The following is a 110,162-nucleotide window of genomic DNA, read 5'->3' as shown; positions in this document are numbered from 1 at the left end:
CTATGATTGAGAATTTCAAGAAGCATTTCTCTATGGCTGGCCATGCTTTCCACATGGCTACCCCTACCCCGGTCAACTGCCCGGCACCATCCACAGCAACCCGCCAAAGCCCCCACCATTTCTCCTTCACCCAAATCCAGATAGCCGATGTTCTGAAAGAGCTGCAAAATCTGGACCCCTACAAATCAGCCAGGCTAGACAATCTGGACCCTCTCTTTCTAAAATGATCTGCCGAAATTGTTGCAACCCCTATTACTAGCCTGTTCAACCTCTCTTTCGTATCGTCTGAGATTCCCAAAGATTGGAAAGCTGCCGCGGTCATCCCCCTCTTCAAAGGGGGTGACACTCTAGACCCAAACTGCTACAGACCTATATCCATCCTACCCTGGCTTTCTTAGGTCTTCGAAAGCCAAGTTAACAAACAGATTACTGACCATTTCTAATCGCACCATTCCTTCTCCGCTATGGAATCTGGTTTCAGAGCTGGTCATGTGTGCACCTCAGCCACGCTCAAGGTTCTAAACGACATCATAAACGCAATCGATAAGAGACATTACTGTGCAGCCGTATTCATCGACCTGGCCAAGGCTTTCGACTCTGTCAATCACAACATTCTTGTTGGCAGACTCGACAGCCTTGGTATCTCAAATGATTGCCTCGCCTGATTTACCAACTACTTCTCTGATAGAGTTCAGTGTGTCAAATCGGAGGGCCTGTTGTCTGGACCTCTGACAGTCTCTATGGGTGTGCCATAGGGTTCAATTCTCGGACCGACTCTCTTTTCTGTATACATCAATGATCTTGCTCTTGCTGCTGGTGATTCTCTGATCCACCTCTACGTAGACGACACCATTCTGTATACTTCTGGCCCCTCCTTGGACACTGTGTTAACTAACCTCCAGACGAGCTTCAATGCCATACAACTCTCCTTCCGTGGCCTCCAGCTGCTCTTAAACGCAAGTAAAACTAAATGCATGCTTTTCAATTGATCGCTGCCCGCACCTGCTCGCCCGTCCAGGATTACTACTCTGGACGGCTCCCCTCGCTTCATACTCGTCGCCAAACCCACTGGCTACAGGTTATCTACAAGTCTCTGCTAGATAAAGCCCCGCCTTATCTCAGCTCACTTGTCACCATAGCAGCACCAACTCGTAGCATGCACTCCAGCAGGTATATCTCACTGGTCACCCCCAAAGCCAATTCCTCCTTTGGTCTTCTTTCCTTCCAGTCCTCTGCTGCCCATGACTGGAACGAATTGCAAAAATCTCTGAAGCTGGAGACTCACATCTCCCTCACTAGCTTTAAGCACCAGCTGTCAGAGCAGCTTACAGATCACTGCACCTGTACATAGCCCATCTGTAAACAGCCCATCTATCTACCTACCTCTTCCTCATACTGGTATTTATTTATTTATTTTGCTCCTTTGCACCCCAGTATCTCTACCTGCACATTCATCTTCTGCCGAGCTACCATTCCAGTGTTTAATTGCTATATTGTAATTACTTCGCCACCATGGCCTATTTATTTCCTTAACTTACCTCATTTGCACTCACTGTATATAGACTTTTTGTTTTCTTTTGTTCTTCTGTATTATTGACTGTATGTTTTGTTTATTCCATGTGTAACTGTGTTGTTGTATGTGTCGAATTGCTACGCTTTATCTTGGCCAGGTCGCAGTTGCAAATGAGAACTTGTTCTCAACTAGCCTACCTTGTTAAATAAAGGTGGGAAAAAAAATACATCTCCACTTAGCTGACCCTCAACACTGGACCCTCAAAAGAGTGCGTGCTCAGCCCCCTCCTGTACTCCCTGTTCACCCACAACTGTGTGGCCATGCATGCCTCCAACTCAATCATCAAGTTTGGAGATGACACAACAGTAGTGGGCTTGATTACCAACAACGACGAGACAGCCTACAGGGATGAGGTGAGGGCACTCGGAGTGTGGTGTCAGGAGAACAACCTCTCACTCAACAAAGCAAAGGAGATGATCGTGGACTTCAGGAAACAGCAGAGGGAGCATACCCCTATTCACATTGAAGGGACAGTAGTGGAGAAGGTGGAAGGTTTTAAGTTCCTAGGCGTATACATCACAGACAACCTGAAATGGTCCACCCACACAGACAATGTGGTGCCTATTCAACCTCAGGAGGCTGATCAATTTGGCTTGTCACCTAACACCCAGTCAAACTTTTACAGATGCCAAATTGAGAGCATCCTGTCGAGCTGTATCACCGCCTGGTACTGAAACTACAGCGCCCTCAATCGCAAGGCTCTCCAGAGGATGGTGCGGTCTGCACAACGCATTACCGGGGGCAATCTGCCTGCCCTCCAGGACACCTACAGCACTCGATGTCACAGGAATGCCCAAAAAATTCAAGGACAACAACCACCCGAGCCACTGCCTGTTCACCGCGCTATCATCAAGAAGGCGAGGTCAGTACAGGTGGATCAAAGCTGGGACCAAGAGACTGACAAACAGCTTCTATCTCATGGCCATCAGACTGCTGAACAGCGTTCACTGACTCAGAGAAGCTGCTGCTAACATAGAGACTCAAATCAATGGCCACATGAATAAATGGATCACCAGTCACTTTAAACAATGTCACTTTAATAATGTTTACATATCTTCTATTATCATCTCATTTGTCTATACTGCCTCTGCCGCTCAGCCAACGCTCATCCATATATTTATATGTACATAGTCATATTCCATCCCTTTAGATTTGTGTGTATTAGGTAGTTGTTGGTGATATTGTTAGATTACTTGTTAGATATTACTGCACTGTCGGAACTAGCACAAGCATTTCGCTACACTCGCATTAACATCTGCTAGCCACTTGTATGTGACCAAAAATGTGACCTAAAATGTCATTTGATTTTATTTAAATTACACAATTTCTGATATTTCTCATGCTTATTATTTTCTCGCAGAAATAAAAACAGGTAATGCATCACTCTACTGCCATTCATTCCAAATAGACTGGTTTGGATTTCTTTCTAACGAAAATAGATGCCATTATCACTCCATTCTATAACTTTGAGCGATTATGACATAGCCCCTTTAGTAATTTAATAGGATCTCTATGGAGTCGACCACCAGACGACAGGGGCAGATAAACTGTCTTTCTCTGAGTGTGTGTGTTGTATGTCGTATGGAGAGAGCACCACTTTCCTCTTCACAAAACATTGATAAATTATAGTACCATTGTTGTAGTGTTGCATCTCGTTGTAGGACACCACATTCTTTACATCAGCTCTGCTGTCTGGGTACCTCCATGAGCTCTACCACTGTCCTGTCCAGCACAAATTAAGATTTATACATGGCCATTTGGGGCTTCTTTACGCTCCACCTGCCACACAGTGATGATTTCTCTGTTATCTCATCCAAGCTAAGGTGGCCAATGGAAATTTATTTTTTCTTCCATGCGTTTTTCTGTATCGTTATATAAAGGCAAGACATTGCCTTTTACTTCAGGTCCCACATCCCATGGGATATAAAACACACCATCTCATGGTCTTACTGCTTTAACGCAGCTCGTCAATACTGCTCCTTCACAGGTCATTAACATACGGCTTTTACACAGCCATACACTATGCTGTATAGCACATAACACTGCTAAGCAGGGCATTAACATGGACCACCACAAAGAGAGAGCGTGTATCACCTCTACCAGTAGTGTATCACCTCTACCAGTCCACCTACACCACCATTACTGTGTGACAATAAGGTGTGTGAGTGTGAGAGTGTGCATGTGGTGTGTGTTTGTGCGTGCATACCTGCAAACCTATCGTTAGTGGTCTGAGTGAAATGGATAAACTACTGTGATACATCCAGGTGCCTACAGAGGTGTTAGCCTATCATGTTCTGTGAGCTTTGATCACTAATCGCCTCAGCTGATGACACACAGAGTAATTTTCAGGCTGACATGTAGCACTTAAAAGCTGACACTAACAGGTGCTGAGCCAGGGAGGCTTGTTGTCTCTAATGCTACATGTGGCGGCGATCTGCTTTTAATAGTGCAAACATAGAGGAGGTATGAATAGACGTGTTGTCATGACTCTTGCCCATTGTGCTGCATGTATTCACTGAGTCGACTCTTGGACTACAACAATAATGTATTCTGATTGCCAACAGTAGTAGTCTGTTGAATGTGGCACTTGATAATCAACTGTATAATCATACTCATTGTGGAGTGATTGACCTGTGCTCAGCCACTCTCTCCTTGCAACATGATGCAGGCAAATTATGAGAAAATCAACTGCTGCAATAGGGTGAAGGCAGAGGTTGAATATGAGTACAGGCATAGAGAGAGTTAGAGAGAAGGGAAGAGAGAGACAGACATACAGTTATAGAAACTTAATTTGATCCAGTTTGCAACAGCAGGAAAATCATTCTGCAGTAACAGGAAATGTGAAATATTATGTGGATTATAATTAATGGAGATTATTTTGTAGGCTTTGATACATTGTTTATTTGGGCAAAACTGGAAATGGAAAATGGAAATTACAAACTTACAAAGCCTTTTGTAATACAAGTTTGCATTTCTTGTTCTGCAGTACAAGTCTCAAAAACAAAAGAGTGATCAAATTAATATCCTATATCTGTACAGACAGACAGACATACTGACATACAGGCAGACTAGGTCTATAGAAATAGGCTGTTCCAGTGTTCTGGGTGGATATGTGGATAGGTAACTAACTTCATGATGTCACAATGCCCCTTTACCAGGGATGGAGCTCTCGTTGTTATAAGGGAACATTATGAGGTAACATGTTGCCACGGAAACACACTTATGTCATAATCTCAGACCACATTAAAACTGTCAGACAAGTTCAGGTAGAGCGCATTAGCTACATTCGAACGATCTCCCAACCTATAACTGATTTGATTGATTACAACAGTACACTACCTTGTCGTGACATGGGTCAGAGACTAAGTGACCCTGTCACTAAAGTATCCCATAGGGAGAAACCAAAGGAGACACAGGAACATAAAGATAAACCCAAGGAGAAGAGGATCCCTCAAGCCCTGACCTTTCTTCAGCTGTTTACACTGCTGAGCTGCGTCAAGGTGAAGAAAACACCCTTTGATCCCTCCCAGAGTGGTGATGGGAGAAAGGGAACAATGATAAACGATACAAACAACAATAATGACTCTGAAACTGGTGAGTGTTAGGAGGTGTATATTGATTAGTGTTGCTACATAGTACAATTATCTGGGCTTCACTTGGAAAAAAACAGGTCATGTGTCTTAGAAACGTTTCACTTACAGGCTTGGACTACTCTGCAGGTGACGTGAAAAGGATCAAGGACAAGAGTAAAGGAAAGGTTGGAGGAGAGAAACATAGCATTGAATCTCAGGACCACAAATGCAGAACGACACAGGAAAAAGAAAAAGACATTAAACAAAGACCTAACTCGGTAAGACATCCAAACTTGCTTATTAATGAGGATTAACCAATGCATTTGACAACTGATAATGACCACATTAAGGAAAACACAGCATATTGTGTTGAAACTGATCCTTTGACATGGCTTGACAAATGTGACAATGTCACAATGCCCCTTCGGATGGGGTAGGCCCTAATAGTTATTAGGAAAAGTCTAAACAGAATCCATGGAATGTCCCAACTCTGACCTTGGTTAAGGTAAGGGTTAAGGTTAAGGTAGGGGTTAAGGTTAGGGTTTAGGGTAGGGACGTCCCAAGGATCACGGATAACACTAACCCTAGTTATTATGGGGTAACATTTTGACATGGAAACACACTTAGGAAATAATATTTGTTGCCAATGAAGCTAGAGCTCATTGGCTACCCATATTCAACATTGATATCGTAGTTTGAAATGTCAGTAGATTTCTAACTGATGTACTGATTGCGACACTGAGGTCTTCCCTGAGGAGCAAGCAAAGGAGACCCAGAAGAAAGAGAAGAAGAAGAGCATCCATCCAGCTGTGGCGGCCCTGCAGCTGTTCACTCTCTTCTGCTGTGGTGGGAAAGTCAAGCTGAGGAAGGACCAGGACAACGATAATGCATCTGATACTGGTGAGTGTTATGGGGTGTCTGCTGATTAGATATAGAATGAGATTGGCTTCACTTGGAAGAACGTGTCTTCAAAATCAAAATGTCTAATCTACACAGGTTCAGACTTGTCTGGAGGTGATGTTACAACCAAAAGGGTCAAGGACAAGAGAAATGGAAAGGTGGGCAGGGAGAAAGACCGGATTAAAGTTCAGCTGTTGAAATCATCTCAGGACCACAAGGGAACTAATTCAGGACAAAGACCTAACTCTGTGAAACAACCAAACATGCTGTATCATATTTTATTGTGAGCAAAAGATCTTTCCCATAATGCTGTGTTATCATTGGGTGTTACAATTGTGTTGTGCAGGAAAATCAAAGGACACCCCGGCAAGTGAAGACCCCTGTGGAGGAAATTTACATAAGACCTGACTCTCCGACTCTACCACGTGCCCACGTAAGTTACTGAAACCTAAATTACTATACGGACAGACAGAGATTCAAACATGAGACAATTTCCCCTCTGACCTCAACCTAACCACCCTTTTCCTCTGGGTAGAGCTCCCTCTCTCAGTTTTCCCTGGCTCGGGACTCTGCCCACCTCGTCTATGGCAACTAGGACAGAGACAACGCCATCCTCTACCAACACTTCGACACATGCGCAGATGGAAACACAGACATCAGATATGAACACAGACACACAGACCACTTCTACCTCTCAGAGCCAGATCTCCTTGGTCTCATCGGAGACCATGATAGATCTTCACACGTCAGACTCCATTAACCAGACCTCCACTCTTGACATGGCACTGACCCCTGAGAGCACTAAGGACATGATCACTACTGATGAGGATGTGAAGGATGACTCTGCTAAAGATTTGATCTCCACCCTAACAGACACCTCTATGGAGAAATCCATCAGTGAGACCAGCCTGAAAGACCTCATCGCTGAGTATGAAGATGACAATGAGCTGAAGGATATGGCTGCCTCCGCTACCCCTGCTACTGATAATGCCAATGCGGATGCAATGCTGCTGGAGATTGCAGCACTTTTTGACTGATTACATGTTGACAGTGAAGACCGAGCTGCCTCAGCATCTCTGAAGAGCCAATAGACCTAATGAACATTTCAATGTAGCAAAAGCTATACTTTGATCAATTAATAAAACATTTTTTCTGCAGCAAATTTTCACTACGGTTGATATGTGACGCAGCATGTTTAGATTAGTCCTATTTGTTTGAATTCACCAAAAATAATAAATATTACTGCCAAGGGAACAATCAAACTACTACAGGTAGGGGAGAGTGAATATATCAGCATAGAGTTCATTTGGACAATAATGATCCATAAGCATATTGCATTCTGTAATGTATGAAATAACATTCACCCACAGCGAATACAAATCAGACGTGTTCTATTTTCTCCCTCTGTCCTTCCCTCCCACATCCTGATGAGGTTTAGATCGTCATGTTATCCAGCCCTTAAACTGTTTAGCATTTTAATAACACCTCGCAAACTCAGGGCCTAATTACCTTTGTTACACATGCATCAAATAGAGTCCTCCTGTCACCACATATCTGAGCCACCTGAAGATGCTTTGTTACTGGTGGGTTTCCAACAGATTACAGGGAGATTGGTTAAGTAAGTCAACCTAAATAAGGATGGTGGGAACATCCTGACTATAGACAAATTACTAGAGATATGTGATTTCCTTTACATATCAGGCGAACAGAGAAGAGATGTTCTAAACAAATCCTGCATATCATTAATGACTCACATTATGATGTTCCTTGAAAGAGAGGAAGTTGCAGAGTTAGAAGATGGCGGCATGTCGGAATTGTTGCTACTTAAAGACGAAATGACAGAGATGATTAGTGGCATAGATAACAAAACAGGGCAAATTGACTATGATATTGAACCAGCCGGAACACATCACAGAATAGAGGAACTGAGAACTATAACTCCACAACACAAGCCAGTGATTCTCTGCGTCAGCCCCAACCCCATGCCAATCTTCAGGGGAGCGTGCCGCTCTCACCAAATGCACAGCCCAGCTCATACTTGCGTAAAGAGTTTAAAATTTCTGGTCAGATAGGTGAACCGGGCCAGAAAGAAAAACAGATTTTTTCCAGCCTTGCCCATCAGATCGAAAATGGACTTAACAGAGGCTATCCTGAGGTAGAAATAGTAGACGCAGTAGTCAGGGCTATTTCTCCAGGCTCACAGCTACGCAGCTACTTGGAAGGTAAACCCCAGCTAACTCTTCCCACACTTAGATGTATCCTGCGTTCCCACTTCCAAGAGAAGAGTGCAACAGAGCTTTACAAACAGCTAGCTTCAGAAGCACAGCATAGCAAGGAGACCCCTCAAAGCTTCCTGATGCGCGTTTTAGATTTGAGGCAAAAAGTACTGTTTGCATCCCAGGAGTCAGAATCAGGGCTTAAGTATGACCCTGCTCTAGTCCAGAGCATGTGTTTACACACAGTCCTTACAGGTCTCCAGAGTGACAGTATCAGGATAGACATGCAGCCTCTCCTGCTAGAGAGCGAAACATCAGATGAGGTTTTGTTAGAGAAGCTTAACATTGCTTGTGCTAATGAGATAGAAAGACGAAACAAAAAGCGGTTTAATGCCCCACAGCCTGCTACAACTGTAAGTGTAGTCCAGTTAGAAGATACACCATCTGCAAAGTGTCCTGTGAAGGAAGCCAAAGCTAAGATACCCGCAGAACTGTTAACAGAGTTAGCTGAACTTAAGACAGGTGTAGCTTCTCTACAAGGTCTCAGTGCAGAGATTGCTCACATTAAGGAGACATTACAGCAGCCTATGTTTCAGTCACCGCCTTGTGCCTATGCCCCACCCCCAGTTAGGAGGCCAGATAGGGACCCCCAGGCACCTATTTCCCAGCAGCAGTATTGCAGCAACTACAGTCGGTCTCAAGCACCTGACCCTGCGCAGCATCAATATGCACCTAACCGGTATACCAACCACTCTGCTCAAGCTCCAAGGAGGTGTTTTGTCTGCCAATAGGCCAGAACAGATGCACGCTGCACACACTGCTTCCGATGTGGGAGTGGAGAACATTTTCAAGCTGGATGTAAAATCCGGGGAGCCAGACCATCAAGGGAGGCCCCTTTAAACGGAAATGGGTTACCGCTGAGGGACGAGTGTTAACCGTAGGTACCAAAACGTCCCAGAAATGTGTAAATTGTGCCAGAGAAGAGTCATTTGAGAACCTGAAACGATGTTCATCATGTAAAGAGACACTGTACTGTTCCAAAGTATGTCAAAACCAACATTGGAATAAACATAAGGAAAAATACACTCACCTGAAAATTGACTCTACCAGTGAAAGGTTTTCCTACACAGAGGAAAATGCCCACTCCTTACTATCCCTAGCTCAAGGTTGCCACCCCCAGCGAATCACCTCGCTAGTCGGCAGACAGTGCCTTATTGAGTGTCACCTGAATCGCCACCACCTCCAAGCTCTATGGGACACAGGATCTCGGGTATCGGTCATTGATGAACGATGGAAAGAGGAATCTCTCCCAAACGCAAGGCTGAGAGATGTTTCAGAAATCCTGGACTCACCTGATGATCTAAGGTTGACTGCAGCAAATGGGACTGAAATGCCATACCTGGGATGGATTGAAACAACTTTTCGGCTAGCCTCTAAAACTGACCAAACAAAGGAACTGATCATCCCAGTGCTGGTACTGAAAGGCTGTCACCTATCTCATCCCATCATAGGTTTCAATGTTATCGAGCACATCCTGACAATGACCGAAAAGACTACACGATACAGTACAGTAAAAATAGCTTTCCCAAGCCTCAAAAGAAACAAGGTGAGAGCTTTTATACAGGCTGTTAGCGCAGAACAGACAGATGAATACGCAGTGAAAACCAAGAAAGAGAAGGTTGCTGTACCAAAACACAGTAGCATTCAGATTGAGTGCCGTGTAGCTTCCCAGCCTTTCAAAGATGACATGACAATGCTTTTCCAGCCAGACCTGAACCCGCAGTGGCCAGACGACCTTGAGTTCTTTGACACACTAGTCAGTCAGGAAAGGTGTTTTTCCAGTTATCCTGCTTGATGTCTCTAACCCCACTGACCACGACATTGCCCTGCTAGGACGCACAATAATCGGTACAGTACAAACCATTATGACTGTGTTACCTGCCCAAGTCTTTGAAAAAACTGTCATCCCAGCCACAGTGAATCACACCAGCGTTCGAACCCCATGTACTGCTACTGAACAGTGGGATCCACCAGTAGGTTTAACTCACCTAACCGAAGAGCAGAGAGAGGTTGTTAGGCAAATGCTTAGAGAAGAGTGTCACTCCTTCTCCAGGTCAGACAATGACATTGGCTGCATTGAACGATTGAAAATTACTATTTCTCTAAAGGACTCTGAACCAGTAAAGCGCACATACATGTCAGTGCCCAGGCCACTGTATCAGGAGATGAAGGGTTACCTTTATGACCTCATAGTCCAGGGCTGGGTTAGGAAGTCAAACTCTTCATATTCTTCACCTGTCGTGTGCATTCGTAAGAAGGACGGGACCCTCCGGTTGTGTATAGATTACAGAGACCTGAACAGAAAGACACATCCCAACCGCCAGCCCATCCCTCGGGTCCAAGACATCATGGACAGTTTAGGTGGTAATTCCTGGTTCTCCCTCTTAGATCAGGGAAAAGCGTATCACCAGGGGTTCATCTCTGAAGAAAGCAGACCACTGACAGCATTTGTGACACCGTGGGGACTCTATGAGTGGATACGTATGCCATTCGGCCTCATGAACGCTCCTGCAGCTTTTCAGCGGTGTATGGAGGAGTGTTTGGAAGGGCTCCGGGATAACATCTGCATTCCTTATCTGGACGACACGCTAGTTTTCAGTAAAACATTCGACAGCCATGTGAATGATGTGCGAAAAGTTTTGCAGCGTCTCAGAGAGTATGGCATTAAACTCAAACCAAGTAAGTGTGATCTTTTTAAACCCCAGGTCCGTTATTTGGGCAGAATAGTGTCTGCAGAGGGCAGCCGAGTTGACCCAGACGATTTTGAAGCAGTAAGAGCATTGAAATAAATCAGACCAGAGACTGTAGGCCAGCTCAGAAAAATGCTTGGTTTACTCACTTACTACAGACAGTACATCAAATACTTTTCTAGGAGTGCCAGCTGCCTGTATGACCTCCTGAAAGCAGATTCAGAGAAAATACCTGACCACCCACGGAAAACAAAAACAAAGAAAGTAAGTCATGTGGTGCCCTCAAACAAGCCAATCCTGTGGACTGACCAGCATCAACAGGCACTGGAACAGCTGATTGAGTGTTTGCTTCACCCACCAGTTTTAGGTTTCCCTGATTTCACTCAGCCATTTGTTGTACACACTGATGCGTCACACCAAGGCTTGGGAGCAGTTCTTTATCAAAAGTAAGAGGGGAAGCTTAGGGTCATGTCTTATGGCTCTCGAACCTTAACAGCAGCGGAGAAGAACTATCACTACCACTCGAGCAAGCTAGAATTTCTAGCTCTAAAATGGGCATTCACTGAAGGGTTCCATGATTATTTGTACTATGCTCCGACCTTCACTGTATACAGCGATAACAACCCACTTCCAGGTGGGTTGCAGACTTGGCTGATTTCCACTTTACAATAAAGTACAGGCCAGGCAGAGAGAACGGTGATGCAGATGCTTTGTCAAGGATGCCACTGGATGTAGAGTCACTGATGAGAGAATGTTCTGAGGAGCTTCCACCAGACACCATTGCCGCCGCGATACAAGCAGTTGAGGTACAGAAAGAGGCTGTTGTACCTTGGTCATTTTCAGCTGCATCGATGTCAGTATTAGCTGAAGGTGAGACAACCACTGCAACAACCATCTCGATCCCAAAAGATGGGATAAGAGAAGCACAAGAATCTGATCCGGTCATCCGTCCTGTGCTCAATTTCAAACTGTCTGGTTCCAAACCGCCAGTTAAAGAGCAAAAGAAATTCAGTCCAAAGACAAAATGCCTATTCAGAGAATGGGACAAATTGACAGTAGACAGTGATGGCATTCTGTACAGAATCACTACAGCCCGCAAGCAGTTAGTTCTACCAGAGCAGTACAAAGGTAAAGTGATGGAAGAGTTGAACAATAACATGGGACACCAAGGTACTGACCGCACTGTAATACTAGTACGTGACCGCTTCTTCTGGCCATATATGCAATCTGACATCGAGCACTATGTGACTAAAACTTGTAGCTGTGTCAAGCAGAAAAAGCCAGCCCATGCAACAAGAGCTCCTCTGGCAAACATTGTGACAACACAGCCATTTGAAGTGGTATGTATAGACTTCCTTCATCTCGACAGATGCAAAGGGGGATATGAGTACATCCTCGTGGTTGTTGATCATTTTACACGTTTCACTCAAGCCTACGCCACCACATCAAAGTCAGGTAAAACTGCTGCAAATCTCATCTTCAATGACTTTGCCCTGAAGTTTGGGTTCCCGTCCCGCATCCACCATGACCAAGGGGGAGAATTTGAAAATCAGTTGTTCCATCAGTTAAAGAAACTCAGTGGCATGGCGGGGTCCAGGACAACACCCTATCACCCGATGGGAAACGGTCAAGCGGAACGCATGAACAGAACATTGTTGCAAATGTTAAAGACACTAACTGAGCCACAAAAGTGAAATTGGAAGGAGTCTCTGAACAAACTGGTTTATGCCTATAACTGCACCCGTTGCGAAGTGACTGGCTATTCACCATTTTATCTTCTGTTTGGGAGATCACCCAGGCTTCCAGTTGATATGCTCTTTGGATTGTGCACAGAGGCAGGTTCCAATAACCAGCGAGAATACGTGGAGAACTGGAAACGAGGGATGGAAGAAGCATACGCCATTGCAAATTAAAATGCTCAGAAAGCCGCTGAAAGAAGTAAGAAGTACTATGACACTAAAGTTAGGAGTTCAGTGCTACAGCCTGGCGAGCGAGTTCTGATTAAAAACCTGACACCAAGAGGAGGACCAGGAAAACTTTGTAACTATTGGGAAGATACAATTCACACAGTGGTGAGACAAATGGGTTCAGACCTGCCGATTTATGAATTTAGACCAGAAAAGGGTAGGGGACGCTCCAGGGTCCTGCACAGAAATCTGCTCATGTCCTGTGACCACTTACCTTTTGAGACACAACCAGAAATGACCAAAGTGGACAAAAGTCAGAAAACGAGGAGACACCAGCCTGCATCACAGACTCTAGATTCTGATGAAGACAGTGGGGATGAATATGACCTTCATCATGAGCCGCTACAGGTTCCCACATCTCCTACAGTACCTGAGGAGAGGAATGCTGAACCAGCGAGAGTGGGAACACAGGCCCCCAACAGTGAAACAGACAGTTGCAGTGCCAGTCCCTGATACGCTACCAGCACAGCCTCTTGTTGAAAAGCGGCTGGAGGAGACAACAACAGTTAAAGAAAATTTGCCTGATGATCATCCACCAAGTGCCTTTCCTTCATATACTGATGCTGCTGAACCTGAGGAACCAGCCTACCAGCTGCCACAAAGAGAGAGACACCCTCCAAGACGTATCACCTATGATCAGCTTGGTATCCCTTCCTGCTACAGTATACAGCCACAGCCACAGTTGTTCCCTGTCTACTCTGCACCAGGACTGGTTCCATGGCTGCCATCACTACAGCAATGTTACTTTCAGCCACCTTACATGTATGGGCTTCAGCAAACATGAGGCTACAGAGTTGACATGTTTGACCATGGACTACTGTCTGATTTCACAGACTGTCAAAAGAGACAATTTGCAGACTATGCATATAGATCATTAAAATTGATGGACTGTTGATCAATAGTATGAGAAAAGACTGCTTATGTTATATAGCTGGTCAACAGATATGGACTGTGAATATAACTTGTTAGCTATATTTGAACTGTGACCCTTGACCTCTGCTCAAGTACTACCTTACAGAAGAGGATTTTCTAGGTCCAGTGCATACGGACTGTTGAAGAAGACAATGTTGGTAATGTTGGGACAACATTTATTTTGTCGGCGAGAGTGTGACAGGTTAAAGGAAATATTCATAGCCTGTTATACATTAAAAAGTATTAGTAAGTTCATAGGATGTGGATCTTAAAACATCTAAGGTTAAAAAGATGCATTCAGTATTAGTTGATAGAGATTGATAACATTCATATAATTGTGTTAAAGTTAAAATCTGTCAAAGGGTACGAATTGTGAGTAATGTGTAAACGTTATATTGATTATTTTATTTTGTGGTGCCTAAAAGTGTTAATCTGTGATCTACGAAATGCTCTTAATCTATGAGCCGGAGATCGATTGCTCTGGTCTCCACCCATATTCCTGGGGAAAATCGCAGTCTTTTCTCATTACACTAAACTTTGAATTGAGAATACAACACCGTATCACTCTCGTGATTATTTCTCCCCTGATTTCAGGGGCGTAACATGTGTGTGTGCATGTGGTGTGTGTTTGTGCGTGCATACCTGCAAACCTATCGTTAGTGGTCTGAGTGAAATGGATAAACTACTGTGATACATCCAGGTGCCTCCAGAGGTGTTAGCCTATCATGTTATGTTAGCTTTTATCACTAATCTCCTCTGCTGATGACACACAGAGTAATTATCAGGCTGACATGTAGCACTTAAAAGCTGACACTAACAGGTGCTGAGCCAGGGAGGCTTGCTGTCTCTAATGCTACATGTGGCGGCGATCTGCTTTTAATAGTGCAAACATAGAGGAGGTATGAATAGACGTGTTGCCATGACTCTTGCCCATTGTGCTGCATGTATTCACTGAGTCGACTCTTGGACTACAACAACATTGTATTCTGATTGCCAACAGTAGTAGTCTGTTGAATGTGGCACTTGATAATCAACTGTATAATCATACTCATTGTGGAGTGATTGACCTGTGCTCAGCCACTCTCTCCTTGCAACATGATGCAGGCAAATTATGAGAAAATCAACTGCTGCAATAGGGTGAAGGCAGAGGTTGAATATGAGTACAGGCAGAGAGAGAGAGGTAGAGAGAAGGAAAGAGAGAGACAGACATACAGTGGTAGGATCTTAATTTGATCCAGCAGGAAAATACAGACATACAGGCAGACTAGGTCCATAGAAATAGGCCGTTCCAGTGTTCTGGGTGGATATGTGGCTAGGTAACTAACTTGGTGATGTCACAATGCCCCTTTACCAGGGAAGGAGAACTAGTTGTTATACGGGAACATTATGAGGTAACATGTTGCCACGGAAACACACTTATGTCATAATCTCAGACCACATTAAAACGGTCAGACAAGCTCAGGTAGAGCGCATTAGCTACATTCGAACGATCTCCCAACCTATAACTGATTTGATTGATTACAACAGTACACTACCTTGTCGTGACATGGGTCAGAGACTAAGTGACCCTGTCCCTGAAGTATCCCATAGGGAGAAACCAAAGGAGACACAGGAACATAAAGATAAACCCAAGGAGAAGAGGATCCCTCAAGCCCTGACCTTTCTTCAGCTGTTTACACTGCTGAGCTGCGTCAAGGTGAAGAAAACACCCTTTGATCCCTCCCAGAGTGGTGATGGGAGAAAGGGAACAACGATAAACGATACAAACAACAATAATGACTCTGATACTGGTGAGTGTTAGGAGGTGTATATTGATTAGTGCTGCTACATAGTACAATTATCTAGGCTTCACTTGGAAAAAAACAGGTCATGTGTCTTAGAAACGTTTCACTTACAGGCTTGGACTACTCTGCAGGTGACGTGAAAAGGATCAAGGACAAGAGTAAAGGAAAGGTTGGAGGAGAGAAACATAGCATTGAATCTCAGGACCACAAATGCAGAACGACACAGGAAAAAGAAAAAGACATTAAACAAAGACCTAACTCGGTAAGACATCCAAACTTGCTTATTACTGAGGATTAACCAATGCATTTGACAACTGATAATGACCACAATAAGGAAAACAGAGCATTGACATGGCTTCACAAATGTGATAATGTCACAATGCCCCTTCGGATGGGGTAGGCCCTAATAGTTATTAGGAAAAGTCTAAACAGAATCCATGGAACGTCCCAACTCTGACCTTTGACGTTGAAATTGAAATGGTTAAGGTAAGGGTTAGGGTTAAGGTAGGGGTTAAGGTTAGGGTTTAGGGTAGGGATGTCCCAAGGATCACGGACAGCACTAACCCTAGTTATTATGGGGTAACATTTTGACATGGAAACACACTTAGGAAATAATATTTGTTGCCAATCCAGCTAGAGCTCATTGGCTACGTATATTCAACATTGATATTGTAGTTTGAAATGTCAGTAGATTTCTAACTGATGTACTGATTGCGACACTGAGGTCTCCCCTGAGGAGCAAGCAAAGGAGACCCAGCAGAAAGAGAAGAAGAAGAGCATCCATCCAGCTGTGGCGGCCCTGCAGCTGTTCACTCTCTTCTGCTGTGGTGGGAAAGTCAAGCTGAGGAAGACTCGTCCCTCTCAGAACAGACAGAGTAGAAAGGACCAGGACAAAGATAATGCATCTGATACTGGTGAGTGTTATGGGGTGTCTGCTGATTAGATATAGAATGAGATTGGCTTCACTTGGAAGAACGTGTCTTCAAAATGTCTAATCTACACAGGTTCAGACTTGTCTGGAGGTGATGTTACAACCAAAAGGGTCAAGGACAAGAGAAATGGAAAGGTGGGCAGGGAGAAAGACCGGATTGAAGTTCAGCTGTTGAAATCTTCTCAGGACCACAAGGGAACTAATTCAGGACAAAGACCTAACTCTGTGAAACAACCAAACATGCTGTATCATATTTTATTGTGAGCAAAAGATCTTTCCCATAATGCTGTGTTATCATTGGGTGTTACAATTGTGTTGTGCAGGAAAATCAAAGGACACCCCGGCAAGTGAAGACCCCTGTGGAGGAAATTTACATAAGACCTGACTCTCCGACTCTACCACGTGCCCACGTAAGTTACTGAAACCTAAATTACTATACGGACAGACAGAGATTCAAACATGAGACAATTTCCCCTCTGACCTCAACCTAACCACCCTTTTCCTCCGGGTAGAGCTCCCTCTCTCAATTTTCCCTGGCTCGGAACCTGGCCATCCTCCCGCTGGAGTGGCAGCTACCCGGAGTCCCTCTGCCCACCTCGTCTATGGCAACTAGGACAGAGAGAACGCCATCCTCTACCAACACTTCGACACATGCGCAGATGGAAACACAGACATTAAATATGAACACAGACACACAGACCACTTCTACCTCTCAGAGCCAGATCTCCATGGTCTCATCGGAGACCATGATAGATCTTCACACGTCAGACTCCATTACCCAGACCTCCACTCTTGACATGGCACTGACCCCTGAGAGCACTAAGGACATGATCACTACTGATGAGGATGTGAAGGATGACTCTGCTAAAGATTTGATCTCCACCCTAACAGACACCTCTATGGAGAAATCCATCAGTGAGACCAGCCTGAAAGACCTCATTGCTGAGTATGAAGATGACAATGAGCTGAAGGATATGGCTGCCTCCGCTACCCCTGCTACTGATAATGCCAGTGAGGATGCAATGCTGCTGGAGATTGCAGCACTTTTTGACTGATTACATGTTGACAGTGGAGACCGAGCTGCCTCTGCATCTCTGAAGAGCCAATAGACCTAATGAACATTTCAATGTAGCAAAAGCTATACTTTGATCAATTAATAAAACATTTTTTCTGCAGCAAATTTTCACTACAGTTGATATGTGACGCAGCATGTTTAGATTAGACCTATTTGTTTGAATTCACCAAAAATAATAAATATTACTGCCAAGGGAACAATCAAACTACTACAGGTAGGGGAGAGTGAATATATCAGCATAGAGTTCATTTGGACAATAATGATCCATAAGCATATTGCATTCTGTAATGTATGAAATAACATTCACCCACAGCGAATACAAATCAGACGTGTTCTATTTTCTCCCTCTGTCCTTCCCTCCCACATCCTGATGAGGTTTAGATCGTCATGTTATCCAGCCCTTAAACTGTTTAGCATTTTAATAACACCTCGCAAACTCAGGGCCTAATTACCTTTGTTACACATGCATCAAATAGAGTCCTCCTGTCACCACATATCTGAGCCACCTGAAGATGCTTTGTTACTGGTGGGTTTCCAACAGATTACAGGGAGATTGGTTAAGTAAGTCAACCTAAATAAGGATGGTGGGAACATCCTCATACTACAGCACATCATTCTCTTTGCCTATATTACAGGAGGGGAGGATATATTGGTATCATCAGAGTAATTGATTAGCACACATACTGTATGTGTCGTTTTATCACCTTGAATGGTGAGAGAATAGAGAGCTTTGAAACTATTGAATTAAGTATTAAAATACCAGGTGAAAAATGCTCCGTTAGAAAATCACTGAGAATTTAGGTATTTTATGAATTCTCACATGGAAGATTTGGCTCAAACTGCACTTTTCTGTCTCTGTCATGCCTGTGGTCTGCATGGATAATGAGCTGAGAGAAGCAGTAGTAGCAGCACATCGTTTAGGGCTACAGCCAAGCTGTCCCTCACCTGAGAAACCCCCTAGTTGTACATGAGTGCACTCTCCACAATAAAGATCAGCCTGACATCAACATAGTGTTGACAAAGTAGACATGGAACTAAATCAACATAACATAGATACTGTACATGTATGTAATTAAGCATGACGTTTCTGAGGATTGTTAATCTAGAAAAGATGCAGAACATTAACTCTGAAAGGGGAGGGAGAGAAGAGAGGGGGATGACTGGGTGGATATAGAGGAGAGACAGTAGGAGGGATGGTGAGATGAATCCATCTATGAATTCAAATATTAATCTACCCAATAAGGAGATCAAAGTGTCTCTCACCCAGATGTACACACAGACATGCACGTATACACACCTACACACAAAAACACACACACGCTCACACCCACTCCTCTATCCACATGAAGTGGTCAGGGCATCACAGTGATCTAGTTACAAGGACATTGAGAGAAGCCATTTCTTTCCTCTAGAGACTGTAACATTGATGAGGTCTCCAACAAGAAGTGACCAGTCTATCCTCAGGGGGATACTACTGACAACACATTGAAAATGGGTGTGGTTATATCCTGCCTGTTTGGCCCTGTCCGGGGGTATTGTCGGATGGGGCCACATTGCCTCCCGACCCCTCCTGTCTCAGCCTCCAGTATTTATGCTGCTGTAGAGTATGTGTCGGGGGGCTAGGGTCAGTCTGTTATATCTGGAGTATTTCTCCTGTGTTATCCGGCGTCCTGTGTGAATTTAAGTATGCTCTCTCTAATTATCTTTCTTTCTTTCTTTCTCTTGGAGGACCTGAGCCCTAGGACCATGCCTAGCCTGGCCTGGCCTGATGACTCCTTGCTGTCCCCAGTCCACCTGGCCGTGCTTCTGCTCCAGTTTAAACTTTTAAACTTTTTTTTGGCGATTGACTAGGCAGAGGGGGGGGTCGGATTAACTACACACAGAGCCTGAGTGCGGCTGGGGCAGAATGGATTACCGTGATTAATGGACAGTCCAGCATGCATCAGCTATGTAGACAAGTGATCAGTGTCCAGGGGGCAGCGGTGGATGGGGCAGGGAAGCTGGACTGGCGAGTGTTATCCAGGTTAGAAAACTAACAATGACTAAATAGCTTGTAGCCAGTTAGCTGGTTAGCTTCTGGAGGTTCTTGAGTGTGTTCTAAAAATTAAAAAATAATAGCGGTTCCGTATCACATTGGGTGAGGCAGGTTACTGGAAGGTATAAACAAATAAAAAATCGAAAAGGGATAGAAAGTAAATATGGGTTCAGTGAGTGTTTGGGACGCGGCGATTCAGACGGTTAGCAGGCCTGTGCTAACAAGCTAACAGTTAGTAGGCCGGTGCTAAACACGGTAGCAGTTAGCGGACCGGGCTAAACAAGCTAGCAGTTAGCAGGCCGAATTTGCAAGCAAGGAGATAGCAAGGGCTAGCCTTTGGGGGACGTCGCGATGGGGTGAGTCTGTGTATTCCTCTTCATGCGGTGACATCGATGGACCGGTCGTGGGTCCGGATATTGTAGCCCAGGAGCTCAAAATGTTCCGTTTGCGGTGCGAATCCGGGGATGAAAAATAAAAATAAAAAAAATAGTTCCGTTATGCTCTGGTTAGAGTCGCGTTGTTCGAACTGGCGAGAGCTTTCCGAGCTAAAGGTTAGCTGATGACCGGTTAGCTGAAGACCGCTAGCAATGTTTTGCTGACTGAATAGCTGGTAGTTAGTTGGCTAGCTTCAGTTGAGGGGTACCAGATCCGAAGTAAATATAAATACTTTAGGAAAAATAGCTACGTTGGATGAGGCGGGTTGCAGGAGAGTATTTAGAAGAAGTTGAGGTTCAGCAAAATGTTTTAAAAGATATGCGAAGAAAAAAACGAAAACAAACGATATATACAAGGGACACAACAACACGTCCTACTGCTACGCCATCTTGGGAAGAAAGGATTAAAGTGTGCCTGTTCACTACACTCTGCTCTCCTGCACCTGACTTTGCCTCCCGTACACACCTTTGACAGTCATCTATGAACATTTGAATATCTTGGCTATGTTCTGTTACAATCTCCACCCGGCACAGCCAGAAGAGTACTGGCCTCCCCTCATAGCCTGGTTCATCTCTAGGTTTCTTCCTAGGTTCTGGCCTTTCTAGGGAGTTTTTCCTAGCCATCGTGCTTCTACACCTGCATTGCTTGCTGTTTGGGGGTTTAGGCTGGGTATCGTTACAGCACTTTGAGATATCAGCAGATGTAAGAAGGGCTTCATAAATACATTTGATTTGATTTATAAATACATTTGATTTGACAGACAGGCTCTATTATGGTGGGTCAGCTGCTGTTTTTGCTGGCCCTGTCTTTACCCTGCTCATAGGACATGATGGACAGTGTGTGTGTGTACGTGTCTTCAGTAATGTGTGTGTGCATGCGTTCTTAGAAATGCATGCGTGGTTGCAAACACATAAATGTGTGTGTGTGGTGTGTGATTGTGCGTGCATACCTGCAAACCTATCGTTAGTGGTCTGAGTGAAATGGATAAACTACTGTGATACATCCAGGTGCCTCCAGAGGTGTTCGCCTATCATGTTCTGTGAGCTTTTATCACTATTCACCTCTGCTGATGACACACAGAGTAATTATCAGGCTGACATGTAGCACTTAAAAGCTGACACTAACAGGTGCTGAGCCAGGGAGGCTTGCTGTCTCTAATGCTACATGTGGCGGCGATCTGCTTTTAATAGTGCAAACATAGAGGAGGTATGAATATACATGTTGCCATGACTCTTGCCCATTGTGCTGCATGTATTCACTGAGTCGAGTCTTGGACTACAACAACATTGTATTCTGATTGCCAACAGTAGTAGTCTGTTGAATGTGGCACTTGATAATCAACTGTATAACCATACTCATTGTGGAGTGATTGACCTGTGCTCAGCCACTCTCTCCTTGCAACATGATGCAGGCAAATTATGAGAAAATCAACTGCTGCAATAGGGTGAAGGCAGAGGCTGAATATGAGTACAGGCAGAGAGAGAGAGAGGTAGAGAGAAGGAAAGAGAGAGACAGACATACAGTGGTAGGACCTTAATTTGATCCAGCAGGAAAATACAGACATACAGGCAGACTAGGTCCATAGAAATAGGCCGTTCCAGTGTTCTGGGTGGATATGTAGATAGGTAACTAACTTGATGATGTCACAATGCCCCTTTACCAGGAATGGAGCACTAGTTGTTATAAGGGAACATTATGAGGTAACATGTTGCCACGGAAACACACTTATGTCATAATCTCAGACCACATTAAAACGGTCAGACAAGCTCAGGTAGAGCGCATTAGCTACATTCGAACGATCTCTCAACCTATAACTGATTTGATTGATTACAACAGTACACTACCTTGTCGTGACATGGGTCAGAGACTAAGTGACCCTGTCCCTGAGGTATCCCATAGGGAGAAACCAAAGGAGACACAGGAACATAAAGATAAACCCAAGGAGAAGAGGATCCCTCAAGCCCTGACCTTTCTTCAGCTGTTTACACTGCTGAACTGCGTCAAGGTGAAGAAAACACCCTTTGATCCCTCCCAGAGTGGTGATGGGACAAAGGGAACAACGATAAACGATACAAACAACAATAATGACTCTGAAACTGGTGAGTGTTAGGAGGTGTATATTGATTAGTGCTGCTACATAGTACAGTTATCTAGGCTTCACTTGGAAAAAAACAGGTCATGTGTCTTAGAAATGTTTCACTTACAGGCTTGGACTACTCTGCAGGTGACATGAAAAGGATCAAGGACAAGAGTAAAGGAAAGGTTGGAGGAGAGAAACATAGCATTGAATCTCAGGACCACAAATGCAGAACGACACAGGAAAAAGAAAAAGACATTAAACAAAGACCTAACTTGGTAAGACATCCAAACTTGCTTATTAATGAGGATCAACCAATGCATTTGACAACTGATAATGACCACAATAAGGAAAAGACAACATATTGTGTTGAATCTGATCCTTTGACATGGCTTGACAAATGTGACAATGTCACAATGCCCCTTCGGATGTGGTATGCCCTAATAGTTATTAGGAAAAGTCTAAACAGAATCCATGGAATGTCCCAACTCTGACCGTGGTTAAGGTAAGGGTTAAGTTTAAGGTAGGGGTTAAGGTTAGGGTTTAGGGTAGGGACGTCCCAAGGATCACGGATAGCACTAACCCTAGTTATTATGGGGTAACATTTTGACATGGAAACACACTTAGGAAATAATATTTGTTGCCAATGAAGCTAGAGCTCATTGGCTACCTATATTCAACATTGATATCGTAGTTTGAAATGTCAGTAGATTTCTAACTGATGTACTGATTGAGACACTGAGGTCTTTCCTTAGGAGCAAGCAAAGGAGACCCAGCAGAAAGAGAAGAAGAAGAGCATCCATCCAGCTGTGGCGGCCCTGCAGCTGTTCACTCTCTTCTGCTGTGGTGGGAAAGTCAAGCTGAGGAAGACTCGTCCCTCTCAGAACAGACAGAGTAGAAAGGACCAGGACAAAGATAATGCATCTGATACTGGTGAGTGTTATGGGGTGTCTGCTGATTAGATATAGAATGAGATTGGCTTCACTTGGAAGAATGTGTCTTCAAAATCAAAATGTCTAATCTACACAGGTTCAGACTTGTCTGGAGGTGATGTTACAACCAAAAGGGTCAAGGACAAGAGAAATGGAAAGGTGGGCAGGGAGAAAGACCGGATTGAAGTTCAGCTGTTGAAATCTTCTCAGGACCACAAGGGAACTAATTCAGGACAAAGACCTAACTCTGTGAAACAACCAAACATGCTGTATCATATTTTATTGTGAGCAAAAGATCTTTCCCATAATGCTGTGTTATCATTGGGTGTTACAATTGTGTTGTGCAGGAAAATCAAAGGACACCCCGGCAAGTGAAGACCCCTGTGGAGGAAATTTACATAAGACCTGACTCTCCGACTCTACCACGTGCCCACGTAAGTTACTGAAACCTAAATTACTATACGGACAGACAGAGATTCAAACATGAGACAATTTCCCCTCTGACCTCAACCTAACCACCCTTTTCCTCCGGGTAGAGCTCCCTCTCTCAATTTTCCCTGGCTCGGAACCTGGCCATCCTCCCGCTGGAGTGGCAGCTACCCGGAGTCCCTCTGCCCACCTCGTCTATGGCAACTAGGACAGAGAGAACGCCATCCTCTACCAACACTTCGACACATGCGCAGATGGAAACACAGACATTAAATATGAACACAGACACACAGACCACTTCTACCTCTCAGAGCCAGATCTCCATGGTCTCATCGGAGACCATGATAGATCTTCACACGTCAGACTCCATTACCCAGACCTCCACTCTTGACATGGCACTGACCCCTGAGAGCACTAAGGACATGATCACTACTGATGAGGATGTGAAGGATGACTCTGCTAAAGATTTGATCTCCACCCTAACAGACACCTCTATGGAGAAATCCATCAGTGAGACCAGCCTGAAAGACCTCATTGCTGAGTATGAAGATGACAATGAGCAGAAGGATATGGCTGCCTCCGCTACCCCTGCTACTGATAATGCCAGTGAGGATGCAATGCTGCTGGAGATTGCAGCACTTTTTGACTGATTACATGTTGACAGTGGAGACCGAGCTGCCTCTGCATCTCTGAAGAGCCAATAGACCTAATGAACATTTCAATGTAGCAAAAGCTATACTTTGATCAATTAATAAAACATTTTTTCTGCAGCAAATTTTCACTACAGTTGATATGTGACGCAGCATGTTTAGATTAGACCTATTTGTTTGAATTCACCAAAAATAATAAATATTACTGCCAAGGGAACAATCAAACTACTACAGGTAGGGGAGAGTGAATATATCAGCATAGAGTTCATTTGGACAATAATGATCCATAAGCATATTGCATTCTGTAATGTATGAAATAACATTCACCCACAGCGAATACAAATCAGACGTGTTCTATTTTCTCCCTCTGTCCTTCCCTCCCACATCCTGATGAGGTTTAGATCGTCATGTTATCCAGCCCTTAATTAAACTGTTTAGCATTTTAATAACACCTCGCAAACTCAGGGCCTAATTACCTTTGTTACACATGCATCAAATAGAGTCCTCCTGTCACCACATATCTGAGCCACCTGAAGATGCTTTGTTACTGGTGGGTTTCCAACAGATTACAGGGAGATTGGTTAAGTAATTCAACCTAAATAAGGATGGTGGGAACATCCTCATACTACAGCACATCATTCTCTTTGCCTATATTACAGGAGGGGAGGATATATTGGTGTCATCAGAGTAATTGATTAGCACACATACTGTATGTGTCGTTTTATCACCTTGAATGGTGAGAGAATAGAGAGCTTTGAAACTATTGAATTAAGTATTAAAATACCAGGTGAAAAATGCTCCGTTAGAAAATCACTTTGAGAATTTAGGTATTTTATGAATTCTCACAGGGAAGATTTCGGTCAAACTGCACTTTTCTGTCTCTGTCATGCCTGTGGTCTGCATGGATAATGAGCTGAGAGAAGCAGTAGTAGCAGCACATCGTTTAGGGCTACAGCCAAGCTGTCCCTCACCTGAGAAACCCCCTAGTTGTACATGAGTGCACTCTCCACAATAAAGATCAGCCTGACATCAACATACTGTTGACAAAGTAGACTTGGAACTAAATCAACATAACATGGATACTGTACATGTATGTAATTAAGCATGACATTTTTGAGAATTGTTAATCTAGAAAAGATGCAGAACATATTAACTCTGAAAGGGGAGGGAGAGAAGAGAGGGGGATGACTGGGTGGATATAGAGGAGAGACAGTAGGAGGGATGGTGAGATGAATCCATCTATGAATTCAAATATTAATCTACCCAATAAGGAGATCAAAGTGTCTCTCACCCAGATGTACACACAGACATGCACGTACACACAGACATGCACCTGTGTGCACATGCATCCTGTCTCTAATGCTACATGTGGCGGCGATCTGCTTTTAATAGTGCAAACATAGAGGAGGTATGAATAGACGTGTTGTCATGACTCTTGCCCATTGTGCTGCATGTATTCACTGAGTCGACTCTTGGACTACAACAACATTGTATTCTGATTGCCAACAGTAGTAGTCTGTTGAATGTGGCACTTGATAATCAACTGTATAATCATACTCATTGTGGAGTGATTGACCTGTGCTCAGCCAATCTCTCCTTGCAACATGATGCAGGCAAATGATGAGAAAATCAACTGCTGCAATAGGGTGAAGGCAGAGGCTGAATATGAGTACAGGCAGAGAGAGAGAGAGGTAGAGAGAAGGAAAGAGAGAGACAGACATACAGTGGTAGGATCTTAATTTGATCCAGCAGGAAAATACAGACATACAGGCAGACTAGGTCCATAGAAATAGGCTGTTCCAGTGTTCTGGGTGGATATGTGGATAGGTAACTAACTTGATGATGTCACAATGCCCCTTTACCAGGAATGGAGCACTAGTTGTTATAAGGGAACATTATGAGGTAACATGTTGCCACGGAAACACACTTATGTCATAATATCAGACCACATTAAAACGGTCAGACAAGCTCAGGTAGAGCGCATTAGCTACATTCGAACGATCTCTCAAACTATAACTGATTTGATTGATTACAACGGTACACTACCTTGTCGTGACATGGGTCAGAGACTAAGTGACCCTGTCCCTGAGGTATCCCATAGGGAGAAACCAAAGGAGACACAGGAACATAAAGGTAAACCCAAGGAGAAGAGGATCCCTCAAGCCCTGACCTTTCTTCAGCTGTTTACACTGCTGAGCTGCGTCAATGTGAAGAAAACAACCTTTGATCCCTCCCAGAGTGGTGATGGGAGAAAGGGAACAACGATAAACGATACAAACAACAATAATGACTCTGAAACTGGTGAGTGTTAGGAGGTGTATATTGATTAGTGCTGCTACATAGTACAATTATCTAGGCTTGACTTGGAAAAAAACAGGTCATGTGTCTTAGAAATGTTTCACTTACAGACTTGGACTACTCTGCAGGTGACGTGAAAAGGATCAAGGACAAGAGTAAAGGAAAGGTTGGAGGAGAGAAACATAGCATTGAATCTCAGGACCACAAATGCAGAACGACACAGGAAAAAGAAAAAGACATTAAACAAAGACCTAACTCGGTAAGACATCCAAACTTGCTTATTAATGAGGATTAACAATGCATTTGACAACTGATAATGACCACAATAAGGAACACAGCATATTGTGTTGAATCTGATTCTTTGACATGGCTTGACAAATGTGAAAATGTCACAATGCCCCCTTCGGATGGGGTAGGCCCTAATAGTTATTAGGAAAAGTCTAAACAGAATCCATGGAACGTCCCAACTCTGACCTTTGACGTTGAAATTGAAATGGTTAAGGTAAGGGTTAGGGTTAAGGTAGGGGTTAAGGTTAGGGTTTAGGGTAGGGACGTCTCAAGGATCACGGACAGCACTAACCCTAGTTATTATGGGGTAACATTTTGACATGGAAACACACTTAGGAAATAACATTTGTTGCCAATCAAGCTAGAGCTCATTGGCTACGTATATTCAACATTGATATTGTAGTTTGAAATGTCAGTAGATTTCTAACTGATGTACTGATTGCGACACTGAGGTCTCCCCTGAGGAGCAAGCAAAGGAGACCCAGCAGAAAGAGAAGAAGAAGAGCATCCATCCAGCTGTGGCGGCCCTGCAGCTGTTCACTCTCTTCTGCTGTGGTGGGAAAGTCAAGCTGAGGAAGGACCAGGACAACGATAATGCATCTGATACTGGTGAGTGTTATGGGGTGTCTGCTGATTAGATATAGAATGAGATTGGCTTCACTTGGAAGAATGTGTCTTCAAAATCAAAATGTCTAATCTACACAGGTTCAGACTTGTCTGGAGGTGATGTTACAACCAAAAGGGTCAAGGACAATAGTAATGGAAAGGTGGGCAGGGAGAAAGACCGGACTGAAGTTCAGCTGTTGAAATCATCTCAGGACCACGAACCCGTAAGTACAACACCAGAAACAGACAAGGGAACTAATTCAGAACAAAGACCTAACTCTGTGAGACAACCAAACATGCTGTATCATATTTTATTGTGAGCAAAAGATATTTCCAATAATTCTGTGTTATCATTGGGTGTTACAATTGTGTTGTGCAGGAAAATCGAAGGACACCCCGGCAAGTGAAGACCCCTGTGGAGGAAATGTACATAAGACCTGACTCTCCGACTCTACCACGTGCCCACGTAAGTTACTGAAACCTAAATTACTATACGGACAGACAGAGATTAAAGCATCTAGACAATTTCCCCTCTGACCTCAACCTAACCACCCTTTTCCTCCGGGTAGAGCTCCCTCTCTCAATTTTCCCTGGCTCGGAACCTGGCCATCCTCCCGCTGGAGTGGCAGCTACCCGGAGTCCCTCTGCCCACCTCGTCTATGGCAACTAGGACAGAGAGAACCCCATCCTCTACCAACACTTCGACACATGCGCAGATGGAAACACAGACATCAGATATGAACACAGACACACAGACCACTTCTACCTCTCAGAGCCAGATCTCCATGGTCTCATCGGAGACCATGATAGATCTTCACACGTCAGACTCCATTACCCAGACCTCCACTCTTGACATGGCACTGACCCCTGAGAGCACTAAGGGCATGATCACTACTGATGAGGATGTGAAGGATGACTCTGCTAAAGATTTGATCTCCACCCTAACAGACACCTCTATGGAGAAATCCATCAGTGAGACCAGCCTGAAAGACCTCATCGCTGAGTATGAAGATGACAATGAGCTGAAGGATATGGCTGCCTCCGCTACCCCTGCTACTGATAATGCCAATGAGGATGCAATGCTGCTGGAGATTGCAGCACTTTTTGACTGATTACATGTTGACAGTGAAGACCGAGCTGCCTCAGCATCTCTGAAGAGCCAATAGACCTAATGAACATTTCAATGTAGCAAAAGCTATACTTTGATCAATTAATAAAACATTTTTTCTGCAGCAAATTTTCACTACGGTTGATATGTGACGCAGCATGTTTAGATTAGTCCTATTTGTTTGAATTCACCAAAAATAATAAATATTACTGCCAAGGGAACAATCAAACTACTACAGGTAGGGGAGAGTGAATATATCAGCATAGAGTTCATTTGGACAATAATGATCCATAAGCATATTGCATTCTGTAATGTATGAAATAACATTCACCCACAGCGAATACAAATCAGACGTGTTCTATTTTCTCCCTCTGTCCTTCCCTCCCACATCCTGATGAGGTTTAGATCGTCATGTTATCCAGCCCTTAAACTGTTTAGCATTTTAATAACACCTCGCAAACTCAGGGCCTAATTACCTTTGTTACACATGCATCAAATAGAGTCCTCCTGTCACCACATATCTGAGCCACCTGAAGATGCTTTGTTACTGGTGGGTTTCCAACAGATTACAGGGAGATTGGTTAAGTAAGTCAACCTAAATAAGGATGGTGGGAACATCCTGACTAAAGACAAATTACTAGAGATATGTGATTTCCTTTACATATCAGGCGAACAGAGAAGAGATGTTCTAAACAAATCCTGCATATCATTAATGACTCACATTATGATGTTCCTTGAAAGAGAGGAAGTTGCAGAGTTAGAAGATGGCGGCATGTCGGAATTGTTGCTACTTAAAGACGAAATGACAGAGATGATTAGTGGCATAGATAACAAAACAGGGCAAACTGACTATGATATTGAACCAGCCGGAACACATCACAGAATAGAGGAACTGAGAACTGTAACTCCACAACACAAGCCAGTGATTCTCTGCGTCAGCCCCAACCCCATGCCAATCTTCAGGGGAGCGTGCCGCTCTCACCAAATGCACAGCCCAGCTCATACTTGCGTAAAGAGTTTAAAATTTCTGGTCAGATAGGTGAACCGGGCCAGAAAGAAAAACAGATTTTTTCCAGCCTTGCCCATCAGATCGAAAATTGACTTAACAGAGGCTATCCTGAGGTAGAAATAGTAGACGCAGTAGTCAGGGCTATTTCTCCAGGCTCACAGCTACGCAGCTACTTGGAAGGTAAACCCCAGCTAACTCTTCCCACACTTAGATGTATCCTGCGTTCCCACTTCCAAGAGAAGAGTGCAACAGAGCTTTACAAACAGCTAGCTTCAGAAGCACAGCATAGCAAGGAGACCCCTCAAAGCTTCCTGATGCGCGTTTTAGATTTGAGGCAAAAAGTACTGTTTGCATCCCAGGAGTCAGAATCAGGGCTTAAGTATGACCCTGCTCTAGTCCAGAGCATGTGTTTACACACAGTCCTTACGGGTCTCCAGAGTGACAGTATCAGGATAGACATGCAGCCTCTCCTGCTAGAGAGCGAAACATCAGATGAGGTTTTGTTAGAGAAGCTTAACATTGCTTGTGCTAATGAGATAGAAAGACGAAACAAAAAGCGGTTTAATGCCCCACAGCCTGCTACAACTGTAAGTGTAGTCCAGTTAGAAGATACACCATCTGCAAAGTGTCCTGTGAAGGAAGCCAAAGCTAAGATACCCGCAGAACTGTTAACAGAGTTAGCTGAACTTAAGACAGGTGTAGCTTCTCTACAAGGTCTCAGTGCAGAGATTGCTCACATTAAGGAGACATTACAGCAGCCTATGTTTCAGTCACCGCCTTGTGCCTATGCCCCACCCCCAGTTAGGAGGCCAGATAGGGACCCCCAGGCACCTATTTCCCAGCAGCAGTATTGCAGCAACTACAGTCGGTCTCAAGCACCTGACCCTGCGCAGCATCAATATGCAACTAACCGGTATACCAACCACTCTGCTCAGCTCCAAGGAGGTGTTTTGTCTGCCAGCAGGCCAGAACAGATGCACGCTGCACACACTGCTTCCGATGTGGGAGTGGAGAACATTTTCATGATGGATGTAAATTCCGGGGAGCCAGGCCATCAAGGGAGGCCCCTTTAAACGGAAATGGGTTACCGCTGAGGGACGAGTGTTAACCGTAGGTAGGTACCAAAACGTCCAAAACCTCCTTCTCCAGGTCAGACAATGACATTGGCTGCATTGAACGATTGAAAATGACTATTTCTCTAAAGGACTCTGAACCAGTAAAGCGCACATACATGTCAGTGCCCAGGCCACTGTATCAGGAGATGAAGGGTTACCTTTATGACCTCATAGTCCAGGGCTGGGTTAGGAAGTCAAACTCTTCATATTCTTCACCTGTCGTGTGCATTCGTAAAAAGGACGGGACCCTCCGGTTGTGTATAGATTACAGAGACCTGAACAGAAAGACACATCCCAACCGCCAGCCCATCCCTCGGGTCCAAGACATCATGGACAGTTTAGGTGGTAATTCCTGGTTCTCCCTCTTAGATCAGGGAAAAGCGTATCACCAGGGGTTCATCTCTGAAGAAAGCAGACCACTGACAGCATTTGTGACACCGTGGGGACTCTATGAGTGGATACGTATGCCATTCGGCCTCATGAACGCTCCTGCAGCTTTTCAGCTGTGTATGGAGGAGTGTTTGGAAGGGCTCCGGGATAACATCTGCATTCCTTATCTGGACGACACGCTAGTTTTCAGTAAAACATTCGACAGCCATGTGAATGATGTGCAAAAAGTTTTGCAGCGTCTCAGAGAGTATGGCATTAAACTCAAACCAAGTAAATGTGATCTCTTTAAACCCCAGGTCCGTTATTTGGGCAGAATAGTGTCTGCAGAGGGCAGCCGAGTTGACCCAGCCGATTTTGAAGCAGTAAGAGCATTGAAAGAAATCAGACCAGAGACTGTAGGCCAGCTCAGAAAAATGCTTGGTTTACTCACTTACTACAGACAGTACATCAAATACTTTTCTAGGAGTGCCAGCTGCCTGTATGACCTCCTGAAAGCAGATTCAGAGAAAATACCTGACCACCCACGGAAAACAAAAACAAAGAAAGTAAGTAATGTGGTGCCCTCAAACAAGCCAATCCTGTGGACTGACCAGTATCAACAGGCACTGGAACAGCTGATTGAGTGTTTGCTTCACCCACCAGTTTTAGGTTTCCCTGATTTCACTCAGCCATTTGTTGTACACACTGATGCGTCACACCAAGGCTTGGGAGCAGTTCTTTATCAAAAGTAAGAGGGGAAGCTTAGGGTCATGTCTTATGGCTCTCGAACCTTAACAGCAGCGGAGAAGAACTATCACTACCACTCGAGCAAGCTAGAATTTCTAGCTCTAAAATGGGCAATCACTGAAGGGTTCCATGATTATTTGTACTATGCTCCGACCTTCACTGTATACAGCGATAACAACCCACTTCCAGGTGGGTTGCAGACTTGGCTGATTTCCACTTTACAATAAAGTACAGGCCAGGCAGAGAGAACGGTGATGCAGATGCTTTGTCAAGGATGCCACTGGATGTAGAGTCACTGATGAGAGAATGTTCTGAGGAGCTTCCACCAGACACCATTGCCGCCGCGATACAAGCAGTTGAGGTACAGAAAGAGGCTGTTGTACCTTGGTCATTTTCAGCTGCATCGATGTCAGTATTAGCTGAAGGTGAGACAACCACTGCAACAACCATCACTACAGCCCGCAAGCAGTTAGTTCTACCAGAGCAGTACAAAGGTAAAGTGATGGAAGAGTTGAACAATAACATGGGACACCAAGGTACTGACCGCACTGTATCACTAGTACGTGACCGCTTCTTCTGGCCATATATGCAATCTGACATCGAGCACTATGTGACTAAAACTTGTAGCTGTGTCAAGCAGAAAAAGCCAGCCCATGCAACAAGAGCTCCTCTGGCAAACATTGTGACAACACAGCCATTTGAAGTGGTATGTATAGACTTCCTTCATCTCGACAGATGCAAAGGGGGATATGAGTACATCCTCGTGGTTGTTGATCATTTTACACGTTTCACTCAAGCCTACGCCACCACATCAAAGTCAGGTAAAACTGCTGCAAATCTCATCTTCAATGACTTTGCCCTGAAGTTTGGGTTCCCGTCCCGCATCCACCATGACCAAGGGGGAGAATTTGAAAATCAGTTGTTCCATCAGTTAAAGAAACTCAGTGGCATGGCGGGGTCCAGGACAACACCCTATCACCCGATGGGAAACGGTCAAGCGGAACGCATGAACAGAACATTGTTGCAAATGTTAAAGACACTAACTGAGACACAAAAGTCAAATTGGAAGGAGTCTCTGAACAAACTGGTTTATGCCTATAACTGCACCCGTTGCGAAGTGACTGGCTATTCACCATTTTATCTTCTGTTTGGGAGATCACCCAGGCTTCCAGTTGATATGCTCTTTGGATTGTGCACAGAGGCAGGTTCCAGTAACCAGCGAGAATACGTGGAGAACTGGAAACGAGGGATGGAAGAAGCATACGCCATTGCAAATGAAAATGCTCAGAAAGCCGCTGAAAGAAGTAAGAAGTACTATGACACTAAAGTTAGGAGTTCAGTGCTACAGCCTGGCGAGCGAGTTCTGATTAAAAACCTGACACCAAGAGGAGGACCAGGAAAACTCCGTAACTATTGGGAAGATACAATTCACACAGTGGTGAGACAAATGGGTTCAGACCTGCCGATTTATGAATTTAGACCAGAAAAGGGTAGGGGACGCTCCAGGGTCCTGCACAGAAATCTGCTCATGTCCTGTGACCACTTACCTTTTGAGACACAACCAGAAATGACCAAAGTGGACAAAAGTCAGAAAACGAGGAGACACCAGCCTGCATCACAGACTCTAGATTCTGATGAAGACAGTGGGGATGAATATGACCTTCATCATGAGCCGCTACAGGTTCCCACATCTCCTACAGTACCTGAGGAGAGGAATGCTGAACCAGCGAGAGTGGGAACACAGGCCCCCAACAGTGAGACAGACAGTTGCAGTGCCAGTCCCTGATACGCTACCAGCACAGCCTCTTGTTGAAAAGCGGCTGGAGGAGACAACAACAGTTAAAGAAAATTTGCCTGATGATCATCCACCAAGTGCCTTTCCTTCATATACTGATGCTGCTGAACCTGAGGAACCAGCCTACCAGCTGCCACAAAGAGAGAGACACCCTCCAAGACGTATCACCTATGATCAGCTTGGTATCCCTTCCTGCTACAGTATACAGCCACAGCCACAGTTGTTCCCTGTCTACTCTGCACCAGGACTGGTTCCATGGCTGCCATCACTACAGCAAAGTTACTTTCAGCCACCTTACATGTATGGGCTTCAGCAAACATGAGGCTACAGAGTTGACATGTTTGACCATGGACTACTGTCTGATTTCACAGACTGTCAAAAGAGACAATTTGCAGACTATGCATATAGATCATTAAAATTGATGGACTGTTGATCAATAGTATGAGAAAAGACTGCTTATGTTATATAGCTGGTCAACAGATATGGACTGTGAATATAACTTATTAGCTATATTTGAACTGTGACCCTTGACCTCTGCTCAAGTACTACCTTACAGAAGAGGATTTTCTAGGTCCAGTGCATACGGACTGTTGAAGAAGACAATGTTGGTAATGTTGGGACAACATTTATTTTGTCGGCGAGAGTGTGACAGGTTAAAGGAAATATTCATAGCCTGTTATACATTAAAAAGTATTAGTAAGTTCATAGGATGTGGATCTTAAAACATCTAAGGTTAAAAAGATGCATTCAGTATTAGTTGATAGAGATTGATAACATTCATATAATTGTGTTAAAGTTAAAATCTGTCAAAGGGTACGAATTGTGAGTAATGTGTAAACGTTATATTGATTATTTTATTTTGTGGTGCCTAAAAGTGTTAATCTGTGATCTACGAAATGCTCTTAATCTATGAGCCGGAGATCGATTGCTCTGGTCTCCACCCATATTCCTGGGGAAAATCGCAGTCTTTTCTCATTACACTAAACTTTGAATTGAGAATACAACACCGTATCACTCTCGTGATTATTTCTCCCCTGATTTCAGGGGCGTAACATGTGTGTGTGCATGTGGTGTGTGTTTGTGCGTGCATACCTGCAAACCTATCGTTAGTGGTCTGAGTGAAATGGATAAACTACTGTGATACATCCAGGTGCCTCCAGAGGTGTTAGCCTATCATGTTATGTTAGCTTTTATCACTAATCTCCTCTGCTGATGACACACAGAGTAATTATCAGGCTGACATGTAGCACTTAAAAGCTGACACTAACAGGTGCTGAGCCAGGGAGGCTTGCTGTCTCTAATGCTACATGTGGCGGCGATCTGCTTTTAATAGTGCAAACATAGAGGAGGTATGAATAGACATGTTGCCATGACTCTTGCCCATTGTGCTGCATGTATTCACTGAGTCGACTCTTGGACTACAACAACATTGTATTCTGATTGCCAACAGTAGTAGTCTGTTGAATGTGGCACTTGATAATCAACTGTATAACCATACTCATTGTGGAGTGATTGACCTGTGCTCAGCCACTCTCTCCTTGCAACATGATGCAGGCAAAGTATGAGAAAATCAACTGCTGCAATAGGGTGAAGGCAGAGGTTGAATATGAGTACAGGCAGAGAGAGAGAGGTAGAGAGAAGGAAAGAGAGAGACAGACATACAGTGGTAGGACCTTAATTTGATCCAGCAGGAAAATACAGACATACAGGCAGACTAGGTCCATAGAAATAGGCTGTTCCAGTGTTCTGGGTGGATATGTGGCTAGGTAACTAACTTGGTGATGTCACAATGCCCCTTTACCAGGGAAGGAGAACTAGTTGTTATAAGGGAACATTATGAGGTAACATGTTGCCACGGAAACACACTTATGTCATAATCTCAGACCACATTAAAACGGTCAGACAAGCTCAGGTAGAGCGCATTAGCTACATTCAAACGATCTCCCAACCTATAACTGATTTGATTGATTACAACAGTACACTACCTTGTCGTGACATGGGTCAGAGACTAAGTGACCCTGTCCCTGAAGTATCCCATAGGGAGAAACCAAAGGAGACACAGGAACATAAAGATAAACCCAAGGAGAAGAGGATCCCTCAAGCCCTGACCTTTCTTCAGCTGTTTACACTGCTGAGCTGCGTCAAGGTGAAGAAAACACCCTTTGATCCCTCCCAGAGTGGTGATGGGAGAAAGGGAACAACGATAAACGATACAAACAACAATAATGACTCTGATACTGGTGAGTGTTAGGAGGTGTATTTTGATTAGTGCTGCTACATAGTACAATTATCTAGGCTTGACTTGGAAAAAAACAGGTCATGTGTCTTAGAAACGTTTCACTTACAGGCTTGGACTACTCTGCAGGTGACGTGAAAAGGATCAAGGACAAGAGTAAAGGAAAGGTTGGAGGAGAGAAACATAGCATTGAATCTCAGGACCACAAATGCAGAACGACACAGGAAAAAGAAAAAGACATTAAACAAAGACCTAACTCGGTAAGACATCCAAACTTGCTTATTAATGAGGATTAACCAATGCATTTGACAACTGATAATGACCACAATAAGGAACACAGAGCATTGACATGGCTTGACAAATGTGATAATGTCACAATGCCCCTTCGGATGGGGTAGGCCCTAATAGTTATTAGGAAAAGTCTAAACAGAATCCATGGAACGTCCCAACTCTGACCTTTGACGTTGAAATTGAAATGGTTAAGGTAAGGGTTAGGGTTAAGGTAGGGGTTAAGGTTAGGGTTTAGGGTAGGGATGTCCCAAGGATCACGGACAGCACTAACCCTAGTTATTATGGGGTAACATTTTGACATGGAAACACACTTAGGAAATAATATTTGTTGCCAATCCAGCTAGAGCTCATTGGCTACGTATATTCAACATTGATATTGTAGTTTGAAATGTCAGTAGATTTCTAACTGATGTACTGATTGCGACACTGAGGTCTCCCCTGAGGAGCAAGCAAAGGAGACCCAGCAGAAAGAGAAGAAGAAGAGCATCCATCCAGCTGTGGCGGCCCTGCAGCTGTTCACTCTCTTCTGCTGTGGTGGGAAAGTCAAGCTGAGGAAGACTCGTCCCTCTCAGAACAGACAGAGTAGAAAGGACCAGGACAAAGATAATGCATCTGATACTGGTGAGTGTTATGGGGTGTCTGCTGATTAGATATAGAATGAGATTGGCTTCACTTGGAAGAACGTGTCTTCAAAATGTCTAATCTACACAGGTTCAGACTTGTCTGGAGGTGATGTTACAACCAAAAGGGTCAAGGACAAGAGTAATGGAAAGGTGGGCAGGGAGAAAGACCGGACTGAAGTTCAGCTGTTGAAATCATCTCAGGACCACAAGGGAACTAATTCAGGACAAAGACCTAACTCTGTGAAACAACCAAACATGCTGTATCATATTTTATTGTGAGCAAAAGATCTTTCCCATAATGCTGTGTTATCATTGGGTGTTACAATTGTGTTGTGCAGGAAAATCAAAGGACACCCCGGCAAGTGAAGACCCCTGTGGAGGAAATTTACATAAGACCTGACTCTCCGACTCTACCACGTGCCCACGTAAGTTACTGAAACCTAAATTACTATACGGACAGACAGAGATTCAAACATGAGACAATTTCCCCTCTGACCTCAACCTAACCACCCTTTTCCTCTGGGTAGAGCTCCCTCTCTCAGTTTTCCCTGGCTCGGAACCTGGCCATCCTCCCGCTGGAGTGGCAGCTACCCGGAGTCCCTCTGCCCACCTCGTCTATGGCAACTAGGACAGAGACAACGCCATCCTCTACCAACACTTCGACACATGCGCAGATGGAAACACAGACATCAGATATGAACACAGACACACAGACCACTTCTACCTCTCAGAGCCAGATCTCCTTGGTCTCATCGGAGACCATGATAGATCTTCACACGTCAGACTCCATTAACCAGACCTCCACTCTTGACATGGCACTGACCCCTGAGAGCACTAAGGACATGATCACTACTGATGAGGATGTGAAGGATGACTCTGCTAAAGATTTGATCTCCACCCTAACAGACACCTCTATGGAGAAATCCATCAGTGAGACCAGCCTGAAAGACCTCATCGCTGAGTATGAAGATGACAATGAGCTGAAGGATATGGCTGCCTCCGCTACCCCTGCTACTGATAATGCCAATGAGGATGCAATGCTGCTGGAGATTGCAGCACTTTTTGACTGATTACATGTTGACAGTGAAGACCGAGCTGCCTCAGCATCTCTGAAGAGCCAATAGACCTAATGAACATTTCAATGTAGCAAAAGCTATACTTTGATCAATTAATAAAACATTTTTTCTGCAGCAAATTTTCACTACGGTTGATATGTGACGCAGCATGTTTAGATTAGTCCTATTTGTTTGAATTCACCAAAAATAATAAATATTACTGCCAAGGGAACAATCAAACTACTACAGGTAGGGGAGAGTGAATATATCAGCATAGAGTTCATTTGGACAATAATGATCCATAAGCATATTGCATTCTGTAATGTATGAAATAACATTCACCCACAGCGAATACAAATCAGACGTGTTCTATTTTCTCCCTCTGTCCTTCCCTCCCACATCCTGATGAGGTTTAGATCGTCATGTTATCCAGCCCTTAAACTGTTTAGCATTTTAATAACACCTCGCAAACTCAGGGCCTAATTACCTTTGTTACACATGCATCAAATAGAGTCCTCCTGTCACCACATATCTGAGCCACCTGAAGATGCTTTGTTACTGGTGGGTTTCCAACAGATTACAGGGAGATTGGTTAAGTAATTCAACCTAAATAAGGATGATGGGAACATCCTCATACTACAGCACATCATTCTCTTTGCCTATATTACAGGAGGGGAGGATATGTTGGTATCATCAGAGTAATTGATTAGCACACATACTGTATGTGTCATTTTATCACCTTGAATGGTGACAGAATAGAGAGCTTTGAAACTATTGAATTAAGTATTAAAATACCAGGTGAAAAATGCTCCGTTAGAAAATCACTGAGAATTTAGGTATTTTATGAATTCTCACAGGGAAGATTTCGGTCAAACTGCACTTTTCTGTCTCTGTCATGCCTGTGGTCTGCATGGATAATGAGCTGAGAGAAGCAGTAGTAGCAGCACATCGTTTAGGGCTACAGCCAAGCTGTCCCTCACCTGAGAAACCCCCTAGTTGTACATGAGTGCACTCTCCACAATAAAGATCAGCCTGACATCAACATACTGTTGACAAAGTAGACATGGAACTAAATCAACATAACATAGATACTGTACATGTATGTAATTAAGCATGACGTTTCTGAGGATTGTTAATCTAGAAAAGATGCAGAACATTAACTCTGAAAGGGGAGGGAGAGAAGAGAGGGGGATGACTGGGTGGATATAGAGGAGAGACAGTAGGAGGGATGGTGAGATGAATCCATCTATGAATTCAAATATTAATCTACCCAATAAGGAGATCAAAGTGTCTCTCACCCAGATGTACACACAGACATGCATGTATACACACCTACACACAAAAACACACACACGCTCACACCCACTCCTCTATCCACATGAAGTGCTCAGGGCATCACAGTGATCTAGTTACAAGGACATTGAGAGAAGCCATTTCTTTCCTCTAGAGACTGTAACATTGATGAGGTCTCCAACAAGAAGTGACCAGTCTATCCTCAGGGGGATACAACTGACAACACATTGAAAATGGGTGTGGTTATATCCTGCCTGTTTGGCCCTGTCCGGGGGTATCGTCGGATGGGGCCACATTGTCTCCCGACCCCTCCTGTCTCAGCCTCCAGTATTTATGCTGCAGTAGAGTATGTGTCGGGGGGCTTTGGTCAGTCTCTTATATCTGCATTATTTCTCCTGTCTTAACCGGTGTCCTGTGTGAATTTAATTATGCTCTCTCTAATTCTCTCTCTCTCTTTCTTTCTTTCTCTCTTTCTTTCTTTCATTCTTTTCTCTCTCTCTTTCTTTCTTTCTTTCCCTCTTTCTCTTGGAAGACCTGAGCCCTAGGACCATGCCTCAGAACTACCTGGCCTGATGACTCCTTGCTGTCCCCAGTCCACCTGGCCGTGCTGGTGCTCCAGTTTAAACTTTTCTGCCTGCGGCTATGGAACCCTGACCTGTTCACCATACGTGCTACTTGTCCCAGACCTTCTGTTTTCAACTCTCTAGAGACAGCAGGAGCAGTAGAGATACTCTGAATGATCGGCTATGAAAAATTAACTGACATTTACTCCTGAGGTTCTGACCTGTTGCACCCTCGACAACCACTGTGATTATTATTATTTGACCCTGCTGGTCATTGTCACGACTTCCGCCGAAGTCGGCTCCTCTCCTTGTTCGGCCGGCGTTCAGCGATGGACATCACCGGCTTTCTAGCCATCACCGCTCAGTTTTTCAGATATCCATTTGTTTTGTCTTGTCCCATACACACCTGGTTTTCATTCCCTAATCATTCTATGTATTTAGCCATCTGTTTACTATCATGTCTTTGTGTGTAATTGTTTGTTTGGTATTGTGGATTATTGTCGGGCGCTTTACTTTTGTCATGTTCTGTGTTTTTGTCACGTTATTGTTTTTATGTGCTGTGTATTTTGGAACGGAATTAAAGTGCGCCTGTTCACTACACTCTGCTCTCATGCACCTGACTTTGCCTCCCTTACACACCTTTGACAGAATTACACACCAAACCATGGAGTCAGCAGGAGCAGGTACCCCGGTTAGAGGAGTCGAGGAGCGCGTCCAGGAGAGCGACAAGGAACATTCGGCAATGTTAAGTCAACTTGGTGCCATGATGGATCGCGTTGTTCAAACCATGGACCGTCGGGAGAGACGGAGTCTCTCCAGCGCCTCGACCAGTACAACCGGGATTGCCTCCACCCGTCCCGTCTGGAGAGAATTCCAGTGGGATGCATCTCTCCCTTCCCAGGGAGTATGATGGAATGGCAGCAAAGTGCCAGGGATTCCTGTTTCAACTGGACCTCTATCTGGCCAGCGTGCACCCAGCTCCCTCAGGAAGGGAGAGAGTAGCTGCCCTCATTTCCTGTCTCACAGGAGGAGCGCTGGAGTGGGCAAACGCCGTGTGGAAAGAGGAGGACTACCTGTGGACCAGTACGAGGAGTTCACCCGTCGCTTCCGGGCCGTCTTCGACCATCCACCCGAAGGTAGAGCGGCGGGAGAAAGGGACAAGGAGCGCCCAGGAATTCGCTCTGGAATCAATTCAGGCGCAGCTCAGGAATTTTATCGACAGCGTTATCCAATAGTTTAGGGATCCCCATTTTTCCTGTAGTTAGACCCTTCCCGGTTCACGCTTTGGATTGTCGACCATTATGGTCAAGGATAATCAGGGAGGCCACCATCCCCTTGGCCATGGTTATGCAGGAGGATCACGAGGAAAAAAATCAGCCTCTTCCTCATTGACTCTCCTGTGTTTCCTGTGGTATTAGGCCTTCCCTGGTTGCTCTGCATAACCCCACTATTTCCTGGCAACAGAGGGCTCTCACGGGGTGGTCGCGAGAGTGCTCAGGGAGGTGTGTAGGGGTTGCCGTTGGTGCTACCACGGCAGGGAAAGTCCAGACCAGGTCTCCACCGTGCACCCCCCCCCCCCGAATATGCCGATTTGGCTCTCGCCTTCTGTCAAAGAAAGGCGACTCAATTACCACCTCATCGACGGTGGGATTGTGCGATAAGTCTCCTGGCAGAAGCTGTGCTTCCCAGGAGTCACGTGTATCCCCTGTAGCAAGCGGAGACGGTGGCTATGGATACATATGTCTCTGAATCCCTGCTTCACCCGCCTCCTCAAGTTTATTTTTTGTGAAGAAGATGGATGGAGGTTTACGCCCATGCATTGACTATAGAGGACTCAATCAAATCACGGTGAGATACAGTTTGCCGCTACCTCTTATCGCCACGGCGATTGAGTCAATGCATGGGGCACGCTTCTTCACAAAACTGGATCACGGGAGTACGTATAACCTGGTGCGTATCCGGGAGGGAGACGAGTGGAAGACAGCGTTTAGTACCACCACAGGGCATTATGAGTACCTCGTCATGCCGTATTTGTTGATGAATGCTCCATCAGTTTTCCAATCCTTTGTAGACGAGATGTTCAGGGACCTGCACAGGGTGTAGTCATGTATATCGATGACATTCTGATATACTCTTCTACACGCACCGAGCATGTGTCCTTGGTGCGCAAGGTACTTGGACGACTGTTGGAGCATGACCTGTATGTCAAGGCTGAGAAGTGCCTGTTCTTTCAGCAGGCTGTCTCCTTCCAAGGGTATCGCATTTCCACATCAGGGGTGGAGATGGGGAGTGACCACATTGCAGCCATGCGTAATTGGCCGACTCCCACCACGGTAAAGGAGGGGCAGCGGTTTTTAGGGTTTGCCAATTACTACCGGAATTATCCGGGGTTTTGGCCTGGTTGCTGCTCCCATTACCTCATTGCTGAAGGGGGGTCCTGTATGGTTGCAGTGGTCGGCTGAGGCGGACAGGGCTTTTGGGCAGCTAAGAGCTCTGTTTACTTCGGCACCCGTGCTGGCCCATCCGGATCCCTCTTTGGCATTCATAGTGGAGGTAGACGCGTCCGAGGCTGGGGTAGGAGCCGTGCTCTCACAGCGCACGGGTACGCCACCGAAACTCCGCCCCTGTGCTTTCTTCTCGAAGAAGCTCAGCCCAGCGGAGCTTAACTATGATGTGGGGGACCGCGAGTTGTTGGCTGCGGTTAAAGCGTTGAAGGTGTGGAGACATTGGCTTGAGGGGGCTAAACACCCTTTCCTCATCTGGACTGACCACCGCAACCTGGAGTACATCCAGGCAGCGAGGAGACTGAATCCCCATCAGGTAAGGTGGGTCATGTTCTTTACCCGTTTTGTGTTTACCCTATCCTACAGACCAGGTTCCCAGAATAAGACGGCAGACACACTGTCCGGGGCTGTATGACACAGAGGAGCGGCCCATGGATCAGACTCCCATACCCCCGGCCTCCTTCCTGGTAGCGCTGGTCGTGTGGAAGCTGGATGTGGAAATTGAGCAGGCTTTACCTACATAGCCCGCCCCCCTCCAGTGCCCTGTTGGGCGTATGTACGTTCCGTCAGCTGTCCGTGACCAGTTGATCTATTGGGCCCACACATCTCTGACGGTGCTCTGTCTGACTGGAAAGAACTGGTGGCCCACCTTGGCAAAAGACGTAAGGGCTTATGTTTCCTCCTGCTCGGTGTGTGCCCAGTATAAGGCTCAAAGACACATGCCCAGAGGTAAGTTAATCCCTTACCCGTTCCACAATGACCTTGGTCACATCTGTCAGTGGATATCCTAACAGATCTGTCAGTGGATATCCTAACAGATCATTCTCTTTCACAGGGAAACACTACGATCCTGGTCGTTGTGGATCATTTTCTAAGTCCTGTCATCTCCTCCCTACTCCCTCCCTCTGCCCGGTCATCCTATGGCCCTGCAGACTGAGGAAGCCCTGTTGACTCACATCTTCCGGCACTACGGGGTGCCTGAGGATATAGTGTCGGGTCGGGGTCCCCAGTTCACGTCAAGAGTTTGGAAGGCGTTCATGGAACGTCTGGGGTTCTCGATCAGCATTACCTCAGGTTTTCACCTCGAGAGTAACGGGCAGGTAGAGAGAGTCAACCAGGATGTGGGCAGGTTTCTGCGGTCTTATTGCCAGGAACGGCTGGGTGAGTGGGCTGCGTTCGTGCACTGGGCCGAGATGGCACAGAACTTGCTTCGCCACTCCTCCACTAACCTCTCCCCCTTTCAGTGCGTATTGGGGTACCAGCTGGTTCTGGCGCAATGGCATCAGGGTTAGACCGAAGCTCCTGCGGTGGATGACTGGTTTAGGCGTGCGGAGGAGACATAGGAGGCCACCCGTGTACACCTCCAGCTGCCAAATAACCAGAGCGGACCATCACTGCAGTGAGACCGGGTCTGGCTCTCGACCCGTAACCTGCCCGTCACATTCTGACCTTAGTTATTTTGTTATGTCTTTGTTTTAGTATGGTCAGGGCGTGAATTGGGTGGGTTGTCTATGTTCCTTTTTCTATGATTTGGCATTTCTGTGTTTGTCCCGGTATGGTTCTCAATCAGAGGCAGCTGTCATTCGTTGTCCCTGATTGAGAACCATACTTAGGTAGCCTGGTTTCAGTTTTGAGTGGTGGGTGATTGTTTCATGTGTCTGTGTTTGTACCATATGGGACTGTTTCGATTTTCGTTTGTTCATTCACGTTGTTATTTTGTATTTTTGTAGTGTTCAGTTTTATATATTAAAATGGACACTTACCAAGCTGAACATTGGTCCGACATCTCTTACTCCTCGTCAGAAGAAGAGGAGAGTCGTTACACTGCCCCTCCGACTGCCCTGCCGGAAGCTGGGTCCGCGGTTTGTGGGGCGGTTAAAGTCCTGAGGAGGGTGAATGAGGTATGTAACAAATTACAGCTTGCCTCTGATTATCGTATTAACCCCTCGTTCCATGTGTCTCTCCTCAGGCCGGTGGTGGCTGGTCCGCTCCAGGAATCTGAGGTGTGGAAGGTCCCTCCACCCCCTTTGGACATTGAGGGGGCCCCAGTGTACATCGTTCGTTCCATCCTAGATTCGAGGCGTCGGGCGGGGTGCCTTCAGTACCCCGTGGAATGGGAGGGGTAGAGGTGCTGTGTTCCGGTTGCGGATGTTTTGGATCCTGAACTGCTGCGGGAGTTTCACCATCGCCGTATCGCCCTTCACTTCGCCCTCCGGGTCATCCCCGAAGCTGGTGTCTGCGTGCCACTGGAGCTTCGCGTCAAGGGCGGAGTCACAGGCTTTTTAGACATCAACTCTCTATTTTTCATATATCCATTTGTTTTGTCTTGTCCCATACACACCTGGTTTTCATTCCCTAATCATTATACATGCATTTAGCCCTCTGTTTCCCATCATGTCTTTGTGTGTAATTGTTTGTTTGGTATTGTGGATTATTACTTATGTCATGTTCCGTGTCTTTGGCACGTTATTGTTTTTATGTGCTATGTATTTCGGAAATGAATTAAAGTGTGCCTGTTCACTACACTCTGCTCTCCTGCACCTGACTTTGCCTCCCGTACACACCTTTGACAGTCATCTATGAACATTTGAACATCTTGGCTATGTTCTCTTACAATCTCCACCCGGCACAGCCAGAAGAGTACTGGCCTCCCCTCGTAGCCTGGTTTGTCTCTAGGGTTCTTCCTAGGTTCTGGCCTTTCTAGGGAGTTTTTCCTAGCCATCGTGCTTCTACACCTGCATTGCTTGCTGTTTGGGGGTTTAGGCTGGGTATCTGTACAGCACTTTGAGATATCAGCAGATGTACGAAGGGCTTCATAAATACATTTAATTTGATTTTATTTATAAATACATTTGATTTGACAGACAGGCTCTATTACGGTCTGTCAGCTGCTGTTTTTGCTGGCCCTGCTCATAGGACATGATGGACAGTGTGTGTGTGTCCGTGTCTTCAGTAATGTGTGTGTGCATGCGTTCTTAGAAATGCATGCGTGGTTGCGCGTGTGTGTGTGTGTGTGTGTGTGTGTGTGTGTGTGTGTGTGCATGTGGTGTGTGTTTGTGCGTGCATACCTGCAAACCTATCGTTAGTGGTCTGAGTGAAATGGATAAACTACTGTGATACATCCAGGTGCCTCCAGAGGTGTTAGGCTATCATGTTCTGTGAGCTTTTATCACTAATCACCTCTGCTGATGACACACAGAGTAATTATCAGGCTGACATGTAGCACTTAAAAGCTGACACTAACAGGTGCTGAGCCAGGGAGGCTTGCTGTCTCTAATGCTACATGTGGCGGCGATCTGTTTTTAATAGTGCAAACATAGAGGAGGTATGAATAGACGTGTTGCCATGACTCTTGCCCATTGTGCTGCATGTATTCACTGAGTCGACTCTTGGACTACAACAACATTGTATTCTGATTGCCAACAGTAGTAGTCTGTTGAATGTGGCACTTGATAATCAACTGTATAACCATACTCATTGTGGAGTGATTGACCTGTGCTCAGCCACTCTCTCCTTGCAACATGATGCAGGCAAAGTATGAGAAAATCAACTGCTGCAATAGGGTGAAGGCAGAGGTTGAATATGAGTACAGGCAGAGAGAGAGAGGTAGAGAGAAGGAAAGAGAGAGACAGACATACAGTGGTAGGATCTTAATTTGATCCAGCAGGAAAATACAGACATACAGGCAGACTAGGTCCATAGAAATAGGCTGTTCCAGTGTTCTGGGTGGATATGTGGATAGGTAACTAACTTGGTGATGTCACAATGCCCCTTTACCAGGGAAGGAGAACTAGTTGTTATAAGGGAACATTATGAGGTAACATGTTGCCACGGAAACACACTTATGTCATAATCTCAGACCACATTAAAACGGTCAGACAAGCTCAGGTAGAGCGCATTAGCTACATTCGAACGATCTCTCAACCTATAACTGATTTGATTGATTACAACAGTACACTACCTTGTCGTGACATGGGTCAGAGACTAAGTGACCCTGTCCCTGAGGTATCCCGTAGGGAGAAACCAAAGGAGACACAGGAACATAAAGATAAACCCAAGGAGAAGAGGATCCCTCAAGCCCTGACCTTTCTTCAGCTGTTTACACTGCTGAGCTGCGTCAAGGTGAAGAAAACACCCTTTGATCCCTCCCAGAGTGGTGATGGGAGAAAGGGAACAACGATAAACGATACAAACAACAATAATGACTCTGAAACTGGTGAGTGTTAGGAGGTGTATATTGATTAGTGCTGCTACATAGTACAATTATCTAGGCTTGACTTGGAAAAAAAAACAGGTCATGTGTCTTAGAAATGTTTCACTTACAGGCTTGGACTACTCTGCAGGTGACGTGAAAAGGATCAAGGACAAGAGTAAAGGAAAGGTTGGAGGAGAGAAACATAGCATTGAATCTCAGGACCACAAATGCAGAACGACACAGGAAAAAGAAAAAGACATTAAACAAAGACCTAACTCGGTAAGACATCCAAACTTGCTTATTAATGAGGATTAACCAATGCATTTGACAACTGATAATGACCACAATAAGGAAAACAGAGCATTGACATGGCTTGACAAATGTGATAATGTCACAATGCCCCTTCGGATGGGGTAGGCCCTAATAGTTATTAGGAAAAGTCTAAACAGAATCCATGGAACGTCCCAACTCTGACCTTTGACGTTGAAATTGAAATGGTTAAGGTAAGGGTTAGGGTTAAGGTAGGGGTTAAGGTTAGGGTTTAGGGTAGGGATGTCCCAAGGATCACGGACAGCACTAACCCTAGTTTTTATGGGGTAACATTTTGACATGGAAACACACTTAGGAAATAATATTTGTTGCCAATCAAGCTGGAGCTCATTGGCTACGTATATTCAACATTGATATTGTAGTTTGAAATGTCAGTAGATTTCTAACTGATGTACTGATTGCGACACTGAGGTCTCCCCTGAGGAGCAAGCAAAGGAGACCCAGCAGAAAGAGAAGAAGAAGAGCATCCATCCAGCTGTGGCGGCCCTGCAACTGTTCACTCTCTTCTGCTGTGGTGGGAAAGTCAAGCTGAGGAAGGACCAGGACAACGATAATGCATCTGATACTGGTGAGTGTTATGGGGTGTCTGCTGATTAGATATAGAATGAGATTGGCTTCACTTGGAAGAACATGTCTTCAAAATCAAAATGTCTAATCTACACAGGTTCAGACTTGTCTGGAGGTGATGTTACAACCAAAAGGGTCAAGGACAATAGTAATGGAAAGGTGGGCAGGGAGAAAGATCGGACTGAAGTTCAGCTGTTGAAATCATCTCAGGACCACGAACCCGTAAGTACAACACCAGAAACAGACAAGGGAACTAATTCAGGACAAAGACCTAACTCTGTGAAACAACCAAACATGCTGTATCATATTTTATTGTGAGCAAAAGATCTTTCCCATAATGCGGTGTTATCATTGGGTGTTACAATTGTGTTGTGCAGGAAAATCAAAGGACACCCCGGCAAGTGAAGACCCCTGTGGAGGAAATTTACATAAGACCTGACTCCCCGACTCTACCACGTGCCCACGTAAGTTACTGAAACCTAAATTACTATACGGACAGACAGAGATTCAAACATGAGACAATTTCCCCTCTGACCTCAACCTAACCACCCTTCTCCTCCGGGTAGAGCTCCCTCTCTCAGTTTTCCCTGGCTCGGAACCTGGCCATCCTCCCTCTGGAGTGGCAGCTACCCGGAGTCCCTCTGCCCACCTCGTCTATGGCAACTAGGACAGAGAGAACGCCATCCTCTACCAACACTTCGACACATGCGCAGATGGAAACACAGACATCAGATATGAACACAGACACACAGACCACCACTTCTACCTCTCAGAGCCAGATCTCCATGGTCTCATCGGAGACCATGATAGATCTTCACACGCCAGACTACATTAACCAGACCTCCACTCTTGACATGGCACTGACCCCTGAGAGCACTAAGGACATGATCACTACTGATGAGGATGTGAAGGATGACTCTGCTAAAGATTTGATCTCCACCCTAACAGACACCTCTATGGAGAAATCCATCAGTGAGACCAGCCTGAAAGACCTCATCGCTGAGTATGAAGATGACAATGAGCTGAAGGATATGGCTGCCTCCGCTACCACTGCTACTGATAATGACAATGAGGATGCAATGCTGCTGGAGATTGCAGCACTTTTTGACTGATTACATGTTGACAGTGGAGACCGAGCTGCCTCTGCATCTCTGAAGAGCCAATAGGCCTAATGAACATTTCAATGTAGCAAAAGCTATACTTTGATCAATTAATAAAACATTTTTTCTGCAGCAAATTTTCACTACGGTTGATATGTGACGCAGCATGTTTAGATTAGACCTATTTGTTTGAATTCACCAAAAATAACAAATATTACTGCCAAGGGAACAATCAAACTACTACAGGTAGGGGAGATTGAATATATCAGCATAGAGTTCATTTGGACAATAATGATCCATAAGCATATTGCATTCTGTAATGTATGAAATAACATTCACCCACAGCGAATACAAATCAGACGTGTTCTATTTTCTCCCTCGGTCCTTCCCTCCCACATCCTGAAGAGGTTTAGATCGTCATGTTATCCAGCCCTTAAACTGTTTAGCATTTTAATAACACCTCGCAAACTCAGGGCCTAATTACCTTTGTTACACATGCATCAAATAGAGTCCTCCTGTCACCACATATCTGAGCCACCTGAAGATGCTTTGTTACTGGTGGGTTTCCAACAGATTACAGGGAGATTGGTTAAGTAATTCAACCTAAATAAGGATGGTGGGAACATCCTCATACTACAGCACATCATTCTCTTTGCCTATATTACAGGAGGGGAGGATATATTGGTGTCATCAGAGTAATTGATTAGCACACATACTGTATGTGTCGTTTTATCACCTTGAATGGTGACAGAATAGAGAGCTTTGAAACTATTGAATTAAGTATTAAAATACCAGGTGAAAAATACTCCGTTAGTAAATCACTTTGAGAATTTAGGTATTTTATGAATTCTCACAGGGAAGATTTCGGTCAAACTGCACTTTTCTGTCTCTGTCATGCCTGTGGTCTGCATGGATAATGAGCTGAGAGAAGCAGTAGTAGCAGCACATCGTTTAGGGCTACAGCCAAGCTGTCCCTCACCTGAGAAACCCCCTAGTTGTACACGAGTGCACTATCCACAATAAAGATGAGCCTGACATCAACATACTGTTGACAAAGTAGACTTGGAACTAAATCAACATAACATAGATACTGTACATGTATGTAATTAAGCATGACGTTTCTGAGGATTGTTAATCTAGAAAAGATGCAGAACATATTAACTCTGAAAGGGGAGGGAGAGAAGAGAGGGGGATGACTGGGTGGATATAGAGGAGAGACAGTAGGAGGGATGGTGAGATGTATCCATCTATGAATTCAAATATTAATCTACCCAATAAGGAGATCAAAGTGTCTCTCACCCAAATGTACACACAGACATGCACGTATACACACCTACACACAAAAACACACACACGCTCATCACAGTGATCTAGTTACAATGACATTGAGAGAAGCCATTTCTTTCCTCTAGAGACAGCAACATTGATGAGGTCTCCAACAAGAAGTGACCAGTCTATCCTCAGGGGGATACTACTGACAACACAATGAAAATGGGTGTGGTTATATCCTGCCTGTTTGGCCCTGTCCGGGGGTATCGTCGGATGGGGTCACATTGTCTCCCGACCCCTCCTGTCTCAGCCTCCAGTATTTATGCTGCAGTAGAGTATGTGTCGCGGGGCTAGGGTCAGTCTGTGATATCTGGAGTATTTCTCCTGTCTTATCCGGCGTCCTGTGTGAATTTAAGTATGCTCTCTCTAATTCTCTCTCTCTCTTTCTCTCTTTCTTTCTTTCTTTCTTTCTTTCCTACTTTCTTTCTTTCTTTCTCTTGGAGGACCTGAGCCCTAGGACCATGCCTCAGAACTACCTGGCCTGATGACTCCTTGCTGTCCCCAGTCCATCTGGCCGTGCTGCTGCTCCAGTTTAAACTTTTCTGCCTGCGGCTATGGAACCCTGACCTGTTCACCATACGTGCTACTTGTCCCAGAACTTCTGTTTTCAACTCTCTAGAGACAGCAGGAGCAGTAGAGATACTCTGAATGATCGGCTATGAAAAGCTAACTGACATTTACTCCTGAGGTTCTGACCTGTTGCACCCTCGACAACCACTGTGATTATTATTATTTGACCCTGCTGGTCATTGTCACGACCTCCGCCGAAGTCGGCTCCTCTCCTTGTTCGGGCTGCGTTCAGCGATGGACATCACCGGCTTTCTAGCCATCACCGCTCCATTTTTCAGATATCCATTTGTTTTGTCTTGTCCCATACACACCTGGTTTTCTTTCCCTAATCATTCTACATGTATTTAGCCCTCTGTTTCCCATCATGTCTTTGTGTGTAATTGTTTGTTTGGTATTGTGGATTATTACTTATGTCATGTTCCGTGTCTTTGGCACGTTATTGTTTTTATGTGCTATGTATTTTGGAAAGGAATTAAAGTGTGCCTGTTCACTACACTCTGCTCTCCTGCACCTGACTTTGCCTCCCGTACACACCTTTGACAGTCATCTATGAACATTTGAACATCTTTGCTATGTTCTGTTACAATCTCCACCCGGCACAGCCAGAAGAGTACTGGCCTCCCCTCATAACCTGGTTTATCTCTAGGGTTCTTCCTAGGTTCTGGCCTTTCTAGGGAGTTTTTCCTAGCCATCGATCTTCTACACCTGCATTGCTTGCTGTTTGGGGGTTTAGGCTGGGTATCTGTACAGCACTTTGAGATATCAGCAGATGTAAGAAGGGCTTCATAAATACATTTGATTTGATTTATTATTACATTTGATTTGACAGACAGGCTCTATTACGGTCTGTCAGCTGCTGTTTTTGCTGGCCCTGTCTTTACCCTGCTCATAGGACATGATGGACAGTGTGTGTGTGTCCGTGTCTTCAGTAATGTGTGTGTGCATGCGTTCTTAGAAATGCATGCGTGGTTGCAAACACATAAATGTGTGTGTGTGCATGTGGTGTGTGTGCGCGTGTGCGTGTGCGTGTGTGTGTGCGTGTGTGTGTGTGTGCGTGTGGTGTGTGTTTGTGCGTGCATACCTGAAAACCTATCGTTAGTGGTCTGAGTGAAATGGATAAACTACTGTGATACATCCAGGTGCCTCCAGAGGTGTTAGCCTATCATGTTCTGTGAGCTTTTATCACTAATCACCTCTGCTGATGACACACAGAGTAATTATCAGGCTGACATGTAGCACTTAAAAGCTGACACTAACAGGTGCTGAGCCAGGGAGGCTTGCTGTCTCTAATGCTACATGTGGCGGCGATCTGCTTTTAATAGTGCAAACATAGAGGAGGTATGAATAGACGTGATGTCATGACTCTTGCCCATTGTGCTGCATGTATTCACCGAGTCGACTCTTGGACTACAACAACATTGTATTCTGATTGCCAACAGTAGTAGTCTGTTGAATGTGGCACTTGATAATCAACTGTATAATCATACTCATTGTGGAGTGATTGACCTGTGCTCGGTCACTCTCTCCTTGCAACATGATGCAGGCAAATTATGAGAAAATCAACTGCTGCAATAGGGTGAAGGCAGAGGTTGAATATGAGTACAGGCAGAGAGAGAGAGGTAGAGAGAAGGAAAGAGAGAGACAGACATACAGTGGTAGGATCTTAATTTGATCCAGCAGGAAAATACAGACATACAGGCAGACTAGGTCCATAGAAATAGGCCGTTCCAGTGTTCTGGGTGGATATGTGGATAGGTAACTAACTTGGTGATGTCACAATGCCCCTTTACCAGGGAAGGAGAACTAGTTGTTATAAGGGAACATTATGAGGTAACATGTTGCCACGGAAACACACTTATGTCATAATATCAGACCACATTGAAACGGTCAGACAAGCTCAGGTAGAGCGCATTAGCTACATTCGAACGATTTCTCAACCTATAACTGATTTGATTGATTACAACGGTACACTACCTTGTCGTGACATGGGTCAGAGACTAAGTGACCCTGTCCCTGAGGCATCCCATAGGGAGAAATCAAAGGAGACACAGGAACATAAAGATAAACCCAAGGAGAAGAGGATCCCTCAAGCCCTGACCTTTCTTCAGCTGTTTACACTGCTGAGCTGCGTCAAGGTGAAGAAAACACCCTTTGATCCCTCCCAGAGTGGTGATGGGACAAAGGGAACAACGATAAACGATACAAACAACAATAATGACTCTGAAACTGGTGAGTGTTAGGAGGTGTATATTGATTAGTGTTGCTACATAGTACAATTATCTGGGCTTCACTTGGAAAAAAACAGGTCATGTGTCTTAGAAACGTTTCACTTACAGGCTTGGACTACTCTGCAGGTGACGTGAAAAGGATCAAGGACAAGAGTAAAGGAAAGGTTGGAGGAGAGAAACATAGCATTGAATCTCAGGACCACAAATGCAGAACGACACAGGAAAAAGAAAAAGACATTAAACAAAGACCTAACTCGGTAAGACATCCAAACTTGCTTATTAATGAGGATTAACCAATGCATTTGACAACTGATAATGACCACATTAAGGAAAACACAGCATATTGTGTTGAAACTGATCCTTTGACATGGCTTGACAAATGTGACAATGTCACAATGCCCCTTCGGATGGGGTAGGCCCTAATAATTATTAGGAAAAGTCTAAACAGAATCCATGGAATGTCCCAACTCTGACCTTGGTTAAGGTAAGGGTTAAGATTAAGGTAGGGGTTAAGGTTAGGGTTTAGGGTAGGGACGTCCCAAGGATCACGGATAGCACTAACCCTAGTTATTATGGGGTAACATTTTGACATGGAAACACACTTAGGAAATAATATTTGTTGCCAATGAAGCTAGAGCTCATTGGCTACCCATATTCAACATTGATATCGTAGTTTTAAATGTCAGTAGATTTCTAACTGATGTACTGATTGCGACACTGAGGTCTTCCCTGAGGAGCAAGCAAAGGAGACCCAGAAGAAAGAGAAGAAGAAGAGCATCCATCCAGCTGTGGCGGCCCTGCAGCTGTTCACTCTCTTCTGCTGTGGTGGGAAAGTCAAGCTGAGGAAGACTCGTCCCTCTCAGAACAGACTGAGTAGAAAGGATCAGGACAAAGATAATGCATCTGATACTGGTGAGTGTTATGGGGTGTCTGCTGATTAGATATAGAATGAGATTGGCTTCACTTGGAAGAACGTGTCTTCAAAATCAAAATGTATAATCTACACAGGTTCAGACTTGTCTGGAGGTGATGTTACAACCAAAAGGGTCAAGGACAAGAGAAATGGAAAGGTGGGCAGGGAGAAAGACCGGATTGAAGTTCAGCTGTTGAAATCATCTCAGGACCACAAGGGAACTAATTCAGGACAAAGACCTAACTCTGTGAAACAACCAAACATGCTGTATCATATTTTATTGTGAGCAAAAGATCTTTCCCATAATGTGGTGTTATCATTGGGTGTTACAATTGTGTTGTGCAGGAAAATCAAAGGACACCCCGGCAAGTGAAGACCCCTGTGGAGGAAATGTACATAAGACCTGACTCTCCGACTCTACCACGTGCCCACGTAAGTTACTGAAACCTAAATTACTATACGGACAGACAGAGATTCAAACATGAGACAATTTCCCCTCTGACCTCAACCTAACCACCCTTCTCCTCCGGGTAGAGCTCCCTCTCTCAGTTTTCCCTGGCTCGGAACCTGGCCATCCTCCCTCTGGAGTGGCAGCTACCCGGAGTCCCTCTGCCCACCTCGTCTATGGCAACTAGGACAGAGAGAACGCCATCCTCTACCAACACTTCGACACATGCGCAGATGGAAACACAGACATCAGATATGAACACAGACACACAGACCACCACTTCTACCTCTCAGAGCCAGATCTCCATGGTCTCATCGGAGACCATGATAGATCTTCACACGTCAGACTCCATTACCCAGACCTCCACTCTTGACATGGCACTGACCCCTGAGAGCACTAAGGACATGATCACTACTGATGAGGATGTGAAGGATGACTCTGCTAAAGATTTGATCTCCACCCTAACAGACACCTCTATGGAGAAATCCATCAGTGAGACCAGCCTGAAAGACCTCATTGCTGAGTATGAAGATGACAATGAGCTGAAGGATATGGCTGCCTCCGCTACCCCTGCTACTGATAATGCCAATGAGGATGCAATGCTGCTGGAGATTGCAGCACTTTTTGACTGATTACATGTTGACAGTGGAGACCGAGCTGCCTCTGCATCTCTGAAGAGCCAATAGGCCTAATGAACATTTCAATGTAGCAAAAGCTATACTTTGATCAATTAATAAAACATTTTTTCTGCAGCAAATTTTCACTACGGTTGATATGTGACGCAGCATGTTTAGATTAGACCTATTTGTTTGAATTCACCAAAAGTAATAAATATTACTGCCAAGGGAACAATCAAACTACTACAGGTAGGGGAGAGTGAATATATCAGCATAGAGTTCATTTGGACAATAATGATCCATAAGCATATTGCATTCTGTAATGTATGAAATAACATTCACCCACAGCGAATACAAATCAGACGTGTTCTATTTTCTCCCTCTGTCCTTCCCTCCCACATCCTGATGAGGTTTAGATCGTCATGTTATCCAGCCCTTAAACTGTTTAGCATTTTAATAACACCTCGCAAACTCAGGGCCTAATTACCTTTGTTACACATGCATCAAATAGAGTCCTCCTGTCACCACATATCTGAGCCACCTGAAGATGCTTTGTTACTGGTGGGTTTCCAACAGATTACAGGGAGATTGGTTAAGTAAGTCAACCTAAATAAGGATGGTGGGAACATCCTTTTTTACTAGAGATATGTGATTTCCTTGACATATCAGGCGAACAGAGAAGAGATGTTCAAAACAAATCCCGCATATCATTAATGACTCACATTATGATGTTCCTTGAAAGAGAGGAAGTCGCAGAGTTAGAAAATGGCGGCATGTCGGAATTGTTGCTACTTAAAGACGAAATGACAGAGATGATTAGTGGCATAGATAACAAAACAGGGCAAACTGACTATGATATTGAACCAGCCGGAACACATCACAGAATAGAGGAACTGAGAACTATAACTCCACAACACAAGCCAGTGATTCTCTGCGTCAGCCCCAACCCCATGCCAATCTTCAGGGGAGCGTGCCGCTCTCACCAAATGCACAGCCCAGCTCATACTTGCGTAAAGAGTTTAAAATTTCTGGTCAGATAGGTGAACCGGGCCAGAAAGAAAAACAGATTTTTTCCAGCCTTGCCCATCAGATCGAAAATGGACTTAACAGAGGCTATCCTGAGGTAGAAATAGTAGACGCAGTAGTCAGGGCTATTTCTCCAGGCTCACAGCTACGCAGCTACTTGGAAGGTAAACCCCAGCTAACTCTTCCCACACTTAGATGTATCCTGCGTTCCCACTTCCAAGAGAAGAGTGCAACAGAGCTTTACAAACAGCTAGCTTCAGAAGCACAGCATAGCAAGGAGACCCCTCAAAGCTTCCTGATGCGCGTTTTAGATTTGAGGCAAAAAGTACTGTTTGCATCCCAGGAGTCAGAATCAGGGCTTAAGTATGACCCTGCTCTAGTCCAGAGCATGTGTTTACACACAGTCCTTACGGGTCTCCAGAGTGACAGTATCAGGATAGACATGCAGCCTCTCCTGCTAGAGAGCGAAACATCAGATGAGGTTTTGTTAGAGAAGCTTAACATTGCTTGTGCTAATGAGATAGAAAGACGAAACAAAAAGCGGTTTAATGCCCCACAGCCTGCTACAACTGTAAGTGTAGTCCAGTTAGAAGATACACCATCTGCAAAGTGTCCTGTGAAGGAAGCCAAAGCTAAGATACCCGCAGAACTGTTAACAGAGTTAGCTGAACTTAAGACAGGTGTAGCTTCTCTACAAGGTCTCAGTGCAGAGATTGCTCACATTAAGAAGACATTACAGCAGCCTATGTTTCAGTCACCGCCTTGTGCCTATGCCCCACCCCCAGTTAGGAGGCCAGATAGGGACCCCCAGGCACCTATTTCCCAGCAGCAGTATTGCAGCAACTACAGTCGGTCTCAAGCACCTGACCCTGCGCAGCATCAATATGCACCTAACCGGTATACCAACCACTCTGCTCAAGCTCCAAGGAGGTGTTTTGTCTGCCAGCAGGCCAGAACAGATGCACGATGCACACACTGCTTCCGATGTGGGAGTGGAGAACATTTTCAAGCTGGATGTAAAATCCGGGGAGCCAGACCATCAAGGGAGGCCCCTTTAAACGGAAATGGGTTACCGCTGAGGGACGAGTGTTAACCGTAGGTACCAAAACGTCCCAGAAATGTGTAAATTGTGCCAGAGAAGAGTCATTTGAGAACCTGAAACAATGTTCATCATGTAAAGAGACACTGTACTGTTCCAAAGTATGTCAAAACCAACATTGGAATAAACATAAGGAAAAATACACTCACCTGAAAATTGACTCTACCAGTGAAAGGTTTTCCTACACAGAGGAAAATGCCCACTCCTTACTATCCCTAGCTCAAGGTTGCCACCCCCAGTGAATCACCTCGCTAGTCGGCAGACAGTGCCTTATTGAGTGTCACCTGAATCGCCACCACCTCCAAGCTCTATGGGACACAGGATCTCGGGTATCGGTCATTGATGAACGATGGAAAGAGGAATCTCTCCCAAACGCAAGGCTGAGAGATGTTTCAGAAATCCTGGACTCACCTGATGATCTAAGGTTGACTGCAGCAAATGGGACTGAAATGCCATACCTGGGATGGATTGAAACAACTTTTCGGCTAGCCTCTGAAACTGACCAAACAAAGGAACTGATCATCCCAGTGCTGGTACTGAAAGGCTGTCACCTATCTCATCCCATCATAGGTTTCAATGTTATCGAGCACATCCTGACAATGACCGAAAAGACTACACGATACAGTACAGTAAAAATAGCTTTCCCAAGCCTGAAAAGAAACAAGGTGAGAGCTTTTATACAGGCTGTTAGCGCAGAACAGACAGATGAATACGCAGTGAAAACCAAGAAAGAGAAGGTTGCTGTACCAAAACACAGTAGCATTCAGATTGAGTGCCGTGTAGCTTCCCAGCCTTTCAAAGATGACATGACAATGCTTTTCCAGCCAGACCTGAACCCGCAGTGGCCAGACGACCTTGAGTTCTTTGACACACTAGTCAGTCAGGAAAGGTGTTTTTCCAGTTATCCTGCTTGATGTCTCTAACCCCACTGACCACGACATTGCCCTGCTAGGACGCACAATAATCGGTACAGTACAAACCATTATGACTGTGTTACCTGCCCAAGTCTTTGAAAAAACTGTCATCCCAGCCACAGTGAATCACACCAGCGTTCGAACCCCATGTACTGCTACTGAACAGTGGGATCCACCAGTAGGTTTAACTCACCTAACCGAAGAGCAGAGAGAGGATGTTAGGCAAATGCTTAGAGAAGAGTGTCACTCCTTCTCCAGGTCAGACAATGACATTGGCTGCATTGAACGATTGAAAATGACTATTTCTCTAAAGGACTCTGAACCAGTAAAGCGCACATACATGTCAGTGCCCAGGCCACTGTATCAGGAGATGAAGGGTTACCTTTATGACCTCATAGTCCAGGGCTGGGTTAGGAAGTCAAACTCTTCATATTCTTCACCTGTCGTGTGCATTCGTAAAAAGGACGGGACCCTCCGGTTGTGTATAGATTACAGAGACCTGAACAGAAAGACACATCCCAACCGCCAGCCCATCCCTCGGGTCCAAGACATCATGGACAGTTTAGGTGGTAATTCCTGGTTCTCCCTCTTAGATCAGGGAAAAGCGTATCACCAGGGGTTCATCTCTGAAGAAAGCAGACCACTGACAGCATTTGTGACACCGTGGGGACTCTATGAGTGGATACGTATGCCATTCGGCCTCATGAACGCTCCTGCAGCTTTTCAGCAGTGTATGGAGGAGTGTTTGGAAGGGCTCCGGGATAACATCTGCATTCCTTATCTGGACGACACGCTAGTTTTCAGTAAAACATTCGACAGCCATGTGAATGATGTGCAAAAAGTTTTGCAGCGTCTCAGAGAGTATGGCATTAAACTCAAACCAAGTAAGTGTGATCTCTTTAAACCCCAGGTCCGTTATTTGGGCAGAATAGTGTCTGCAGAGGGCAGCCGAGTTGACCCAGCCGATTTTGAAGCAGTAAGAGCATTGAAAGAAATCAGACCAGAGACTGTAGGCCAGCTCAGAAAAATGCTTGGTTTACTCACTTACTACAGACAGTACATCAAATACTTTTCTAGGAGTGCCAGCTGCCTGTATGACCTCCTGAAAGCAGATTCAGAGAAAATACCTGACCACCCACGGAAAACAAAAACAAAGAAAGTAAGTCATGTGGTGCCCTCAAACAAGCCAATCCTGTGGACTGACCAGCATCAACAGGCACTGGAACAGCTGATTGAGTGTTTGCTTCACCCACCAGTTTTAGGTTTCCCTGATTTCACTCAGCCATTTGTTGTACACACTGATGCGTCACACCAAGGCTTGGGAGCAGTTCTTTATCAAAAGTAAGAGGGGAAGCTTAGGGTCATGTCTTATGGCTCTCGAACCTTAACAGCAGCGGAGAAGAACTATCACTACCACTCGAGCAAGCTAGAATTTCTAGCTCTAAAATGGGCAATCACTGATAAGTTCCATGATTATTTGTACTATGCTCCGACCTTCACTGTATACAGCGATAACAACCCACTTCCAGGTGGGTTGCAGACTTGGCTGATTTCCACTTTACAATAAAGTACAGGCCAGGCAGAGAGAACGGTGATGCAGATGCTTTGTCAAGGATGCCACTGGATGTAGAGTCACTGATGAGAGAATGTTCTGAGGAGCTTCCACCAGACACCATTGCCGCCGCGATACAAGCAGTTGAGGTACAGAAAGAGGCTGTTGTACCTTGGTCATTTTCAGCTGCATCGATGTCAGTATTAGCTGAAGGTGAGACAACCACTGCAACAACCATCTCGATCCCAAAAGATGGGATAAGAGAAGCACAAGAATCTGATCCGGTCATCCGTCCTGTGCTCAATTTCAAACTGTCTGGTTCCAAACCGCCAGTTAAAGAGCAAAAGAAATTCAGTCCAAAGACAAAATGCCTATTCAGGAGAATGGGACAAATTGACAGTAGACAGTGATGGCATTCTGTACAGAATCACTACAGCCCGCAAGCAGTTAGTTCTACCAGAGCAGTACAAAGGTAAAGTGATGGAAGAGTTGAACAATAACATGGGACACCAAGGTACTGACCGCACTGTATCACTAGTACGTGACCGCTTCTTCTGGCCATATATGCAATCTGACATCGAGCACTATGTGACTAAAACTTGTAGCTGTGTCAAGCAGAAAAAGCCAGCCCATGCAACAAGAGCTCCTCTGGCAAACATTGTGACAACACAGCCATTTGAAGTGGTATGTATAGACTTCCTTCATCTCGACAGATGCAAAGGGGGATATGAGTACATCCTCGTGGTTGTTGATCATTTTACACGTTTCACTCAAGCCTACGCCACCACATCAAAGTCAGGTAAAACTGCTGCAAATCTCATCTTCAATGACTTTGCCCTGAAGTTTGGGTTCCCGTCCCGCATCCACCATGACCAAGGGGGAGAATTTGAAAATCAGTTGTTCCATCAGTTAAAGAAACTCAGTGGCATGGCGGGGTCCAGGACAACACCCTATCACCCGATGGGAAACGGTCAAGCGGAACGCATGAACAGAACATTGTTGCAAATGTTAAAGACACTAACTGAGCCACAAAAGTCAAATTGGAAGGAGTCTCTGAACAAACTGGTTTATGCCTATAACTGCACCCGTTGCGAAGTGACTGGCTATTCACCATTTTATCTTCTGTTTGGGAGATCACCCAGGCTTCCAGTTGATATGCTCTTTGGATTGTGCACAGAGGCAGGTTCCAGTAACCAGCGAGAATACGTGGAGAACAGGAAACGAGGGATGGAAGAAGCATACGCCATTGCAAATGAAAATGCTCAGAAAGCCGCTGAAAGAAGTAAGAAGTACTATGACACTAAAGTTAGGAGTTCAGTGCTACAGCCTGGCGAGCGAGTTCTGATTAAAAACCTGACACCAAGAGGAGGACCAGGAAAACTCCGTAACTATTGGGAAGATACAATTCACACAGTGGTGAGACAAATGGGTTCAGACCTGCCGATTTATGAATTTAGACCAGAAAAGGGTAGGGGACGCTCCAGGGTCCTGCACAGAAATCTGCTCATGTCCTGTGACCACTTACCTTTTGAGACACAACCAGAAATGACCAAAGTGGACAAAAGTCAGAAAACGAGGAGAAACCAGCCTGCATCACAGACTCTAGATTCTGATGAAGACAGTGGGGATGAATATGACCTTCATCATGAGCCGCTACAGGTTCCCACATCTCCTACAGTACCTGAGGAGAGGAATGCTGAACCAGCGAGAGTGGGAACACAGGCCCCCAACAGTGAAACAGACAGTTGCAGTGCCAGTCCCTGATACGCTACCAGCACAGCCTCTTGTTGAAAAGCGGCTGGAGGAGACAACAACAGTTAAAGAAAATTTGCCTGATGATCATCCACCAAGTGCCTTTCCTTCATATACTGATGCTGCTGAACCTGAGGAACCAGCCTACCAGCTGCCACAAAGAGAGAGACACCCTCCAAGACGTATCACCTATGATCAGCTTGGTATCCCTTCCTGCTACAGTATACAGCCACAGCCACAGTTGTTCCCTGTCTACTCTGCACCAGGACTGGTTCCATGGCTGCCATCACTACAGCAATGTTACTTTCAGCCACCTTACATGTATGGGCTTCAGCAAACATGAGGCTACAGAGTTGACATGTTTGACCATGGACTACTGTCTGATTTCACAGACTGTCAAAAGAGACAATTTGCAGACTATGCATATAGATCATTAAAATTGATGGACTGTTGATCAATAGTATGAGAAAAGACTGCTTATGTTATATAGCTGGTCAACAGATATGGACTGTGAATATAACTTGTTAGCTATATTTGAACTGTGACCCTTGACCTCTGCTCAAGTACTACCTTACAGAAGAGGATTTTCTAGGTCCAGTGCATACGGACTGTTGAAGAAGACAATGTTGGTAATGTTGGGACAACATTTATTTTGTCGGCGAGAGTGTGACAGGTTAAAGGAAATATTCATAGCCTGTTATACATTAAAAAGTATTAGTAAGTTCATAGGATGTGGATCTTAAAACATCTAAGGTTAAAAAGATGCATTCAGTATTAGTTGATAGAGATTGATAACATTCATATAATTGTGTTAAAGTTAAAATCTGTCAAAGGGTACGAATTGTGAGTAATGTGTAAACGTTATATTGATTATTTTATTTTGTGGTGCCTAAAAGTGTTAATCTGTGATCTACGAAATGCTCTTAATCTATGAGCCGGAGATCGATTGCTCTGGTCTCCACCCATATTCCTGGGGAAAATCGCAGTCTTTTCTCATTACACTAAACTTTGAATTGAGAATACAACACCGTATCACTCTCGTGATTATTTCTCCCCTGATTTCAGGGGCGTAACATGTGTGTGTGCATGTGGTGTGTGTTTGTGCGTGCATACCTGCAAACCTATCGTTAGTGGTCTGAGTGAAATGGATAAACTACTGTGATACATCCAGGTGCCTCCAGAGGTGTTAGCCTATCATGTTATGTTAGCTTTTATCACTAATCTCCTCTGCTGATGACACACAGAGTAATTATCAGGCTGACATGTAGCACTTAAAAGCTGACACTAACAGGTGCTGAGCCAGGGAGGCTTGCTGTCTCTAATGCTACATGTGGCGGCGATCTGCTTTTAATAGTGCAAACATAGAGGAGGTATGAATAGACGTGTTGCCATGACTCTTGCCCATTGTGCTGCATGTATTCACTGAGTCGACTCTTGGACTACAACAACATTGTATTCTGATTGCCAACAGTAGTAGTCTGTTGAATGTGGCACTTGATAATCAACTGTATAATCATACTCATTGTGGAGTGATTGACCTGTGCTCAGCCACTCTCTCCTTGCAACATGATGCAGGCAAATTATGAGAAAATCAACTGCTGCAATAGGGTGAAGGCAGAGGTTGAATATGAGTACAGGCAGAGAGAGAGAGGTAGAGAGAAGGAAAGAGAGAGACAGACATACAGTGGTAGGATCTTAATTTGATCCAGCAGGAAAATACAGACATACAGACTTTCTCCATAGAAATTGGCTGTTCCAGTGTTCTGGGTGGATATGTGGCTAGGTAACTAACTTGGTGATGTCACAATGCCCCTTTACCAGGGAAGGAGAACTAGTTGTTATACGGGAACATTATGAGGTAACATGTTGCCACGGAAACACACTTATGTCATAATCTCAGACCACATTAAAACGGTCAGACAAGCTCAGGTAGAGCGCATTAGCTACATTCAAACGATCTCCCAACCTATAATTGATTTGATTGATTACAACAGTACACTACCTTGTCGTGACATGGGTCAGAGACTAAGTGACCCTGTCCCTGAAGTATCCCATAGGGAGAAACCAAAGGAGACACAGGAACATAAAGATAAACCCAAGGAGAAGAGGATCCCTCAAGCCCTGACCTTTCTTCAGCTGTTTACACTGCTGAGCTGCGTCAAGGTGAAGAAAACACCCTTTGATCCCTCCCAGAGTGGTGATGGGAGAAAGGGAACAACGATAAACGATACAAACAACAATAATGACTCTGATACTGGTGAGTGTTAGGAGGTGTATATTGATTAGTGCTGCTACATAGTACAATTATCTAGGCTTCACTTGGAAAAAAACAGGTCATGTGTCTTAGAAACGTTTCACTTACAGGCTTGGACTACTCTGCAGGTGACGTGAAAAGGATCAAGGACAAGAGTAAAGGAAAGGTTGGAGGAGAGAAACATAGCATTGAATCTCAGGACCACAAATGCAGAACGACACAGGAAAAAGAAAAAGACATTAAACAAAGACCTAACTCGGTAAGACATCCAAACTTGCTTATTAATGAGGATTAACCAATGCATTTGACAACTGATAATGACCACAATAAGGAAAAGACAACATATTGTGTTGAATCTGATCCTTTGACATGGCTTGACAAATGTGACAATGTCACAATGCCCCTTCGGATGTGGTATGCCCTAATAGTTATTAGGAAAAGTCTAAACAGAATCCATGGAATGTCCCAACTCTGACCGTGGTTAAGGTAAGGGTTAAGATTAAGGTAGGGGTTAAGGTTAGGGTTTAGGGTAGGGACGTCCCAAGGATCACGGATAGCACTAACCCTAGTTATTATGGGGTAACATTTTGACATGGAAACACACTTAGGAAATAATATTTGTTGCCAATGAAGCTAGAGCTCATTGGCTACCTATATTCAACATTGATATCGTAGTTTGAAATGTCAGTAGATTTCTAACTGATGTACTGATTGAGACACTGAGGTCTTTCCTTAGGAGCAAGCAAAGGAGACCCAGCAGAAAGAGAAGAAGAAGAGCATCCATCCAGCTGTGGCGGCCCTGCAGCTGTTCACTCTCTTCTGCTGTGGTGGGAAAGTCAAGCTGAGGAAGACTCGTCCCTCTCAGAACAGACAGAGTAGAAAGGACCAGGACAAAGATAATGCATCTGATACTGGTGAGTGTTATGGGGTGTCTGCTGATTAGATATAGAATGAGATTGGCTTCACTTGGAAGAATGTGTCTTCAAAATCAAAATGTCTAATCTACACAGGTTCAGACTTGTCTGGAGGTGATGTTACAACCAAAAGGGTCAAGGACAAGAGTAATGGAAAGGTGGGCAGGGAGAAAGACCGGATTGAAGTTCAGCTGTTGAAATCTTCTCAGGACCACAAGGGAACTAATTCAGGACAAAGACCTAACTCTGTGAAACAACCAAACATGCTGTATCATATTTTATTGTGAGCAAAAGATCTTTCCCATAATGCTGTGTTATCATTGGGTGTTACAATTGTGTTGTGCAGGAAAATCAAAGGACACCCCGGCAAGTGAAGACCCCTGTGGAGGAAATGTACATAAGACCTGACTCTCCGACTCTACCACGTGCCCACGTAAGTTACTGAAACCTAAATTACTATACGGACAGACAGAGATTAAAGCATCTAGACAATTTCCCCTCTGACCTCAACCTAACCACCCTTTTCCTCCGGGTAGAGCTCCCTCTCTCAATTTTCCCTGGCTCGGAACCTGGCCATCCTCCCGCTGGAGTGGCAGCTACCCGGAGTCCCTCTGCCCACCTCGTCTATGGCAACTAGGACAGAGAGAACCCCATCCTCTACCAACACTTCGACACATGCGCAGATGGAAACACAGAGATCAGATATGAACACAAACACAGACCACTTCTACCTCTCAGAGCCAGATCTCCATGGTCTCATCGGAGACCATGATAGATCTTCACACGTCAGACTCCATTACCCAGACCTCCACTCTTGACATGGCACTGACCCCTGAGAGCACTAAGGACATGATCACTACTGATGAGGATGTGAAGGATGACTCTGCTAAAGATTTGATCTCCACCCTAACAGACACCTCTATGGAGAAATCCATCAGTGAGACCAGCCTGAAAGACCTCATTGCTGAGTATGAAGATGACAATGAGCTGAAGGATATGGCTGCCTCCGCTACCCCTGCTACTGATAATGCCAATGAGGATGCAATGCTGCTGGAGATTGCAGCACTTTTTGACTGATTACATGTTGACAGTGGAGACCGAGCTGCCTCTGCATCTCTGAAGAGCCAATAGGCCTAATGAACATTTCAATGTAGCAAAAGCTATACTTTGATCAATTAATAAAACATTTTTTCTGCAGCAAATTTTCACTACGGTTGATATGTGACGCAGCATGTTTAGATTAGACCTATTTGTTTGAATTCACCAAAAGTAATAAATATTACTGCCAAGGGAACAATCAAACTACTACAGGTAGGGGAGAGTGAATATATCAGCATAGAGTTCATTTGGACAATAATGATCCATAAGCATATTGCATTCTGTAATGTATGAAATAACATTCACCCACAGCGAATACAAATCAGACGTGTTCTATTTTCTCCCTCTGTCCTTCCCTCCCACATCCTGATGAGGTTTAGATCGTCATGTTATCCAGCCCTTAAACTGTTTAGCATTTTAATAACACCTCGCAAACTCAGGGCCTAATTACCTTTGTTACACATGCATCAAATAGAGTCCTCCTGTCACCACATATCTGAGCCACCTGAAGATGCTTTGTTACTGGTGGGTTTCCAACAGATTACAGGGAGATTGGTTAAGTAAGTCAACCTAAATAAGGATGGTGGGAACATCCTTTTTTACTAGAGATATGTGATTTCCTTGACATATCAGGCGAACAGAGAAGAGATGTTCAAAACAAATCCCGCATATCATTAATGACTCACATTATGATGTTCCTTGAAAGAGAGGAAGTCGCAGAGTTAGAAGATGGCGGCATGTCGGAATTGTTGCTACTTAAAGACGAAATGACAGAGATGATTAGTGGCATAGATAACAAAACAGGGCAAACTGACTATGATATTGAACCAGCCGGAACACATCACAGAATAGAGGAACTGAGAACTATAACTCCACAACACAAGCCAGTGATTCTCTGCGTCAGCCCCAACCCCATGCCAATCTTCAGGGGAGCGTGCCGCTCTCACCAAATGCACAGCCCAGCTCATACTTGCGTAAAGAGTTTAAAATTTCTGGTCAGATAGGTGAACCGGGCCAGAAAGAAAAACAGATTTTTTCCAGCCTTGCCCATCAGATCGAAAATGGACTTAACAGAGGCTATCCTGAGGTAGAAATAGTAGACGCAGTAGTCAGGGCTATTTCTCCAGGCTCACAGCTACGCAGCTACTTGGAAGGTAAACCCCAGCTAACTCTTCCCACACTTAGATGTATCCTGCGTTCCCACTTCCAAGAGAAGAGTGCAACAGAGCTTTACAAACAGCTAGCTTCAGAAGCACAGCATAGCAAGGAGACCCCTCAAAGCTTCCTGATGCGCGTTTTAGATTTGAGGCAAAAAGTACTGTTTGCATCCCAGGAGTCAGAATCAGGGCTTAAGTATGACCCTGCTCTAGTCCAGAGCATGTGTTTACACACAGTCCTTACGGGTCTCCAGAGTGACAGTATCAGGATAGACATGCAGCCTCTCCTGCTAGAGAGCGAAACATCAGATGAGGTTTTGTTAGAGAAGCTTAACATTGCTTGTGCTAATGAGATAGAAAGACGAAACAAAAAGCGGTTTAATGCCCCACAGCCTGCTACAACTGTAAGTGTAGTCCAGTTAGAAGATACACCATCTGCAAAGTGTCCTGTGAAGGAAGCCAAAGCTAAGATACCCGCAGAACTGTTAACAGAGTTAGCTGAACTTAAGACAGGTGTAGCTTCTCTACAAGGTCTCAGTGCAGAGATTGCTCACATTAAGGAGACATTACAGCAGCCTATGTTTCAGTCACCGCCTTGTGCCTATGCCCCACCCCCAGTTAGGAGGCCAGATAGGGACCCCAGGCACCTATTTCCCAGCAGCAGTATTGCAGCAACTACAGTCGGTCTCAAGCACCTGACCCTGCGCAGCATCAATATGCACCTAACCGGTATACCAACCACTCTGCTCAGCTCCAAGGAGGTGTTTTGTCTGCCAGCAGGCCAGAACAGATGCACGCTGCACACACTGCTTCCGATGTGGGAGTGGAGAACATTTTCAAGATGGATGTAAATTCCGGGGAGCCAGGCCATCAAGGGAGGCCCCTTTAAACGGAAATGGGTTACCGCTGAGGGACGAGTGTTAACCGTAGGTAGGTACCAAAACGTCCAAAACCTCCTTCTCCAGGTCAGACAATGACATTGGCTGCATTGAACGATTGAAAATGACTATTTCTCTAAAGGACTCTGAACCAGTAAAGCGCACATACATGTCAGTGCCCAGGCCACTGTATCAGGAGATGAAGGGTTACCTTTATGACCTCATAGTCCAGGGCTGGGTTAGGAAGTCAAACTCTTCATATTCTTCACCTGTCGTGTGCGTTCGTAAGAAGGACGGGACCCTCCGGTTGTGTATAGATTACAGAGACCTGAACAGAAAGACACATCCCAACCGCCAGCCCATCCCTCGGGTCCAAGACATCATGGACAGTTTAGGTGGTAATTCCTGGTTCTCCCTCTTAGATCAGGGAAAAGCGTATCACCAGGGGTTCATCTCTGAAGAAAGCAGACCACTGACAGCATTTGTGACACCGTGGGGACTCTATGAGTGGATACGTATGCCATTCGGCCTTATGAACGCTCCTGCAGCTTTTCAGCGGTGTATGGAGGAGTGTTTGGAAGGGCTCCGGGATAACATCTGCATTCCTTATCTGGACGACACGCTAGTTTTCAGTAAAACATTCGACAGCCATGTGAATGATGTGCGAAAAGTTTTGCAGCGTCTCAGAGAGTATGGCATTAAACTCAAACCAAGTAAGTGTGATCTCTTTAAACCCCAGGTCCGTTATTTGGGCAGAATAGTGTCTGCAGAGGGCAGCCGAGTTGACCCAGCCGATTTTGAAGCAGTAAGAGCATTGAAAGAAATCAGACCAGAGACTGTAGGCCAGCTCAGAAAAATGCTTGGTTTACTCACTTACTACAGACAGTACATCAAATACTTTTCTAGGAGTGCCAGCTGCCTGTATGACCTCCTGAAAGCAGATTCAGAGAAAATACCTGACCACCCACGGAAAACAAAAACAAAGAAAGTAAGTCATGTGGTGCCCTCAAACAAGCCAATCCTGTGGACTGACCAGCATCAACAGGCACTGGAACAGCTGATTGAGTGTTTGCTTCACCCACCAGTTTTAGGTTTCCCTGATTTCACTCAGCCATTTGTTGTACACACTGATGCGTCACACCAAGGCTTGGGAGCAGTTCTTTATCAAAAGTAAGAGGGGAAGCTTAGGGTCATGTCTTATGGCTCTCGAACCTTAACAGCAGCGGAGAAGAACTATCACTACCACTCGAGCAAGCTAGAATTTCTAGCTCTAAAATGGGCAATCACTGATAAGTTCCATGATTATTTGTACTATGCTCCGACCTTCACTGTATACAGCGATAACAACCCACTTCCAGGTGGGTTGCAGACTTGGCTGATTTCCACTTTACAATAAAGTACAGGCCAGGCAGAGAGAACGGTGATGCAGATGCTTTGTCAAGGATGCCACTGGATGTAGAGTCACTGATGAGAGAATGTTCTGAGGAGCTTCCACCAGACACCATTGCCGCCGCGATACAAGCAGTTGAGGTACAGAAAGAGGCTGTTGTACCTTGGTCATTTTCAGCTGCATCGATGTCAGTATTAGCTGAAGGTGAGACAACCACTGCAACAACCATCTCGATCCCAAAAGATGGGATAAGAGAAGCACAAGAATCTGATCCGGTCATCCGTCCTGTGCTCAATTTCAAACTGTCTGGTTCCAAACCGCCAGTTAAAGAGCAAAAGAAATTCAGTCCAAAGACAACATGCCTATTCAGAGAATGGGACAAATTGACAGTAGACAGTGATGGCATTCTGTACAGAATCACTACAGCCCGCAAGCAGTTAGTTCTACCAGAGCAGTACAAAGGTAAAGTGATGGAAGAGTTGAACAATAACATGGGACACCAAGGTACTGACCGCACTGTATCACTAGTACGTGACCGCTTCTTCTGGCCATATATGCAATCTGACATCGAGCACTATGTGACTAAAACTTGTAGCTGTGTCAAGCAGAAAAAGCCAGCCCATGCAACAAGAGCTCCTCTGACAAACATTGTGACAACACAGCCATTTGAAGTGGTATGTATAGACTTCCTTCATCTCGACAGATGCAAAGGGGGATATGAGTACATCCTCGTGGTTGTTGATCATTTTACACGTTTCACTCAAGCCTACACCACCACATCAAAGTCAGGTAAAACTGCTGCAAATCTCATCTTCAATGACTTTGCCCTGAAGTTTGGGTTCCCGTCCCGCATCCACCATGACCAAGGGGGAGAATTTGAAAATCAGTTGTTCCATCAGTTAAAGAAACTCAGTGGCATGGCGGGGTCCAGGACAACACCCTATCACCCGATGGGAAACGGTCAAGCGGAACGCATGAACAGAACATTGTTGCAAATGTTAAAGACACTAACTGAGCCACAAAAGTCAAATTGGAAGGAGTCTCTGAACAAACTGGTTTATGCCTATAACTGCACCCGTTGCGAAGTGACTGGCTATTCACCATTTTATCTTCTGTTTGGGAGATCACCCAGGCTTCCAGTTGATATGCTCTTTGGATTGTGCACAGAGGCAGGTTCCAGTAACCAGCGAGAATACGTGGAGAACTGGAAACGAGGGATGGAAGAAGCATACGCCATTGCAAATGAAAATGCTCAGAAAGCCGCTGAAAGAAGTAAGAAGTACTATGACACTAAAGTTAGGAGTTCAGTGCTACAGCCTGGCGAGCGAGTTCTGATTAAAAACCTGACACCAAGAGGAGGACCAGGAAAACTCCGTAACTATTGGGAAGATACAATTCACACAGTGGTGAGACAAATGGGTTCAGACCTGCCGATTTATGAATTTAGACCAGAAAAGGGTAGGGGACGCTCCAGGGTCCTGCACAGAAATCTGCTCATGTCCTGTGACCACTTACCTTTTGAGACACAACCAGAAATGACCAAAGTGGACAAAAGTCAGAAAACGAGGAGACACCAGCCTGCATCACAGACTCTAGATTCTGATGAAGACAATGGGGATGAATATGACCTTCATCATGAGCCGCTACAGGTTCCCACATCTCCTACAGTACCTGAGGAGAGGAATGCTGAACCAGCGAGAGTGGGAACACAGGCCCCCAACAGTGAAACAGACAGTTGCAGTGCCAGTCCCTGATACGCTACCAGCACAGCCTCTTGTTGAAAAGCGGCTGGAGGAGACAACAACAGTTAAAGAAAATTTGCCTGATGATCATCCACCAAGTGCCTTTCCTTCATATACTGATACTGCTGAACCTGAGGAACCAGCCTACCAGCTGCCACAAAGAGAGAGACACCCTCCAAGACGTATCACCTATGATCAGCTTGGTATCCCTTCCTGCTACAGTATACAGCCACAGCCACAGTTGTTCCCTGTCTACTCTGCACCAGGACTGGTTCCATGGCTGCCATCACTACAGTAATGTTTCTTTCAGCCACCTTACATGTATGGGCTTCAGCAAACATGAGGCTACAGAGTTGACATGTTTGACCATGGACTACTGTCTGATTTCACAGACTGTCAAAAGAGACAATTTGCAGACTATGCATATAGATCATTAAAATTGATGGACTGTTGATCAATAGTATGAGAAAAGACTGCTTATGTTATATAGCTGGTCAACAGATATGGACTGTGAATATAACTTGTTAGCTATATTTGAACTGTGACCCTTGACCTCTGCTCAAGTACTAATTTACAGAAGAGGATTTTCTAGGTCCAGTGCATACGGACTGTTGAAGAAGACAATGTTGGTAATGTTGGGACAACATTTATTTTGTCGGCGAGAGTGTGACAGGTTAAAGGAAATATTCATAGCCTGTTATACATTAAAAAGTATTAGTAAGTTCATAGGATGTGGATCTTAAAACATCTAAGGTTAAAAAGATGCATTCAGTATTAGTTGATAGAGATTGATAATATTCATATAATTGTGTTAAAGTTAAAATCTGTCAAAGGGTACAAATTGTGAGAGTATTGTGTAAACGTTATATTGATTACTTTATTTTGTGGTGCCTAAAAGTGTTAATCTGTGATCTACGAAATGCTCTTAATCTATGAGCCGGAGATCGATTGCTCTGGTCTCCACCCATATTCCTGGGGAAAATCGCAGTCTTTTCTCATTACACTAAACTTTGAATTGAGAATACAACACCGTATCACTCTCGTGATTATTTCTCCCCTGATTTCAGGGGCGTAACATGTGTGTGTGCATGTGGTGTGTGTTTGTGCGTGCATACCTGCAAACCTATCGTTAGTGGTCTGAGTGAAATGGATAAACTACTGTGATACATCCAGGTGCCTCCAGAGGTGTTAGCCTATCATGTTCTGTTAGCTTTTATCACTAATCTCCTCTGCTGATGACACACAGAGTAATTATCAGGCTGACATGTAGCACTTAAAAGCTGACACTAACAGGTGCTGAGCCAGGGAGGCTTGCTGTCTCTAATGCTACATGTGGCGGCGATCTGCTTTTAATAGTGCAAACATAGAGGAGGTATGAATAGACATGTTGCCATGACTCTTGCCCATTGTGCTGCATGTATTCACTGAGTCGACTCTTGGACTACAACAACATTGTATTCTGATTGCCAACAGTAGTAGTCTGTTGAATGTGGCACTTGATAATCAACTGTTTAACCATACTCATTGTGGAGTGATTGACCTGTGCTCAGTCAATCTCTCCTTGCAACATGATGCAGGCAAATTATGAGAAAATCAACTGCTGCAATAGGGTGAAGGCAGAGGTTGAATATGAGTACAGGCAGAGAGAGAGAGGTAGAGAGAAGGAAAGAGAGAGACAGACATACAGTGGTAGGATCTTAATTTGATCCAGCAGGAAAATACAGACATACAGGCAGACTAGGTCCATAGAAATAGGCTGTTCCAGTGTTCTGGGTGGATATGTGGCTAGGTAACTAACTTGGTGATGTCACAATGCCCCTTTACCAGGGAAGGAGAACTAGTTGTTATAAGGGAACATTATGAGGTAACATGTTGCCACGGAAACACACTTATGTCATAATCTCAGACCACATTAAAACGGTCAGACAAGCTCAGGTAGAGCGCATTAGCTACATTCGAACGATCTCCCAAACTATAACTGATTTGATTGATTACAACGGTACACTACCTTGTCGTGACATGGGTCAGAGACTAAGTGACCCTGTCCCTGAGGTATCCCATCGGGAGAAACCAAAGGAGACACAGAAACATAAAGATAAACCCAAGGTGAAGAGGATCCCTCAAGCCCTGACCTTTCTTCAGCTGTTTACACTGCTGAGCTGCGTCAAGGTGAAGAAAACACCCTTTGATCCCTCCCAGAGTGGTGATGGGAGAAAGGGAACAACGATAAACGATACAAACAACAATAATGACTCTGATACTGGTGAGTGTTAGGAGGTGTATTTTGATTAGTGCTGCTACATAGTACAATTATCTAGGCTTCACTTGGAAAAAAACAGGTCATGTGTCTTAGAAACGTTTCACTTACAGGCTTGGACTACTCTGCAGGTGACGTGAAAAGGATCAAGGACAAGAGTAAAGGAAAGGTTGGAGGAGAGAAACATAGCATTGAATCTCAGGACCACAAATGCAGAACGACACAGGAAAAAGAAAAAGACATTAAACAAAGACCTAACTCGGTAAGACATCCAAACTTGCTTATTAATGAGGATTAACCAATGCATTTGACAACTGATAATGACCACAATAAGGAAAACAGAGCATTGACATGGCTTGACAAATGTGATAATGTCACAATGCCCCTTCGGATGGGGTAGGCCCTAATAGTTATTAGGAAAAGTCTAAACAGAATCCATGGAACGTCCCAACTCTGACCTTTGACGTTGAAATTGAAATGGTTAAGGTAAGGGTTAGGGTTAAGGTAGGGGTTAAGGTTAGGGTTTAGGGTAGGGATGTCCCAAGGATCACGGACAGCACTAACCCTAGTTATTATGGGGTAACATTTTGACATGGAAACACACTTAGGAAATAATATTTGTTGCCAATCCAGCTAGAGCTCATTGGCTACGTATATTCAACATTGATATTGTAGTTTGAAATGTCAGTAGATTTCTAACTGATGTACTGATTGCGACACTGAGGTCTCCCCTGAGGAGCAAGCAAAGGAGACCCAGCAGAAAGAGAAGAAGAAGAGCATCCATCCAGCTGTGGCGGCCCTGCAGCTGTTCACTCTCTTCTGCTGTGGTGGGAAAGTCAAGCAGAGGAAGACTCGTCCCTCTCAGAACAGACAGAGTAGAAAGGACCAGGACAAAGATAATGCATCTGATACTGGTGAGTGTTATGGGGTGTCAGCTGATTAGATATAGAATGAGATTGGCTTCACTTGGAAGAACGTGTCTTCAAAATGTCTAATCTACACAGGTTCAGACTTGTCTGGAGGTGATGTTACAACCAAAAGGGTCAAGGACAAGAGTAATGGAAAGGTGGGCAGGGAGAAAGACCGGACTGAAGTTCAGCTGTTGAAATCATCTCAGGACCACAAGGGAACTAATTCAGGACAAAGACCTAACTCTGTGAAACAACCAAACATGCTGTATCATATTTTATTGTGAGCAAAAGATCTTTCCCATAATGCTGTGTTATCATTGGGTGTTACAATTGTGTTGTGCAGGAAAATCAAAGGACACCCCGGCAAGTGAAGACCCCTGTGGAGGAAATTTACATAAGACCTGACTCTCCGACTCTACCACGTGCCCACGTAAGTTACTGAAACCTAAATTACTATACGGACAGACAGAGATTCAAACATGAGACAATTTCCCCTCTGACCTCAACCTAACCACCCTTTTCCTCTGGGTAGAGCTCCCTCTCTCAGTTTTCCCTGGCTCGGAACCTGGCCATCCTCCCGCTGGAGTGGCAGCTACCCGGAGTCCCTCTGCCCACCTCGTCTATGGCAACTAGGACAGAGAGAACGCCATCCTCTACCAACACTTCGACACATGCGCAGATGGAAACACAGACATCAGATATGAACACAGACACACAGACCACTTCTACCTCTCAGAGCCAGATCTCCTTGGTCTCATCGGAGACCATGATAGATCTTCACACGTCAGACTCCATTAACCAGACCTCCACTCTTGACATGGCACTGACCCCTGAGAGCACTAAGGACATGATCACTACTGATGAGGATGTGAAGGATGACTATGCTAAAGATTTGATCTCCACCCTAACAGACACCTCTATGGAGAAATCCATCAGTGAGACCAGCCTGAAAGACCTCATTGCTGAGTATGAAGATGACAATGAGCTGAAGGATATGGCTGCCTCCGCTACCCCTGCTACTGATAATGGCAATGAGGATGCAATGCTGCTGGAGATTGCAGCACTTTTTGACTGATTACATGTTGACAGTGGAGACCGAGCTGCCTCTGAATCTCTGAAGAGCCAATAGGCCTAATGAACATTTCAATGTAGCAAAAGCTATACTTTGATCAATTAATAAAACATTTTTTCTGCAGCAAATTTTCACTACGGTTGATATGTGACGCAGCATGTTTAGATTAGACCTATTTGTTTGATTTCACCAAAAGTAATAAATATTACTGCCAAGGGAACAATCAAACTACTACAGGTAAGGGAGAGTGAATATATCAGCATAGAGTTCATTTGGACAATAATGATCCATAAGCATATTGCATTCTGTAATGTATGAAATAACATTCACCCACAGCGAATACAAATCAGACGTGTTCTATTTTCTCCCTCTGTCCTTCCCTCCCACATCCTGATGAGGTTTAGATCGTCATGTTATCCAGCCCTTAAACTGTTTAGCATTTTAATAACACCTCGCAAACTCAGGGCCTAATTACCTTTGTTACACATGCATCAAATAGAGTCCTCCTGTCACCACATATCTGAGCCACCTGAAGATGCTTTGTTACTGGTGGGTTTCCAACAGATTACAGGGAGATTGGTTAAGTAATTCAACCTAAATAAGGATGGTGGGAACATCCTCATACTACAGCACATCATTCTCTTTGCCTATATTACAGGAGGGGAGGATATATTGGTATCATCAGAGTAATTGATTAGCACACATACTGTATGTGTCGTTTTATCACCTTGAATGGTGAGAGAATAGAGAGCTTTGAAACTATTGAATTAAGTATTAAAATACCAGGTGAAAAATGCTCCGTTAGAAAATCACTGAGAATTTAGGTATTTTATGAATTCTCACAGGGAAGATTTCGGTCAAACTGCACTTTTCTGCCTATGTCATGCCTGTGGTCTGCGTGGATAATGAGCTGAGAGAAGCAGTAGTAGCAGCACATTGTTTAGGGCTACAGCCAAGCTGTCCCTCACCTGAGAAACCCCCTAGTTGTACATGAGTGCACTCTCCACAATAAAGATCAGCCTGACATCAACATACTGTTGACAAAGTAGACTTGGAACTAAATCAACATAACATAGATACTGTACATGTATGTAATTAAGCATGACGTTTTTGAGGATTGTTAATCTAGAAAAGATGCAGAACATATTAACTCTGAAAGGGGAGGGAGAGAAGAGAGGGGGATGACTGGGTGGATATAGAGGAGAGACAGTAGGAGGGATGGTGAGATGTATCCATCTATGAATTCAAATATTAATCTACCCAATAAGGAGATCAAAGTGTCTCTCACCCAGATGTACACACAGACATGCACGTACACACACCTACACACACAAAAACACACACACGCTCACACCCACTCCTCTATCCACATGAAGTGCTCAGGGCATCACAGTGATCTAGTTACAAGGACATTGAGAGAAGCCATTTCTTTCCTCTAGAGACTGTAACATTGATGAGGTCTCCAACAAGAAGTGACCAGTCTATCCTCTGGGGGATACTACTGACAACACATTGAAAATGGGTGTGGTTATATCCTGCCTGTTTGGCCCTGTCCGGGGGTATCGTCGGATGGGGCCACATTGTCTCCCGACCCCTCCTGTCTCAGCCTCCAGTATTTATGCTGCAGTAGAGTATGTGTCGGGGGGCTTTGGTCAGTCTCTTATATCTGCATTATTTCTCCTGTCTTAACCGGTGTCCTGTGTGAATTTAATTATGCTCTCTCTAATTCTCTCTCTTTCTTTCTTTCTCTCTTTCTTTCTTTCTTTCTTTTCTCTCTCTCTTTCTTTCTTTCTTTCCCTCTTTCTCTTGGAAGACCTGAGCCCTAGGACCATGCCTCAGAACTACCTGGCCTGATGACTCCTTGCTGTCCCCAGTCCACCTGGCCGTGCTGGTGCTCCAGTTTAAACTTTTCTGCCTGCGGCTATGGAACCCTGACCTGTTCACCATATGTGCTACTTGTCCCAGACCTTCTGTTTTCAACTCTCTAGAGACAGCAGGAGCAGTAGAGATACTCTGAATGATCGGCTATGAAAAATTAACTGACATTTACTCCTGAGGTTCTGACCTGTTGCACCCTCGACAACCACTGTGATTATTATTATTTGACCCTGCTGGTCATTGTCACGACTTCCGCCGAAGTCGGCTCCTCTCCTTGTTCGGCCGGCGTTCAGCGATGGACATCACCGGCTTTCTAGCCATCACCGCTCAGTTTTTCAGATATCCATTTGTTTTGTCTTGTCCCATACACACCTGGTTTTCATTCCCTAATCATTCTATGTATTTAGCCATCTGTTTACTATCATGTCTTTGTGTGTAATTGTTTGTTTGGTATTGTGGATTATTGTCGGGCGCTTTACTTTTGTCATGTTCTGTGTTTTTGTCACGTTATTGTTTTTATGTGCTGTGTATTTTGGAACGGAATTAAAGTGCGCCTGTTCACTACACTCTGCTCTCATGCACCTGACTTTGCCTCCCTTACACACCTTTGACAGAATTACACACCAAACCATGGAGTCAGCAGGAGCAGGTACCCCGGTTAGAGGAGTCGAGGAGCGCGTCCAGGAGAGCGACAAGGAACATTCGGCAATGTTAAGTCAACTTGGTGCCATGATGGATCGCGTTGTTCAAACCATGGACCGTCGGGAGAGACAGGGAGTCTCTCCAGCGCCTCGACCAGTACAACCGGGATTGCCTCCACCCGTCCCATCTGGAGAGAATTCCAGTGGGATGCATCTCTCCCTTCCCAGGGAGTATGATGCGATGGCAGCAAAGTGCCAGGGATTCCTGTTTCAACTGGACCTCTATCTGGCCAGCGTGCACCCAGCTCCCTCAGGAAGGGAGAGAGTAGCTTCCCTAATTTCCTGTCTCACAGGAGGAGCGCTGGAGTGGGCAAACGCCGTGTGGAAAGAGGAGGACTACCTGTGGACCAGTACGAGGAGTTCACCCGTCGCTTCCGGGCCGTCTTCGACCATCCACCCGAAGGTAGAGCGGCGGGAGAAAGGGACAAGGAGCGCCCAGGAATTCGCTCTGGAATCAATTCAGGCGCAGCTCAGGAATTTTATCGACAGCGTTATCCAATAGTTTAGGGATCCCCATTTTTCCTGTAGTTAGACCCTTCCCGGTTCACGCTTTGGATTGTCGACCATTATGGTCAAGGATAATCAGGGAGGCCACCATCCCCTTGGCCATGGTTATGCAGGAGGATCACGAGGAAAAAAATCAGCCTCTTCCTCATTGACTCTCCTGTGTTTCCTGTGGTATTAGGCCTTCCCTGGTTGCTCTGCATAACCCCACTATTTCCTGGCAACAGAGGGCTCTCACGGGGTGGTCGCGAGAGTGCTCAGGGAGGTGTGTAGGGGTTGCCGTTGGTGCTACCACGGCAGGGAAAGTCCAGACCAGGTCTCCACCGTGCACCCCCCCCCCCCCCCCCCCCCCGAATATGCCGATTTGGCTCTTCTGTCAAAGGAAGGCGACTCAATTACCACCTCATCGACGGTGGGATTGTGCGATAAGTCTCCTGGCAGAAGCTGCGCTTCCCAGGAGTCACGTGTATCCCCTGTAGCAAGCGGAGACGGTGGCTATGGATACACATGTCTCTGAATCCCTGCTTCACCCGCCTCCTCAAGTTTATTTTTTGTGAAGAAGATGGATGGAGGTTTACGCCCATGCATTGACTATAGAGGACTCAATCAAATCACGGTGAGATACAGTTTGCCGCTACCTCTTATCGCCACGGCGATTGAGTCAATGTGTGGGGCACGCTTCTTCACAAAACTGGATCACGGGAGTACGTATAACCTGGTGCGTATCCGGGAGGGAGACGAGTGGAAGACAGCGTTTAGTACCACCACAGGGCATTATGAGTACCTCGTCATGCCGTATTTGTTGATGAATGCTCCATCAGTTTTCCAATCCTTTGTAGACGAGATGTTCAGGGACCTGCACAGGGTGTAGTGATGTATATCGATGACATTCTGATATACTCTTCTACACGCACCGAGCATGTGTCCTTGGTGCGCAAGGTACTTGGACGACTGTTGGAGCATGACCTGTATGTCAAGGCTGAGAAGTGCCTGTTCTTTCAGCAGGCTGTCTCCTTCCAAGGGTATCGCATTTCCACATCAGGGGTGGAGATGGAGAGTGACCACATTGCAGCCATGCGTAATTGGCCGACTCCCACCACGGTAAAGGAGGGGCAGCGGTTTTTAGGGTTTGCCAATTACTACCGGAATTATCCGGGGTTTTGGCCTGGTTCCTGCTCCCATTACCTCATTGCTGAAGGGGGGTCCTGTATGGTTGCAGTGGTCGGCTGAGGCGGACAGGGCTTTTGGGCAGCTAAGAGCTCTGTTTACTTCGGCACCCGTGCTGGCCCATCCGGATCCCTCTTTGGCATTCATAGTGGAGGTAGACGCGTCCGAGGCTGGGGTAGGAGCCGTGCTCTCACAGCGCTCGGGTACGCCACCGAAACTCCGCCCCTGTGCTTTCTTCTCGAAGAAGCTCAGCCCAGCGGAGCTTAACTATGATGTGGGGGACCGCGAGTTGTTGGCTGCGGTTAAAGCGTTGAAGGTGTGGAGACATTGGCTTGAGGGGGCTAAACACCCTTTCCTCATCTGGACTGACCACCGCAACCTGGAGTACATCCAGGCAGCGAGGAGACTGAATCCCCATCAGGCAAGGTGGGTCATGTTCTTTACCCGTTTTGTGTTTACCCTATCCTACAGACCAGGTTCCCAGAATAAGACGGCAGACACACTGTCCGGGGCTGTATGACACAGAGGAGCGGCCCATGGATCAGACTCCCATACCCCCGGCCTCCTTCCTGGTAGCGCTGGTCGTGTGGAAGCTGGATGTGGAAATTGAGCAGGCTTTACCTACATAGCCCGCCCCCCTCCAGTGCCCCGTTGGGCGTATGTACGTTCCGTCAGCTGTCCGTGACCAGTTGATCTATTGGGCCCACACATCTCTGACGGTGCTCTGTCTGACTGGAAAGAACTGGTGGCCCACCTTGGCAAAAGACGTAAGGGCTTATGTTTCCTCCTGCTCGGTGTGTGCCCAGTATAAGGCTCAAAGACACATGCCCAGAGGTAAGTTAATCCCTTACCCGTTCCACAATGACCTTGGTCACATCTGTCAGTGGATATCCTAACAGATCTTTCTCTTTCACAGGGAAACACTACGATCCTGGTCGTTGTGGATCATTTTCTAAGTCCTGTCATCTCCTCCCTACTCCCTCCCTCTGCCCGGTCATCCTATGGCCCTGCAGACTGAGGAAGCCCTGTTGACTCACATCTTCCGGCACTACGGGGTGCCTGAGGATATAGTGTCGGGTCGGGGTCCCCAGTTCACGTCAAGAGTTTGGAAGGCGTTCATGGAACGTCTGGGGTTCTCGATCAGCATTACCTCAGGTTTTCACCTCGAGAGTAACGGGCAGGTAGAGAGAGTCAACCAGGATGTGGGCAGGTTTCTGCGGTCTTATTGCTAGGACCGGCTGGGTGAGTGGGCTGCGTTCGTGCACTGGGCCGAGATGGCACAGAACTTGCTTCGCCACTCCTCCACTAACCTCTCCCCCTTTCAGTACGTATTGGGGTACCAGCTGGTTCTGGCGCAATGGCATCAGGGTCAGACCGAAGCTCCTGCGGTGGATGACTGGTTTAGGCGTGCGGAGGAGACATGGGAGGCCACCCGTGTATACCTCCAGCGAGCCGCGCGCTGCCAAATAACCAGAGCGGACCATCACTGCAGTGAGACCGGGTCTGGCTCTCGACCCGTAACCTGCCCGTCACATTCTGACCTTAGTTATTTTGTTATGTCTTTGTTTTAGTATGGTCAGGGCGTGAATTGGGTGGGTTGTCTATGTTCCTTTTTCTATGATTTGGCATTTCTGTGTTTGGCCCGGTATGGTTCTCAATCAGAGGCAGCTGTCATTCGTTGTCCCTGATTGAGAACCATACTTAGGTAGCCTGGTTTCACTTTTGAGTGGTGGGTGATTGTTTCATGTGTCTGTGTTTGTACCATATGGGACTGTTTCGATTTTCGTTTGTTCATTCACGTTGTTATTTTGTATTTTTGTAGTGTTCAGTTTTATATATTAAAATGGACACTTACCAAGCTGAACATTGGTCCGACATCTCTTACTCCTCGTCAGAAGAAGAGGAGAGTCGTTACACTGCCCCTCCGACTGCCCTGCCGGAAGCTGGGTCCGCGGTTTGTGGGGCCCTTTAAAGTCCTGAGGAGGGTGAATGAGGTATGTAACAGATTACAGCTTGCCTCTGATTATCGTATTAACCCCTCGTTCCATGTGTCTCTCCTCAGGCCGGTGGTGGCTGGCCCGCTCCAGGAATCTGAGGTGTGGAAGGTCCCTCCACCCCCTTTGGACATCGAGGGGGCCCCAGTGTACATCGTTTGTTCCATCCTAGATGCGAGGCGTCGGGCGGGGTGCCTTCAGTACCCCGTGGAATGGGAGGGGTAGAGGTGCTGTGTTCCGGTTGCGGATGTTTTGGATCCTGAACTGCTGCGGGAGTTTCACCATCGCCGTATCGCCCTTCACTTCGCCCTCCGGGTCATCCCCGAAGCTGGTGTCTGCGTGCCACTGGAGCTTCGCGTCAAGGGCGGAGTCACAGGCTTTTTAGCCATCAACTCTCCATTTTTCATATATCCATTTGTTTTGTCTTGTCCCATACACACCTGGTTTTCATTCCCTAATCATTACATGTTAACATATTATCATACATGTATTTAGCCCTCTGTTTCCCATCATGTCTTTGTGTGTAATTGTTTGTTTGGTATTGTGGATTATTACTTATGTCATGTTCCGTGTCTTTGGCACGTTATTGTTTTTATTGTTTTTATGTGCTATGTATTTTGGAAAGGAATTAAAGTGTGCCTGTTCACTACACTCTGCTCTCCTGCACCTGACATTGCCTCCCGTACACACCTTTGACAGTCATCTATGAACATTTGAACATCTTGGCTATGTTCTGTTACAATCTCCACCCGGCAGTGCCAGAAGAGTACTGGCCTCCCCTCGTAGCCTGGTTTGTCTCCAGGGTTCTTCCTAGGTTCTGGCCTTTCTAGGGAGTTTTTCCTAGCCATCGTGCTTCTACACCTGCATTGCTTGCTGTTTGGGGGTTTAGGCTGGGTATCTGTACAGCACTTTGAGATATCAGCAGATGTACGAAGGGCTTCATAAATACATTTAATTTGATTTTATTTATAAATACATTTGATTTGACAGACAGGCTCTATTACGGTCTGTCAGCTGCTGTTTTTGCTGGCCCTGCTCATAGGACATGATGGACAGTGTGTGTGTGTCCGTGTCTTCAGTAATGTGTGTGTGCATGCGTTCTTAGAAATGCATGCGTGGTTGCGTGTGTGTGTGTGTGTGTGTGTGTGTGTGTGTGTGTGTGTGTGTGTGTGTGTGTGTGTGTGTGTGTGTGTGGATGTGGTGTGTGTTTGTGTGTGCATACCTGCAAACCTATCGTTAGTGGTCTGAGTGAAATGGATAAACTACTGTGATACATCCAGGTGCCTCCAGAGGTGTTAGGCTATCATGTTCTGTGAGCTTTTATCACTAATCACCTCTGCTGATGACACACAGAGTAATTATCAGGCTGACATGTAGCACTTAAAAGCTGACACTAACAGGTGCTGAGCCAGGGAGGCTTGCTGTCTCTAATGCTACATGTGGCGGCGATCTGCTTTTAATAGTGCAAACATAGAGGAGGTATGAATAGACGTGTTGCCATGACTCTTGCCCATTGTGCTGCATGTATTCACTGAGTCGACTCTTGGACTACAACATTGTGTTCTGATTGCCAACAGTAGTAGTCTGTTGAATGTGGCACTTGATAATCAACTGTATAACCATACTCATTGTGGAGTGATTGACCTGTGCTCAGCCACTCTCTCCTTGCAAAATGATGCAGGCAAAGTATGAGAAAATCAACTGCTGCAATAGGGTGAAGGCAGAGGTTGAATATGAGTACAGGCAGAGAGAGAGAGGTAGAGAGAAGGAAAGAGAGAGACAGACATACAGTGGTAGGATCTTAATTTGATCCAGCAGGAAAATACAGACATACAGGCAGACTAGGTCCATAGAAATTGGCTGTTCCAGTGTTCTGGGTGGATATGTGGATAGGTAACTAACTTGGTGATGTCACAATGCCCCTTTACCAGGGAAGGAGAACTAGTTGTTATAAGGGAACATTATGAGGTAACATGTTGCCACGGAAACACACTTATGTCATAATATCAGACCACATTGAAACGGTCAGACAAGCTCAGGTAGAGCGCATTAGCTACATTCGAACGATCTCTCAACCTATAACTGATTTGATTGATTACAACGGTACACTACCTTGTCGTGACATGGGTCAGAGACTAAGTGACCCTGTCCCTGAGGCATCCCATAGGGAGAAACCAAAGGAGACACAGGAACATAAAGATAAGCCCAAGGAGAAGAGGATCCCTCAAGCCCTGACCTTTCTTCAGCTGTTTACACTGCTGAGCTGCGTCAAGGTGAAGAAAACACCCTTTGATCCCTCCCAGAGTGGTGATGGGAGAAAGGGAACAACGATAAACGATACAAACAACAATAATGACTCTGATACTGGTGAGTGTTAGGAGGTGTATTTTGATTAGTGCTGCTACATAGTACAATTATCTAGGCTTGACTTGGAAAAAAACAGGTCATGTGTCTTAGAAACGTTTCACTTACAGGCTTGGACTACTCTGCAGGTGACGTGAAAAGGATCAAGGACAAGAGTAAAGGAAAGGTTGGAGGAGAGAAACATAGCATTGAATCTCAGGACCACAAATGCAGAACGACACAGGAAAAAGAAAAAGACATTAAACAAAGACCTAACTCGGTAAGACATCCAAACTTGCTTATTAAGGAGGATTAACCAATGCATTTGACAACTGATAATGACCACATTAAGGAAAACACAGCATATTGTGTTGAAACTGATCCTTTGACATGGCTTGACAAATGTGACAATGTCACAATGCCCCTTCGGATGGGGTAGGCCCTAATAGTTATTAGGAAAAGTCTAAACAGAATCCATGGAATGTCCCAACTCTGACCTTGGTTAAGGTAAGGGTTAAGGTTAAGGTAGGGGTTAAGGTTAGGGTTTAGGGTAGGGACGTCCCAAGGATCACGGATAGCACTAACCCTAGTTATTATGGGGTAACATTTTGACATGGAAACACACTTAGGAAATAATATTTGTTGCCAATGAAGCTAGAGCTCATTGGCTACCCATATTCAACATTGATATCGTAGTTTGAAATGTCAGTAGATTTCTAACTGATGTACTGATTGCGACACTGAGGTCTTCCCTGAGGAGCAAGCAAAGGAGACCCAGAAGAAAGAGAAGAAGAAGAGCATCCATCCAGCTGTGGCGGCCCTGCAGCTGTTCACTCTCTTCTGCTGTGGTGGGAAAGTCAAGCTGAGGAAGACTCGTCCCTCTCAGAACAGACAGAGTAGAAAGGACCAGGACAAAGATAATGCATCTGATACTGGTGAGTGTTATGGGGTGTCTGCTGATTAGATATAGAATGAGATTGGCTTCACTTGGAAGAACGTGTCTTCAAAATCAAAATGTCTAATCTACACAGGTTCAGACTTGTCTGGAGGTGATGTTACAACCAAAAGGGTCAAGGACAATAGTAATGGAAAGGTGGGCAGGGAGAAAGACCGGATTAAAGTTCAGCTGTTGAAATCATCTCAGGACCACAAGGGAACTAATTCAGGACAAAGACCTAACTCTGTGAAACAACCAAACATGCTGTATCATATTTTATTGTGAGCAAAAGATCTTTCCCATAATGCGGTGTTATCATTGGGTGTTACAATTGTGTTGTGCAGGAAAATCAAAGGACACCCCGGCAAGTGAAGACCCCTGTGGAGGAAATTTACATAAGACCTGACTCTCCGACTCTACCACGTGCCCACGTAAGTTACTGAAACCTAAATTACTATACGGACAGACAGAGATTCAAACATGAGACAATTTCCCCTCTGACCTCAACCTAACCACCCTTCTCCTCCGGGTAGAGCTCCCTCTCTCAGTTTTCCCTGGCTCGGAACCTGGCCATCCTCCCTCTGGAGTGGCAGCTACCCGGAGTCCCTCTGCCCACCTCGTCTATGGCAACTAGGACAGAGAGAACGCCATCCTCTACCAACACTTCGACACATGCGCAGATGGAAACACAGACATCAGATATGAACACAGACACACAGACCACCACTTCTACCTCTCAGAGCCAGATCTCCATGGTCTCATCGGAGACCATGATAGATCTTCACACGCCAGACTACATTAACCAGACCTCCACTCTTGACATGGCACTGACCCCTGAGAGCACTAAGGACATGATCACTACTGATGAGGATGTGAAGGATGACTCTGCTAAAGATTTGATCTCCACCCTAACAGACACCTCTATGGAGAAATCCATCAGTGAGACCAGCCTGAAAGACCTCATCGCTGAGTATGAAGATGACAATGAGCTGAAGGATATGGCTGCCTCCGCTACCCCTGCTACTGATAATGGCAATGAGGATGCAATGCTGCTGGAGATTGCAGCACTTTTTGACTGATTACATGTTGACAGTGGAGACCGAGCTGCCTCTGCATCTCTGAAGAGCCAATAGACCTAATGAACATTTCAATGTAGCAAAAGCTATACTTTGATCAATTAATAAAACATTTTTTCTGCAGCAAATTTTCACTACGGTTGATATGTGACGCAGCATGTTTAGATTAGACCTATTTGTTTGAATTCACCAAAAATAATAAATATTACTGCCAAGGGAACAATCAAACTACTACAGGTAGGGGAGAGTGAATATATCAGCATAGAGTTCATTTGGACAATAATGATCCATAAGCATATTGCATTCTGTAATGTATGAAATAACATTCACCCACAGCGAATACAAATCAGACGTGTTCTATTTTCTCCCTCTGTCCTTCCCTCCCACATCCTGATGAGGTTTAGATCGTCATGTTATCCAGCCCTTAAACTGTTTAGCATTTTAATAACACCTCGCAAACTCAGGGCCTAATTACCTTTGTTACACATGCATCAAATAGAGTCCTCCTGTCACCACATATCTGAGCCACCTGAAGATGCTTTGTTACTGGTGGGTTTCCAACAGATTACAGGGAGATTGGTTAAGTAATTCAACCTAAATAAGGATGGTGGGAACATCCTCATACTACAGCACATCATTCTCTTTGCCTATATTACAGGAGGGGAGGATATATTGGTGTCATCAGAGTAATTGATTAGCACACATACTGTATGTGTCGTTTTATCACCTTGAATGGTGACAGAATAGAGAGCTTTGAAACTATTGAATTAAGTATTAAAATACCAGGTGAAAAATACTCCGTTAGTAAATCACTTTGAGAATTTAGGTATTTTATGAATTCTCACAGGGAAGATTTCGGTCAAACTGCACTTTTCTGTCTCTGTCATGCCTGTGGTCTGCATGGATAATGAGCTGAGAGAAGCAGTAGTAGCAGCACATCGTTTAGGGCTACAGCCAAGCTGTCCCTCACCTGAGAAACCCCCTAGTTGTACACGAGTGCACTATCCACAATAAAGATGAGCCTGACATCAACATACTGTTGACAAAGTAGACTTGGAACTAAATCAACATAACATAGATACTGTACATGTATGTAATTAAGCATGACGTTTTTGAGGATTGTTAATCTAGAAAAGATGCAGAACATATTAACTCTGAAAGGGGAGGGAGAGAAGAGAGGGGGATGACTGGGTGGATATAGAGGAGAGACAGTAGGAGGGATGGTGAGATGTATCCATCTATGAATTCAAATATTAATCTACCCAATAAGGAGATCAAAGTGTCTCTCACCCAAATGTACACACAGACATGCACGTATACACACCTACACACAAAAACACACACACGCTCAAACCCACTCCTCTATCCACATGAAGTGGTCAGGGCATCACAGTGATCTAGTTACAATGACATTGAGAGAAGCCATTTCTTTCCTCTAGAGACAGCAACATTGATGAGGTCTCCAACAAGAAGTGACCAGTCTATCCTCAGGGGGATACTACTGACAACACATTGAAAATGGGTGTGGTTATATCCTGCCTGTTTGGCCCTGTCCGGGGGTATCGTCGGATTGGGTGACATTGTCTCCCGACCCCTCCTGTCTCAGCCTCCAGTATTTATGCTGCAGTAGAGTATGTGTCGCGGGGCTAGGGTCAGTCTGTGATATCTGGAGTATTTCTCCTGTCTTATCCGGCGTCCTGTGTGAATTGAAGTATGCTCTCTCTAATTCTCTCTCTCTCTTTCTCTCTTTCTTTCTTTCTTTCTTTCTTTCTTTCTGTCTTTCTTTCTTTCTTTCTTTCCTACTTTCTTTCTTTCTTTCTCTTGGAGGACCTGAGCCCTAGGACCATGCCTCAGAACTACCTGGCCTGATGACTCCTTGCTGTCCCCGATCCATCTGGCCGTGCTGCTGCTCCAGTTTAAACTTTTCTGCCTGCGGCTATGGAACCCTGACCTGTTCACCATACGTGCTACTTGTCCCAGACCTTCTGTTTTCAACTCTCTAGAGACAGCAGGAGCAGTAGAGATACTCTGAATGATCGGCTATGAAAAGCTAACTGACATTTACTCCTGAGGTTCTGACCTGTTGCACCCTCGACAACCACTGTGATTATTATTATTTGACCCTGCTGGTCATTGTCACGACCTCCGCCGAAGTCGGCTCCTCTCCTTGTTCGGGATGCGTTCAGCGATGGACATCACCGGCTTTCTAGCCATCACCGCTACATTTTTCAGATATCCATTTGTTTTGTCTTGTCCCATACACACCTGGTTTTCATTCCCCAATCATTCTACATGTATTTAGCCCTCTGTTTCCTATCATGTATTTGTGTGTAATTGTTTGTTTGGTATTGTGGATTATTACTTATGTCATGTTCCGTGTCTTTGGCACGTTATTGTTTTTATGTGCTATGTATTTTGGAAAGGAATTAAAGTGTGCCTGTTCACTACACTCTGCTCTCCTGCACCTGACTTTGCCTCCCGTACACACCTTTGACAGTCATCTATGAACATTTGAACATCTTTGCTATGTTCTGTTACAATCTCCACCCGGCACAGCCAGAAGAGTACTGGCCTCCCCTCATAACCTGGTTTATCTCTAGGGTTCTTCCTAGGTTCTGGCCTTTCTAGGGAGTTTTTCCTAGCCATCGATCTTCTACACCTGCATTGCTTGCTGTTTGGGGGTTTAGGCTGGGTATCTGTACAGCACTTTGAGATATCAGCAGATGTAAGAAGGGCTTCATAAATACATTTGATTTGATTTATTATTACATTTGATTTGACAGACAGGCTCTATTACGGTCTGTCAGCTGCTGTTTTTGCTGGCCCTGTCTTTACCCTGCTCATAGGACATGATGGACAGTGTGTGTGTGTCCGTGTCTTCAGTAATGTGTGTGTGCATGCGTTCTTAGAAATGCATGCGTGGTTGCAAACACATAAATGTGTGTGTGTGCATGTGGTGTGTGTGCGCGTGTGCGTGTGCGTGTGTGTGTGCGTGTGTTGTGTGTTTGTGCGTGCATACCTGAAAACGTATCGTTAGTGGTCTGAGTGAAATGGATAAACTACTGTAATACATCCAGGTGACACTAACAGGTGCTGAGCCAGGGAGGCTTGCTGTCTCTAATGCTACATGTGGCGGCGATCTGCTTTTAATAGTGCAAACATAGAGGAGGTATGAATAGACGTGTTGCCATGACTCTTGCCCATTGTGCTGCATGTATTCACCGAGTCGACTCTTGGACTACAACAACATTGTATTCTGATTGCCAACAGTAGTAGTCTGTTGAATGTGGCACTTGATAATCTACTGTATAATCATACTCATTGTGGAGTGATTGACCTGTGCTCAGTCACTCTCTCCTTGCAACATGATGCAGGCAAATTATGAGAAAATCAACTGCTGCAATAGGGTGAAGGCAGAGGTTGAATATGAGTACAGGCAGAGAGAGAGAGGTAGAGAGAAGGAAAGAGAGAGACAGACATACAGTGGTAGGATCTTAATTTGATCCAGCAGGAAAATACAGACATACAGGCAGACTAGGTCCATAGAAATAGGCCGTTCCAGTGTTCTGGGTGGATATGTGGATAGGTAACTAACTTGGTGATGTCACAATGCCCCTTTACCAGGGAAGGAGAACTTGTTGCTATGAGGGAACATTATGAGGTAACATGTTGCCACGGAAACACACTTATGTCATAATATCAGACCACATTGAAACGGTCAGACAAGCTCAGGTAGAGCGCATTAGCTACATTCGAACGATCTCTCAACCTATAACTGATTTGATTGATTACAACGGTACACTACCTTGTCGTGACATGGGTCAGAGACTAAGTGACCCTGTCCCTGAGGCATCCCATAGGGAGAAACCAAAGGAGACACAGGAACATAAAGATAAACCCAAGGAGAAGAGGATCCCTCAAGCCCTGACCTTTCTTCAGCTGTTTACACTGCTGAGCTGCGTCAAGGTGAAGAAAACACCCTTTGATCCCTCCCAGAGTGGTGATGGGAGAAAGGGAACAACGATAAACGATACAAACAACAATAATGACTCTGATACTGGTGAGTGTTAGGAGGTGTATTTTGATTAGTGCTGCTACATAGTACAATTATCTAGGCTTGACTTGGAAAAAAACAGGTCATGTGTCTTAGAAACGTTTCACTTACAGGCTTGGACTACTCTGCAGGTGACGTGAAAAGGATCAAGGACAAGAGTAAAGGAAAGGTTGGAGGAGAGAAACATAGCATTGAATCTCAGGACCACAAATGCAGAACGACACAGGAAAAAGAAAAAGACATTAAACAAAGACCTAACTCGGTAAGACATCCAAACTTGCTTATTAAGGAGGATTAACCAATGCATTTGACAACTGATAATGACCACATTAAGGAAAACACAGCATATTGTGTTGAAACTGATCCTTTGACATGGCTTGACAAATGTGACAATGTCACAATGCCCCTTCGGATGGGGTAGGCCCTAATAGTTATTAGGAAAAGTCTAAACAGAATCCATGGAATGTCCCAACTCTGACCTTGGTTAAGGTAAGGGTTAAGGTTAAGGTAGGGGTTAAGGTTAGGGTTTAGGGTAGGGACGTCCCAAGGATCACGGATAGCACTAACCCTAGTTATTATGGGGTAACATTTTGACATGGAAACACACTTAGGAAATAATATTTGTTGCCAATGAAGCTAGAGCTCATTGGCTACCCATATTCAACATTGATATCGTAGTTTGAAATGTCAGTAGATTTCTAACTGATGTACTGATTGCGACACTGAGGTCTTCCCTGAGGAGCAAGCAAAGGAGACCCAGAAGAAAGAGAAGAAGAAGAGCATCCATCCAGCTGTGGCGGCCCTGCAGCTGTTCACTCTCTTCTGCTGTGGTGGGAAAGTCAAGCTGAGGAAGACTCGTCCCTCTCAGAACAGACAGAGTAGAAAGGACCAGGACAAAGATAATGCATCTGATACTGGTGAGTGTTATGGGGTGTCTGCTGATTAGATATAGAATGAGATTGGCTTCACTTGGAAGAACGTGTCTTCAAAATCAAAATGTCTAATCTACACAGGTTCAGACTTGTCTGGAGGTGATGTTACAACCAAAAGGGTCAAGGACAATAGTAATGGAAAGGTGGGCAGGGAGAAAGACCGGATTAAAGTTCAGCTGTTGAAATCATCTCAGGACCACAAGGGAACTAATTCAGGACAAAGACCTAACTCTGTGAAACAACCAAACATGCTGTATCATATTTTATTGTGAGCAAAAGATCTTTCCCATAATGCGGTGTTATCATTGGGTGTTACAATTGTGTTGTGCAGGAAAATCAAAGGACACCCCGGCAAGTGAAGACCCCTGTGGAGGAAATTTACATAAGACCTGACTCTCCGACTCTACCACGTGCCCACGTAAGTTACTGAAACCTAAATTACTATACGGACAGACAGAGATTCAAACATGAGACAATTTCCCCTCTGACCTCAACCTAACCACCCTTCTCCTCTGGGTAGAGCTCCCTCTCTCAGTTTTCCCTGGCTCGGAACCTGGCCATCCTCCCTCTGGAGTGGCAGCTACCCGGAGTCCCTCTGCCCACCTCGTCTATGGCAACTAGGACAGAGAGAACGCCATCCTCTACCAACACTTCGACACATGCGCAGATGGAAACACAGACATCAGATATGAACACAGACACACAGACCACCACTTCTACCTCTCAGAGCCAGATCTCCATGGTCTCATCGGAGACCATGATAGATCTTCACACGCCAGACTACATTAACCAGACCTCCACTCTTGACATGGCACTGACCCCTGAGAGCACTAAGGACATGATCACTACTGATGAGGATGTGAAGGATGACTCTGCTAAAGATTTGATCTCCACCCTAACAGACACCTCTATGGAGAAATCCATCAGTGAGACCAGCCTGAAAGACCTCATCGCTGAGTATGAAGATGACAATGAGCTGAAGGATATGGCTGCCTCCGCTACCCCTGCTACTGATAATGGCAATGAGGATGCAATGCTGCTGGAGATTGCAGCACTTTTTGACTGATTACATGTTGACAGTGGAGACCGAGCTGCCTCTGCATCTCTGAAGAGCCAATAGACCTAATGAACATTTCAATGTAGCAAAAGCTATACTTTGATCAATTAATAAAACATTTTTTCTGCAGCAAATTTTCACTACGGTTGATATGTGACGCAGCATGTTTAGATTAGACCTATTTGTTTGAATTCACCAAAAATAATAAATATTACTGCCAAGGGAACAATCAAACTACTACAGGTAGGGGAGAGTGAATATATCAGCATAGAGTTCATTTGGACAATAATGATCCATAAGCATATTGCATTCTGTAATGTATGAAATAACATTCACCCACAGCGAATACAAATCAGACGTGTTCTATTTTCTCCCTCTGTCCTTCCCTCCCACATCCTGATGAGGTTTAGATCGTCATGTTATCCAGCCCTTAAACTGTTTAGCATTTTAATAACACCTCACAAACTCAGGGCCTAATTACCTTTGTTACACATGCATCAAATAGAGTCCTCCTGTCACCACATATCTGAGCCACCTGAAGATGCTTTGTTACTGGTGGGTTTCCAACAGATTACAGGGAGATTGGTTAAGTAATTCAACCTAAATAAGGATGGTGGGAACATCCTCATACTACAGCACATCATTCTCTTTGCCTATATTACAGGAGGGGAGGATATATTGGTGTCATCAGTGTAATTGATTAGCACACATACTGTATGTGTCATTTTATCACCTTGAATGGTGACAGAATAGAGAGCTTTGAAACAAGTGTTAAAATACCAGGTTAGGTTGGCAACCCTGCTTGGAAGAGCTATAGTGTTCTTAGAGAAACGGAATTATGCTTGTTTGGAACTGTGCCTATTTCTCTCTTGGTCTTCGGATGGTTGTTGAACGCTAGAATCCAGTCTGTCTTGATCTCTGTCACACTAATGGACTCGAAGGCAGAGCTGCATCCTCGTCTGCGCTCGATGAAGAAGGGTGTGACGGGCTATGTTTTCAACTTGCACAGTGAGAAGTCTAAACCAGGCCAGTACATTAGAGCTGTGGACGAGGAATCTCCTGCTGACAAGGCTGGCCTCAACCCACAGGACAAGATAGTATAGGTTAACAGTATGTCGGTAGTAGGGATGCAGCACAGTGAGGTGGTAGCAGCCATCAAGGCCGGGGGAGATGAGACCAGTTTACTGGTGGTGGATCGTGAAGCAGAAGCCTTCTTCAACAGCTGCAACGTCATTCCTACTGCGGCCCACCTCACAGGACCTCTTCCTGAACAAGTGTCCAATGGAGGAGCAGAAGAAGAGGAGCTGGATGGTAAGGTAGCAGTAAAGCCTGTCAGTGCATCGACATCCAGCACCAGCACCACCTCCACTGCCTCTCTACCAACATCCGCTGCCAGCACCCCTCCACCAGAGGCCAGGGTGCCTCCGGTTAAGGAGCCTAATGCGAGCCTCAGCATGTCTCTATCCCAGGCCAAGGAGAGAGCTCACCAGAAAGGCTCATCCAAGAAGGCCCCTGCCATGGACTGGAGCAAGAGGAACAAACTCTTCAGTAACCTATAAATCACCTTTCCTTCCTCCTTTCTCTCGCCCTTACTCCTTCTTTTGCTCTCTCTCTCAAGCAGACACACAATGTACGACATGAACAGTGTTAATATTTTGTGATTTTCATGTGCTAATTGAGGGGTTTTCCACTTAATTTTTTTCAATAAAAAAATTAGAATTGGAACGCCACAGAAAAAGTGTATAGTTTCCATCTAGTAGGATGATGAAGAAATCAAAGATTATGGAATATATGGAAATAAGAAATGAATGTGTGTGTATCATGAAGGTGTGTTGAATCTTATTGTCAGTCTATCTACAATCTGATTGGTTGCTATACTTCCTTGTAGAATCACGAGCTAGCTAATAGCAAGCTGGGAGTGATTGAGTTTTTCGGGATGAGTTAAGATGAATCAAAACTTCCTTCCAGAGAGGTTCATGTTTAGTAATTCTGCCTGATCGCTGGGTTCAGTCCGTATGGTTGAAGATCCGAATTATTTCTCAATCTAAAGTTGGTGAATTTTCCTGCGTTTGCGGAGACTGCGTTCACAGTAAACGCTGTATACGTCGACGCAATCGGAAATTACCTTTACATTTGAACCTGGATCTTCTGCGATATGGATGAAACCCAGCCCTTAATGAATCACTAACCATCTGAATTCTTTAGCAATACAAGACCATCGTCTGACCATCGCTTAATGAGAGGTCTACGCGTCTGGTTAGCAGATATCACTGAATTTGTTCAGGAAATGTGTCATTCGAATGCTGACCACTGGTGTACTACCCTATCTTTTTGAAGCTGTTGACATGTCAATTCTTAGACTGTAGAACTCATTCAGAATAAATGAGATTGTCTGTTCTATATGTGACAATCATTGTTGGTCACATTTTGGTTAAAGGGACTGAGGTATGTGGTTCAAGATGTTAACCCAAAGTAAGCTGTTGTTTAACTGTAAAGTTAACCTGTCCAAACTGGTGTTCAATCACCACTATTGTAAAATCCTACGGTATTTTTATCGTTGTGATTAAACTTTTTGTCCTGCAAAAAAATAAAAAATACAAATACAAATAAAAAATACTAGGTGAAAAATTCTGTGAATTCTCACAGGGAAGATTTCGGTCAAACTGCACTTTTCTGTCTCTGTCATGCCTGTGGTCACCAGCTGTACAGACACCCCAGAGTTGCATATTCCAGTGGCCTACATGCATGAATAATGAGCTGAGAGAAGCAGCACATCGTTTAGGGCTACAGCCAAGCTGTCCCTCACCTGAGAAACCCCCTAGTTGTACATGAGTGCACTCTCCACAATAAAGATCAGCCTGACATCAACATACTATAAAGTAGACTTGGAACTAAATCAACATAACATAGATACTATACATTTTTGATGATTGTTAATCTAGAAAAGATGCAGAACATAAGTGTCTCTCACCCAGATGTACACACAGACATGCACGTACGTTCTTTCTTTCTTTCTTTCTTTATTTCTTTCTTTCTTTATTTATTTATTTATTTATTTCTTTCTTTCTTTCTTTCTTTCTTTCTTTCTTTCTTTCTTTCTTTCTTCCAGAGAGTTTTCTTTAATGGAAGCTTCTCTAATGTCAAACATGTAAAGTGTGGTGTATCGCAGGGCCCTCTCACCTTTTTCTATTCATACCAATGACTTGCCACTGGCATTAAACAAAGCATGTGTACTGATGTATGCTGATAATTCAATGATATATGCATCAGCAACCACAGCTAATGAAGTCACTAAAACCCTTAGCAAAGAGTTGCAGTCAGTTTTGGAATGGGTGGCCAGTAATAAACTGGTCCTGAACATCACTAAAACTAAGAGCATTGTATTTGGTTCCAGACCTCAGCTGAATCCTGTATTGAATGATGTGGCGAATGAACAAGTTGAGGAGACTAAATTACTTTGTGTTACCTTAGATTGTAAACTATCATGGTCAAAACATATAGATTCAATGGTTGTAAAGATGGGTAGAGGTCTGCTTTTTTGACATCACACTCCACAAAGCAATTCCTGCCGGCTTTAGTTTTATCTTATCTTGATTATTGTCCAGTCGTATGGTCAAGTGCTGCAAAGAAAGGCCTAGTTAAGCTACAGCTGGTCCAGAACAGAGCAGCACATCTAGCTCTTCATTGTAATCAGAGGGATAATATTAATACTATGGATGCCAGTCTCTCTTGGCTGAGGAAATACTGACTGCATCACTTCTTGTTTTTATAAGAAACATTGATGTGTTGGAAATTTCAAATTGTTTGTATAGTCAATTTACACACATCACTAACACACTTACCCTATAGACATGCCACCTGAGTTTTTTTCACTGGGTCCAGAACAAATTCAAGGAAACGTACAGTATTATACAGAGCCATGAGTGTATGGAACTCCATTCCATCTTATATAGCTCAAGTGAAGAGCAAACCTTGTTTCAAAAAACAAATAAAGCAACACCTCACAGCACAACACCTCTCCCCCATGTGACTTACTTGTTGTGTGTTTGTACTGACATGTATGTGTAACTGATATATGCACACACACACTACATGTTCATGTTTCTAAATGTATGTAAATTGTAAAGTATTTTGTCTGTAATATCTTGTTCGTTATATGTCTCCACCCCAGTAAGACTACCTGTCCACCCTTGCTGTTGGCTAATGGGGATCCTAATAAATCAAATCAAATCAAGAGGGGATACGCTGTGCTCAGTGCAGCAGTCAGTAAACTGACCATGGTGAACCAGTCCACCTTCTGTCCTGACTGAGCAATTGATTTCTCCACTCTCTGGGAACTGCATTAGCCAGAACACATTTGTGGAGAGAAGGTCAGTGTCATCATGATGACGGAATGTCAAGTTCACTAAACCCAGCAGTCAATCACACAGGCAGACGCATGCACGTACACACACGCACAAATGCAGGCAGATAAGCAGGAATGACTACACACATACAGATATATATGTGTATTGATTCTGTTATTACAACACTTTGCAACATTCACTGAGATAACACCTCTAGACCAGAGTCCCAAGGTACAGTATCAATCAATCAATCAAATGTATTTATCAAGCCCTTCTTACATCAGCTGATGTCACAAAGTGCTGTACATAAACCCAGCCTAAAACCCCAAACAGCAAGCAATGCAGGTGTAGAAGCACCTGTATATGATTCCTCACCCTACCTAGTTCTGCTTGGTTTCATGTATGAAGTTAAAATGTTGATCCTGTGATCAACGGTGGATCATGCCTGTGACCACAGTGGTGGAGGTCGTAACACAGAGACATGGCCTTTATTTGTTTGGCTAATGGCCATCACTAAAAATAATCCAATAAGCCATCAGGATACACCCTGTGGCCATACAAGTGTCTAGGGGTCTGAAAGGAAGACTGGGTAGAGTGCATGAACACACTGACAGACACACATAGAAGAAAACACACATTGTCCCTCTACAAAACACTTCCTACCAACACACCCACATGTAAACCCATATGAAACACACACACCCTGCATTTATCTGGCTGCTAATGGTCTTGGCTGGAGGATGACGGCATTTATTATGGTCTTCAGGAAAGGCCAGGGTTTGTACATCATCACTACCCAGGAGGCACCAGTCTGATCTCTCCACGCCAATCTTTGTGTGCAACCATTTAAGAGAGCGCGACAGAGAGAGCGAGAGTACAAGAGCGCGAGAGAGAGAGAGAGAGAGAGAGAGAGAATAGGAGAATTCATTGGATAAATGGACTGACATTTTTGAAGCGAATCAATTCAGTTACCCCACTCCATCTTGCAGTTGTGTTCCCTATGTTATGATGTGCAGTCTATGTTATGATGTGTAGCCTATGTTATGATGTCTAGACTATTTTATGATGTGTTTTTTGCTAAACAGTATATTAGACAGAACACCATTCATGATTGCCATACACACAACATTTGGTCATTGACATACTGTATGCAGTGATTTGATGCTCTCTGGTGGCCTTGTAAGGCATAGCAGCACATCACTGCCTCCCCATGCTCTCCTATACAGATAGCAAAGATGGTGGATAATGAAGATGCTACATAAAGGCTGTTTACCATAAAAACAAAAAGGTCAAGGTTCCTGTCTGTGTAAGTGGGCGTTTCCGCCGTGCATTCTCAAAGATGGTCACAAAGGAGAGGGAACGCCCACTTAGACAGGAACCTTCACAATTGTTTTCAACGGGAATCTGCCAGATAACAGCTGGCTCTGGTCTACCTCGTCCCCCTTCACCCCCGCTCACCCCACCCTGCCCAATCAGAAAAGAAAATGCCTGTGAGATGTTTCGCTTTCTCTAGGATCTCTGCTAATGAGACACTGTCAAATGAACACACAGGTGAATGCAAATGGAAGAGAGAAGCAACAGTGGAACATAATTGCTCTATTACAAATGAATCTGCAACACAATACCATTTCAATTGGGTTATGTGAACACATTACACTACAGAAGATAAACAGATCCACATACAGTATGTTGCGATAGTGTGTAATGTACCATTAATTGTAGCAGCCCGCTGGCTAAATGTACATTATAACACTGTTAATGAGCCATCCTGCCCCCAACAGATGCTAACCATGGGGCAATAACACGGCGAGTGAACATTCTCCCGATGGCATATGTCAATGTAGGTCAAATCAAATAGAAATTATGCATTTCAGTCAATTCCCGAAGACAGATTCATGGTTACAGTGTATGGAATGGGATTCAATTTAAAACCTGTACTTACTTGAAAGGAAGGAAAGTAAAGTGCCTTATTATTATTCAACCATGCTGATCATTTATGAACATTTGAACATCTTGGCCATGTTCTGTTATAATCTCCACCCGGCACAGCCAGAAGAGGACTGGCCATCCCACATATGCTCTCTCTAATTCTCTCTTTCTTTCTCTCTCTCGGAGGACCTGAGCCCTAGGACCATGCCCCAGGAATACCTGACATGATGACTCTTTGCTGTCCCCAGTCCACCTGACTGTGCTGCTGCTCCAGTTTCAACTATTCTGCCTTATTATTATTCGACCATGCTGGTCATTTATGAACATTTGAACATCTTGACCATGTTTTGTTATAATCTCCACCCGGCACAGCCAGAAGAGGACTGGCCACCCCACATAGCCTGGTTCCTCTCTAGGTTTCTTCCTAGGTTTTGGCCTTTCTAGGGAGTTTTTCCTAGCCACCGTGCTTCTTCACCTGCATTGCTTGCTGTTTGGGGTTTTAGGCTGGGTTTCTGTACAGCACTTTGAGATATCAGCTGATGTACGAAGGGCTATATAAAATAAATTTGATTGATTGATTGATTGAACTGGAGATGTAACAGTAGAAGGTATGTTTTGTCGAGCCTAGGGTGCCGGAGAGGGGAGAGGACAGGGAAGGGATAGAGCATGTGGTAGGGGAGGGTGTGTAGATAATATCTCAAACTCTCCAACTGTAGAAGAATGTTATGATGCCGTCTTCCCCACTATAACAGCTATCTGAGCAGTGTTTTTCACAGTACATCTAGAAGGTTGTTTCTTTCCTCTTGGATTGTTGCCGTGCAGAGGTTTGTGGGAGAAAACACAGTGCATGTACCATATCATTAACGTGCTTTTGTTATTCCCTGGACAGAAAAAAAAGCCTTCATTTTGCCAACAACTGACTGGTTGTGACTAAAATAGGCCTACAAGTCGAAATGTTCATTATACACTCTTCAGCTGTCCCCATTGGAGAACCCTTTTTTGTTCCAGGCAGAACCATTTTGGGTTGTATGTATAACCTTCTGTGGAAAGGGTTCTAATTGGAAAATAAAGGGGTTCTTCAAAGGGTTCTCCTATGGGGACAGCCAAATAACCCTTTTAGGTTCTAGATAGTACTTTTCATTCTAATAGTGTACCAAAGACCTTGAAATAACGACAAGATAGTGGTGGTAGGATGATGCTGTACTCTGGTTCTGGTCAAGGACTTGATATAATCTGACTAATCTGATACATTTTGTTGTGGTGCAGTTCAGTTGGTAGGTTATCACTCCTCCAGGGATTGCATCTCTGCCACTATGGAGCCAGAGTGCTATGAAATAACAACCTTATCTGCGATTCAGTAAGTAGTCTACGTATCGACCCTTGGGTGTGTGATTACAACACATTGGCAAACATACAGTACCAGTCAAAAATTTGGACACACCTACTAATTCAAGGGTTTTTCTTCATTTGGACTATTTCTACATTGTAGAATAATAGTGAGGACATCAAAACTATGAAATAATACATATGCAATCATGTAGTAACCAAAGAGGTGTTAAACAAATCAAAATATATTTAATATATTAGCCACCCTTTGCTTTGATGACAGCTTTGCACGCTCTTGGCATTTTCTCAACCAGCTTCACCTGGAATGCTTTTCCAACAGTATTGAAGGAGTTCCCACATATGCTAAGCACTTGTTGGCTGCTTTTCCTTCACTCTGCGGTCCAACTCATCCCAAACCATCTCAATTGGGTTGAGGTTGGGTGATTGTGGAGGACAGGTCATCTGATGCAGCACTCCATCACTCTCCTTCAAATAGCCTTTACACACAGTCTGGAGGTGTGTTGGGTCATTGTCCTGTCAATGTCCCACTAAGTGCAAAGCAGATGGGATGACATATCGCTGCAGAATGCTGTGGTAGCCATGCTGATTAAGTGTGCCTTGAATTCTAAATAAATCACAGACAGTGTCACCAGCAAGGTACCCCCACACCATCACACCTCCTCCTCCTCCATAACCACACATGCAAAGATTATTCGTTCACCTACTCACAAAGACACGGCGGTTGGAACCAAAAATCTCAAATTTTCGACTCATCAGACCAAAGGACAGATTTCTACCAGTCTAATGTTCATTTCTCATGTTTCTTCATCTTATTGGTGTCCTTTAGTAGTGGTTTCGTTGCAGAAATTTGACCATGAAGAACTAATTCAGGCAGTCTCCTCTGAACAGTTGATGTTGAGATGTGTCTGTAACTTGAACTCTGTGAAACATTTATTTAGGCTGCAATTTCTGAGGCCGGTAACTCTATTTAACTTATCCTTTGCAGCAGAGGTAAATCTGGATCTTCCTTTCCTGTGGGGTTTCCTCATGAGAACCAGTTTCATCATAGCGCTTGATGGTTTTTGGTACTGCACTTGAATAAACTTTCAAAGTTCTTAAAATGTTCCATGTTGACTGACCTTCATGTCTTCATGTCTGGACTATCATTTATCTTTGCTTATTTGAGCTGTTGCCATAATATGGACTCGGTCTATTACCAAATAGACCAAATATTACCAAATAGGGCTGTCGTCTGTATAGGAAGCGCAATCTACCATGTCACAACACAACTGATTGGGCAGTGGGCAGTGTTCGGAAGTTCGGATGACTGACGTGCCCAAAGTAAACTGCCTGTTACTCAGGCCCAGAAGCTAGGATATGCATACAATTGGTAGCATTGGATTGAAAACACAAAAGTTTCTAAAACTGTTAAAATAATGTCTGTGAGTAAAACAGAACTGTATGGCAGGCGAATACCGGAGGAAAATCCATCCGGAAATTTCAATGCTAGCCTATGGGATATACAAATAAATAGGACCCAGATTGCGGTTCCTATAGCTTCCACTAGATGTCACCAGTCTTTAGACAGGGTTTCAGGCTTGTTTCTTGAAAAATGAACAAGTAGTTGTAGTTTATCCAAGGTGTCCGTCATTAGAAAATAAGTCTTGTTGCGCGTGTGAATGAGGCGCATGCTCTTTGTTATTTATCTTCCCATTTGAACATACTATTCTCTGTCTTAAATATTATTGTTTATTTAGATATTAGAGTACCTGAGGATTAATTAGAAACATCGTTTGACTTGTTTGGACGAACTTTACCGGTATCTTTTGGAATCGTTTGTATGCATGTTGAAAGAGTGGATTACTGAAATCAATGGCGCCAACTAAACTGACATTTTTGGATATAAAGAAGGACTTTATCGAACAAAACAACCATTCATTGTGTAGTTGGGACCCTTGGGATTGCAAACAGAGGAAGATCTTCAAAAGTAAGTGATGTATTTCATCGCTATTTGTGATTCTTTGACGCCTGTGCTGGTTTGAAAAAGTATTTTGATGTTGGGCGCTGTCCTTAGATAATCGCATGGTATGCTTTCGCCATGAAGCCTTTTTGAAATCTGACAACGCGGTTAGATTAACAAGAAGTTAAGCTTTTAAATGATGTAAGACACTTGTATGTTCATGAATGTTTAATATTCCGATTTTATAATTTGAATTTAGCACTCTCTATCCAATTATATGCATATCCTAGCTTCTGGGCCTGAGTAACGGGCAGTTTACTTTGGGCACGTCATTTATCCAAACTTCCGAACATTGCCCCCTAGCCCTAATAGGTTAAAGTAAGGCCCCTGAACTCTCGTGTATTTTCTGCTCTATGCAGTGATATGGGCAGCGACCATGTAACGATTTTACAACATACGTGCTGGTTATCAAGGGGCAAAGTATTGACACTTTTTTTTTATTGAGAGATGAGCTTAAAGTTTTCTTTACTGACCAAAATCTTCACTTGTCTGACCGCTTGCATGATGGCAAGTTTCTCACACGACTGGCCTATCTGGGCGATGTTTTTTCTCGCCTGAATGATCTGAATCTCGGGTTACAGGGACTCACCTCAACTAAACAGAAGTATCCAACTATCTGTCATCCTGTCCTCCTACTGTATGTCCGTCCTGCTGGTCAGTACCATCTTTATACTTATTCAACCTTGTTTCCAGTAAGACAGTATTTTATAACTTCTGTATTCTCAGCCTAAGGGCCAAATAACAGCCATAAGAATCATACCAGACATGAAAAAATTAAGAAACACAAGACAATTAAGAAATTTAGAAATATTAAAATGAGCAATGTCAGTCCGGAATATAAGTCTCTAAGGTGTAGGGTGGAGTACTGGGTGGCAGCCGACTAGTAACAGTGACTAAGGTTTCAACAGTCTGATGGCCTGGAGATAGAATCTGTTTTCCAGTCTGTTGGTTCCAGCTTTGATGTACCTGTCTCCACCTTCTAGATGGTAGCAGAGTGTACAGGCTGTGGCTCGGGTGGCTGAGGTCCTTGATGATCTTCTAGGCCTTCCTGTGACTCTGGGTGCTGTAGTTGTCCTGAAGGGCAGGCATTGTGCCACCAGGAGTTGGGCAGACCGCACCACCCTCTTGAGAGCCCTGCAGTTGCGGACGGTGCAGTTGCTATACCAGGCAGTGATAGGGCAGTGTGCAGTGCGAATGTAATTGCGTCATTCGTGGATCTTTTGGGGCGGTATGCAAATTGTATTGAGTCTAGGGTGTCGGGTAAGGTGAAGGTGATATGGTCCTTGACTAGTCTCTCACAGCATTTCATGATGACAGATGTGAGGGCTACAGGGCGATAGTCATTAAGTTCAGTTACCTTCAGGACATATGAATGAAGTTAACAAGTTATAGAAATAAAGGGAAGACAAATGGAGTACTTGAACAAGAACAATTTTTTAACCACCCCTTTTCCATGGTATCCAATTGGTAGTTACAGTCTTGTCTCATCGCAGCAACTCCAGTACAGACTCAGGAGAGGCAAAGGTCGAGAGCCATGCGTCCTCCGAAACACAACCCAAACTGCTTCTTGACACAATAATGCCCACTTAACCCAGAAGCCAGCCACACTAATGTGTCAGAGGAAACACCATACACCTGGAAACCGTGTCAGCGTGCACTGCACCTGGGCCCACCACAGGAGTCGCTGGTGCCTGCCAAAAGTGGACGACACTGGCCCAATTGGTCGCAGCCGGCTACAACAGAGCCTGGACTCAAACCCAGAATCTCTAGTGGCACAGCTAGCAGTGCGATAGACCACTGCGCCACTCGGGAGGCCCACAAAAACAAAAACAGAAACAATGCCAAGGTTGCGCTCCCATCCCATTTGGATAGGACTGCTGACAATGGCAAGAAAAGTCAAAAGCCACATCCATGGAGGATATTTACATGGGCAAAAAAGCTGTTGTTTTGCTGTAAATGGATCTAAGAGGTAAAGAGTACTCCTTAAAGCTGCAGTCATCTGAGTGCTGATTAGAATCTCTTTGGCTGGTTTTGCATTTTAGTTCATGATTGTAAACTGTCCCATCTCTTACTCCCCATCCCTTCTGCTCCTTCTGCCCCTCTCTGTCTCTCTCAAACCTTCCTCTCTCCAGCTCTACTCTCACTCCCTCCATCCCCCTCTCTCTCTTTCTCTATTTCAATTTCTCCTACCGGTGCATGGTGATCTGGTGAGTAACAGTGTATGAAGTAGCCCGTTGCCATGGCGTCAGATGCCAGCCACATGCTGGAGGCAGCCTTGGAGCAAATGGATGACATTATCGCTGGTAAGTTTCACATTTTATTAAGACCTCCTCAAAGACAATCCGGCTTGCAATTACTGCTCTCTCTAGACTGGTATTTGATAATGTTTTGAAGGTTTAATTGAGATTTAAATAGATTAACTTAGAGTAGGAATGTTACAATGTGTTCAGTTCTTTCTAAGCATAATCTAAAAAAATGTGTACTTTAGATTTTACATGAAATGAGGAAAGGAAAGTTCCTCTTGTGATTTTGAAGTTTGAGATACTGGGATTGAGTTTGTTACAACTAGAGCATATTTACTGGGGGAAACTGCAGGTTTTGAATAGATGGTCCTTTACAGTAGGCTACTGTACATCAACCTTTCTGCTTGTCTTTGAAGCTGCCTCTCTTCTTCCCCCACCTGATCTATTCCATTTATACTCTATCATTTTTATTGCATTTACAACGACGAGACGGCCTACGAGACGGCCTACAGGGAGGAGGTGAGGGCCCTCGGAGTGTGGTGTCAGGAAAATAACCTCACACTCAACGTCAACAAAACTAAGGAGATGATTGTGGACTTCAGGAAACAGCAGAGGGAACACCCCCCTATCCACATCGATGGAACAGTAGTGGAGAGGGTAGTAAGTTTTAAGTTCCTCGGCGTACACATCACAGACAAACGGAATTGGTCCACCCACACAGACAGCATCGTGAAGGGCTGTATCACCGCCTGGTACGGCAACTGCTCCGCCCACAACCGTAAGGCTCTCCAGAGGGTAGTGAGGTCTGCACAACGCATCACCGGGGGCAAACTACCTGCCCTCCAGGACACCTACACCACCCAATGTCACAGGAAGGCCAGTGTAGGCTACACATGTATTTAGCCCTCTGTTTCCTATCATGTCCCACCTCATCGACGGTGGGATTGTGCGATAAGTCTCCTGGCAGATGCTGTGCTTCCCAGGAGTCACGTGTATCCCCTGTAGCAAGCGGAGACGGTGGCTATGGATACATATGTCTCTGAATCCCTGCGTCACCCACCTCCTCAAGTTTATTTTTTGTGAAGAAGATGGATGGAGATTTACGCCCATGCATTGACTATAGAAGACTCAATCAAATCACGGTGAGATACAGTTTGCCACGGCGATTGAGTCAATGCATGGGGTGCGCTTCTTCACAAAACTGGATCACGGGAGTACGTATAACAATATAATAATAATTTTGCACGCCCAATTTTTCAGTTTTTGATTTGTTAAAAAAGTTTGAAATATCCAATAAATGTCGTTCCACTTCATGATTGTGTCCCACTTGTTGTTGATTCTTCACAAAAAAATACAGTTTTACATCTTTATGTTTGAAGCCTGAAATGTGGCAAAAGGTCGCAAAGTTCAAGGGGGCCGAATACTTTCGCAAGGCACTGTATATACTGCACTCAATACCATCTATTGTATCTTGCCTATGCCGCTCTGTACCATCACTCATTCATATATCTTTATGTACATATTCTTTATCCCCTTACACTTGTGTCTATAAGGTAATAGTTTTGGAATTGTTAGCTAGATTATTTGTTGGTTATTACTGCATTGTCGGAACTATAAGCACAAGCATTTCGCTACACTCGCATTAACATCTGCTAACCATGTGTATGTGACAAATAAAATTTGATTTGATTTGATTTACATTTAGGATGACACTGGCCCAATTGGACGACATAAAGATCATAAAGATCATCAAGGACAACAACCACCCGAGCCACTGCCTGTTCACCCCGCTATCATCCAGAAGGCGAGGTCAGTACAGGTGCATCAAAGCTGGGACCGAGAGACTGAAAAACAGCTTCTATCTCAAGGCCATCAGACTGTTAAACAGCCACCACTAACATTGAGTGGCTGCTGCCAACACACTGACTCAACTCCAGCCACTTTAATAATGGGAATTGATGGGAAATGATGTAAAATATATCACTAGCCACTTTAAACAATGCTACCTAATATAATGTTTACATACCCTACATTATTCATCTCATATGTATATGTATATACTGTACTCTATATCATCTACTGCATCTTTATGCAATACATGTATCACTAGCCACTTTAACTATGCCACTTTGTTTACATACTCATCTCATATGTACAGTGCCTTGCGAAAGTATTCAGCCCCCTTGAACTTTGCGACCTTTTGCCACATTTCAGGCTTCAAACATAAAGATGTAAAACTGTATTTTTTTGTGAAGAATCAACAACAAGTGGGACACAATCATGAAGTGGAACGACATTTATTGGATATTTCTAACTTTTTTAACAAATCAAAAACTGAAAAATTGGGCGTGCAAAATTATTCAGCCCCCTTAAGTTAATACTTTGTAGTGCCACCTTTTGCTGCGATTGCAGCTGTAAGTCGCTTGGGGTATGTCTATCAGTTTTGCACATCGAGAGACTGACATTTTTTCCCATTCCTCCTTGCAAAACAGCTCGAGCTCAGTGAGGTTGGATGGAGAGCATTTGTGAACAGCAGTTTTCAGTTCTTTCCACAGATTCTCGATTGGATTCAGGTCTGGACTTTGACTTGGCCATTCTAACACCTGGATATGTTTATTTTTGAACCATTCCATTGTAGATTTTGCTTTATGTTTTGCATCATTGTCTTGTTGGAAGACAAATCTCCGTCCCAGTCTCAGGTCTTTTGCAGACTCCATAAGGTTTTCTTCCAGAATGGTCCTGTATTTGGCTCCATCCATCTTCCCATCAATTTTAACCATCTTCCCTGTCCCTGCTGAAGAAAAGCAGGCCCAAACCATGATGCTGCCACCACCATGTTTGACAGTGGGGATGGTGTGTTCAGCTGTGTTGCTTTTACGCCAAACATAACGTTTTGCATTGTTGCCAAAAAGTTCAATTTTGGTTTCATCTGACCAGAGCACCTTCTTCCACATGTTTGGTGTGTCTCCCAGGTGGCTTGTGGCAAACTTTAAACAACACTTTTTATGGATATCTTTAAGAAATGGCTTTCTTCTTGCCACTCTTCCATAAAGGCCAGATTTGTGCAATATACGACTGATTGTTGTCCTGTGGACAGAGTCTCCCACCTCAGCTGTAGATCTCTGCAGTTCATCCAGAGTGATCATGGGCCTCTTGGCTGCATCTCTGATCAGTCGTCTCCTTGTATGAGCTGAAAGTTTAGAGGGACGGCCAGGTCTTGGTAGATTTGCAGTGGTCTGATACTCCTTCCAATTCAATATTATCGCTTGCACAGTGCTCCTTGGGATGTTTAAAGCTTGGGAAATCTTTTTGTATCCAAATCCGGCTTTAAACTTCTTCACAACAGTATCTCAGACCTGCCTGGTGTGTTCCTTGTTCTTCATGATGCTCTCTGCGCTTTTAACGGACCTCTGAGACTATCACAGTGCAGGTGCATTTATACGGAGACTTGATTACACACAGGTGGATTGTATTTATCATCATTAGTCATTTAGGTCAACATTGGATCATTCAGAGATCCTCACTGAACTTCTGGAGAGTTTGCTGCACTGAAAGTAAAGGGGCTGAATGATTTTGCACGCCCAATTTTTCAGTTTTTGATTTGTTAAAAAAGTTTGAAATGTCCAATAAATGTTGTTCCACTTCTTCATTGTGTCCCACTTGTTGTTGATTCTTCACAAAAAAATACAGTTTTATATCTTTATGTTTGAAGCCTGAAATGTGGCAAAAGGTCGCAAAGTTCAAGGGGGCCGAATACTTTCGCAAGGCACTGTATCTGAGCCACCTGAAGATGCTTTGTTACTGGCGGGTTTCCAACAGATTACAGGGAGATTGGTTAAGTAATTCAACCTAAATAAGGATGGTGGGAACATCCTCATACTACAGCACATCATTCTCTTTGCCTTTATTACAGGAGGGGAGGATATATTGGTATCATCAGAGTAATTGATTAGCACACATACTGTATGTGTCATTTTATCACCTTGAATGGTGACAGAATAGAGAGTTTTGAAACTGTTGAATTAAGTATTACAATACCGGGTGAAAAATGCTCCGTTAGAAAATCACTTTGAGAATTTAGGTATTTTATGAATTCTCACATGGAAGATTTGGCTCAAACTGCACTTTTCTGTCTCTGTCATGCCTGTGGTCTGCATGGATAATGAGCTGAGAGAAGCAGTAGTAGCAGCACATCGTTTAGGGCTACAGCCAAGCTGTCCCTCACCTGAGAAACCCCCTAGTTGTACATGAGTGCACTCTCCACAATAAAAATCAGCCTGACATCAACATACTGTTGACAATGTAGACTTGGAACTAAATCAACATAACATAGATACTGTACATGTATGTAATTAAGCGTTTCTGAGGATTGTTAATCTAGAAAAAATGCAGAACATATTAACTCTGAAAGGGGAGGGAGAGAAGAGAGGGGGATGACTGGGTGGATATAGAGGAGAGACAGTAGGAGGGATGGTGAGATGAATCCATCTATGAATTCAAATATTAATCTACCCAATAAGGAGATCAAAGTGTCTCTCACCCAGATGTACACACAGACATGCACGTACACACAGACATGCACGTATACACACCTACACACACAAAAACACACACACGCTCACACCCACTCCTCTATCCACATGAAGTGGTCAGGGCATCACAGTGATCTAGTTACAAGGACATTGAGAGAAGCCATTTCTTTCCTCTAGAGACTGTAACATTGATGAGGTCTCCAACAAGAAGTGACCAGTCTATCCTCAGGGGGATACTACTGACAACACATTGAAAATGGGTGTGGTTATATCCTGCCTGTTTGGCCCTGTCCGGGGGTATTGTCGGATGGGGCCACATTGCCTCCCGACCCCTACTGTCTCAGCCTCCAGTATTTATGCTGCAGTAGAGTATGTGTCGGGGGGCTAGGGTCAGTCTGTTATATCTGGAGTATTTCTCCTGTGTTACCTGGCGTCTTGTGTGAATTTAAGTATGCTCTCTCTAATTCTCTCTTTCTCTCTTTCTTTCTTTCTTTCTTTCTCTCTCTTTGAGGACCTGAGCACTACGACCATGCCTAGCCTGGCCTGGCCTGATGACTCCTTGCTGTCCCCAGTCCACCTGGCCGTGCTTCTGCTCCAGTTTAAACTTTTCTGCCTGCGGCTATGGAACCCTGACCTGTTCACCATACGTGCTACTTGTCCCAGACCTTCTGTTTTCAACTCTCTAGAGACAGCAGGAGCAGTAGAGATACTTTGAATGATCGGCTATGAAAAGCTAACTGACATTTACTCCTTAGGTTCTGACCTGTTGCACCCTCGACAACCACTGTGAATATTATTATTTGACCCTGCTGGTCATTGTCACGACTTCCGCCGAAGTCGACTCCTCTCCTTGTTCGGGCTGCGTTCAGCGATGGACATCACCGGCTTTCTAGCCATCACCGCTACATTTTTCAGATATACATTTGTTTTGTCTTGTCCCATACACACCTGGTTTTCATTCCCTAATCATTCTACATGTATTTAGCCCTCTGTTTCCTATCATGTCCCACCTCATCGACGGTGGGATTGTGCGATAAGTCTCCTGGCAGATGCTGTGCTTCCCAGGAGTCACGTGTATCCCCTGTAGCAAGCGGAGACGGTGGCTATGGATACATATGTCTCTGAATCCCTGCTTCACCCGCCTCCTCAAGTTTATTTTTTGTGAAGAAGATGGCTGGAGATTTACGCCCATGCATTGACTATAGAAGACTCAATCAAATCACGGTGAGATACAGTTTGCCACGGCGATTGAGTCAATGCATGGGGTGCGCTTCTTCACAAAACTGGATCACGGGAGTACGTATAACAATATAATAATAATTTTGCACGCCCAATTTTTCAGTTTTTGATTTGTTAAAAAAGTTTGAAATATCCAATAAATGTCGTTCCACTTCATGATTGTGTCCCACTTGTTGTTGATTCTTCACAAAAAAATACAGTTTTACATCTTTATGTTTGAAGCCTGAAATGTGGCAAAAGGTCGCAAAGTTCAAGGGGGCCGAATACTTTCGCAAGGCACTGTATATACTGCACTCAATACCATCTATTGTATCTTGCCTATGCCGCTCTGTACCATCACTCATTCATATATCTTTATGTACATATTCTTTATCCCCTTACACTTGTGTCTATAAGGTAATAGTTTTGGAATTGTTAGCTAGATTATTTGTTGGTTATTACTGCATTGTCGGAACTATAAGCACAAGCATTTCGCTACACTCGCATTAACATCTGCTAACCATGTGTATGTGACAAATAAAATTTGATTTGATTTGATTTACATTTAGGATGACACTGGCCCAATTGGACGACACTGTCCCAATTGGTCGCAGACACTCTTATCCAGAGCAACTTACAATTGCTTCAACTAAGGTCCATAACACCACGTCATAGTCATAGAATGTAAAAACGCTCCTCAGTAAAGCAGCTGTCAGCAAAATCAGTGCAAGAAAGACAAATACAACAGTAAGGTTTGATTTATATTTTCTTTACACACACACTCTCGTTCCCGTAAGGGGTTCCGGTAAGGGGCACAAGACACACGGCTCTAATAATGAAGATAGCATAGTGCTAATGACCCCCAGCAGACTGCTCCAAGACTGAGAAAACAGTGACATCACCCATAGAGATGGTAATACAGGCTAGCATAATGCTAATAATGAAGATAGCATAGTGCTAATGACCCCCAGCAGACTGCTCTAAGACTGAGAAAACAGTGACATCACCCATAGAGATGGTAATACAGGCTAGCATAATGCTAATAATGAAAATTCTAGCAATTCCCAGAATAGGGCTACAACTAAGGTGACATGAGATCATGAATATATATCTATTGCAGACTAGTGTAATATTTAAAAGACCATCAGAGCACAGCACTTTGACCCACTGCCTTTACTCATAGAGGCGGACAATACAACATACGATGTCTTTACAATATCCCTATAGAGAACACTTTCAAAGCTGATAGCATTCATGCACTGTAGAAGATAGCGTTGTAATGGGAGTGTGCCCTCTAGTGGTCTGGCTAGGTAGCAGTTGGATGTTTTCAATTATTTCACACAGTATGTTGATGTATTCAGTGACATCAAACCTACATGAGACATCAGCACATAATACTTTCACTCAGCAATCCTGACAGCCTGTTTGTGGAGTGGTCACTTACAATATATTCA

At 44.5% G+C, this 110,162-nt stretch overlaps 9 protein-coding genes and 1 pseudogene across 12 annotated transcripts; all 10 read left to right on the top strand.

Moving 5' to 3' along the window:
• Positions 1 to 4,923: 4,923 nt before the first annotated feature.
• LOC118944420 lies at positions 4,924 to 6,640 on the top strand. The gene is made up of 6 exons (XM_036963616.1): positions 4,924 to 5,167; positions 5,275 to 5,423; positions 5,889 to 6,045; positions 6,142 to 6,203; positions 6,392 to 6,478; positions 6,581 to 6,640. Exons 1-6 carry the CDS (start codon positions 4,924 to 4,926, stop codon positions 6,638 to 6,640), a joined length of 759 nt encoding a protein of 252 aa, XP_036819511.1.
• Positions 6,641 to 16,379: 9,739 nt separating this feature from the next.
• Positions 16,380 to 17,783, top strand: LOC110506625 (serine-rich adhesin for platelets). The gene is made up of 4 exons (XM_021586377.2): positions 16,380 to 16,588; positions 16,679 to 16,740; positions 16,929 to 17,015; positions 17,118 to 17,783. Exon 4 carries the CDS (start codon positions 17,208 to 17,210, stop codon positions 17,658 to 17,660), a length of 453 nt encoding a protein of 150 aa, XP_021442052.2. The 5' UTR covers positions 16,380 to 16,588; positions 16,679 to 16,740; positions 16,929 to 17,015; positions 17,118 to 17,207; the 3' UTR covers positions 17,661 to 17,783.
• A 2,994-nt stretch (positions 17,784 to 20,777) lies between these two features.
• LOC110506626 lies at positions 20,778 to 24,361 on the top strand. 2 transcript variants are annotated; one of them, XM_021586380.2, is made up of 6 exons: positions 20,778 to 22,249; positions 22,375 to 22,505; positions 22,983 to 23,160; positions 23,257 to 23,318; positions 23,507 to 23,593; positions 23,696 to 24,361. In XM_021586380.2, exons 1-6 carry the CDS (start codon positions 21,856 to 21,858, stop codon positions 24,236 to 24,238), a joined length of 1,395 nt encoding a protein of 464 aa, XP_021442055.2. In that variant the 5' UTR covers positions 20,778 to 21,855; the 3' UTR covers positions 24,239 to 24,361. The 2 variants fall into 2 exon arrangements, with proteins under 2 accessions (XP_021442055.2, XP_021442053.2); XM_021586378.2 differs by having other exon boundaries at positions 20,779 to 22,249; positions 22,357 to 22,505.
• A 1,919-nt stretch (positions 24,362 to 26,280) lies between these two features.
• Positions 26,281 to 28,667, top strand: LOC118944533. The gene is made up of 6 exons (XM_036964387.1): positions 26,281 to 26,539; positions 26,665 to 26,795; positions 27,277 to 27,433; positions 27,530 to 27,654; positions 27,810 to 27,896; positions 28,000 to 28,667. Exons 1-6 carry the CDS (start codon positions 26,296 to 26,298, stop codon positions 28,540 to 28,542), a joined length of 1,287 nt encoding a protein of 428 aa, XP_036820282.1. The 5' UTR covers positions 26,281 to 26,295; the 3' UTR covers positions 28,543 to 28,667.
• A 5,996-nt stretch (positions 28,668 to 34,663) lies between these two features.
• On the top strand, positions 34,664 to 37,918 carry LOC110506627. The gene is made up of 6 exons (XM_036964390.1): positions 34,664 to 35,813; positions 35,921 to 36,069; positions 36,532 to 36,721; positions 36,812 to 36,873; positions 37,062 to 37,148; positions 37,251 to 37,918. Exons 1-6 carry the CDS (start codon positions 35,420 to 35,422, stop codon positions 37,791 to 37,793), a joined length of 1,425 nt encoding a protein of 474 aa, XP_036820285.1. The 5' UTR covers positions 34,664 to 35,419; the 3' UTR covers positions 37,794 to 37,918.
• Positions 37,919 to 45,500: 7,582 nt separating this feature from the next.
• On the top strand, positions 45,501 to 65,629 carry LOC118944535. Of its 2 annotated transcripts, none has more exons than XM_036964392.1 (6): positions 45,501 to 46,354; positions 46,482 to 46,612; positions 47,075 to 47,231; positions 64,043 to 64,104; positions 64,293 to 64,379; positions 64,483 to 65,629. In XM_036964392.1, the coding sequence occupies exons 1-6, from the start codon at positions 45,961 to 45,963 to the stop codon at positions 64,762 to 64,764; spliced, it is 1,113 nt and encodes a 370-aa protein (XP_036820287.1). In that variant the 5' UTR covers positions 45,501 to 45,960; the 3' UTR covers positions 64,765 to 65,629. The 2 variants fall into 2 exon arrangements, with proteins under 2 accessions (XP_036820287.1, XP_036820286.1); XM_036964391.1 differs by having other exon boundaries at positions 46,464 to 46,612.
• LOC118944534 lies at positions 51,755 to 55,056 on the top strand. 2 transcript variants are annotated; one of them, XM_036964389.1, is made up of 6 exons: positions 51,755 to 52,458; positions 52,584 to 52,714; positions 53,180 to 53,369; positions 53,466 to 53,527; positions 53,716 to 53,802; positions 53,905 to 55,056. In XM_036964389.1, the coding sequence occupies exons 1-6, from the start codon at positions 52,065 to 52,067 to the stop codon at positions 54,448 to 54,450; spliced, it is 1,410 nt and encodes a 469-aa protein (XP_036820284.1). In that variant the 5' UTR covers positions 51,755 to 52,064; the 3' UTR covers positions 54,451 to 55,056. The 2 variants fall into 2 exon arrangements, with proteins under 2 accessions (XP_036820284.1, XP_036820283.1); XM_036964388.1 differs by having other exon boundaries at positions 52,566 to 52,714.
• Positions 65,630 to 82,570: 16,941 nt separating the features above from the next.
• On the top strand, positions 82,571 to 84,347 carry LOC118944419. Its single transcript, XM_036963615.1, has 5 exons — positions 82,571 to 83,062; positions 83,170 to 83,318; positions 83,784 to 83,973; positions 84,070 to 84,166; positions 84,320 to 84,347. The coding sequence occupies exons 1-5, from the start codon at positions 82,669 to 82,671 to the stop codon at positions 84,345 to 84,347; spliced, it is 858 nt and encodes a 285-aa protein (XP_036819510.1). The 5' UTR covers positions 82,571 to 82,668.
• Positions 84,348 to 88,407: 4,060 nt separating this feature from the next.
• Positions 88,408 to 90,396, top strand: LOC118936348. Its single transcript, XM_036963614.1, has 5 exons — positions 88,408 to 89,111; positions 89,219 to 89,367; positions 89,833 to 90,022; positions 90,119 to 90,215; positions 90,369 to 90,396. Exons 1-5 carry the CDS (start codon positions 88,718 to 88,720, stop codon positions 90,394 to 90,396), a joined length of 858 nt encoding a protein of 285 aa, XP_036819509.1. The 5' UTR covers positions 88,408 to 88,717.
• Positions 90,397 to 91,586: 1,190 nt separating this feature from the next.
• LOC110506110 lies at positions 91,587 to 92,782 on the top strand (annotated as a pseudogene).
• Positions 92,783 to 110,162: the final 17,380 nt, after the last annotated feature.

The sequence above is a fragment of the Oncorhynchus mykiss genome, chromosome 26 (assembly GCF_013265735.2).
Source record: "Oncorhynchus mykiss isolate Arlee chromosome 26, USDA_OmykA_1.1, whole genome shotgun sequence".
Lineage (NCBI taxonomy): Eukaryota > Metazoa > Chordata > Actinopteri > Salmoniformes > Salmonidae > Oncorhynchus > Oncorhynchus mykiss.
This window is presented reverse-complemented; position numbering and strand designations above follow the sequence as displayed.

Bases quoted from the DNA above. Each gene is read 5' to 3' on its own strand.
- LOC118944420 (XM_036963616.1), top strand. From the start codon at position 4,924: ATGGGTCAGAGACTAAGTGACCCTGTCACTAAAGTATCCCATAGGGAG. The intron at 5,168-5,274 runs GTGAGTGTTAGG...TTTCACTTACAG, and splicing joins CAATAATGACTCTGAAACTG to GCTTGGACTACTCTGCAGGT. The intron at 6,479-6,580 runs GTAAGTTACTGA...TCCTCTGGGTAG, and splicing joins CGACTCTACCACGTGCCCAC to AGCTCCCTCTCTCAGTTTTC.
- LOC110506625 (XM_021586377.2), top strand. From the start codon at position 17,208: ATGGCAACTAGGACAGAGAGAACGCCATCCTCTACCAACACTTCGACA.
- LOC110506626 (XM_021586378.2), top strand. From the start codon at position 21,856: ATGTTGCCACGGAAACACACTTATGTCATAATCTCAGACCACATTAAA. The intron at 22,250-22,356 runs GTGAGTGTTAGG...TTTCACTTACAG, and splicing joins CAATAATGACTCTGAAACTG to GCTTGGACTACTCTGCAGGT. The intron at 23,161-23,256 runs GTGAGTGTTATG...TAATCTACACAG, and splicing joins AGATAATGCATCTGATACTG to GTTCAGACTTGTCTGGAGGT.
- LOC118944533 (XM_036964387.1), top strand. From the start codon at position 26,296: ATGGGTCAGAGACTAAGTGACCCTGTCCCTGAGGTATCCCATAGGGAG. The intron at 27,655-27,809 runs GTAAGTACAACA...TGTGTTGTGCAG, and splicing joins CATCTCAGGACCACGAACCC to GAAAATCGAAGGACACCCCG. The intron at 27,897-27,999 runs GTAAGTTACTGA...TCCTCCGGGTAG, and splicing joins CGACTCTACCACGTGCCCAC to AGCTCCCTCTCTCAATTTTC.
- LOC110506627 (XM_036964390.1), top strand. From the start codon at position 35,420: ATGTTGCCACGGAAACACACTTATGTCATAATCTCAGACCACATTAAA. The intron at 35,814-35,920 runs GTGAGTGTTAGG...TTTCACTTACAG, and splicing joins CAATAATGACTCTGATACTG to GCTTGGACTACTCTGCAGGT. The intron at 36,070-36,531 runs GTAAGACATCCA...TGCGACACTGAG, and splicing joins TTAAACAAAGACCTAACTCG to GTCTCCCCTGAGGAGCAAGC.
- LOC118944535 (XM_036964391.1), top strand. From the start codon at position 45,961: ATGTTGCCACGGAAACACACTTATGTCATAATCTCAGACCACATTAAA. The intron at 46,613-47,074 runs GTAAGACATCCA...TGCGACACTGAG, and splicing joins TTAAACAAAGACCTAACTCG to GTCTCCCCTGAGGAGCAAGC. The intron at 47,232-64,042 runs GTGAGTGTTATG...TAATCTACACAG, and splicing joins CGATAATGCATCTGATACTG to GTTCAGACTTGTCTGGAGGT.
- LOC118944534 (XM_036964388.1), top strand. From the start codon at position 52,065: ATGTTGCCACGGAAACACACTTATGTCATAATATCAGACCACATTGAA. The intron at 52,715-53,179 runs GTAAGACATCCA...TGCGACACTGAG, and splicing joins TTAAACAAAGACCTAACTCG to GTCTTCCCTGAGGAGCAAGC. The intron at 53,528-53,715 runs GTGGGCAGGGAG...TGTGTTGTGCAG, and splicing joins AGGACAAGAGAAATGGAAAG to GAAAATCAAAGGACACCCCG.
- LOC118944419 (XM_036963615.1), top strand. From the start codon at position 82,669: ATGTTGCCACGGAAACACACTTATGTCATAATATCAGACCACATTGAA. The intron at 83,319-83,783 runs GTAAGACATCCA...TGCGACACTGAG, and splicing joins TTAAACAAAGACCTAACTCG to GTCTTCCCTGAGGAGCAAGC. The intron at 83,974-84,069 runs GTGAGTGTTATG...TAATCTACACAG, and splicing joins AGATAATGCATCTGATACTG to GTTCAGACTTGTCTGGAGGT.
- LOC118936348 (XM_036963614.1), top strand. From the start codon at position 88,718: ATGTTGCCACGGAAACACACTTATGTCATAATATCAGACCACATTGAA. The intron at 89,112-89,218 runs GTGAGTGTTAGG...TTTCACTTACAG, and splicing joins CAATAATGACTCTGATACTG to GCTTGGACTACTCTGCAGGT. The intron at 89,368-89,832 runs GTAAGACATCCA...TGCGACACTGAG, and splicing joins TTAAACAAAGACCTAACTCG to GTCTTCCCTGAGGAGCAAGC.